Source organism: Triticum aestivum, chromosome 3B, assembly GCF_018294505.1.
Source record: "Triticum aestivum cultivar Chinese Spring chromosome 3B, IWGSC CS RefSeq v2.1, whole genome shotgun sequence".
In the NCBI taxonomy this organism is placed as follows: domain Eukaryota; kingdom Viridiplantae; phylum Streptophyta; class Magnoliopsida; order Poales; family Poaceae; genus Triticum; species Triticum aestivum.
The window spans coordinates 788,607,375-788,751,553 of NC_057801.1; the positions used below are offsets into that span (position 1 = coordinate 788,607,375).

The 144,179-nt window shown below is 44.7% G+C and overlaps 2 protein-coding genes and 2 pseudogenes across 5 annotated transcripts; all 4 read right to left on the reverse strand.

Annotated features, from left to right (window-relative positions):
- Positions 1 to 4,833: 4,833 nt before the first annotated feature.
- Positions 4,834 to 68,444, reverse strand: LOC123067913 (amino-acid permease BAT1 homolog; annotated as a pseudogene).
- A 2,313-nt stretch (positions 68,445 to 70,757) lies between these two features.
- LOC123066583 (amino-acid permease BAT1 homolog) lies at positions 70,758 to 74,559 on the reverse strand. The gene is made up of 7 exons (XM_044489636.1): positions 74,027 to 74,559; positions 73,728 to 73,746; positions 73,140 to 73,359; positions 72,798 to 72,979; positions 72,312 to 72,601; positions 71,319 to 71,448; positions 70,758 to 71,226 (listed from the first exon to the last, which is right to left on the reverse strand). Exons 1-7 carry the CDS (start codon positions 74,404 to 74,406, stop codon positions 70,876 to 70,878), a joined length of 1,572 nt encoding a protein of 523 aa, XP_044345571.1. The 5' UTR covers positions 74,407 to 74,559; the 3' UTR covers positions 70,758 to 70,875.
- Positions 74,560 to 79,523: 4,964 nt separating this feature from the next.
- Positions 79,524 to 81,153, reverse strand: LOC123066584 (amino-acid permease BAT1 homolog; annotated as a pseudogene).
- A 10,484-nt stretch (positions 81,154 to 91,637) lies between these two features.
- Positions 91,638 to 96,736, reverse strand: LOC123072440 (RNA-binding protein Musashi homolog 2). Of its 4 annotated transcripts, none has more exons than XM_044495990.1 (14): positions 96,590 to 96,736; positions 95,858 to 95,968; positions 95,671 to 95,760; positions 95,148 to 95,213; positions 94,914 to 94,979; positions 94,701 to 94,795; positions 94,564 to 94,609; positions 93,871 to 93,925; positions 93,232 to 93,308; positions 92,957 to 93,113; positions 92,692 to 92,825; positions 92,509 to 92,613; positions 92,248 to 92,388; positions 91,638 to 92,066 (listed from the first exon to the last, which is right to left on the reverse strand). In XM_044495990.1, the coding sequence occupies exons 2-14, from the start codon at positions 95,873 to 95,875 to the stop codon at positions 92,001 to 92,003; spliced, it is 1,116 nt and encodes a 371-aa protein (XP_044351925.1). In that variant the 5' UTR covers positions 95,876 to 95,968; positions 96,590 to 96,736; the 3' UTR covers positions 91,638 to 92,000. The 4 variants fall into 4 exon arrangements, with proteins under 4 accessions (XP_044351925.1, XP_044351923.1, XP_044351924.1 ...); XM_044495988.1 differs by having other exon boundaries at positions 92,957 to 93,119; XM_044495989.1 differs by having other exon boundaries at positions 92,957 to 93,119; positions 95,858 to 95,989; positions 96,590 to 96,730.
- Between the last annotated feature and the right edge of the window lie 47,443 nt (positions 96,737 to 144,179).

The following is a 144,179-nucleotide window of genomic DNA, read 5'->3' on the forward strand; positions in this document are numbered from 1 at the left end:
ACGTGCATCATGTCGATTGCGGAACGGACCTCTAGGTCTTTCCAATATGGCAGGTCCCAAAATATAGATTTCTTCTTCCACATGGGTGCGCGTCCGTCAGCGTCCTTGGGAACAAGTTGTCCGCCAGGACCCTTTCCAAAGATTACCTTCAAATTCTTGACCATATCATGTACATCAGCACCAGTACCGTGGCGAGGCTTCGTCCGGTGATCCACCTCACCTTTGAAATGCTTGCCTTTCTTTCGTACGGGATGCCTGCTCGGAAGAAATCGACAATGTCCCAGGTACACATTCTTCCTACAACTCTCCAAATATATACTGTCGGTATCATCCAAACAGTGCGTGCATCTGCGGTATCCCTTGTTTGTCTGTCCTAAAAGGTTACTAAGAGCAGGCCAATCATTGATGGTCATGAACAGCAACGCCTTTACGTCAAATTCTTCCTGTCCGTGATCATCCCACGCACGTACACCTATTCCATTCCACAGTTGTAATAGTTCTTCAACTAATGGCCTTAGGTACACATCAATGTCGTTGTCGGGTTGCTTTGAGCCTTGGATGAGCACTGGCATCATAATGAACTTCCGCTTCATGCACAACCAAGGAGGAAGGTTATACAAACATAGAGTCACAGACCACGTGCTATGGTTGCTGCTCTGCTCCCCAAAAGGATTAATGCCATCTGCGCTTAGACCAAACCATACGTTCCTTGGGTCACCTGCAAACTCCTCCCTGTACTTTCTCTCGATTTTTCTCCACTGAGAACCGTCAGCGGGTACTCTCAATTTTCGTCTTTCTTACGGTCTTTTCCGTGCCACCGCATCGCCTTCGCATGCTCTTTGTTTTGGAACAAACGTTTCAACCGTGGTATTATAGGAGCATACCGCATCACCTTGGCAGGAATCTTCTTCCTGGGGCGCTCGCCCTCGACATCACCAGGGTCATCGCGACTAATCTTATAACGCAATGCACCGCATACGGGGCAAGCGCTCAAATCCTCGTACTCACCACGGTAGAGGATTCATTAGGGCATGCATATATCTTCTGCACCTCTAACCCTAGAGGGAAGACAACCTTTTTTGCTTCATACGTACTCTCGGGCAATTCGTTGTCCTTTGGAAGCATATTCTTTATCATTACCAGCAACTTTCCAAATCCCTTGTCAGATACACCATTCTCTGCCTTCCATTGCAGCAATTCCAGTGTGGTGCCCAACTTTTTTTTGTCAGCTTCGCAATTCTGGTACAACAATTTCTTGTGATCCTCTAACATGCGCTGTAACTTCTTCCTCTTCAAATCACTTGCGCAATTTCTCTTTGCATCGGCAATGGCCCGACCTAGATCATCAGCGGGCTCATCTGATGCCTCTTCTTCAGCTTCTTCCCGCAGTGCCGGCTCAGCTTCTTCCCCCATTGTTGTATCATCGTATTCAGGGAACCCATGGCCAGGATAGATGTCGTCATCCTCTTCTTCTTCATTGTCTTCCATCATAACCCCTCTTTCCCCGTGCTTGGTCCAAACATTATAGTGGGGCATGAAACCGGACTCAAATAGGTGGACGTGAATGGTTCTTGACCTAGAGTAATTGTGACCATTCTTACAGCCAGCACATGGACAAGGCATAAAACCATCCGCCCGCTTGTTTGCCTCAGCGGCAAGCAGAAAAGTATGCACGCCATTAATGAACTCGGGAGAGCATCGGTCATCATACATCCATTGTCGGCTCATCTTCATTACACAACACCGAATAGACCAAATTAATACAAGTTCATACATAAAGTTCATATACAACACTTAATTAAATGCAACATACAAATATCTCTCTAGCTAAAGAATTCAAATGCAACAACAAATGCGATCAAGATCGCAACTAAGGTAACAATTGATCCAACAGCATAATGATACCAAGCCACACTATCAATGGCATATTTTCTAATCTTTCTAATCTTCAACCGCATTTTCTCCATCTTGATCTTGTGATCATCGATGACATCGGCAACATGCAACTCAAATTCCATCTTCTCCCCCTCAATTCTTTTCAATTTTTCTTTCAAATACTCGTTTTCTCTTTCAACTAAATTTAACCTCTCGACAATAGGGTCGGTTGGAATTTCCGATTCACATACCTCCTAGATAAAAATATCTATGTCAACTTGATGGGCATAATTTGTCATAAACATGAAATGCAACAACTAGTTTTCAAAGAGAATATACCACATCCGAATCATAACAAGGACGAGGGCCGACGGGGTCGGATATCAAAACCATGGCACTATGTATAACAAACAACGTACGGGTAAGATAATTACATGAGTAACTATATATCCATATCACACAAACATCAATTTGGTAATGTAAAACATTCATGAACAAGAGCCTCACCACAAGGTGGTGCCGACGACGGGACGGTGCGGGCGATCGATGGTGGTTACGACGGAGATTTAGAAGGCACTAAGTAAACCACACCTACATATGCAAACTAAGTGTTATTTTTGACCTCAAATTTCATATAAATCAAATACTAGCACATATAATTCCTTCCAAATTACTAAACTCACAAATTAATCACTATACAAAGCATTGCAAGAGCTAATCTAGCAATGAGAGATGAAAGGACAAAGTTGCTAACCTTTGTGATCATTTGAATGGATGGGGGCCTTCAAATCTTGACAAATTTTGGGTAAAATTTGTGATGAGCTCGAGGAAGAGAGGGGAAGAACAAAGGAAGTGAGGGGAAAGGGGAAGAACAGAGCGAGCTCGGGTGGACGAAGGGTTTATGTACGATGACCTTTAATACCGATTCGTGCCACGAACCGGTACTACAGGTGCTGGAGGGCCCCAGACTGACAACATCCTGCCACCACAATCTTTAGTACCGGTTCGTGGCACGAACCGGTACTAAAGGTTCGCCACGAACCGGTACTAATCAGAGCGGCCGACTAGCCGTTGGAACCGACACTAATGGACACATTAGTGCCGGCTCAAAATCAAACCGGCACTAATGTGTCTCAAATTTGACCCTTTTTCTACTAGTGATGTAAGCATGTTGGACACAAAAAATTTTTCAGTTTTTTTAGTTTTTTTAATTTACTATTCATCAGGCGGTTTTGTGGCGGTCAAACCCGGTCAAGGTGCTCAAAACTTTGTTTAGAACCAAACTTATCCGGTTTTGAGACTTGAGGGACCAAATGTATACAAAAAAAATTTTAAGGGACCAAGTTATAATTTTTGGGAATTTGAGGGACCAAAAACATACTTTTCTCAATGAATAAACACCTGGATATAAACACGCAGATGAATCGGTCTGGTGGAAAAAGGAGACTACGGTAAGCCATGGATGGGGTTTGATTACTACCTCGTGGGGGAGAGCTCGGCCTTCCAGGCGGCCTCCCTCTCGGTGACCTCACGCTCGCGCTCCTGATGTAGCTCGGTATCTCCCGCTCCTTCATGGGGCGGTCCGGGACGTCCACGTCCACAGCACCTCCCGCATCTCCTTCACGAACCTGTCAACCAACTCCTTGATCCGCACTGTGTGCTCCCGGGATCTAAATCAAGAAGATTGGGGGAGATGAGGCTGGACGAGGTGGTGCTCGTGGGTGAGGGCGGCGACGGCCACCGCGGGCGAGGACGGAGTGAAGAGTCGGACAGGCAGCGCGGGGGGAGAGAGGGGTTGCGTGTGTGGGCTTCAATCCCGAGTAACCGAGGGAGGTCTCACGCCGGTTGGTGGCTACGCTCGAACCGGCCGGCGGCAGCAGCAGAAAATTAAGGAGAGGAAAAGCAGAAAAGCGAAGGGAGAAAGGGGTCGATTGATGCTGTAGAAAACTTCCCCACGAAGGCAACCTGCTAGACGGGCCAAATGTAACAAGCTGCCAAATCACTGGATCGTTTCTTTTCTCTTCTCCTATCGCTAGTTCTTTTTTCTTTTTTTTAGAAACTACCCTATTGCTAGCTGATTACCTGGACATCGCAAGACGTGGCTAACGCCAGGGACCGCTATTTGCGCAACGCGTGAAGTGTTTGATATGGCTATGTCATTGTTTAAATTTTTGTGTACATATATGTATGTTTTATTCAAACAGCACGCTGTATTTTAGCGCGCCTGCTGAAGTGCTACAGCGGCGCGCTAAAATTTGCAGCGCCTGATGAAGCAACTGCCTACTCAAGCGCAAAAACAGCCGTTGCGCGCGCTGTAAAAAAGATTAGCGCTTGTGTTGGAAATGCTCTTATATGCCTTTGCCTACATGTAGGAGAAAGATAAGAAAGAACTAGAGAAATGGGCTCTCAAGCGGTAGCTCTCACATCTACACATGCTCCCAACAAGTCTCAAAATCGGATAAGTTTGGTCCGACATAAAGTTTTGAGCACCTTGACCGGGTTTGACCGTCAAAAACCGCCTGATGAACAGTAAATTAAAAAAAACTTAAAAAACTGAATTTTTTTTGGTGTCCAACATGCTTACATGCGCAAGGTACGATCAAATTTTCGTTGTCTTTCGACACTCGAGGAGCTCGTGGCAAAAAAACCAAAATATCTACATCTGTTGAATCGTAAATTCGAAAAAAATTAAACAATCTGAATTTTGTTGGGGTCTGATATGCTTACATGCATAAGGTGCGACCAAAATTTCGTGGTCTTTCGACACTCAAGGACCTCGTGGCACCTCAAGCGTGGGTGCACCCGATATATTCCCGTGTGGCGTGCGTATAGGAGAGCAGCCGAAGACTGTTTCCAACAGTAACGATAACACTGCCGCACACAGGAACCTATGTGGTGGACCTTTTTAATCAGCAATCCATCTCTTCACGTGCAACCAATATTGCATCATGCAAAGTTCTAGACTGTGTCAACATTTATGATGGGCCCTTGGAACCAGAACCGTGCGTGGAGCACCCAGGCCCCAATGCTGAGCAGCAACACCCCACCAACAGCTACCGGGGTATAGTTGAAGTCATCCTTTGCCACCAGGTACGCCACCGGCAAAGAGAAGAGCACGGTGACGAAGGCAAAGCACGGCAGCCCATCCTACGGCGATCCCATACTGGCCAAGGTGAAACGGCCCTGGTAGGAACGACTTCCGGGCAGTGGTCACCCGGAAGAAGATGGGCAGCGCGTAGGAGATGTACAACCCTATCGCCGTGATCGACGCCATTGCCTGAAATGCCATCTGGCTCCCCAAAGACTGCATGCACATGCCGAAAATATGAGTCACCAAGCTATGTATGTTAAGAGATGACACATGGGAGAAAAATTGTGTGCCGTTACGTACAGTGAGCGCCATGGTGAAAGGATCGAGAAGATGTGTCTAGAGAGGGGGTGATTAGACACTAAGTGAGAAAAGTAGCAGTTTTTAATTTCCTTAAATTTGAGTGGAGTTTTGGCACAAGTTTAACATTCACAATACATAACAAGCAAGCATGCGAAGAGTATATGAGCAGCGGAAAGTAAAACATGCAACTTGCAAAATGTAAAGGGATGGGATTGGAGTATGCAAACGCAATTTGGAGACACGGAGATTTTTTAGACGTGGTTCCGATAGTTGGTGCTATCGTACATCCACGTTGATCGAGACTTCAACCCACGAAGGGTAACGACTGCGCGAGTCCACGGAGGGCTCCACCCATGAAAGGTCCACAAAGAAGCAACCTTGTCTATCCAACATGGCCGTCGCCCACGAAGGACTTGCCTCACTAGGGTAGATATTCACGAAGTAGGCGATGTCCTTGCCCTTACAAACTCCTTGGTTCAACTCCACAATCCTGTCGGAGGCTCCCAAGTGACACCTAGCCAATCTAGGAGACACCACTCTCCAAGAAGTAACAAATGTTGTGTTGATGATAAACTCCTTGCTCTTGTGCTTCAAATGATAATCTCCCCAACACTCAACTCTCTCACACATGATTTGGATTTGGTGGAAAAAAGATTTGAGTGGAAAGAAACTTGGGGAAGGCTAGAGATCAAGATTCATATGGTAGGAGTGGAATATCTTGACCTCAACACAAGTGTAGGTGGTTCTCTCTCAGAAAATGTAAGTTGGAAGTGTAGGCATGTTCTGATGGCTCTCTCCGGGAATGAAGAGTGGGTGGAGGGGTATATATAGCCTCCACACAAAATCTAACCGTTACACACAACTTACCAAACTCGGTGGGACTGAATCGTGAAACTCGGTCGGACCGATTTAGCAAATAATGCGTTAGGATTTTCGGTAGGACCGACATGTCAACTAGATGGGACCGATATGGTTAGCGTTAGGGCATAACGTAATCTCGGTGAGACCGATTACACAAACTCGGTGGGACCGATTTTGGTAATAAGGTAACCAGAGAGTTGGTCAGGCAAACTAGGTGGGACTGATTTGCTCATCTCGGTGAGACCGAAACGTTACGAAGAGGAACAGAGAGTTTGCATTGTAAGCTCGGTAGGACCGATTACAAACTCGGTGGGACCAATTTTGGTAATGGATACATACAGAGAGACTACAGTCCCATATCGGTGAGACCGAGATCCCTATCAGTGAGACCGAAAAGACTAGGGTTGTGGCAGTGGCTATGTCAACTGAACTCGGTGGCACCGGATAGACAAATTCAGTAGGGCCAAGTTTGACTTTTGGTTTGGGACATATGTGGATGTGAGAAAGTGGTTGAGGGCTTTGGAGCATACCATTAAGCACTTTGAGCAAGCAAGCCATTAAGCAACACCTCATCCCCTATTGATAGTATTGGCTTTTCCTATAGACTCAATGTGATCTTGGATCACTAAAATAGAAAAGGTAGAGTCTTGTGCTTTGAGCTTGACCCAATCCTTTGTCCTTAGCGTCTTGAAGGGGTTCCACATCCTCTGGTCCATGCCACCCCATTGTTGAACTTATCTGAAACATACTAGGTAAAGGTATTAGTCCAACAAGAGATATGTTGACATAAATTACCAAAATCACCGAGGAAGCACTTGTGCTTTCAATCTCCCCCTTTTTGGTAATTGATGACAACATACATCAAAGATTTAGATAAAGATATATAGAGAATAACAAGTAAAGCTTTGGAAAGACATGTAACATGCATAGGCTCCTCCTATATGTATGCAATTGTGACACCCCAAAAATTTGGCCTTGTTTTATTAAATTAAAATTTTTGCCAGGATTTAAAACTTTGGATTTCTGAGCTCCATTTTGATTTTTTTAATCATTTCCTTCCCTGTTATGATGAGTTTTCCCAAAAAGAAAACTTTTCAAATTTGTTATTGGACTTATTTAACCTCTCAAGAAAAACTTTCCTTTTATCAGTATAACTAATTAAATAAATAAGTTGCTTGCTCTTTATTTTCTTGAAAAAGGTTTTCTAGGTTAAATGGCCATATTTGAACTTCAACCATTTGATAAATTCACTTAAAATTCCCATAAAAATTTGGAGATGTCATGTGATGATTTTAAATAACTTTTATGCAAAAATATATTTCATTCATGAAATATTTTGAGCCCTACTCTCAATTTTTCTTCTCTGGTCCAGAGTGCATTTTTTCACAGCAACCTATTTAAATATTTCTTTAAAACTTCTACCAAAATTAAGGGAGGTCAGTAGGAGCCTGTTATCCCTCTTTCTGCAAAAACCTAATTATGTTCTTTAAAAAATTTGAGTGAATCAACCTCATTTCCATTCTGGACCAACTTAAGGATTTGTACAGCAACCACCATTTTAGTTGCTCCTATACCCTTGATTATTTCTCCTACTTGTAATCCCCCATGTTAAACCCTTAAGTCCAGGAGCATGCACCATTTAGATCACTTTTGGTTCATGGAATAATGCTATTTATTTCCTGTCCAGAAATGTAGTTTTGTAAAACTTGCACTAGCAAGTTTCCCCTTTTGTCCAACTAACCTCACCACTCTCTTTTGCATCTAAAGAGACCCCCATCTTGAGTTTTTGGCCACCCCAAGACCTGCCTAAGTGCATGTGGCATTTTGCCAAACACCTGGAGAGCATGACCAGTTCTGGCATGATTGTGGCATTGCACTGTGAACTTGCACCTCTGATCAAACCAGCATGTCCACTAGACTCCCCGTTGCTCCTAACCTCGATCTGGTAAATCCCATCCTCACCTGCGACCTGTAGCATGCCTCGGCATTGTGTCGAACACCTGGTCGGCGTGCTCTGGACGCGCCCAGAGCGCGCGTATTGCAGCCGCGCGCCCGAGCCGACACGTTGGCCCCACGGCTTTGGCCCGCTCTGCAGCACCACGCCACGCGCTCCCCTCCTCGCAGCAACGCGCCAAGCAGCCCCCGCCGCGCCCGGCAGGCCAAACACTAGCCGCCACCGCCGCCCGACAGCCCTGCGCCGTGCAGCGCCGCCCAAGCCACCCCGGCTCGCCACCTGGCCCCTGGAGCAGTGCCCTCTCGTCCACTAGCTCTTGTCGTCATCCCCAGCCGCGCCACGTTGCCCTACAAGCTACAGCGAGGCGGTTCGCCGGAGAGCTTATCCGGCCGCCGCGGAACCGACCTCGACGAGCTATAAGAGGAGGTCCCGAGCCACCCCGGGCACGCAGGAAGCCTTAGAGTGCTCCCCTAGTCCTCCCATAGCAGCCAATCGACTCGGGGAAGGTCTTCATCCCCATCTCCGGCAACGGCAGCCGCCACCACTGCCCCGGCCAATTCGGCACCACCAGGGCCTCCCACCCTCCGTTCTCTCCACCAAGAACCCCCTCATCCTCCCGTAAACCTTCCCCCTACTCCATTTCGATCGAGAACCACCGCCGCCCCGAAACCACTTTTCCCCGAAGCTTCCCTCCGCCGAGGAGCTCGCCGCCGATAGCTCACGCTGTCCCCGCCGACCCAGCGACTACCGGGAGGATCGCCTCAACCTTGCGGATCCATCCCCACCCTCGGGGGCCCGCGAGGAGCAGCCAAACGCCGGCGACGATCGCCGGAGCCCCGCTCCGCTCGGGCAAGGGAGGGAGACGACGCGCGGTGACTGGTCAAACCTGACCAGTGGGCCAGGCAGGCCCACTGTCAGTGACACCCCGCGCCGTCCGCGTGGTTAAGTGGAGGCGTAAAGCCTAAAGTACGCCTCCTCTGTACCGAAAGCGTAATCTCGTCTGAACCGTTTTCTTTTTCTATTTTATTTAAAAACAGATTTTGACCAAATCTTTGACTGGCTATAACTTTTTAAATATAAGTCCAAATGAGTTGATTCTTTTTCCTACCTTCTTCAAATTTGGTCTAGTTTATTTTAAGATTTATTTGAAAAAATTTCAAACAACTTTTGTGTTCTGTTTTTGAAATGTGTGTTAATTCAAATATATTTTCAAATAGGATTTTTGGGAGAGAGAAGAAAACTTTCAAAAGTTTGGAGAGCACCCTGCCTTTCCACACATTGAAGGCAAGCATTCTGAATCCCGGCATAATATTTTGGTGTGATCGTTGATGCATTTATAACACCACCGCATTTCGAAGGACTTGTTATTTCATGTGATGTGATCATATGCATGGGTACATGTTATTGATTTCCATGCTGTTGGAAATGAACACACTTGTGATGATAATCATCCTCATGTACCTTGCATGCATACCGGTAGGAACCGGGAAAACCTTTGCCTTGGGTAGGCATGAGTTTGTCGCCGGTCACCGTCGGGACGGTTATGTCCGGTATGGCATGGTAAGATATAGTGAGTGTTGATTGTATTGGTTGAAATATATTCGTTATACTAATCTTGCAGGGAATACTTAAACCTCCTGAGTCGACCGTAGATCGAGTCTTGTTCTAGTAACCCCCATACTTGTTTCGTACTACCACTCGTCTCTACAGCAAGTAGAGTACGGTTCAGTAAGTTGTCAACCTCTTGCTAGCACACACCGTAAAGAGAGGCCATGGTGGAAGATACCGGTTGCAGCTGGTAGGCAGGCCACCTGGTCCGGGGGCATGGGTGTTTCCGGTTGGGACCGAGAGGGGAGGCCACCCCTTAGAGCGCGCGATATAAATTTGATCCCATGCTACGCGAGGTTGTAGCCTCCCCACTTAGAGTTTGCTTAACAGGTGTCGTGGGTGATTCCAGGCACGTGTGTGATAAGCTGGTGTGTGCAAGTTAGGTGTGTTTTCAACAAAAAGACCGTAGATGGAATTAGTCCTGATGGACTAAAGAAATCCGTTACTCGTGGGTAAAGAGTACACCCTCTGCAGAGAATAAACCTATTCGAATAGCCGTGTCCATGGTTAAGGATTACAGTCTGGGATGGGTCAGGTGTCGGTCTTAGTGTCGGTCTTCGGAGGTGAAACTGTTAACCAGAAAGATGGAATTACTACCCGTGACTTGTGATATCTGTGATGATTATTATTATTGTTGACTAACCCGTGATATTATTGTTATTACCGAATATCTCTGGGATGGTTCTACCTCCGGGATATTCATTATGATCATTTCTTTTAAAGCCCTTTATGTGGCGTCGCTCAGACGCCCGACTGTGGCATTTCTTTTAAAGCCCTTTATGTGGCGTCGCTCAGACGCCCGACTGTGGCATTTTCTTTTAAAGCCCTTTATGTGGCGTCGCTCAGACGCCCGACTGTGGCATTTTCTTTTAAAGCCCTTTATGTGGCGTCGCTCAGACGCCCGACTGTGGCATTTCTTTTAAAGCCCTTTATGTGGCGTCGCTCAGACGCCCGACTATGGCATTTTCTTTTAAAGCCCTTTATGTGGCGTCGCTCAGACGCCCGACTGTGGCATTTTCTTTTAAAGCCCTTTATGTGGCGTCGCTCAGATGCCCGACTGTGGCATTACTTGATTATTTGTTTCATAAGTTTTTATACTACCATGTTATTGCAATTTTATAAATAACTTGCTTGCACGCATCAGAATTTCATTTATCTATTGTGACTGACGTCATGAGCATAAAATATTTTAGCACATCATTGTTATATTATACCTGTGTTCATAATGTTTGCGAGTACATTCAATGTACTCACTGGCTTGTCCCTGGCTATTGTCTTGGCCAGATTTTCTTGCACGGAGAGGAGTGACGCGGTGACAGCCCCGGAACCTAAGCAATGGAGATAGCAGCCTCGCGAAGATAGGAGTTAACCTGGTCAGCTGTTCCTGTGGGAATTGGAGTCCCATAGACACTGATGATCCACAAACCGCTTCCGCCATCAACCACTAGAAACCATTTGTTGTACTCACAGGCCAGAATGGTCTTGTACTGCATATTTTGTATGTTGCTTGGAATTTCTGTATCAAGTTGGAGCCTCATCAGCTAACAGTAATCCTGGGGCTGATGAGCACGACGGTCTTTTCTGGAAATTTATTTCCCGGAAAGTCGGTCGCGACAGACTTGGTATCAGAGCCAGGCTGACCATTGGCTAATCCTATCTTAGCCAGGTCAATAAACTTAGGCAAACCAACCCACCAGACCTTAACCAAACCCCAGCCAAGCTTCTCGTGCAAGATAGCCACACAGTGACCCAACACTTTTGGCAGTCGGTGCCCAACCTATCAACCTAACCTGTCACTCATGCGCCAGTGACCGGCTCCTAAATAATCTTTTCTCGCAAGCGTGCGAAGGAAGATTCCGTCCCCTTTTCCCTATAAAAAAGGGGCGTGCTAGCCCCAAACCAGCACACATAGTCGCTACCCCAAACCGAGCCACAATGCCTGGACCTATAGTGCACAACGAAACCACAGCAACCAACCTTGGAGGTTTTGTGACCATCCTCGCAAACCTCACCCGTCGTGCCTACGCGTTAGAGGAGCCACCAGAATATGTTGTGTATCAAGGACCCATGAGCGGTGAAGACCGCCAATTCTGGGCCACTGTGCACATTTACGGTAGGAGTCTAGCACCCGAGCGTCCCTACCGGTTCACCGGAAGGACAACTTCCTTTGAGCCACAAGCCATCCAGCTAGCCGCTCGAGAGGCTATAGTTCAACTCAGGCACTTGTCGCCCAGAGTTAACTGTCGCTCGTTCCACTACTACCCCAGACGAGAAGGGTATGGTAGACCACCCCAAGTCGCCAATGGAGACCACGAGACGGACCCCGCATTGTTGCACCTAGTACGCTATGTAAGTGCACTAGAGGCGCTGTTCGACCAGATCACTATTGATCTAATCGCAGCTCGTGGAGAGCTGGTTCGTCGAGCCCCGGCGAGAGAAGGAAACGAGCCCAACACCGACAACCCAGTCGTGCTGTTTGGACAACCAATCGAGACCCCGAGATCTGCCCCAGCCATCGGCCAAGGTGCTGCGATAACCCCAGAAGTGCTTCGTCGCATTTTGGGAGCACACTCCAATGGGGTTGTGGCCAACAATCCCCGTGATGGTCATTCTCACTACCCCGACCCTGCAGTTCCTCCGCCATCTCCGACTAATCCCGGCAGAGAGACACGTGGGGAAGCCTCGACATCCACCAGGCACGCCCGTTTAGACATAAACGAGGTAGACTGAGCCGTGTGAGTAGTACCAAGTTTCAATGTATCCTCGCTTTGTAATCATGCGACCGCATATATTAACGCAGCCTGTCTTTGTGCCTCTGTTTTAATAATAGCCTTGCCTGTTTGGTTAGCGCATAGCTGCATATTCTTCCGGGCACAACTACCAAAACCAGCCCGACAACAACCACAGTAACACGTCTCTTTATGAGATATGTGTATCTCTGACACTGAACCGACCTTTGGAGCTAAGCTGGCAGATTTATTACCTTTCACCACGGTAAAACGATCCGGCTCCATTACTATATAAAGGCCACCTTGTGACCTTACCCAGCAACCCTCACTTTGTGCACAACACTCACGCTTTTTCCTGTCATGCCGAACCCCAGCATTCATCTGAGGACCCCAGATGCAACCCCAGGTAGCTTTGTCAAATTATTGTGGGATTTTACCCGCAGTACCATGGGTTCTACCCAGCCACCCCAGTACGAGCTGTTCAAATCAAGGATCACCCCATCCACCTCGGAATATTGGGCAGCAGTGCACATTCCTCCTGTAGACCCCAACCAAGATCCAATAGAAGTATCCTTCGTGGGGAAATCTATGCCAACCCCACACTTGGCCATAGAAGCTGCGGCAAAAGAAGCAATTGCTCGTCTTCGATCCGCAGTACCCTATGCCCGCGAACGAGGATATTATTACTTTCCGAGCCGTGCAGCACCCGGAGAAGTAACATCTTTTCCCGGTGGACGTATTGAGAGAGACCCAGTTCTGGCCAACCTTATCCAGTACATCATTGCTCAAGAGCATTTAAACCAGCGAGTGATGGATTATCTCCAGAGCCTCGCAGATTTAAATCCTCAGGTTGCCATCGGCAGACCACTGAGACCCGACACGGAGAGACGCATACATCGACTGGTCAATCCACTTCCTCCAATAGAAGAGGAGTGTATTCCTTTACCAGAGACATTTTATCAGGACCCCGTCCAGTTACCGTTTTCATTTTAGACGTCACTACTGTATTTGTTCTTTGCAGCATTTATTTATGTGTGTGACTTATGCGTGATACCCTAAGTTTGTACGACGAGTCAATTAATTGGCTTCTACTAGTGTGTGTAGTTTTTGTTGTGGTTTATGCTTCCTTAAATTAACTGTTTTTCCCTCGCGAAATCCCGGAGTGAGATTTCTTTCCCTGAGTTGCTACACCTGCCCCTTCTCACAACGTGGATTATTTAATTTCACTCAGCACCACGAGCAGACTCACAACCATAATCATTCGGACACATACACTGTTTGCAAAATTTTGCAACGGTGTTACATCCAGATAATCACCCCCTAACAACAGTTAGCACCCGACACACTCCATCTACTCCTCATGATCACCACCACCGCGGAGAACCAACACCTGAGCCGCAGCATCGCGACACTCGTCGAAGATCATCGCGCACAGGAGCAGAGAGAGCCCCAGCAGTGTCGCCAGCCCTCCGCATATCAGGATCACAAACCAGTCCGGCATCGCCTTCGCCATTAGAGCCTCGACCGAGCTTCTGTAAGCAGTAGCGGAGAAATAAGGAGGAGGAGAAGTGAAGCCAGGTGTAAGGAGGAAGAGAGAGGCACCCCGGCCGTTTTATAGCTCGAGCTCGGTGTACGGTGGGCGAGGTCCACCAACGCCGCTCGTCGCCGATCGCCGGTGTTCGGAGTCGAATCCGCGAGCAGTGCCGACAGCGCGCTGGCCCGCGAGGTGAGTGCACGCTGCACCAGCAGCTAGCACGCCGCGCACTACCACGGTACGGCCTAGATGCCCTACACACTAGGCGTCGCCGGTGGAGGAAGCGCGCGGGAGAGAGGAGGAAGAAAGGGCCAGAGGGAGAAGAAGAGGAGACTGACAGTGGACCCCGGGTCCACCTGTCAGCCAGAGAGAGCACTAGGCTCTCGGGTGCGATCAGCGTATATCTAAATTTAGGAGTTATCCTAAATTTATATCCAGCATAGAAATCGCCCGTTTTTGTCTCGGACCGTAGATTTTTCCGCGCAGCACCAGTTTTTCACACGGTGGTTTTTCACCACTTATTGCCCTCGCACTGTAGCTACATCTTTATTGCGTAAGTATTCTCTTAACACCGCTTTTAGCAAATCTCGAGGACGAGATTTTTCTTAAGGGGGATAGTATTGTGACACCCCAAAAATTTGGCCTTGTTTTATTAAATTAAATTTTTTGCCAGGATTTAAAACTTTGGATTTCTGAGCTCCATTTTGATTTTTTTAATCATTTCCTTCCCTGTTATGATGAGTTTTCCCAAAGAGAAAACTTTTCAAATTTGTTATTGGACTTATTTAACCTCTCAAGAAAAACTTTCCTTTTATCAGTATAACTAATTAAATAAATAAGTTGCTTGCTCTTTATTTTCTTGAAAAAGGTTTTCTAGGTTAAATGGCCATATTTGAACTTCAACCATTTGATAAATTCACTTAAAATTCCCATAAAAATTTGGAGATGTCATGTGATGATTTTAAATAACTTTTATGCAAAAATATATTTCATTCATGAAATATTTTGAGCCCTACTCTCAATTTTTCTTCTCTGGTCCAGAGTGCATTTTTTCACAGCAACCTATTTAAATATTTCTTTAAAACTTCTACCAAAATTAAGGGAGGTCAGTAGGAGCCTGTTATCCCTCTTTCTGCAAAAACCTAATTATGTTCTTTGAAAAATTTGAGTGAATCAACCTCATTTCCATTCTGGACCAACTTGAGGATTTGTACAGCAACCACCATTTTAGTTGCTCCTATACCCTTGATTATTTCTCCTACTTGTAATCCCCCATGTTAAACCCTTAAGTCCAGGAGCATGCACCATTTAGATCACTTTTGGTTCATGGAATAATGCTATTTATTTCCTGTCCAGAAATGTAGTTTTGTAAAACTTGCACTAGCAAGTTTCCCCTTTTGTCCAACTAACCTCACCACTCTCTTTTGCATCTAAAGAGACCCCCATCTGGAGTTTTTGGCCACCCCAAGACCTGCCTAAGTGCATGTGGCATTTTGCCAAACACCTGGAGAGCATGACCAGTTCTGGCATGATTGTGGCATTGCACTGTGAACTTGCACCTCTGATCAAACCAGCATGTCCACTAGACTCCCCGTTGCTCCTAACCTCGATCTGGTAAATCCCATCCTCACCTGCGACCTGTAGCATGCCTCGGCATTGTGTCGAACACCTGGTCGGCGTGCTCTGGACGCGCCCAGAGCGCGCGTATTGCAGTCGCGCGCCCGAGCCGACACGTTGGCCCCACGGCTTTGGCCCGCTCTGCAGCACCACGCCACGCGCTCCCCTCCTCGCAGCAACGCGCCAAGCAGCCCCCGCCGCGCCCGGCAGGCCAAACACTAGCCGCCACCGCCGCCCGACAGCCCTGCGCCGTGCAGCGCCGCCCAAGCCACCCCGGCTCGCCACCTGGCCCCTGGAGCAGTGCCCTCTCGTTCACTAGCTCTTGTCGTCATCCCCAGCCGCGCCACGTTGCCCTGCAAGCTACAGCGAGGCGGTTCGCCGGAGAGCTTATCCGGCCGCAGCGGAACCGACCTCGACGAGCTATAAGAGGAGGTCCCGAGCCACCCCGGGCACGCAAGAAGCCTTAGAGTGCTCCCATAGTCCTCCCATAGCAGCCAATCGACTCGGGGAAGGTCTTCATCCCCATCTCCGGCAACGGCAGCCGCCACCACTGCCCCGGCCAATTCGGCACCACCAGGGCCTCCCACCCTCCGTTCTCTCCACCAAGAATCCCCTCATCCTCCCGTAAACCTTCCCCCTACTCCATTTCGATCGAGAACCACCGCCGCCCCGAAACCACTTTTCCCCGAAGCTTCCCTCCGCCGAGGAGCTCGCCGCCGACAGCTCACGCCGTCCCCGCCAACCCAGCGACTACAGGGAGGATCGCCTCAACCTTGCGGATCCATCCCCACCCTCGGGGGCCCGCGAGGAGCAGCCAAACGCCGGCGACGATCGCCGGAGCCCCGCTCCGCTCGGGCAAGGGAGGGAGACGACGCGCGGTGACTGGTCAAACCTGACCAGTGGGCCAGGCAGGCCCACTGTCAGTGACACCCCGCGCCGTCCGCGTGGTTAAGTGGAGGCGTAAAGCCTAAAGTACGCCTCCTCTGTATCGAAAGCGTAATCTCGTCTGAACCGTTTTCTTTTTCTATTTTATTTAAAAACAGATTTTGACCAAATCTTTGACTGGCTATAACTTTTTAAATATAAGTCCAAATGAGTTGATTCTTTTTCCTACCTTCTTCAAATTTGTTCTAGTTTATTTTAAGATTTATTTGAAAAAATTTCAAACAACTTTTGTGTTCTGTTTTTGAAATATGTGTTAATTCAAATATATTTTCAAATAGGATTTTTGGGAGAGAGAAGAAAACTTTCAAAAGTTTGGAGAGCACCCTGCCTTTCCACACATTGAAGGCAAGCATTCTGAATCCCGGCATAATATTTTGGTGTGATCGTTGATGCATTTATAACACCACCGCATTTCGAAGGACTTGTTATTTTATGTGATGTGATCATATGCATGGGTACATGTTATTGATTTCCATGTTGTTGGAAATGAACACACTTGTGATGATAATCATCCTCATGTACCTTGCATGCATACCGGTAGGAACCGGGAAAACCTTTGCCTTGGGTAGGCATGAGTTTGTCGCCGGTCACCGTCGGGACGGTTATGTCCGGTATGGCATGGTAAGATATAATGAGTGTTAATTGTATTGGTTGAAATATATTCGTTATACTAATCATGCAGGGAATACTTAAACCTCCTGAGTCAACCGTAGATCGAGTCTTGTTCCAGTAACCCCCATACTTGTTTCGTACTACCACTCGTCTCTACAGCAAGTAGAGTACGGTTCAGTAAGTTGTCAACCTCTTGCTAGCACACACCGTACAGAGAGGCCATGGTGGAAGATACCGGTTGCAGCTGGTAGGCAGGCCACCTGGTCCGGGGGCATGGGTGTTTCCGGTTGGGACCGAGAGGGGAGGCCACCCCTTAGAGCGCGTGATATAAATTTGATCCCATGCTACGCGAGGTTGTAGCCTCCCCACTTAGAGTTTGCTTAACAGGTGTCGTGGGTGATTCAGGCACGTGTGTGATAAGCTGGTGTGTGCAAGTTAGGTGTGTTTTCAACAAAAAGACCGTAGATGGAATTAGTCCTGATGGACTAAAGAAATCCGTTACTCGTGGGTAAAGAGTACACCCTCTGCAGAGAATAAACCTATTCGAATAGCCGTGTCCATGGTTAAGGATTACAGTCTGGGATGGGTCAGGTGTCGGTCTTAGTGTCGGTCTTCGGAGGTGAAACTGTTAACCAGAAAGATGGAATTACTACCCGTGACTTGTGATATCTGTGATGATTATTATTATTGTTGACTAACCCGTGATATTATTGTTATTACCGAATATCTCTGGGATGGTTCTACCTCCGGGATATTCATTATGATCATTTCTTTTAAAGCCCTTTATGTGGCGTCGCTCAGACGCCCGACTGTGGCATTTCTTTTAAAGCCCTTTATGTGGCGTCGCTCAGACGCCCGACTGTGGCATTTTCTTTTAAAGCCCTTTATGTGGCGTCGCTCAGACGCCCGACTGTGGCATTTTCTTTTAAAGCCCTTTATGTGGCGTCGCTCAGACGCCCGACTATGGCATTTCTTTTAAAGCCCTTTATGTGGCGTCGCTCAGACGCCCGACTGTGGCATTTTCTTTTAAAGCCCTTTATGTGGCGTCGCTCAGACGCCCGACTGTGGCATTTCTTTTAAAGCCCTTTATGTGGCGTCGCTCAGACGCCCGACTGTGGCATTTTCTTTTAAAGCCCTTTATGTGGCGTCGCTCAGACGCCCGACTGTGGCATTTTCTTTTAAAGCCCTTTATGTGGCGTCGCTCAGACGCCCGACTGTGGCATTACTTGATTATTTGTTTCATAAGTTTTTATACTACCATGTTATTGCAATTTTATAAATAACTTGCTTGCACGCATCAGAATTTCATTTATCTATTGTGACTGACGTCATGAGCATAAATTATTTTAGCACATCATTGTTATATTATACCTGTGTTCATAATGTTTGCGAGTACATTCAAAGTACTCACTGGCTTGTCCCTGGCTATTGTCTTGGCCAGATTTTCTTGCACGGAGAGGAGTGACGCGGTGACAGCCCCGGAACCTAAGCAATGGAGATAGCAGCCTCGCGAAGATAGGAGTTAACCTGGTCAGCTGTTCCTGTGGGAATTGGAGTCCCATAGACACTGATGATCCACAAACCGCTTCCGCCATCAACCACTAGAAACCATTTGTTGTACTCACAGGCCAGAATGGTCTTGTACTGCATATTTTGTATGTTGCTTGGAATTTCTGTATCAAGTTGGAGCCTCATCAGCTAACAGTAATCCTGGGGCTGATGAGCACGACGGTCTTTTCTGGAAATTTATTTCCCGGAAAGTCGGTCGCGACAGCAATCATGTAAATATGGAATATAGGAGCATGTGAATGCATAAGCATGACAGAGTAAGCAATGTGTTACATGTATCTTGGCTATATGCATCAGAGAAAAAGATGTGAATATGGGAAATGTACCTTCATGCTCATGAGTCCTTCTTGCAAACAGTATGTACATCAGCAAGAGATCCTCATACACATGACTGTGATGCATATACTTACCTTGTGGTCTTGAGTTGGCTTAGGATGGAATGAACCTGCGTAAACAAGGTTAGATAACACAGATGCACCTACTAGCCAGAGCAAACAAAAGAAACCACAAGAATACCAAGACTGGGATGACATGTAGAGAGTGAGTACTGAGTACCCCATTGGATATAGACATGTCCCCAAAGGTAAAGATGTGCACTGAATTCAAGGATTTCCTTCCCTTAGATGTCTTGCTCCCCCTGAATCTAGCATGGGATACTGAGAGAAGATAGGGAACATAAAATCAGAGCTCAAATAAAAGAAACAGAGCTAATGCAGACAAACAGATATGAACATGTCTTTCCCCTCTTAAAGACATGTGACTTCTCTCCTCTTGAACATCAAGCACCTAGGGTCCTTGAACATTACTCTCTCTCTCCCTTGAGTATTCTCTCCCCCTATAGATATGATTAAGCTTTGATGTGATCTCTCTCTCCCCCTTTGACATCAATTTCCAAGAAGGGTTCTTCTGGATTTTTCTTACAAATGGGTTTGGTCCTTGAGGCACAAAACAAAGTAGTAAGGCTAAATTGATGATGGTAGAGGACAAGATTCATTGAGTGGAGCTGGAACAAAAGAATTCAGGAATAAGTGGCAAGGTGTTTTTCCTGTTGTGAAATCGGTGACACTGATTTGTGTGCTTTGGTTGCACCAAAAGATTTCGGTTGGACCGAACACATCAGACCGGTGTGACCGAGTTCATGACAGAGAGAACACATGTCACCTCAGCTCACTAGACAAGTAAGATCTCACAAGGAATTGCAAAGAATCAACTGAAGGATAAAACACAAAAAGGAACAGAGACCTAGATGAAGTTATGAGCAAATATGCATGGAACAAATGCAAGAGCACAGAAAAGAAAATGAGAGAACCTCATCTAGAATAGGTCGGCGACAAAGTCACCTATGTTAGAGTATATTGACATAGGAGTCAAGTGAGTTCACTTGATCATAGGTCATACTCATCGTTTAAGCTCAAAATGGGGTTACCGTTTTTCCTTTAAGCATTTGATGGATTCTCATCTTGTTGAGTTGCTTTGACTCATGACTCGGAGTAAAGCTTCTCTAAGATGGAATAACATACCTTGGGTGGTGGTGTTGATTGTGGACATGTAGTTGAACTTGTGTGGATTGCTCAAAGTTGATGTAGCTCATCAAGAATTGGGAGCACCACTTGGAGTGTGAATTCATCTACCTACATGTGTTAGTTTTGCAAGGAAGAGCACTTGTGTATCCAAAATGACAATTATAATGTTCAAAACTGAATATGTCATAGGATATGTTAGAAGGGTTGTGTGCTTCCTTGTCTTCATCCACTGTTGTGTGGAGACTTGATGATGTAGAGATTTGCTCAAGATGTGAGTGGGTTGCAATCTCATAGATTTAGATTCATCCAAGTTCCTACAAGGGTTAGATAGCATGCAAGGGTGCAAATATATCCAAGACATTTAAATAGCAACATGAGAAAAAGTATCAAGGATTAGTCATAGGCTCATGCCTTGCATGTATCCAAATGGAGTTCCTACTCCAAGTTTGAAGCATCAATGATGTTCAATTGACCTCTTAACCTGCAAAACACATTCTCATCAAGTGGTTTAGTGAATATATCCGCTAATTGTTTATCGGTGCGAACATGCTTAAGATTAATGTCCCCTTTGGCAACATGATCTCGAATGAAATGATGATGAACTTCAATATGCTTAGTTTGAGAATGTTGCACGGGATTGTGAGCAATCTTGATAGCACTTTCATTGTCACAAAGTAATGGAACATGTTTCACATATATCCCATAATCCTTAAGAGTTTGGATCATCCAAAGTAATTGAGCACAACATGATCCAGCGGCAATGTATTCCACTTCGGCGGTGGATAAGGATACCGAGTTTTGTTTCTTGGAAGACCAAGACACAAGAGATCTACCAAGAAATTGACAAGTACCCGAAGTGGACTTTCTATCAACCTTGTCACCGGCATAGTCCGAGTCAGAGTAGCCAACAAGATTGAAAGATGCCCTCTTTGGATACCAAATGCCAAACTTTGGTGTATGAATTAAGTATCTCACTATCCTTTTCACGGCCTTAAGATGACATTCTTTAGGAGCCGCTTGATATCGTGCACACATGCACACACTTAGCATAATATCGGGACGTGAAGCACATAGATATAACAATGAACCAATCATAGAGTGATAAACTTTTTTATCAACAGGTTTATCGTCCTTAGTCAAGTCAAGATGTCCACTAGTAGGCATGGGTGTACTCATACCTTTGCATTCTTGCATATTGAACTTCTCGAACAAGTCCTTGGTGTACCTCATTTGACAGACAAAGGTGCCTTCCTTAGTTTGCTTAATTTGCAAACCAAGAAAGAACTTGAGTTCACTCATCATAGACATCTCAAACTTCTCCGACATTAACTTCCCAAACTTCTCACTAAAATGAGGGTTAGTTGATCCAAATATAATATCATCGACCTAAATTTGGCACACAAATAATTCTCCATTAACCCTTTTAATGAAAAGAGTAGAATCAATCTTTCCAATCTCAAAGCCTTTTTCAACAAGGAACTTGGTTAAGCATTTATACCAAGCTCTAGGAGCTTGTTTAAGACCATAAAGGGCTTTGTGAAGTTTGTAAACAAGATTAGGGTTCTTAGGATTGACAAAGCCGGGAGGTTGCTTAACATAAACTTCCTCCTCTATTTCACCATTTAGAAAATCACTTTTAATGTCCATTTGGTACAAGGTGATATCATGGTGATTAGTATAGGCAAGTAAGATGCGAATGGACTCAAGTCTAGCAACAGGGCCGTATGTCTCACCATAGTCCATACCTTCGACTTGAGTGTAGCCTTGGGCGACGAGACGTGCTTTGTTGCGAACTACTTGTCCATCTTCATCTTGCTTGTTGTGAAACACCCATTTTGTACCAACGATGTTGTGGTTGTTGTCGGGCTTCTCAACCAATGTCCAAACTTGATTTCTCTCAAAGTTGTGTAGCTCTTTGTCGGTGTCAAAACCGGCGGATCTCGGGTAGGGGGTACCAAGCAGTGCGTCTTAGGATCAATGGTAACAGGAGGCCAGGGACACAATGTTTACCCAGGTTCGGGCCCTCTCGATGGAGGTAAAACCCTACTCCTGCTTGATTAATATTGATGATATGGGTAGTACAAGAGTTGATCTACCATGAGATCAGAGAGGCTAAACCCTATAAGCTAGCCTATGGTATGATTGTTGTTGTATATCTCTATCGACTAGCCTGGCCCCGGTTTATATAATGCACCAGAGGCCTAGGATAACAAGAGTCCTAGCCGAATACGCGGTGGGGGAGGAGTCCTTGTCTTGATCGCCAAGTCTTGTGGATTCTTCCTTGTATGCGGCAGCTGTCCGGACTGGCCCATGAGTATACGGCCATGGGGGTCCTCGGCCCAATCCAACTGATCGGGAGACGACGCGTTGAGTACCCCCTAGTCCAGGACACCGTCAGTAGCCCCCTGAACCGGTCTTCAAGTTAGGGACGCTCCTCGATTCTTCCGAACTGTTCTTCGTCTTCAGTCGTCGGTTTTGAAAACTGGTTCAATAAATCTTCTCATCTTCGATCTTGAGGATCGCCAAAATGCATTCGACGAGTTTACACGTCGGGTATCCGAGGAGCCCCTTTAAGCTTCTGGCCTTTATCAATGCCTTATTATTTTTATGCCATGCCTCGGGTTTGAAGTTATTCCCAGGAGGCAGTGTCCTCTTGCGTCCGAGCTCCAACGCCGGACCGCGGTATCTTTTGCAGCCGAGCACCAATGCCGGACTGCTTCCCAGCTCTAACGCTGGACTATGTATCCGAGCTCCAACGCCGGACTGTATCCAAGGTGTCGTAAATCACCTTAGTTCAAAGAAGTTTGAAGGAGTTTAGCCGAGCTTAACGCTAGAAATGCCCTCTATGGAGCCAGCCACTAGCGCCCGAGCTTTATGACGGACTGCTTCCGAGGTGGTGCACCACCCCAAATGTGGGCCGATTTTTGTCAATATTTTTGATTGGTGCAATTTATTCTCTGCCGAGATACATAGCTAGTAGCCCTCAAGGTGGGTATCTGTCTAAAACCCGAGATGCCCATGAAGGATGACATAAGACCGCTGATCCCCGTAGCTGCTGAGACTCAGGTTGATTTGCAAAATCGGTCTGAGGATCAAGTCCTAGCTCGGCAGAATACTTCGGGACACAAAAAGCGCCGTGCTCAGTCCTCAAGACTCAGGTTGGGTGCGGCCGACCAACCCGAGGATCAAAATCTCCTCGGAGACTGTATTACACTTAAAATTTTCTGCATTGGACAGGCAATGCAGTAGCCCCGGAGACACTGGTCGGGTGGCAACACCAGATCAGGGGATCGATGTGCCCCTTTAATATTTGTAAATAATAAGCCCGAAGCCCAGTAGCCCCGAGCCTTAATGCGGGCAAGGGAGGCCGAATTAAGGATCGATATCCATAGTAAAATCACAAATTATGTGTAATGACCCTATGTATCCAAGTACTTTACGTCATTAATGCTCGGATCCGTATTGTACAAAACTTTGTTGACCGACCATCAGCTTCCACCTCCTCGGCCAATAGTCGAGGAGTGTTTGTCCTACTTTATAAAGCCTTTATGAGGGCAAAGATTTACAACAAACAAGGCAATCTGGCCATACGGTTTTATAAACAAAGGTACGCGGAGAGATATGTTATATTACTGTTTAACAGAAGAAATGTCTTCCAAAGAAAATAGTCCCGCTATCGGTTCCTTTCTTTGGGTTGTCATGCTAAGCATGATCATGAAACCTCAGCTCCAATGTAAGAGCAAAATATCAAGGATTTAGTTTGGGAGGCCAGTTAATAGCCCCCGGTAGTGTTCGGCGACAGTCAAGGTCAAGCCGTAAACACTTCGGCCATTGTTATGAATGGCCCGTCGTTTAACACCGTCATTGGATCGCCGACCAGTTTACGCTTATTGTGACAGTCACTTTTCGGCTTTCTCCACTGAGGTGCTTAACCATGTGAGCTGGAAGCACAATCGCAGTGGTTCTCCCTTTGCACACCCAGCCGAACAAAGCGGAACATAGGAGGCAAGCGCAGGAGCCGGGCAACCCAACTATTGATCGAAGACACAATTCGAAACCGATGCATACATTACAATATCCGAGAATGTTTTTGCCGAATATCTAAAGGTGTCCAGCGTTGCACTGCGAGACTTGTGCTGAAAACACACAAATAGTTTAAAAGTGCAATGGGCTCGAAAAGACAAAAAAACTTATTCAAAAGGTTAATGTCCGAACTAGATCAAGTGTTCAGTGCCAATCCGAAAATTGGACTTTAGAAAAAAAGTTGCTTCTGCCGTGCTTTAACATGACACATCCTATCTCAAAACTTCAAGCGGGTCAGCCTACGGCTTCAACCTCCTATCCCGAAGGCGGAGTACTTCTTACTAGGCCAGTTTAGCAAACTAAACTCTAGCGGCTTTGGGAGAGAAATTAGGCTCCCCGGCTAGTGACCGCACACTTGTGTTGAAAAAAGGAGTGATATATAATAATAAAAACTTTGCAATGACTAAGAAGAAAAACACTTATCATAAAACGACTCATATAAATTTAAGAGCCCCCAAGTGACTTGGGTAAAAGAATGATTGTATGTACCGAAGTACTTATATCATATCTATGTTCAACCGAACTTTAAACGCGTCTTAACCGACCGTCGGCTTCTCTCTCTTTAGTCAAGGACCGAAAAGTGTTATGTACTCCATATGTCGAGAATATCGACGGTGTTTCCAATAACCAGGCAATCAGGTCATAAGGCTGTAACAGACAAAGCGCGCTCAGGGAACTTATGCTATATTAGTGCGAAGAGTAAGAAGCATCTTCGAAGAAAATAGTACCCCCACCGATACCTTTCTTTGGTGCTCATTGTTATTATGAGACTTGTGCAATAGATTTTTTGTACTCATGAGTTCCGTTATGTGCCGACCATGATTGAAAACAATAAGAGCGCTAGCTTTCGGCTTCACCCAGTCTGAGGTCCGGCTCGGGTGACCCGATCATGACAATCGCAGAGGTGCTCCCTTTACTCCCTAGCCGAACAATCGGGAACGTAGGGGTAAGCACAGGAGCCAGGCAACCCAGCTTGCAAATCGCTTAAGTCAATATGGTGCATATTGTGGCGTAATACATGAACAAGGAACGAAGCCGTACAAGTATAACCATATGCAAGAGGAAAAAGCTTCATGAAGGAAGCCCCCAAGTAAACGGGGTATTTGAATTTGCGCGTCACAAACAAAGTTTGGCAAGGAAATTTTTACAAGCAACTTTTTTCAAAAAAGTATAATGCTTGGCCGAGCCGAACACAAGTTAAAAATTTAAAACTTTGAGCATGAAGACAACTTAGCTGGTTAATGTGTTCAGTATTGATGACGTGGTCCGAGCTTGATGCGGGACAAGGTTCCATCCCCGAGCTGGTCCCGAGGTGGCGGAGCAAAGAGCTCGGCACTCCGAAGTGGTGACATAGCACGGTCAATGCAGGACGACAGGGTGATGCCGAAGTCCCTGGCATGGGGTAATGAAGTGTTGACGAAGCCCCCCGTCCAGCCGAGGTGACGCCAAAGGATATAGTCCGGCTGGATCATTTTCCTGTGCACAAAAAATAGTGCAAACTGGAGATAATAGTAATAATAATAAAAAAGAATTGTTGCATAACAAATAATTTATGCAAAGTGAGTAATAAAAGAAATATGGCCTGGCGCCGAAGTCAGTGTCGATGCAGGGCGGCGGCGTGATGCGGTAAAGGCATGCAAGGCCTGAATTCACAGGTCGGTTCGAGTTCCGGATGCGGCGTTCGCCGGACTATGTACGGAAACTGACCGAACCACCATGCGACCGTCGTTAATGCGGCCACCATTTGATAGACCTGCGTACATATGACGGAAAAACCAGAGTAATAATTCATTGGGAAGAATGAACCCTAACAAACAAAAAAATACTAGGATTAATAGCACCTGCCTTATTTGTTGTAGCAATCCGAAGAAAGGTGATTCCCAAAATTGGGACTCGATCCGCACACCTATCGCCTGATGGGTGATAAAGCAACGGCATGGCGATGCTGGCAAAGGTTGGCTCGCCGAGGCAAAGCCCTTGGTCCAGCTAACGTGACGGAGCTGGTCGGCCAGCGACGCCGAAGTCTCCGGAGTAGGTTGATGAAGAGATGATGAAGCCCCCGGTCCAGCGATGTAGGTCGTGACGTGGTCGATGCCGGCTTGATGAAGTGACCGTGTGGCGATGCAGGTGTGCCTGCTCCGTGTAATCCGTGGGGCGGCGATGTTGGTGACGATTTATCCTTCGCGATGCCGAGCAATTGTTCGGCTGGCCGAGATGATGATCCGAAGAAATTGAGCTCGGTTCAACAAAGCGACGACATGTCGAACGCAGGTCGGTCGCCGTGGAGTGATGTTGTCGGGCTGTTTTGACGCCGGCGCGACGGTGAAGTTCGTATTGCAAGAATACTTTTAATGCTACTCGGATGTGTTTGAGAATAAAACACAACACTCCATACGAAAACTTCCTTCAAAAGGGATGTCCGAGATCCCGTTCATAAAGAAGATGAATTCGGGTCGGATTCGTTCTCGCGCAGAAAACAGATCCAAAAAGTGATGCACTAATCGGAAGTTTCCCGGAGTTTGGACGGTCGGATCGAGCTGAATTTTTGGCAGGTGGTAGATATGGGAATTCCGCAGCAAATCAACGGTTGGATCCGACCAAAGGACATCCGAGCTAGATGCTGGTGATACCACGCCCTAAACTCGTCCGGATTCTCGTCCAGATTCAACAGGGCTCCGGTATATCGGAGATTGCCGGAGATTTCTCCATCGGAACTCGACGAAATTTTTACAGGGTTGCTGTAGACTTAATTCCGCATGATTCCACCGAATTAATCGTTTAAGCGACACTTGAGGAGGCGGTGGCGGCGGATACAAGTTTGCTGTCCAGAAAAACAGCACGGTCGCCTGAGGGCAATGTTGACGTTGAGCCCCTGAGCTCCATTGATGACTCCTCCATGATCTTGATAGAGATCGGAGTTAGTGTTGATGAAGGCCTTCATCCGAACATGACGATCGGAGGTAGGGAGCAGTCCTCGGTCAAACCAAGGTGACCAGTCGAGCTGGTGACGAAGAAGCCTATGTCGCAGTTGACCTGCAGTCGAGCCATTGATCCTTTCGCCGATCACACAGCGGAACTCTCAATGAAAGCACCAATGTCGGTGTCAAAACCGGCGGATCTCGGGTAGGGGGTCCCAAGCAGTGCATCTTAGGATCAATGGTAACAGGAGGGAAGGGACACAATGTTTACCCAGGTTCGGGACCTCTCGATGGAGGTAAAACCCTACTCCTGCTTGATTAATATTGATGATATGGGTAGTACAAGAGTTGATCTACCACGAGATCAGAGAGGCTAAACCCTAGAAGCTAGCCTATGGTATGATTGTTGTTGTATATCTCTATCGATTAGCCTGGCCCTGGTTTATATAATGCACCAGAGGCCTAGGATAACAAGAGTCCTAGCCGAATACGCCGGTGGGGGAGGAGTCCTTGTCTTGATCGCCAAGTCTTGTGGATTCTTCCTTGTATGCGGTAGCTGTCCGGACTGGCCCATGAGTATACGGCCATGGGGGTCCTTGGCCCAATCCAACTGATCGGGAGACGACGCGTTGAGTAGCCCCTAGTCCAGGACACCGTCACTCTTCATGCATGGCGTTTATCCAATCCAGATCTTCCAATGCTTCTTCGACCTCCATAGGTTCAATGCTAGAGATGAATGAAGAGTGTTCACAAAAGTTAGCTAAACGAGTTTTAGAGCGAGTGATTCTCCCGGTTTCGATATCATTGTAGATTTGCTCGACGGGATGGTCTCTGGAAACTCTTGCTCGAACTCGGGAAAGCTTTTTCTTGGATCTTGGTGGAACATCTTCATCTTGTTCTTCTTCTTGGCCATCTTCATTGTCGTTGACGTTGTAGTTCTCTTGTCGTGGTGGAGAAGGAGGTTGTTGGTGTTCATCTTGGTGTACTTCCTCGTTTTATTCGTATTGTTGTGTCCCACTTATGGATGCTTCCGTATCAACTCTTGGTTCACCTTGTCGTGTGGTAGAAGCTTCCTCTTGGACGGACGAGGTACTCTCCTTCATCTTCGTTGGACGAATCTTCCCAATAGACAAGTCTTGGATTGCTTCCGAAGGCTCTTTGTCTCCTACATCAATTGGCAATTGCTCTACTTGCGAGCTGTTAGATTCATCAAACTTCACATCTACCTTCTCTTCAACCTTTCGGGTGAAATTATTGTAGACACGGTAAGTGTGAGAGTTTGAGCCATAACCAAGTAGGAAACCTTCATGAGATTTAGGAGCAAATTTAGAACGACGATGCTTATCAAGAATGTAGCACTTTGAGCCGAATACTCAAAAGTATCCAACTTGGGGTTTGTTACAGGTGAGGAGCTCGTATGCCGTCTTTCCGAGTAGCTTGTGAAGATACAAGCGATTTGTAGCATGACAAGCTGTCTCAACCGCTTCTGCCCAAAAGTGCTTCAGCGTCTTGTACTCATCAAGCTCGTTCTCGCCAATTCCATGAGCGTCCGGTTCATCCTCTCAACAACTCCATTTTGTTGAGGTGTGTACGTAGCCGAGAACTCATGTGAAATCCCTTCTTCGTCAAGAAAGGTGTCCATATTTGCGTTCTTGAACTCTGTTCCGTTGTCGCTCCGAACCTTCTTGATCTTCACTTCAAATTGGTTTTGGGCCTTCCTCGCGAAGTTTTTGAAGATCTTTTGGACCTGCGATTTATCATCGAGAAAGAACACCCACTTAAATCTTGAAAAATCATCAACTATAACTAGACCAAAAGAATTTCCACCGAGACTTTTGTAGGTGTTGGGACCAAAAAGATCCATGTGAACTAGCTCGAGTGGCCTCCTTGTGGTCATGATGTTCTTCACGGGATGCCTTCCTCCAACCTGTTTACCTGCTTGACAAGCGTTGCAAAGTCTATCATTATCAAATATGACATCGTTAACGCCAAGGATATGATTTCCTTTAATAAGCTTGTCAAGGTTTCGCATGCCCAGATGACCTAAACGTCTATGCCATAACCAACCTTTAGAGGATTTAGCAATAAAGCAAGTTCTAGGTTGAGACTTTTTAGTGAAATCAACAATGTAAAGGTCACCTCTACGAATACCGGTAAAGACCAGTTTATGATTATCTCTATGAAACACTTGGCAATCTACTTCAGTAAATAAGACATTGAAACCGAAATCAGCAAGTCTAGATACTGAAAGTAAATTGTATCCAAGAGATTCAATGAGCATGACATTTTGTATGGAGCTATCATGTGAGATGGCCACCTTACCGAGGCCGACCATCTTACCCTTTGAGTTATCACCGAAAGTGGCATACTTTCGAGGGCCATCATTATCTGCAAGCTCACGAAGCATATCTTTATCTCCGGTCATGTGATCGGTACATCCACTATCAAGAACCCGTCCCTTTCCTCCTGCCATATATCCCTGAAGATTTGCCATAAGACCAAAGTGTCTCATTGCATCATCAAGATCAAAGTCACTATCATCATCCTCATCATAGTATCCATGTTCAACATCGTCATGTGGTGGATCAATTCCTAGAGAGGGTAATTCGTTAGAGTGAGTTTGACAATGATCTTCTTTATGAATTCTAGTAGCTTCGGAAATAATATCGCTAATAATTCCAACATCTCCTTTGGCACGCATAAGATTTGTAAGCTTAAATAGACAATCACCAAACATAGGATCATTGGAATTCATCTTACTCAAGGCAATAGACTTATGGAGAATTTCATCTAGATTTTTCAAGGAATAATTTGGAAATCGTTCCTCAGGAAATTTCCATATGGTGTAGGCACACTTAAGAGTAGGCAAGCAACCTATCAAGTTTCTAGGCAAACCTCTAGTGATAAGATCAATAGTTCTAAGATTGCGAATCATGTCAATTGACACATCAAGAGTAGGATGCATTGGATCAACATGAGGTGCGCAAGGGCTAGCAATGTACTTGTTCAAATGATATTTATTGAAAATCACAAGCATCTCATTTTTCCACTCATGAAAGTACTCCCCATCAAGTATATGCACTCTATGTCTAAGACTTCCCAAAGTAGACTCATCCATCTTCTTCCAATGGTGATTAAACCAAGGCAATGGAGACCAATGCTCTGATACCAATTGAAAGGATCGAGAAGAGGTGTCTAGAGGGGGGTGATTAGACACTAAGTGAGAAAAGTAGCAGTTTTTAATTTCCTTAAGTTTGAGTGGAGTTTTGGCACAAGTTTAACATTCACAATACATAACAAGCAAGAATGCAAAGAGTATATGAGCAGCAGAAAGTAAAGCATGCAACTTGCAAGAATGTAAATGTATGGGATTGGAGTGTGCAAACACAATTTGGAGACACGGAGATTTTTGAGACGTGGTTCCGATAGGTGGTGCTATCGTACATCCACGTTGATGGAGACTTCAACCCACAAAGGGTAACGTCTGCGCGAGTCCACGGAGGGCTCCACCCACGAAGGGTCCACGAAGAAGCAGCCTTGTCTATCCCACCATGGTTGTCGCCCACGAAAGACTTGCCTCACTAGGGTAGATCTTCACGAAGTAGGCGATCTCCTTGCCCTTAAAAACTCCTTGGTTCAACTCCACAATCTTGTCGGAGGCTCCCAAGTGACACCTAGCCAATCTAGGTGACACCACTCTCCAAGAAGTAACAAATGGTGTGTTGATGATGAACTCCTTGCTCTTGTGCTTCAAATGATAGTCTCCCCAACATTCAACTCTCTCTCACAGGATTTGGATTTGGTGGAAAGAAGAGTTGAGTGGAAAGCAACTTGGGGAAGGCTAGAGATCAAGATTCATATGGTAGGAATGGAATATCTTGACCTCAACACAAGTGTAGGTGGTTCTCTCTCAGAAAATATAAGTTGGAAGTGTAGGCATGTTCTGATGGCTCTCTCCAGGAATGAAGAGTGGGTGGAGGGGTATATATAGCCTCCACACAAAATCTAACAGTTACACACCACTTACCAAACTTGGTGGGGCCGAATCGTGAAACTCGGTCGGATTGATTTAGCAAATAATGTGACCGTTAGGATTTTTGGTGGGACCGACATGTCAACTCGGTGGGACCGATATGGTTAGGGTTAGGGCATAACGTAATCTCAATGAGACCGATTACACAAACTCGGTGGGACCAATTTTGGTAATAAGGTAACCAGAGAGTTGGTCAGGAAAACTCGATGGGACCGATTCGCTCATCTCGGTGAGACCAAAATGTTACGAAGAGGAACAGAGAGTTTGCATTGTAAGCTCAGTAGGGCCAATTACACAAACTCGGTGGGACCGATTTTGGTAATGGATACATACAGAGAGATTACAATCCCATCTCGGTGAGACCGAGATCCCTATCAGTGAGACCAAAAAGACTAGGGTTTGTGGCAGCGGCTATGTCAACTGAACTCGGTGGCGCCGGGTAGAAAAATTCGGTAGGGCCGAGTTTGACTTTTGGTTTGGGACATATGTGGATGTGAGAAAGTGGTTGAGGGCTTTGGAGCATACCACTAAGCACTTTGAGCAAGCAAGCCATTAAGCAACACCTCATCCCCTCTTGATAGTATTGGCTTTTCCTATAGACTCAATGTGATCTTGCATCACTAAAATAGAAAAAAGTAGAGTCTTGTGCTTTGAGCTTGAGCCAATCCTTTGTCCTTAGCATCTTGAAGTGGTTCTACATCCTGTAGTCCATGCCACTCCATTTTGAACTTATCTGAAACATACTTGGTAAAGGTATTAGTCCAACAAGAGATATGTTCACATAAATTACCAAAATCACCCAGGGGAGCCCTTGTGCTTTCACATGGCAAGTGCCATGGCCATGGAAAGCTAGACAATGTTCAGGGGCACCTCGTGCCTGCTCACCCGGTGCCACACATTTGAGTACGGCATCACCCCATCCCGGGAGAAGGCATAGCCCATCCTGTGCCACAAGAGTTGAGAAGCATCATCATCTTAAGACACTAAAACCAACTTGCATAGAAATAATATCATCAACTATGATCAGGTGACGAATTACCTCCAATTGCTGGTGATGGACCTGATGCCGCAGAGGAACATGGCACCGGCAATGACCCCAAGGCAAGCCACCGCTCCTACGCCGCTGCCATACCTCGGGTGGATGGTGGTGTAGAGAGCCTAGGCGATAGCGTTCCCGTTGGCGTCGTTGTCAGGGCTCAGTAGGTATGGTATGTCCTTCACCACCGACGTGAGGGCCACCAGGTAGATCCACCCGAAGATGGACGAGAGAGCCACCGGCTGATGATTCCGATTGGCCCGCTTCTATCTGCGCCCTTGGTTTCTTCGGTCTGCACATATGTACAAGTGCAAGCAAGGATATATACCATCAGGTCACCATATGTGTGTAGATAATTAAGTGATCATCAGAGTAGAAGGTCATCATCGTCTACCATGTGTGCAGATGCGTCATAATCGAGAATAGAGTACTGGCTCATCAACAGCCCCACAGCAAGAATATAAGCCTTTTGTGGATCCCCATGCCGTTGTCCGTGTTGAAGCGTGTAAAGATGAATTCGACACTCGCCCTCTCCTTGGCAACTTCAGGAATCAGGATCACCAACACCAAGATACCTTCAATTTTCTCAAGAGCTCAGTCAATTTCTTATAATTCCAGCTCCCAGGTTAAGAGACAACAAACAAAGTTGATGGAATCGTTTTGTTTGTAGGATATCATGCCATGGCATTCCTTATTTTTTCAGATACCAAACCATGTCAAGGATCGATTCCCCGATATCAACAAAGTTATTTTCCCCTCCCTTTTTTCTAAATGTCCTCATGCTCTACCTTTTTCTTCTAAATTTTGTGATATTTTAGTTTTTTGCTGACTATGTCATGGCAGAAAAATGACCACGAGGGCAATACTACTTTGCCTTTTTTATGACTAAATTTACCCAATTTTCATAAGTTTGGTGCAAAATGTCATTCCAGTTCAGTGATCAAGTATTGAATCGACTAACAGTCCAAGTGTTGTGTAAAACATATGATTTGGGAACTGCTCGACACCCTAAACCGGGGTGTGGCTATCTCATTATATAGAGGTACCCAAGGGGTACAATACAATGTTACAATATATTACAGGCGCTACGTATATACAGTCTAACACCCTCCCTCAATCTTAACTATGACCTGAAGTACAAAGCAAGTTAAGATTGCGCTTACAGCCTACAAACTGTGGTTGTGGAAGAGGCTTCGTGAAGATGTCAGCAAGTTCATCCTTTGACGAGATGAACTTGATACAAAGTAGCTTATGTGCAACACGTTCCCGAACAAAGTGATAGTCCACCTCAATGTGTTTCGTCCGAGCATGAAACATCGGGTTAGAAGAGAGATATGTAGCACCGATGTTGTCACACCACAAAACCGGAGGATGAGCTTGAGGGACACGAAACTCTCTCAATAGAGACTGTACCCATATAATCTCAGCAGTCGCATCAGCAACAACTTTGTACTCAGCCTCAGTACTACTACGAGACACTGTTGCTTGCTTACGAGCATTCCAGGCGATCAAGTTAGGACCAAGGAATACCGCATAACCCCCCGTGGATCGCCTGTCATCAGGACTACCAGCCCAATCTGAATCAGAAAAAGCTAAGAGCTCATACGAAGGTGCAGGCTGAAGAAGCAAACCATAGGAGGCAGTAAGACTGACATAGCGCAAAATACGCTTCACAGCTGACCAATGAGACGTCCTGGGTGCATGCAGAAATTGACACACACGGTTGACTACGTAGGAGATATCAGGCCTGGTAATAGTAAGGTATTGCAGACCACCAACAAGGTTGCGATACTCCGTAGCATCATCAGATGAGAGAGAGTCACCATCAAGAGCAGACAACCGATCAGTGGCAGACATCAGAGTGATAGAATGTTTGCATTTGAGCATTCCAACACAGCGCAACAAGTCCAAGGAGTAATTTTTCTGAGTGAGAGCCAACCCAACGGAGGACCGTGAAACCTCAAGACCAAGGAAAAAGTGTAGAACACCTAAATCCTTGACAGCAAAATCATCACGGAGGGCAGTCACAAGACGATCAGCAGCAGCACCAGAGGAACTGATGAGAATGATATCATCAACATAAACCAAGAGATACATCGTAACCTCAGGGCGTTGTAGAAGAAACATCGACATATCAGCAGTGGAGGGAGTAAACCCAAGAGCCCGAAGAACAGATCCAAGGTGAGCATGCCACGCACGAGGAGCCTGTTTGAGTCCATACAACGCCTTAACCAGATGACAGAGATGATGAGGGTGAGCCGGATCAACAAAACCAGGCGGGTGATGCATATAAACCTCCTCCTCCAGAATTCCATGTAAGAAAGTGTTCTGCACATCAAGCTGACGAAGAGACCATGCGCGAGTAACTACAAGAGATAGTAGTAATCGAATGGTAGTAGGCTTGATGACTGGACTGAACGTGTCTTCATAATCAAGACCATACCTCTGTTTGAAGCCCTGGGCAACTAGCCTTGCCTTGTAGCGTTCAATTGAGCCATCAGCATGTCTCTTGACTTTAAAGACCCACTTGGAATCAATGACGTTGATGCCAGATAATGGAGGAACAAGACGCCAAGTGTTATTCTTTTGAAGAGCCTAAAACTCTTGTTCCATTGCATCACGCCAGTGAGGAATACTCCGTGCAGACTGAAAGTGGCGAGGCTCTGCAGTGGGATCGGCAGCAGTGTGAGCCATGCATGCAGCAAGCCATGCAACTGTCATGTCCGTACGTTCCTTCGGACAAAAGACACCAGATTGGCTCCGTGTTCGAGGCCGAAGAGTGACAGCAGACTGTACTGGCAAAATCAGTGCAGCAGATGACGTTGACGAGGCCGACACAGAACCAGGCGAGTTGAGCTCAAGGGGAACCGAGTCAGAGCTGCTCGGCGACCCGGGCGCCAGAACGGGACTGGACAGAGGAGGTGACTGCACCTCCGGGCCAGTGGAGGCAGCAGCCGGCCCAGGCGAGAGGCCTGTCAGTGCGGGCGAGGCCGGCACCGGGCTGGGCGAGTCCAGCTGGGAGCCGCGCGAGCCAGGAGAGGCTGGCGTAGGTGAGGCTGGCGCTGACGAGGCCACCATCGGGCCGAGCGGGACCAGCGTGGAGCCGGGCGGGATAGACGCCCGCAGAGCAGCCTCCACAGGTGAAGCGGGGACGGGTTGGCGGGCACCACCCAACATGCATGGCACATGCACGTCCCGACCAGGAGACTCATCCGTTACCTGTTCATCAAGAAGCTCAAGCCGAGCGCCGTGTCCAATACCTGCAGCATGATTAGGAAGCAACGCAGGGGCATATGCAACATCCACAAATTGATCAGGCGAAGGTATAGACATAGGTACCGGTGATGTAGAAGTGGTAGAGTTAGTCGGAAGTGCATGAAAAGGGAATACATTTTCATCAAACACAACATCACGAGAGATGTAGACGCAGTTGGTAGGAACATGTAAGCACTTGTACCCTTTGTGAAGAGAACTATACCCGAGAAAAACGCACTTCTTAGACCGAAACTCTAGCTTACGCTTGTTATATGGACATAGATGAGGCCAACATGTGCACCCGGACAATTTGAAGAAGGTGTACACTACTCGAAACATGGAATTTGCCATCAGCCAGCTCTTTGCCATCTGCCAGCTGATGGCAAAGAACGTCTTTGCCATCTGCTTATAAAAAACAGATGGCAAAGAACTGACTGACGGCAAAGAACATGATTGCCATCAGCCAATTCTTTGCCATCTGCTAGTGGATGGCAAATAATCTTTGCCATCTGCCAGCAGATGGCAAAGAGGTTGACAAATTTTGTGGCCGTCAAAAGTGTAACGGTGAACTAGCCCCACCTCTTTGCCATCTGTCAGCAGACGGCAAAGATTCTTTGCCATCTGCTGGCAGATGGCAAAGAGATGGGGTTATTTTTTTCCAGGTAAAAAAACTGTGGGGTTATCCCCTCCCTCTCTCCCCACCCATCCAGGTAAAAAAAACTTCGCATCTCATCCACACTGTCCCCATCGATGGCGCTCTGGGCTCGCCCGCCGCCACCCTATCGCTGGCCCCGTCGCTCCCCCGCCCTGTCGCCGGCCGCGTCACTCCCCCGCCCCGTCGCCGTCGCTCCCCCGCCCCGTCGCCGGCCCTCCCCCGCCCCGTCGCCGGCCCTCCCCCGCCACCCTGTCGCCGGCCCCGTTGCTCCCTGCTGCAGGCGCCGCCGCCGCCATGTCCAAGTCGGGAGCCCTGGATCTCGCGTCGGGCCTTGGCGGGAAGATCGACAAGGAACAAGTCAAATCCGCGGTCGACGAGTACGTCTCTCTCTCTCCCTCCCTTGCCGTTGGCATGATCCATTCCTGCAAAACTTCTTTTTTTAAGATCGACAAGAAACTGTGGGGCGCTCGATGATGTTTTCTCTTTTTGAAATAAACAAGACACCTTTCATGCTCCCTGTGTTCTACAGACTTGGATACAGTGAGTCAGTCACCTGATCGGAGAGGGAATTTCGGTTGGGTTTCAATCAGGAGAAGGGGGGATTGGGGATACAGTTAGCACCTACTCCAGAATACCGGCTAGATCTTTTCCTAGTAGTACACCAGATCCAGGGAGTATTATTTGGGGCTTCACATCAGAAAAGCATGGTGTTCCTTCTGTGTATTTTGCCGCATAGAGAAGGTTGTGGAGGAAATGTACGTAGGTATGAAATCTATACAATTTGCATATGATTTCTTGATGTATATCTGGGACTTAAGGCATGATTTTGGCTGTTTCTTAGACATTGAGTTATAAATGAATTCCGGCATTGTTGTAGATTTTGTATCATATACCTACAGGTTGTGGTAGATAATACGTGATAAATGAAGGACTCATAGACTTCTCCGGTCAAAAGACAAACTGATGTTGTATTCCTTCACCCCATCCATTTTGAGGCCATGAAAATTTATCTTTTCAAGGCAGACTTGCTCAGTATAAGGAGGAACCTAAGCAGGGACGACACCTGGGTCGGATCCGATGGATTGGTGTCTGACTGCAGAATTGCTTATAGCTATTTATATATGGAGTTTGCAAGTTTGTTAGAATTGGTTTTCCTGTCATCCAACTCCTATAGAAAATACATACATATGCATTACATAGACGTGTGCTTCATGTTATGAAGATAAAGTAACACTTCAGGTTGAGAAATCTGTGTTTTTTTTTAATATCTATGCTAAGATTATAGGTGCCATGCTTTTGTACTTTTAGTGATGTTCTTATAGTATAATGTAAACTCTAGCCGAATTTATTAAGCTATTGCTGACAACATGTCCGGAGAAAAGACATGTATGAGTACGTAGCGGGACATGCAAAAGCTAGCAAATACTTGTGGTGTATATTGATTATATTTGCATGATTGTAGAGGTAGATATAGAATGCTCTAAGAAACAAAGGTACAAATGACACATGTATATTTATATGACAAATTACTGCACATTTTTCTACTTGAAAGTGTTGCAGGCCAGTAGCCAAGCTGTCGTTTGCTTCCAGTTACAATTCTACAACATCGGGAGTAATTTATTCATAATGCCTACAGCACATTATCATTAATTGAACCAAAATGATGGTGTTCATATGGTACTGGCATTCATGTTTTCATGGAGTCTCCTTGAAGCTAGAGCTAATCAGTCGATACCCTTGGTTCCATCTAGGAATACTTTTACTCTTTTATTAACATTTTAGAATTTAAAATTTGAGTGTGAAAAAGGTTATTTGAGTGTAAATTTTTATGCCTGTAGTTATTTCGTACAATAAAGTTTGTTATATTCCAAATGTATTATATTTTCATTATATTCCTACAGCATTATAGAGTTTCAGTAAAAACTTAAAATTCTAATAGTGGTGTAGATACGGACGTGGAGTATGTGAGCGCTAGCACACAGACGCCCGGAATCTACCCCGTCGAGGACAGCCTTGTGATTCGGATTATTAAAAGCAGCTGACAGGACCGTGGCCCACATGAAAAGATAAACATATTCATACGACTTGACCTGCGGGTCCAGATTTTCACGGTCGGCTCAACGCCGACAACGGAGAGGAGCAGATCCGTGGCTCGGGATGTTACTGCTGTCCTGATCCATGGATCAGGACGGATGCTTTCCGGCAAACGCCGGCAACGCGCACAGTAACTGTAGTGCGCGGGGCGGTTACGGGGCTATTTCCTACCTCCCGTTTGTGGATCCTCCATTGTACAAAGATCTGATTTTTTTCCTGCTGGCTAATTGTGCAAGAAGTAGAACTCTGCTAGAGGACGTACGCCGGGATGGAGCCTCTTCATTAACCGGCGACGCCGCCGCCGGTGTGCGAGTTGCCGGCCAGGACAGCATCAAGTGCAGACGGGCAGGTCTGCACAAAGGGCGTTCGTCGAGAAGCAGGAAGTGCAGACAAGGGCCAAGCTTCAAAGCAGTCGATTGAGCAGGTGGATCCGAAAACACCTGGGTGGACGCAAAAGTATGCTCTTAGTCAGTGGCTCAGTACCTTGCCTATATGATTAAATCTAGAATATAGACATATATTCAGGAAAAAATAATACTAGAATCAGATTTGACTGTATGGTAATAGTTCACTGTATGTACATAGCCCCTGTCAGTAAATGATTTTTTCTACAAACTACTTAGAACCTGAATATGCTCTTCGTCAGTGCCTTGCAATTATGATTAAATCTAGATTATAGAGATACACTCAGTGGAAAAAAAATATTAGACTCAGATTTGACTGTATGGCCATAGTTGACTGCATGTACATATCCTTGTCGCGCTAGGCAGAGACCCATGGAAAAAAAGATGCATTCAGTTAGTGATTTTGTCCATAAACTACTTAGAACCTGCCTACATATGCAATGACAAATCCATAGTCTTGAACTCGTTGTGATCTGCTGCGACACATACACCCATTTTAATTGTCAAACTATAAAATGGGGATTTGATTCTGTGGATATGTTTTCATGGCATTGCAGAGTGCGTGTTGGGGCTGCCGCACTAGGCAGAGCCCCAGGCCCTGATAGGATTTCACCACTGGAGAGAGCAATTCGGTGTTTTGCAGAGGAGCCTGGCGAGATTGTCATTGTACCGAAGATAGGCACGAGTTTTGACACTCTTGGTGAGGCATATGATTTCTACAATCTGTACTATTGGGAAAAAGGTTTTGGCATCAGATATGGAAAGAGCAGACTAAATGTGAACCGAACAAAATGCATGTGAGAGATCGTGTGCGGCTGCGCGGTACCGTTAATTTGAAGCTCTTCCTGTAGTTAGTTACTTACATGTCTGAAATTGGTGTTAGAAAAATCTGAATTTTATTGATTGAAATTTTTACAAGGAAAACCAATAGTTGAGAACACTCGATCGTGTCGCTGCCATGGTCACCAGCCTCTGCGTTCTGTCGCGCCTGCAACGTTGATGAAAGGTGAAGGAGATGGAAATTTCAGAGAGGAAAACGTAAAAATATTTAGGCATGACTTTACCACTACAAAAATGTTCAGTCACTGCCCTCGTGCCAATTCTTGTGTGCTTTATCCATGAAACAGTCCATGCTTCCCCAAAATTCATGCATTTGAAGCTTCGAACTGAGGCTTAGTTCATTTAGGGAAATGAATTGTAGACGTATTTTTAAATTTATGTTTAGTACTAGAATTCTGTTTCCAATTCAATTTCACATCATCATCTCACTAGAAATTTCAACATGCTACGCTTGCTCGTTTAGACTAGACAACCTTATGAAAGCGTAGAAGAGATCTTAAGCAGACTGAAACCTATGGACTAAAACTGGAGCAACAGTTCAATAGCGTTGGTGGTGTTGTTCTGGAATTCTTTATGTCGTGAAATAGCTAGGAAAATTGCATTGGTGTACTGTGTATAGTATGGGGTCCTCAAACTGAGATTATATTGTAAGAAAATGCGCCTTAAGGTTTGCACCGTTGTATTAAGCCGTTCCTTATTTCTATTAGAGGTGTTTTTGCAGATGTGTTCCTGCTTCTATCTACTGATCAAATGACTTGCTATTTCATTGTTTTCTGGCAATATATTATTAAGTAGTAATGACTGATAAGAATAAGATAAGCCAGCTGTGAGTGTGAAGTGGCTGAACTGATGTTTCAAATTCATAATCTTCATTGCAAGTACATGAACTGATGTTTTTCCCGCATATTGCTCAATTTATACTATGTCTTTAATTTACTAGATGAACTGCACACCTCAACGCAACACTAATGCAAAGATTCTGCATCTTGGTCGGCTGCTCGCGGCGGGGCTTGTGTCTGGTGCTTGCGACAGTGGCAGAGCAGTCCCGCGAGCGTGGCGCAAGTAGTGGCCCCTGCTATGTGGGCTGATGCAAGCGCGGCGCAAGCACTTCAAGTCTGACAATGTCCACTCTACAAGGTACATAGGCACTCGTGCAAAGATCTAACATCTTCATCGACTAGTACTAAGGTATGTGTTTTCTTCTGCCCGTGTGATGTGGTGATTATTTGTTCTGCATGTGTTTGTATATGTTAGTCAGTATTTGGGAGATATGAGATGGTTTGCCAGATAAGAAATAGAACAAGAACAAGCAGGAGCTTTAGTTGGGCCATGTCATTGTGAACTTGGAGCACAAAAATGTATAGGAAGTGGTCGTCGTAAAACTGGGTGCTTAAGATCTACTGAACTATAACATTTTTTTGAGTCTTAAGTAAAGCAATTACTTTATGGGTCATATTTAACTTGTCTATGATAATAATTTCTTGCGTGAATAGATGGGCCAAGCCGAGCAGGCCATCAACAAACTACTCGTGCTTTGCTTTATTTTATTTTATTTTATTATTTGTGTTCTTAATCTTGGTTTTCACTGGTGTGTGCTCTGTCCTCTCAGGTTAGATTTGAATTTGTTGTCATAGAAAAAATATTTCTATCGCCTTTAATAATATAGGTAATCCAGTTATGTATGCAAGATCCTCAGTGAGGATTATTTTTTTCTGAATCACTTATCCCTGAGCAGCATCTGCATCCTTCTGCCTTAGCCTCATCAAATTTTCCCACTATACAATTTTGTTTTTTGTTTGCCAACATATTCAAACGAAGGTGTCTCCATGTCAAGCATGCATCCATTGAAATTTGGTGTTAATCATACTTAGCTCCAAAATAACCATACTTAGCTCCAAAATGACCTATTTTACAAATATAAGTTGCATCATAATAATCTTCACATTTTAGTTGCATCATAATAATCTTCTTCTTCTAGTCTTCTTTTTCTAATTTTCTTCTTTCCCATTTTACAGATTTGCTTAAGATCACGTAAGCTTGGGTTGATGGAGTGCTTGTATTTAGTTTTTGTTTTGACCTTGTGAAACTTGCTACCTATGGATGAAATTGTGTAATATTGATGAAACTATGTATATGTACGAATGAAACTTGCTACTATTGGTAACATGTGTTGGATATATATGTGTTCATGACTATTGGTAATATGTGTTGAATATGCTATATTGGTCATATAAATATATTTGTGTTTGATTTTCTGTGAAAATGAATTGATATAAGAAAAAACAAAATTAAATGGGGCAATATAGTCACTTTGCCATCTGCTGGCAGATGGCAAAGAGCTTTGCCATCAGCTGGCAGATGGCAAAGAGGCCACGTGTCATCTACATGTAAAATTTGAGCTGGCCTATTTGGGTTCTTTGCCATCTGCTGGTAGACGACAAAGCATGCAGCCTTTGCCATCTGCTGGCAGACGGCAAGGAGCCTGCAGCCTTTGCCATCTGCTGGCAGATGGCAAAGTATGCCGTTAGCCATCTAACGGGGCTAACCCCGTCAAGAGGCTTTGCCATCTGCCAGCTGATGGCAAAGGCACATGCTCTTTGCCATCAGCCAGCAGACGGCAAAGAAGCCTTTACCGGCAGGGTTTCAGACAAACTGTTTGCCATCTGCTGGCAGATGGCAAAGCCTTTGCCATCCGCTGACCATGCCTTTGCCATCTGCCATGGCAGATGGCAAAGTGCTAGATTCCAGTAGTGGTAGTCTGGAATTTCATTGAGCAAGAGTTCAAGCGGGGTTTGCATTTTCAGAAGTCTTGACACTACTAGGGAAAACTCTATACACAGAGGTATAGCAGTAGCGTTGGTCAAAACTCGGCGCTAGCGCTACTTAGTAGTAGCGTTTGTTGCAAAACCATGCTACAATCATTATTTTAGCAGTAGCGCGTCTCCACAGAAAAGCGCTACTACTAAAATTCTCTCACTGGTGCCGGTAGGCTAGGAATAGTAGCAGCGCTTCTCGTAGAAGCACGCTACTGCTAAAATCATTGTAGCAGCGCGTTTCTTCTTTACAGCGCTACTGCTATGTAAAAGAAAATAAATAGAAAAATAAGTAGAAAAGTAAATGAAAATGAAAAAAATAGAAAAAGGAGAAATGAAAAAAAGAAAATGTAAAGAAAACAAAAGAAAAAGAGAAAGAAAACAGAAAGGGTTAGCTGCAGCGCGTTTCTCTGGAACACGCTATAGCTATCTTAGCTATAGCGCGTTTCGTAAAAACGCGCTGCTGCTAGTTTGACTCAAATCCCGGCGGCCCTGGCTCAAAATTTCGCTAAGTCCCTTTTCCCCCCTCTCTACTCCCCCCCTGTCCCCCAACTGCTCCATCGCCGCCGTTGCCCTGCCGCGCGCCTTCGACCACACCGCCACCGCCGGAGGCCGCATTTGACCACACCGCCACCGCCCGCCGCCTTCGACCACACCGCCACCGCCCGAGGCCGCCCCCTCGACCTCACAGCCGCCGCCCGAGGCCGTCGTCGTCGACCTCACTGTCGCCTCCCTCGAGCTCGCCGCCGCCGCCCTCGACCTCACAGCCGCCGCCCGAGCCAGAGCCTGCCCTCGCCACCGACCATAAGGCTATGCCTCTCCTGTCCCTACCCTCCTATTTCTCTCTGCTAGGGCAATTATATATATGTGTTGATACTGTGTTGATGTTCATATGAACCCTAGGTGTTCATATGAACCCTAGATTTTTTTAGGGCAGTAGGCATTTTATAGCATTTAGGAAAAATCATTTGCAATTTTTTTAGGAAATTAGCTAGGGCATTTTTTATGAAAATTCCTAAACAGTAATTCCATTTAGCTTTAAACTAATAGAGGGTATATAAATAATAGTAGCATTTAGATTTAAATTAACAGAGGGTATAAACAAAAAACACTTAGCTATAAAAAATATTTTGACCACGGACCTGAATTTGTTCCAAATTTCATTCAAATGAAATTTGAATTATTTGGACTATGGACCTGAATATTTTTGAAGAAATTGGGTGTAGGTACTAAGGTCTTGCTGTGGAAATTCTGGTGAGGTCAAAAGGGTTAGAGAAAATGTAGTTCCTAGACTTTTAGCTTTAGACAAAAAACAAAAGTATTTAGCTATAAATAAAAAACAGTAGCTATGGCATTTAGCTATAAACAAAAAACAGAATTGTTTTTCTTTTCAAAAACTTGGTCAAACAGAACAGTAGCTATATGTCATTGATGTTCATTTGCATATTCCATTATTGTTGATTATATCTTTTCATTGAAGTGGCCATGTTATATAGTGTTTGCTCATGTTATATCTTTTCATTGAAGTTGTTCGATTGTGCCCAAGTGGCTTTGTTGTTTCCAGGGAATGATGCTGAGTGGCCTATGTTTTGCCGGAATGTTGATTCATTTCTGTTCCGGCAAATTTCAGGTTCTCGATTTGTCCACTTTTTAGCAAAGGTCATGCCGAAATTTTCCGTGAATTTCGGCATGACTTGTGCTACAAACTAGGACATATCGAGTGCCCGGGATTTGCCGCACCAGGAAGGAGTCAACATTCCTGCAAAACAATAGTCCTTTTTTATGTCATTATTCATTTTATTAGGTCTAGAATTAATTGACTAGATTTAATCATAGGAAACATGGCTAGCAATGATGAAGGACAGGGTTCTGGTGATTGCGACGACGTCTACCTGGCGGCAGACGAATATTTTAGCCTTACCGACGATCAACCGATGTTGTTGCTGGGCCCACCGGTGGCATCGGGGATTGAGACTGACACGCAGACCGGTGTTGAGACTGAGACCGGCGCTGAGATTTAGACCGGCATCGAGACCGGCGCTGAGACCGGTGCTGCCTCGGGGAGCAGAGCCGGTGTAGAACCGAAAGCAAAGAGGCAACGGCTTCCTAACAAACTCAGGACTACTAGGCTGGTGGTCACGGAGGTGGACGACAGCATTTTTGAGCCAAAGGCGCCCGAGGAAGCTCGCTCGTGCTACGGCAATCAAATAGGCTGCATCGTACGGACAACCGCCATCATCAACGATGAGAAACTACAGAAGATAGAAAATATGAGGAGCTCCCTCCTAAAGAAGTTTCACCAAATATTCTTGTTCCCTGGCCGGAATGAGAAGGATTATGAAAATCCAGACGAGGACCCGGCAATGAAGAAGATAAACAAACACGCCATGACCAAGTTCAGCGACGTGTTGGCCTCCTGGAAAACTCGAGTGAAAGCAAGGATCATCGACAAGAAGGAACCCTACTCCGAGATTGTAAAGGATAATCCGACAATCACGGAAGACCAATTTCAAATATTCAAGGAGGCTGGCCGAAGCTGCCAAAACAAGTCTAAGTACATGAAGGGGCTTCAACAGAGGAACATTGGGAGCCACCACCTCGGAAGCCGTGGTTACGGCGGAAAGAGGTCCAAATGGGCCAAGGAGGACGCGGAAGCCACGAGTCTGGGCATCCCAGACCCCTTGGCGGATTTCACCGTCCCGCAGGAGCGTGACGTCCTGAGGGCCCTGCACCGTTGGGACCCAGTGAAGAAGGTTTACGAGACAACACCGGTCATTACGGAGTTCATGAGACTGCTGGTAATTTTAGTTTCTGATCAATTCGACTGCACACGTTAGTCATATTTGTAAACGATCCTTGTGCCTTTTGCAGAGAGAGCAGCACCGGATTGCGGCCGAAAGAGACTCGCCGTCTGAGGCATTGGCGAAGCCCAAGTGGGACACTCCATTCAACCGGCCGTTGAACATATTGAAACGACAACCGGTGGATACTCGACCGTCGTATGGACGCGTGCACGGTGTCGGAGACGGCGCCACATGGAAGAAGTACTACCGTGAGACCACGGAGGAGAGAAAGGAAAGACGGAGGTTAACTGAAGAAAACATCGACAAGAAGGTTGAGATTGCGGTTGAGAAGAAATCATCTCAGACAGTTGCAACAGCGGTAGCTGCCGCAAAACAGGCGATTGCAGATTTGTCTACTTCCTTGGTGACGGGCGTTACCACTTGGACAAGGAAAAATCCAGAAAAAAATGCAGAGGAATTTCCCCTTGCTGACTTCTTGGGAGCACCTGCTCCCGCATCTGCTCCCGCACCTGCTCCCACACCGGCTACCGCACCTGCTCCCGCACCGGACGTGCTCGGCGGTGCTTCATCTTTGGCTGAGCTCGACGCCCTCACGGTATCTGTCACACCGGCCCCCTTCAATATAAATGTATAATCTCCCATTTTCGTTGCCTTTCGGATGTCTCACGTCGCAGACTTTTCTTTGCAGGCCGACGAAACCCCGTGCACCATATTGTACACCATTGGCAACCAGAAGGTGGCCGTGATAATGAAGCCGAAGGAACCATTGTTCCACAGCCGGCCGATCCCCCCGAACGTCTTCAAGGTTTCCATGGCCAGTGTCGAACCGGGCCACGAGAATTTGCCTCCTCCAACACTACTGGTGGATGACGAGGAGACACCGCGGCGGCTTGGTGATTGTTGCAATGGGTGGGTCCTGTTGTGGCCAAAAAGTCTGCTTCGTCTGGAGGCGGCCGGGAGCACACCCACGAGCACGCAGCCTCAGCAAGGTATGAACATCAACACCCCACCTACCCAATTAGCATCGGGTGTCGGGTTGGGTGATAGCGGACGGGGTAAGGAGGGGGCTCCATTAGTTGCTGATGACGTCGCCATGGATGAGGATGACGATGACGATGGCGCTGAACAGTATGTCTATACTGGCGCCTCCTCAGGGTTTGAGCGTCATGAGTCGGTGCCTGAATTACCGTCTCAACGTGTTATTGACGACCTTCCGGTAGTAAAGAAGTCTAGGAAGAGAGCGAGGAAAGGCAAAAAAACTGATTCTATGATCCAGCCGCCTCAGCAGCCTCGGCTTGAGGACCATATAGATATCCCCGATGCAGATAAATGGCATATCCCCGGTCAACCAATCCTACCTGCAACAGCGCTGCGGGCCAGTTTCGGCGATCTAAGGAGACTTCATGACGATGTGCTGCGGGTAGAGAAATGCCTCATCGCCTCAAAAGATCTAGGATACCCACTCTACCCTGTTAACGTTTCGCGGCAAATGTCGTACGTCGACAGCTTCCCTGCGGATAAGTTCTTCCTCCGATTCGATTACATATTCGACATGTTTCACGTGAAGAAGCTGGATTTTACGTTTGTCCGCCTTTACACCTTGCACATGAACTACATCATTCGGTTGAGCAGATACGTCATATCTGTGTCACTGACCCGTAATACATGCACGAGAGCTTCTTGGGAGTCTGTGCAGAGCAGGGTGAATACGCGAGGGATTACATCGTCAGTTTCATGCTCGCCAATAAGGACAAGGAGGCGATTCTCGTGCCTTATCATCCCGTGTAAGTCATCCGCGCTGCTATCCTTCCTTCGATTTCAATAATTCATTTGCACGGTGGAGGCTAATTAATTTGAGGTGTATTTATTTTGCGCAGCGGCGGGCGCGCCGTCCTCATCATCCTCTACCCCCGATTCTCCCACGCTCTTTACTTGGACTCGTCGAAGAACATTCACAAAAAGGATTACACCCACATCAAAGATGTTGTCGACAGTGCTATGTTTTACTACCAACCAAGGGGTGGAGAGGTTAGGGACAAGAAGAGAAGGGGCGGCAGGGCCGCCTTCAGCCATAAGACCGACTTCTGCTGCATCCAGCAACCGAACGATTCTCTTAATGATGGATTCTATGTCCTACACCACATGCTGGAGTACAGACGGGATCACCAGAACCTTCACATGTCACCTAGATCTGGCGATGCCCATATTCTGCAATGGGCAAAGGACATAGGAGATATCGAGGATCATCGACTTTGAGCTGAGTTCTATAACATCCAGTGTGAACTTGCCCAAATCATCATGAAAGAGGTCGTCGGGAAAACAGGGATGTTCTACGGAGGACAAATGTCGCGGGAAGACGTCCGAACATGCATAGCCTCTCAGTGTCTCGACATGAAGCCTTTCACTAAGCTCGGGGTGTATCTCCCTGACCTCGATGGATGGCACGGCATGTTGGAGTGATTGTCGATATATGACAATGTGTCTGTTTAGTCCATACTTTCTGTATGACAAAACTTTGAGTTATGCGCAGTGAAACTTTATTTGTGATGTAATTAAACCGTCCTCCTCCTCGACTAGCGAAGATCACTCTAGTTAGGGCATTTTGGTTACGATGAACTTTGTTATTTATGCTTATGATATGTTGTTTCTATTTTTGTCAAGTCTGTCTCTTTCTGTTGCTCAACTATATATGTTGCATATCATCTACTCATGTGACGATGCAGGTGCATAGATCATCGATGGCGAAGAAGTGCTACGCCAGGAGTATATATACGATGAGTGGCCGGAGTGTCAGGCCCAGGTGTTGCCGGTTTCCGGTTTCCGAGCGACAGACAATAGTTAGTTTAGGTTCACGCTAATGCGAGAGAGGGATACGAACTCATGTACTCAAAGTGATAGCTCTTCTCGCGTATACCATTGTTTAGATGGATGACAATGTATTTGCAAGTAATCAAGGACTTGTATCGCTATTTTCGAGATGATGACGAGAGACCATTTTATGTTGGATGATGATTATGATGAGACTATTTGTATGTATATGCTATGATTATATTCGTGGTCTCGCAGGCATTTGTATGTGTATCATGATGACATTTCTATGTGCTAAAGATTCTTCTATAAAGCCTGTTCAAATACAAAACAAATATGCCCAAAAAAACAAAAAACCTGTTAAATTAGCAGTAGCGAGTGTATAGAAGTTAGCAGCAGTGCCTCTATAACAGTAGCGCGTTGCTGCAAAGGGCGCTAGAGCTACTAGCAGTAGCGTGCTCCCAGTAACCGCGCTGCTGCTACACTTGTGTAGCAGTAGCGCCAGTGACCACGCGCTACTGCTATATGTTAGCTGTAGCGCCTTATTAGTAGCGCCCCACCCCGCGCTACTGATACACCAAAAACCTGCGCTGCTGCTAGCCTTTTCCCTAGTAGTGTGAGGGAAGCCTATTTATGAGAAAACAGGTTGTGGAGAAAGCATCACTCCAGAACCGAAACGAGACGGATGCATGAGCTAGCAAGGTTAGGCCAGTTTCAACAAGATGATGATGCTTACGCTCGGCAGTTCCATTCTGCTGATGTGTATGAGGACATGACACACGATGCGAAATCCCAAGTTTATTAAAAAAACAAGTTGAGGTTGTGGTATTCACCCCCCCCCCCCCTAGTCGGGTTGAACATGGATGATTTTCTGCTTAAGAAGACGCTCAACATGTGCTTGAAACTGAATAAAGACATCGAACACATCAGACTTACGCTTAATAAGATATAGCCAAGTAAACCGACTATAAGCATCAATAAAACTGACATAATAATTGTGCCCACTAACAGACGTCTGGGCATGACCCCATACATCGGAAAACACAAGCTCAAGAGGATGTTTCACAACACGACTAGACTCTGAAAAAGGAAGTTGATGACTTTTGCCCTGCTGACAGGCATCACAGATAGTTTCAGCAGTTTTATTGGACACAACTGGTAGTTCATGATGATGCAATACATGTCAAACTATGGGAGCCGCCGGATGACCAAGACATGCATGCCAGTGCGTAGGCGACACACGAACACCACTGAACGCCTGGGGAGAAGACGACATGGAAGATGAGCGCGGTGCATCAGGTGCATACAGGCCATGGCGAAGATGACCGCTAAGCAGAACGGCCCTCGTGTCTCGATCCTTGATAAAGAAACGAAAAGGGTGAAACTCAGCAAGGACATTATTATCACGAGTAAGTTAAGGAATGGACAACAAACTACGTGTAGCAGAGGGAACTCGAAGAACATTGGAAAGATGCAACGTGCGAAAATTTTGTGCAAGGAGAGAGGCCTGACCAACATGGGAGATGTGCATACCTGCTCCACTGGCGATGTGAACCTGATCATGACCACGATATGGCTCCTGAGTAGAGAGCTTGCCCATCTCGCCGGTGAGGTGGTTGGTAGCTCCAGTGTCCGTGTACCACGTAGGATCGATGGAGTAAGACGGAGTGGGCCATGATCATGACTCGTCACCGCGGCGGCAGCCTGCTTGTCGTTCCCCTTGCCATTGTTACTGAGGCCCAGAAAGTCTTGCTTGTAGCGACGATGACAGCGAGAGGCAATGTGACGCTCAAGGCCACACAGCTAGCAGGCCTGCGGTGCACCACAAGAAGAACAGCACGCCATCAGCCGGTTGCCACCCATGATGGTCGGAGCATTGCCCCGCGAGGCGGGTTGTGAGGACGACGCCGGTTTTCCACCTGAAGATGATGACCGCGGGGGTTTACCACGAGTCACAGCATTGGCGGAGGGGAAACCGGGAGAGGCGCGGCGCGCCTTAATGCGCTATTCACGACCAAGGAGTCCTGCATAGAGCTCACGAGGTGGGAGCGGATCATCACGACCGTGGACATTCTCAATGAGATTGTCATAATCATCATCAAGCCCGTTAAGCACGAAGGTGGTAAACTCCTCATCCTGCAGCGACTGACCAACTGAGGCCAACGTGTCGGCGAGACCCCGCATCTTGTTGAAGTAGTCCGTGATGCTGAGGTCACCAAGCTTAGTCTCACCCAGCTCAGTGCGTATAGAGTGAGCACACGCCTGAGGCTGGGAGGCGAAGCTGGTGTGAAGCGCCGCCCACGCCTCCCGGGACGTAGCGGCGAAGATGACCAGCGACGAGACGCTCGGAGTGAGCGAGGACTGGATAGCGGAGAGGATGGCCTGGTCCTGGGCCACCCATGTGTGATACGCCGGGTGATGAGGGGGCGGACACGGGGTGGATCCGTCAACGTAGCCCTCCAGATAGCGACTCCGCAGAAGAGGCAGCACCTGGGCACACCAGGACAAGTAGTTGTCTGGTGCGAGCTTCACCGACAGCAGATGCGAGAAGTAAAACGGTGACGACACCGGGGCCGGATCAGCGTGCGCGTGCGGCGATGCATAAAGACCCATCGACGGGGCCACCCCGGGATACGCAGAAGGCATCGAGTAGGGCGGGTAGGATCCAGGGGAACCAGCCACTAGGGTGCCGTAGGATGCCGCGATCGGAGCCACATGCGGCGAGGCAGCCGCAGCCCCTTGCGGCTGCTGAGATGGCGCCGAGTAGTGTTGGAGCTGCGCCGGGTAGTGGTCCGACGGGGGCGCCGAGTAGTGGTTCGGCGGGGGTGCCGAGTAGGGTTGGGGTGGCGCCGGGTAGTGTTGGAGCGGCGCCGAGTAGGATTTCGCCGAGGACGCCAAGTAGGATGGCGGCGGCGGCGCACCATAGTAGTGATGAGGCGGCGGCTGTTGTTGGGTCGGCGCCACGTAGTGATGGGGCGGCGCCAGCCAGGACGAAGACGGCGGCGGCCCACCATGGTTCGGCGCGACAACGGCGCCCGCAGAAGGATCAGCGCCAGGGGGCACCGCAGCACTTGGAGCTGCAGCGCGATCACCCGATCCGATCGGGGAGTGGGGCGCCAGAGGAGTGCCATAGGCCATCGCAAGAGGCTGCGAGGCGAGAAACGGGGACGAGGGAGCAAGGGCCGGCACCACGGCGGCGGGAGCGACAGGGGTCGGCGCGACGGCGGTGGTGGCGGCGGCGGCAGCGAAAGACATCGTAACCTAATCTAATACCATGTAAAACATATGATTTGGGAACTGCTCGACACCCTAAACCGGGGTGTGGCTATCTCATTATATAGAGGTACCCAACGGGTACAATACAATGTTACAGTATATTACAGGCGCTACGTATATACAATCTAACAGGCTGAACAAAAACCGGATACATAAAAGAAGAAGATGATAATTGCTTGCATATATCTACTCCCTCTATTCCATGATGTACTAACGCATATTATTTTTTTAAAGTCAAACATGTATATGTTTGACCAAGTTTCTATAATAAATCATCAACATCTGAAATACTAAATAAATAAAATTTAAAGTAACACTGATTGATGGATCTGATTGATGAATCTAATGATACTAATTTCGTATTGTGGACGTTTTAGATCAATTTTAGAGCGTTTCTAGGGATACTCCCTCTGTTCCTAAATTGATGAATCTAATGATACTCCCTCTGTTCTTAAATATAAGTGTTTCTAGAGATTTCAAATGGATTATCACATACGGATGTATATAGACATATTTTAGAGCGTAAATTTACTTATTTTATTTCGTATGTAGAACGGAGGTAGAATAAAATATGCACTACACTAGAAAACGAAATATGCACTACACTTTAAAACGGAGGAATTAGATCATACTAAGTATGGGTAGAGTTAACGATGTCATAACAAATAGACAAAACAAGGATCAAAGTATCAACACATGCATACCGGCGACGTTCCAGAAGGCGCCGAGCTTGCCGAACCAGGAGAGCCAGCGGATGGGGAGGCTGTTGATGAGGCAATGCAGGACGAGGATGAGGCCATGGATGGCCAGCACAACGTACTTGGACGCCAGGTAGCCGCCGTTGGCCCCGCCGGTGCCGAGCAGGACGATCACCTGGATGAGCTGCGCCAGCGATAAGTCCACGTTCGTCGTGCCGGCCCACTGAGTCAACACATGCGTCTAGACGTGTCAGGAGCCTTACCGATAGTGTATATATATACTGTATATTGCAAAAAAAATATACACTACTCCTACTAGTACTTTATTAAATTATGAGTCCACCATCAGACGGCCGGCCGTTGCGTCGAGTCATTATGGACACGAGGCCACATGCCCCAGGGCTGCTAAAGAAGTTGACTACTACTAGAATATTTGCATGGAAGATTCATCTTATCTTCTATATATACTAGAGTTGAACACGCGCTTTGCTGCGCCGCTTTTGTTTCTAGCTTCTTGATTATTTTGTTTGCAACTGTGTAGTTTGATACATCGCTTCAATGCTCGGACTGAATTGGTTATTGGGACTATAGTTAGCAGCATCATTAATTCCTCAACGATGCAATTGTAACAAACATCAGAAAACGATATCATATGTGAACAAACGTAATTGATCATCTGATCATGGTACAACAAAATTGATAAGAAAAGGAAATTGATAGGCAAAACTAAACCATCTCTGTCTAACAAAATTCTACATGATATGCACATGGGATTAAAAGTGAGCAACTCATTTACACAAGGCAAATTTAGTAAAAGTTGCATTTACGCAAGATTTATTTAAGTATACTGTGGGCTAATGATGTAAGACCATCAAGAAACATGGCCATCTTTGGACTCATCTGAAACTTTATTTTCTTCTCACATGGTTCCAACTCAGTTGGATTAAGTCATTTGTATATATTCTTCTTTCCTAGTGGCATGTCAGCAATTTTTTGATCACATTATTATAGCTTCATAAAAGAGGGGCTTAGCTGTAGAGTTGGATGCGCAAAACATGCCGATGCTTTGGTGCACAAACCTTGCAGCCAACTCCTTCCTTTACAAACACCTGAAAACAAACAAGACAATAGTACTCAGGTGAACCAAAAAGAACCAATTACAATTACATAAGAGGTTAGATGGCATTAAGGTTATTTTAAGTGGATAAGCTAAAAATAAAAGGCCATGATGCTATCATGAAGCTAAGAGTTGAAGACTAATTTCACGGATCTTATGGTTTAGAGTTACTCTTGAGAAGACATTATGTGATAACATTTATAAAAAACACAAGAATCCCACATCAAGATATATATTTCCATTTCATTGTCAACTTTTGGTGGAATTTTGGGGTTTGATAGACAAACTTAATAAATATGATAATAAAATCCTCATGCAAGCAAAGCCATTTTATGGCTTTAGAGCAAACTGACTTCAACAAAAGAATGGTTTTGGTATCCTGCTTTGTTCTTGTTTATGCTAGCAGCATGTTTCATAAGGGATGTGTGACTGACTTTTGTGTCTCAGAGAAAGAGACAAGTACCGCTCGTAATTTTTTTTATTTAATCAACCCACCATATGATACTCCATTGATATATGTGGTTCTTTTAACTCCAATCTAGAACAATTAGCTCTAATAGATGCAGTAGCTCCAACCTGAGCTTGAGATGAAGATTCTTAAGGTGAAAAAATATAGACCTGTCAACTGTCATTTCACCATCCATGTATATATGATCTGCAGAGACATCGTGCACAGCCAAAAAGTTATTGACTGACAAAACCATAACGGTATGGCTAATGACCGCTCACAAACAAAAAGTATAAAAGAAGATGGAAGATATTCACAAGTCTGTAGCTTTTATATCTCATTTTCTCATATACGGGTGAAGAATGAGAACATGACATGAAGGACCACGACGGATGCGAGCATGCCGAACGCACGTATGGCAGCCACGACCACAACGGCCTTGACCGGCGCGACGACCATGCCGCGGGTCTGCACATGTTTGAAGTTTGCTACGAACTGAGGGTTCAAGAGATACGCGTCCTCCCTCATCTGTCACCTCGTATTCGAGCTTGTCATCCTCATACAAGATGGGAGTGCAGGATTTTCGTTTCTTATGGTCATGCGAGCTTACCACCTCTAAATATCTGAGCCCTCCCCAGCTCTCTCTCATCATAAGCGGCTGCCTCCACCAGATCGGGAGTGGCAGCGGTGAGGCCTTGAGCCTAAAAGGCGGCGGCACGGCGAGGCATGGTCCGGAGCACGAGCGGCCGGAGCTCGAACATCTGCAGTGTGTCGAGGTGAGATCAAAGCTCCGGGAAGCAGCGGCGTGGCACTGGCAAGTCCCAACGACCGGATCTGGTGTGCCTCACCGCCAACAGCTTATATTCCCCCCCAATAAATCCCCAAACATTCACACAAGTATCAAGCTCCTCAACCAGATTCACCTAAAATATCAAATCTATCAAAATAACTTGCGGAAATCAGAGCGGAACCGTGGGGGAAAGGGTGAATCTTGATGTTGCGTGGTTCAACGTACCATTTTTTTCTTCTGCTGCTTCAAAGAAGGGAGATGTAATTCACGTCACATGGCAATGATCTGGTCGTCGTCCGTGGAATTGTTCATGCTTTGGAAGCAGCATGCGTGAAGTGGGTCCACGGTAGTAGTAGCGTGGTGGATCGGTGCAATTGGGTCATAGACTCTTTTGGGCCACCAAACTAGCTTGACTTATACATATAGTGCAAAATATGGCAGCACTGCATATTATCCTAACTTGGCGTGTTGTGTTTACATATGCTTCATGTGCAATTAAACTCGCAAGACATAAAATTCTGCTACATATCAACATGTGTGATTTTTTTCCGAAAAGGAAGTTAAACCCCCCGCCTCTGCATCATTGTGATGCACACAACCAATGTTATTAATTATTAAGCTGAGTATAGAAAAAATGTCACCAGGGTTTGAACATTATAAGATATGAATAAACTACTCAACTTCTTTTCTGCAGCAACGTCTCAAGAAAAAATAAAGGCCCTTGCACATGAGAGACGACAGGACAAGGATTTCTATCCTAGATGCCGAAACCAACTACCAAAGGTCGACACATCAGCAAGGAGACAACGCCTTCAACAAGATAACGATGCAAGTTCGTCGATGCTGAGCCCAACTAATTAAGGCCGGAACAAGAGTTTTCACATCGGACATTAAGGGGAGTTCCAATCATCTTGAAGACGGATCTTCTGGAAGTCATACCAGTCTTTACTCCATGCTAGGCCAGAAAGGCACTAGCGGAAGAGTGGACGTATTGCCACCATAAACCACCACTCCGACTGTCGGGCGGTCGTCCATCACGCGGTGCCGATCTGACCATAGTCACCCCACACTTGCGTGAACTATCATGCATCATCGACCATGACACCCGGGCTGCTGACCTAGTGTTCTCCACATGAACCGCCGTCACAGGATAGCATGCCACCTGACCTGTTGCTCGCAGCTGCCCAAGGCTGACGCCCGGCATACATGACACGACGCCGGCTCACATCGCGTTACTCCTTCCATCGTTGCGCGTTGTCCCAATCCCACCCACCGCTGACCGATCCCAATCCATGTTGCAGCCAAACTTTGCATATCATGACCTCACTCCAATCTTCTTCCTTGTCGCTGACGCCATCATGCATTAGGCCAACGATGAGCAGCATCGAGGCTAGCAGATTCACATCCTCACAGTGGTGGTCGATGATGCGTGCGACAAGGGGATGGCGTGGCTAGGGGAAAAATAAAAGGCCAACCCCTTGGAGGCCGGGGATCCCCTTCAACCCGAGCAATAGCCTCAAGGCCATCACCCAATTGGGATGATAGCCAATAGACTCAGAGCCAATAATCGGCAACTTTAAGTTCTCTGAGTCCTCCTCGATGGTGGTAGGGCCCTCAACGTCATATTCACTTATGCACTTGACTCTCACTAGACCCCTAAGTCTGCAACGACCCGTGCCACACATTTCTTTTCGGGATTGCGCTGAGGGCTCCTATAATCCTAGTTGGCCAAATTCATCTGAAGGTCAGTCTAAAAAATTTAGAGAACTATTTTTTCTAGAAAAGGTTACGCTCGACATGGTTGATTTCAAGATGGCATGGCGTTTAATGCCATCTTGGCAAGACCAACTCATGCCAAGTTAATAGTGTGGTCCGCGTCCGTCGGTCGATCTCTTCCGCTGCAAGTTCCGCTAGGTAGCTTGGGCAGTTCGCTAGCAGTTGAGCTTGTTTGAAATGGTGTTTGGTTGGTGACAGAGGGAGTCAAGGGAGGGAGTGGAGTGGAAAGGATACACACTCCACGGTCTGTGCCGTGCTGGCATCGGAGCAATCATGCATGAGTTGTTATACTGCTCGATGTCCCCGTTCGATCCACTGATTCGTCCTATGTGTTTGACCAAAGGGGAAAACTAAAGTGATGTTTTGTGTGTAGCGTGGTTCAACGTACCACTTTCTTCTTTTGCTTCAAAGAAGGAAGATGCATGTAATCCACGTCATATGGCAATGGACTAGTCTTTGTGGGTGGAATTGTTCATGCTTTGGACCCAGCATGAGTGAAGTGGATCTACAGTAATAGCATCTGGAGTTAAATCCATAAAACCACCACAAAGTGGACTAGAGTAATAGCACGGGGAGTCAAATCCATAAAATCACCACAATACAGGCGTCATTAGCAGAAAACCATCACGTTACAATTTGAGACGAAAAGCATTGCAAACAACACACTGACAGTGGCAAAAAACACTAACCTAAATGCTAATTGCTTTGGTGATGTCACTAACTTGCCGGACCCGTCCGCCAGGCCGAGTTGGCAAAAATAAATAAATCATGACGGCATGTTGACTTAGTCTTCATCTTCTTGCGCAGGTCCAGAGGGGATCATAACCAGTGCCCAAAAACCGCTGTGAGGTGCAATAACCACAACTTTTACCTCATCACCATGCTCTCCGATTACTCCAAGCCAAGAAGTTCTAAGCCCGGGCCTTCATGACCTAGAGTGGCTCATCTTGTTCTCAACCCTGGTGTCCCCTTTGTCAAAACCTGATTGTGACATCCACGTAAGGTCGGGGCTGAAGTAAGATAAGGGGAGAAAACATCTTGATACTCGAGTCGTAAATTAGAACCTGTTATGTCCCTATAAATAAGTCATTATCTTCCTTGGATAAAATAATAAGACCTAAAGTTCATCCGAAAATGATTGCCCAGCTTTTTTCTATCTGTCAACCTAGTAAAACCCAACAATATTATTAAAAAAAATCAAAGAGAAGTTTGATTCCTTGGTTCCTCACAATAATTATTAATGCAGATCATGTTTGTCGGTATTTTTTATCATTATGAACATGTACAGTAAAATAACACTTTAAATGATTGATTATCGTTGTAAGTTGTTAAGGGTCACCCGAGGTAAATCTAATTATGACTTCAGCAAACATATTGTCAATTTAGGCTCTTATGAGACTGGTTAGCATGTGATCTCTCTACTAGTTGCCCTAAGACACTTTTCCCTGTTATATCTACCATGTGGCGTCTAGGTTTATTCCACACCAGCAGTTCAAACTATTTGAATTTTGGAGCGAGTTATAATATATAGAATTTACACTATAATTTCATACTTATTTGTGATCATTTTTATTACACCACAATATCAAATACTTTTTCCTCGTGAAAAATAACTTCAAAATCTGAAGCACTTTGTTATTTCACTTAATTTGCTCAATAGATCAATAAGGCACTTGCTACATATTAGTATTACTATTTGTTGCATAGTTTTGATGCAGATCATTAAGAAATACACCTGTGTTGTGTTAGATATTTTACAAAAAAAAGTGTGGTAGTTATTTTTGTTTAATTGATATTGATCTTGGAAAAGATCTTTAAACCAAGTGATCTTATTTGTGAGAAAATAAAAGGTTAAAGATTGCATGTCTCTGCAAATGAATTTGTGGCCGATGCATACATATATTGTATATATATTTGTGTGTGTCTAGACACATCTATGTTGAGCGCGGTAGTGTGGTACACAAGACAACGCCGTTGGGAGAGTGATACTCAGGACACGCCGACGAGATCTTTGAGAGACCCCAAACCCCACATGCGTGGAAGGACCCCTGTATGGATGTGTGCTGGCTATGGGCTGCCCTAGTCAACCTTATCGCCCTTAGAGCCTCAAGGTTTGTTTTTGTTGAACAACGAAGATTGAGGAGAAAAAAAATGAGGGAAAAAGATAAGTAAGAATAGAAATTGGTACTCCCTCTGTCCCCTAATATAAAAACATTTTTCACTAGTGAGGCAAAATGAGTAGATGCATTTAACGATTGTGTTATTTTAATCGACATCACTCTCATCAATATATTACGCACCTAGCCTTTCCGTACCAGCAAAGGACTCAATTGTTGTCCAATATGTCAATTTCTAACCTTATTCGGATAAGTAGGCCCGGAGGCTCCGGGATCAATATATATAAAATATCCCTCTTATATTGGTTTTGGAGGTCGCATACGACCTCGGCTCGAAACGTTCCCAAATAAAACTTGTTCTTCTCGATGAGACGGACAACTTTCGTGTTGAGCCGAATTCAAGTTGAAATCATCTTGGTCGTATTCGTGTGAGCAAATTGGTAAAAAGTATTGGAAATCAAGTTTTCTGCGAGATTGCATACGATCTTGAAAAAAATTGACCCAAAATTTAAAGTTGTTTGTTTCGACAATACAAAGAACTTTCATGTTGATGAACTCTAGATTTACTCCGAGGAGGGCAAGTCCAAAAAAACTTGGTTTCATGACGTATCAAAATAAATAGAATTCACACTATAATTTGATACATTTTTATGATTTATTTATATTACACTATATCTTGCCAAATATAGTTTTTGTTTCACTTAGTTAGCACATTAAACCACATATTGCTCTTGTTAAATATTTATATATTTATCTTTATATAGTTCTAATGTCGGTCCCTGAAAAATACCTTGTGGTTTGATAGATATTCTACGAAAAATGGTACCCTAGCTCTAAAAAGGTCTTTCAATCAAGTGATATTATACGTGAGAAAAATAAAAGATTAAAGATTGCTTGTCTTAGTGAATAAATTTGTGACAGGTGCATCCATATATATTATATATACTATTTTGTGTGTGAACACACATATGTTAACTATATAGTTCAACATCTTGGTAGAATTTATTTTTTTGCAAGAGTCTTGGTAGAAATATTTAACTCATATGTTCTACCAGTTTCTAGTGTATAGATAGCCAAATTGAAAATTCTAGATGGTATGACTTGTTTCACCAAAAAGGCTTCTATTCTGCTTTACATATAAAGCAACACATCCAAACCGATACAAGGTGGTGATGATATCCTATTACAAAGCGGTAACAGGAAAACAAGAATATATGAGAACCCATATCGTACCATAAAGCAACCTAGATTACCGACAAGGAAGAAGACTCGCCACCAACGAAATCACCGGACATCATTGCGCCACTCACACCAAGATGTTGCTGGAGAACACCCCCTTGCCCTCCCGATCCAGAACGTGGAGCCTGAGCCTGCCTACAGATAACGAGGATTGCAAGTAGCGCCAACCAGGACCCATGTAAATAAGATAAGGAGGCAAGTGCGACCGTCCACACCAGAGCCAATGAAGCTTCAAGCCAGGATCCTAAAATGTCCGTGATGAGGATGTGACACACTGAAGGTGACTTGGGCTTGAAGCCCTCCGGAGCGAGACGACGCAACGCGTCTCTGCCATCAAGATCGAGGAGATGGTCAAGGGTTTTCACCCTGAGCCCTAGCTCGGCGAGAGGGACTAATGACTAGTTTATACACATTTTTATAGCTCATTTGTTGCATATTATCTTCATATATCATGTCCCATACAAAGTACATGCCCATTATGCATAATTTCCGAATTTTACTCTTTTCATAGCAGGATTGCATAGTTTGTGGTTTTATTTAGTTTTTGGTTCTATTTTAATAGACATAAATGTTTTTTGACTAAATTGTTTATTACCTCTTCCGAGAGGGCTTTTACACTTTGACATTGTCACTTTCATCTTTCGATTATGTTATGCTAGGACTACCAATAAAAGTCAAGATCTGACGTCATCAATAGTTTGTGTTTACCTACACGAGCATGTTTTCTCACATGGTCAGTTATACGTGTTGTGTCAAGGGTAACTTCGTGGGGCTGGCTTAGAGTTTCTAATAGAGGATGAAACTGGTTATGCTGATGGTGAACAAGGAGTGTGGTGTATAAAGAAATTATCAACAGTTTGTGAACTTATGGATGGTTGTTTTTGATTGACAAATATGATAAATTAGCTTAAGTTGGTCTCCAAATTTTTGTAGTTTTCACTTGGTGCAGTCCTTTCTTCCTGTTTATTTTTAAACAATGGCATGCATTATTTATGTGAAAATTACCAAAGTGTATGCTGCAGAGTCCCGCTGTTTTCTTTTAAGATTGCCCACATACTATAGATTCTCTCATAGTCGACGGAAAATGTCTTCTCTCATTGAACTAATATCGCCGAAAAAATTAAAATAAATCCAGAAAAATGCAAGCACTAAACTGAAACCCTGAGTGGCTGGTTTCACCATAAGGAACATAACCATCTGAGCTACAGTTTGCTTTTTTCAAAAGATATTGTTATGTATTAGAAGTTCCTCCTATTAGTCACAGCGGCGTTTATGTTTACGCCTCCCCTAAAAAAGCTAGCGCTTAGGAAAATAAGTTTTTTTTTGAAAAGGAGGAATACCCCCGGCCTCTGCATCTGGATGATGCATACGGCCAATTTATTAATTATTAACACAAGACCTTACAAAAGTCGTACAACAGTAAGACCAAAGCCACCATCTTCGCAACCTCTGTCGCTACTCCTATCTAACTGATGAAGGGGTGCTGATGATCTGGGCCTAATACCAAACAGACCTCGCGGCCAAACCTAACATCTAAGACCTGAGGTCCCAACCAGGACGCCTACCGGGTATGGGCACCCACCAGTCCGGCGTGCTCTTCAACCAGGACCCCTGCCGGGTATGAGGCCGCCACAGCCACGTACCATCAATCCATCTTCAGAGCTGTATTGTTGCATGAACCGTGCCAGGCCACTCTGCCATCGACGCCACCACGACGCCAGATAGCGCCACCATCATGCGCTCGTCCATCATCACACGCCCACCGGCGATACCCCTACTGCTCCATGCCGTTGAGACTCGCCATTGTCGACGTGCCAGATGCCACGCCGCTCCTCTGACGCGAACACCAAAAACAAGAAACGCCCTAAAGATACAACGGTCACTCTGCACAACATGAAAGCCGCCGCGAACAGCTGCAGAGATCCAGCCGGCGGCCAAAGCCCCCACCTTCATGAGCCCACACCCGAGTCCTAGCTCCCTAGGCAACGCCTCCAAGGAGGGGATGACGCCCATGGCGCCACCGCTGCCCAATCCAGGCCGGATTTTGGGTTTTCACCCGGAAGAGGGCGGGAGGTGACAAGAATAAGGACCACGACACCGCCTTCAGGAAGGATGCGTCGCCCGAAGCCGACGCCGCTGTCGAGCCGAACCAGCCGGCCTAGGGTTTCCCCCGGTCCCAATTTGAACCACCATCCCCAGAAGCACCGGAACCAGCAGCATCCACTGGCATTAAGCGCAAAGGGGGAGGAGCGGGAACGAGGGAGCAGCAGGCCTCCAGATCTGGCGAGGACGAAGGCCCCCGAACTGCCGCCGCCAAGCGCCGACTCCCCACCACCCGAGCGGTCGAGGACGCCGGGCAGAGTCCCCGCGCACACCGTCCAGGGCGCGGACGGCGGCGCCGAACCAGCAGGGGCCGCCGCCCCGTGGATCCGGATCTCCGCGAAGGGACGACGAAGGCCTCGCCGCCACCTTCCTCGGCAGCCGCGCGACGCATCGGCGGCTCCTCTGGTGGCGACGAGGAAGAGAGGAAGGGGAGGGGAGACCGCCGGCGGCGGCTAGGGTTAGCCGCCCGTGTCGCCCCTGTTGGAACGACGCGGGGGCGGTGTCTGTTGTATGTCAACACTCTGAAATCTGATAAAACAGTGTCATATCGTCATGGTTGTAGTTTTATACGGTGGTCAATGCTGATAGGCCACCATGGCCGTGTTATTTGAATGTTTATTTCTTCTTTTCTTCCAAAAAAAAAAAAAGCACGCTCTTCCTCCTGAATGTTAACCATTACTCTGTACTCCCTCCCGTCCCAAAATAAATGACTCAACTTTGCACTAAATTCGTATAAATTTATTCAGATGATGTGTAAATACAGAAGAAAAAAGAACTTAAACACGCATAATTTCTACCAGGTGCACCCTTGCTCATGTGAGTGACTTGGTAGTACATTCGATAGCACTGATCGTAGCTCCTCTTCTGCGTAAACGGTGTCAGACAAAGTGTCCATCAGCTCTTGATTGTCTCCTCCTTGTGAGCAATACATCTGGAAAGCAGAGGATCTTGCTGTGTCTACCAACTCGTGTGCTGTTTGAATTTCCTCTGTTGTGAGCCTCCAGCCTTGCATCAACAGTTTATTTTGTTGCTCGAGTGTTTGAATTTTTCTCTTGAGCCGCTGCACTTTAGAGGTTCTGTCACCTCGACGTCGGTCTCCATTCTCAACTTCTATGTTGAATTTTTTCCTGAGTGTTTTGATCATTTCTTGCGCAGCAGCTTCTTCGGCCTCTTCTACGGAGTGAAATTTATTTTCTTTCCTGGTGCATATTTCTCTCTGGCCAGTTGGCCTAGACAGATCGTTGATTGTGATTCTTGCTGTAGAAGAATATTGATCGACTCTGTGGTGTCCTCCAATAAAGTGTCTGGTCTGAAACTCTGGCTTTTGAATTTGGAGCGCCTCTGTTATCTGTGTAAGGACTTGTTTTTGACTGATGCGTACCGTTAATATCACACCTATACGTCATTCGTATACAAGATGGTGTGGTCAAGATAAGATAAGGGGATGTTTATTACTCCCTCTATTCCTATGTAGTGCGCATACAAAATTTCAAAAGTCAAATTTCCTAAACTTTGACTACATTTATAGAGGAAAACATTTACATCTATAATATTAAATAAATATCATTAGATACATCATTAAACATATATATTGTATTTATCCAGCTGTATTATTTTTGTTTATACATTTTTCACTAATCTTGGTCAAACTTAAAAAATATTTACATCTATAATATTAAATAAATATCATTAGATATATAATTAAACATATATCTATATTACATTAATTTGATAGTATTGTTTTTGTTGATACTTGTCTCACTAATCTTGGTCAAACCAAAAAATGTTTGACTTCTCAAAATCAAAAAAATGTACGCACACTACATACATTTAGAAATAGAGGGAGTACCACCTTTTTGCTCTTTGTAGGGTGCGCTTCTGTTGATTGACTGGGCAGTACTGTTGTAATCTTCTGCTTCCTTCTTGCTGCACTCTGCCATTTTGAGTGCTAGCGGAAAGCTTGTCCGGGTCCTGGGCGGGAAGGCTGGTATTTAAAGGCGAACACACCGCCTTTCGTCATGTTCTTGAAAGTTCGCATGAACTGCTTTCGTGTCGTTATTTTGACGTGTGTAAGCATGCACTGATACGCGTCGTTGCTGTAACGATTTTTTCTGCATGCTTACCACATAGTCGTTTTTCTGCTCTGCATGCTTACTACGTTTTGAATTTTTTACTAACTGACTGTGAACCACTGCTGCACCGCTTGACACAGTCGGTGGAAAACAGACGCATGTACATCGAGCGTGCACAGTTCACACGAAAAGTCTGTGGTTAAGTGCCAAAACAAGGCGTGTTTGGTTGCCGCATTAGACCCAGCCTAACCCGCGCGGAAAGAAAGTGATTCGTTTGGTTGTCTATGTTTATTGTGCTTATCTTCTCCTACCTTCAATAACCTTTCAACTAGTTCTGTTCTTCCTAGCCCTTTCCGATTTACGCAACGGTGTTTCGATTCGAGGTAGGCTTTACACGAAAAAGATGCACCTCGATGCTACGGTTTCATTCAGGCGATCGGTTCGTAGTTTCGTCAGCCGTAAGATCTTAATTTTGTCTTCCTGTTTGAAACTATTCTTGAAGAATTTTGTCAGATTCGTCGCGGACGATCGATCATTTAAAATTTCCTTTGACCAGCAGCCTAATTTCGCAGTTCCTCATAACATTTGTGTTGTAAGTTTTTGGTTTTGACGATCGTAGCTTCATCTCTCTTTGAGCAGCAGTTTACTGCACTGACGCCGCCATGTCGAACTCCTCTGTCCTCTGCTCAGAGTCCTCCTATTCGTCCCTCTCGACGCCGACTCCCCTTAATCTCCTTGCCCACGTCCTACTACACTAGAGTCGTTTACGGCATCGCTCATCTCGGCCTATTCTCTGTCGTCCTCCTACTGCACTTACGCTACAATGGCGTGCACACTACTTTCCTGTGTCTTCTGCCTCCGTGCACACTGCAGTTCGGTGCGCCACCGACGGGTCGATCATCTTGGCCTTCTCTCTCTCGCCCTACTACACTGGAGTCATTTTCGGTGTCGATCATCTCGGCCTCCTCTCTCATCCACTGCACTGACGATACCATGACGCAGACACTGCATTCTCCTCCTCTGTCGACCGTCTTTGCGCGAGCACCGCAACTAGTTCGCCGACGTTGTTGCTCGCCGTGCCGCCGGCGGGGTGGCTCGTCCACGACTCCATGTTCGTCATGTCGGACATGGCGCCACGGCCACTATCCACCGCAGTCGCCATGGTCTGCGCACACTGCATTTCTTCTTCCACTTCATCTACTATCTCTTAACTCTGTGTGCTAAGTGCAAGTGCTAGCTCTTAATCATACTTCATACGGGCAACCAAACAGAGTGTAGTTGCATGCGTCGAGACAATGCAGGCAACCAAACAACGTGTCAAAGTTGATCTCCTAATGCAAGCAGTCCATATTTAGGCAACCAAACAACTCGCAGATATCACATATGAGGCTGTTTTTTAAAGACAGGCCGAGTGGAGATGTGTATGTAACGCGAGTACTGTAGGCGACGGCAACCAAACACGCCCTAAAAGGCCGGAGGGGAGTTACATCTTCAGTGTTCTCTTTAACAGAAAGGTGGCGCCTTCACCTCAGGTCTTGACGAGCTGTCGCTTCGGTGAGTACTTCACTGGTGTCCTTCCTGCATGGTTTCCTGCATGTGCATGGTTTACCCTCTATATAACCATGGTCTTCCATGACGAGATTAGTATGCATGCGACCAAAGGCATTTGATGAAGATGGTCTTGTCTCGTTTTATAAATATGGCAAAAAAGAAAAGCAAAGTACAAAAAAGTCACCAAAAAAGGCAAGTACATGATTGGACAACACAATATACTTCCTCCGTTCCTAAATATTTGTCTTTTTGGGATTTTAAATGAACTACCACATACGGATGTATATAGGCACATTTTAGAGCGTAGATTCACTCATTTTGCTCCGTATGTAGTTATTTGTTGAAACCTCTAGATAAACAAATATTTAGAAACGGAGGGAGTAGTTACAAGCCCCTCTTACAAACCAATCTAAAGATATACAACATATAAAGTATAGAACGGTAGATACGGTTCGACGGACGAAGCTTGAGCTCCATGACAACGCATCTAGAAGGGTGACAACATAAAGCGTCGTCGTTCCCGAGTCCGTGGAGATGGATTTTGCCCCGGCACAGGAAAGAAACCACGACAATGTCCTCAAAAGGATAGCAGCAGCCGCAGGCGTCGTCGCCGCCGCCACCGGACTGCGACGCGTTCGCTCAGGAACTCATCAAAACCACCATGATACACCTAGGTCATCACCACGACGAAGACCAGCCCGTCCAAACCAGATCCGAGGACCCCCACTTCCGCCGGAAGAAAGATCGTCGCCGCCTGGATCCTAGCACCGCCGCTTGCCGTCCCCAAACTCCATCGCTGCACCAAGAGCTCTACGTACCGCCTCCAAATCCCGTCACCGTAGGTGTGCTGTTGCGTCCGAGGTGCAGTGCCGCGGCGGTCAACGGCGACCCAGAGGAGGAAGAGCACACGCTTGGAAGATGATCTGCATCAATGGGGTGTGGAGTCTTGGTCCCGATACCATGAAGATGATCTGCAGCAATGGGGTGGTGTACTGGAGCTGGCGCCTACCTCTGGCAGGAGCAGCAGCTTCGAAGCGGCCGACTGGTGCAAGCGGTGGTCACCGATGTGTCCTGGGCGTTGCTGCTCCGCATGCGCACTCATTGTGTTTGATGAAACGCCTCTGAGCTTTCTGGCCTACTGCACTTATGCCTGGCGTTGCCCATGAAGAGATTCTACAGAATCCACACAAACGTCGATGATGTCCCGGGCGTTGATCAGTCTGGCCGTGCAGTGCAGGTACATGATCATCAGATTCCTCTGTTTTTGGCCGACTGTTCAAGTTGTGTCAACTGTTTCTGGTTTGGTTGTCGACTTGTGCTTAGTGTTCTACTGCGTAGGAAGGTGCTAATGATGCATCCTCTGTGGTCTCCTTTCTTGGCACATTGTTCAATTTTATGCGTTTCTTTTCATACATTGTCGTTTTAGTAGCAATGGCCAGGGGAGGAAGGTGTGTTCTATGCGTTGAAGGTGCTTCACGTAATGCCGAAGGGTGTTGACATAGTTGCTTTCAGACTGAGTTTTAAAAGTTTCTGGTACAAGAATGATAGCTCTAGCAGAGGAGTTGGAATAGCAACCCAAGAGAGTTAAACTTTGTTTATACTCCCTCCGTTTTTATTTACTCCACATATTAGATTTGACTGAAGTTTGACCAATTTTATAGGAAAAATATGAACATTTACAATAACAGATCTATATGATGTGAAAGTATATTCAATAATGAATCTAATGGTATTGATTTGTTATTGTATATGTTAATAATTTTTGTCTGTAAACTTTGTCAAAATTTAAAAACTTTGACTTTGACCAAACCTAATATGTAAAGTAAATAAAAACGGAGGGAGTACTATAGCCAGGGAGTACCACGTGCAATCATGTAGACATTGCACAATGGTTGAGTTCATAGTATCAAATTATTCAGTTATTTTTCCGCGGAAATCAAATTATTCAGGTTACAATTACTATTGTAGCAATAGTAGTTATTCAGTTGTAGAAATAAATAGTTAACACCATAACTTGCTAGGTCGGAGTTACCGCAAAGACAAAAAGAAAAGCATTTACATCATCTGGCTTGAGAGAGCTGCACGGCTGAAGGTAACGCACTACTCGGTTTGTAAGCTGTCTCATGGAGTATGGATACAGTTCGCGAGGATGTCGGTGGATGGGGCACGTCACATACCCCTTCAAGCATCTGGACAACTTTTGACATGGCAGGTCTCTGGTGGAAATCTTCTTGGATGCACCACATAGCAACCTTGATCGCTATATCCATCCGATCATCATCTCCATCATAATTGAGCTTGGCATCGAAGATACTACGAAGATCACCTTCCTCCATCTTCTTGAACGCAAAGGGTGGGAAATGGGCTTTCTCCGAGTCCTCCATGGGATCAAAGTTCCTCCTCCCACTAATTATTTCGAGCAGGACCATCCCATAGCTATAGACGTCACACTTCTCTGAGACGGCACGGTTGGTGATCCACTCCGGCGCAAGATAGCCTCGGGTGCCTCTCAGCATCGTGAAGGCGTGGCTTTGCTCTCTGCTCATCAGTTTGGCAAGACCAAAGTCAGATACCTTTGCAGTGAAATTGTCATCAAACAGAACATTCTCAGGCTTGATGTCACAATGTACACCCTAAACCCTAAACCCTAACCTGTGCACCCCCTCGGTACAAAAACCTCGGAGTTTTACCAGATGTCTATGGCAGAGGTAGCTTGACAAAAGATGTAAAAAGATCTTACATTTCTCATGTGGAAGCTACTGATTTGATCGAAAAGGAAGCAATTGTCTTGGTTGAAGACCACAGCAACACACGAACAATTGTTCATGCAGGCATCCTTGCATCCTGTGATGTTTGTGTTCGCTGCAACAGGCAAGGCGAATCTTGTGCCGGTATATCCAACTCCACTCATCCCTTGAGCTACACGATGACATGATACCGGGGTTGCAGTTCGGAAACGAACTCAGGGCCGAGGAGCACTGGCACCCTGCCCCCTCGATGCAGATGGTGTATGGGCTGCATCGTGCTGGCACGTCACACGAGCCCAGCGGAATCCCCTTTGGCCGACTGCTCCAGCAATTCCAATTTGGAAGGAAGCTGAAGGCAATGGATCCATCTCGACCAAGTACAGCAGTCAGCATGTCGTTGGCGTTGGCAGTGGCATCACCCACGTCATCTAGAATGAAAAGCTGTGATACAAGAGACCCGGATCGATCATAGAAGTACCAAGAAGCTGAGCCGAGTTTCGTAGAGTATATGTCACCTTTCCTGCCGGTGATCGTCCTGATATCCGCCATCTGCTAAACAACTACTGTATATACATGAGGTATTTTTCAAGGTGGAGGGTGTATGGCTGACCCTGCCCATAGCCATACATACACACATCATGTACCATCTTTATCTGCTCTGATGGAGAAGAAAGGAGAAGACTGGTCAGACCCCATACATTAACAGATGGGAGATTTGAGCAACAAATTCAGCTTTGAAAGCTCTGTCTGATCTGCTCTGTTCATGTGAGGTGGTGTGTTATTTTCCATGGTAAGTGAAAAGTAGGCAAAGATACTAGCATATCCTTACCTGTCACTTCAAAGTTGTCAACCTGGGTGGGAGTTATACAAGTACCCAGTACGGCAATGCACCTCAGAGTGGAAAGTTTCTTGCAAATCATATCTCTTCACGTCCGGCTCATAGGTGGCATCCTCCCTCATCTACGCCCAACCACTGCTCCGAGAGCCGCTCCTGCTATGTATCTCCACCTGATTAACAACAGAGTGTACTATATTTTTGTTTTGCCAAAAGCTCATACGACTGATTTTTTCTTAAGTCGCACTCAAGTTCTCAAAATTGCAAATTTTACTTATGAAAGTTTAATTAGGTTAAAATTACAGATTGTAATTATAAAAATCGACCGGAACTTATAAGAAATCAGTTCCCTGAACTTCAAACAAGCTTGGAAACTGTCCATAGTTGGACGCCGGCAATTCCCTTCTGCGTGATTCGACATTGTTGACCAAGGGGAAGTAGTTTATAATTTTTGTCATCGTGTATAGGACGTCCATGGAATTATTGTTCAAATCCCCTCCAGTATGGTTCGATATTGTTGACCGAGGGGTAATAGTTTATGATTCTTGTTGTTGTCACCTATAGGTCGCACGTGGAATTATTGTTCAAGATCCCTTTCCACACCATTAATGTGGGAGTGGTATGATCAGATAACAAGACCATTTAAGTTCAATTTTCTGGTATCTCGTGAATGTTCCTTGGACTATGAATTGCAGTAACTTGATCAAAAACGATGTATACCGCTCTCTCCCTTCCGATTTGTATCCCCCCCTCCTGCCTCCAAACTAGTTTTAGCTAACCTTTGACCATGAGTTAAGGGAGACTCAATTTCCCAAAATTGCAATTTTTACTTATTAAAAGACCAACTAGCAGGTCAAATATTACAGGTTGTACTTTTTAAAATCAACCAAGACTTGTAAGAAATCAGTTCCAACACTGAAATTTAGACAAGGTCACAAACTATCCAAGGTTTAACGTGGGAAAGATCCCCTTCCGCATGATTTGGCATTGTTGACCGAGGGCAAATTGTTGTCACCACATATAGGTCATGCACGGAATTATTATTCAAGATGTCCTTTCGCGTGATTTAGCATTGTTGACCAAGGGTTCCACAATCATTAGCGTGATATGGAGTGATATGATAAGATTACAAGACAGCTCCTCTCCCCGCCCCTGGCTCTTGGATTATGAAAATTGCATTAATTTGACTGGAAAAAGATGTACCATATCGGAATAGAATATATATTTTTTTCGAAAAGGGGGGATTCCCCGGCCTCTGCATCAGAACGATGCATACGGCCATCTTATTATCAAAATAAAGAAGTGCCAACATGGTTCCAAAGGTCTCCACAAGTCATAGAAAATCACAAAAAGCTCACACAGAGCCAAAAAAGGCTAGAAACATCAACTAGCCAAATCAAGATGCCACAACCGGCTGGCTGAACTAGATAGGGATACTAAATGCCTATCCTATTACATGACCGCCATCCAAATCGGAGTAGAATATATAGAAAGGGAGACCATTTGCCTCCTTTGTATCTGGCTCTTGCAATATAAAAATGGCATTAATTTGACTGGAAAAGGATGTACCATATAAGAGTACAATATATAGAAAGGGAGACCATTTGCCTCCTTTGTTCATGTCAGTGTCAACTATCAAGCCAGTGTGATTACGCTCTGTATCCCTGATCTTTATGTTTGCTCGGTTGATACACTCGTGTGATTAGAGATCCTGGTGTTGTTTCCTCTTCTATTGCATTTTGAGGTAGGGTACTTTAGTGTAGACGACTAAATTGAATGAATATATCGAGTTTTAATTAATCATGTTGTCATAGAACACATGAACTATACATGACACACGTGCATATGTTTTTAATCGGATGAACACATGAACACATTAATCGTGTATATATATTTTCAATCTTTCTGCAGCTTATTGCAGCCGTAGTGTACCGCTAATCGATACTGCATATGCACATGGATCAGAGCGGGTAACTCCTACCGTGGGCAGTCACCGGCCCGGCGAGACATTTTTTGAAAGAGGGGCGGAGAGAAAGGTGTGTTGTGCTGTCAAGATTCCCGCAACAGCTGCAGAAAATCTACTTCTACTTCGTGCATAAACATCAACCAGCCATTAAACTAATTAAGCTTACAAGGCTCATAATTCTAGTATGTGTCAACGTTCACGATGGGTCCCTTGAACCAGAACCGAGCATGGAAGACCCAAGAGCCAACGCTGAGCAACAACACCCCGCCAACGGCAACCGGCGTGTAGTTGAAGACGTCCTTTCCCACAGGGTATGCTACCGGCAGCGAGAATAGCACGGTGATGAAGGCCACCCACAGCACGGCAGCCCAGCCGATGATCACACCGTACCTACCGAGGTGAAACGGCCCTCGGACGAATGACTTTCGGGCGGTCGTCACCCGGAAGAAGATGGGCAGCGCGTAGGAGATGTACAACCCTAGTGTCGCAATGGATACCATCGCCTGGAATGCTACCTGACTCCCCAATGACTTCGCACGCCAAATAACATGAAGCAAGGAAATGAAATGTTAGTCAGAGGACTCAGGGTAGGACACCGAGTCTGTGAAACATGCATACGTACCGTGAGAGCCATGGCGAAGGCCACGAGCACGGAGAGCCAGACAATGTTCAATGGCACCTCGTGCTTGTTCACCCGGTGCCAAAGGTGCGAGTACGGCATGGCTCCGTCCCTTGAGAAGGCATACCCCATCCTGTGCCACAACACAAAGATGGCCAATTGAGAGAATACATTGCGACAATATAATTGTTTCTCTCACTTGTATCGTGCTACTTAAATACATGTGCATTGCAACAAAAATATACTCCCTCCATTTCATAATGTATTGCCTATAGTTGTGGAAGTTAAACTTTGCCAACTTTGACCAAGTGTATAGAGAAAACTGTCCACATCTACAATACCAAACATGTACATTCGAAAAATATAACTCATGATGTACTCAATGATATGCATTTGGTGTTCTAGATGTACCTACTTTTCTTTATAAATATGGTCAAATTTGTAATGTTTGACTTTTGCAAAAATCTGTAGGCACTACATTATGGAAACGGAGGAAGTACATAAATACAAATTGTACTTTGGAACCACATGTGTGAGCATGGCCTTCGTATGACTTCCAACAAGCCATGAAAAACAGACAACTTTCATTGTTTTGTCCTTTATGGCAACAGCCAAGCAACAATCCAAATTTGCAAAAATCCTAACCAAATCATAATAGCAATCCATTATGGCTGTAATGGATTATGCAATATTCGAAGAATTATCAAGCGGTATTTGATGTTAATGTTTGTTTTCTAATTATAGCAAAAAGTCCACTGAAATGTAACACCAACAGATTCAGGAGGTGGAAAATGACGTCATAAGTTCTCAATTAAATAATATATATTTGTGATTTAGGAATGAGATTTCTGTGAGGGGGTAAATTTGAGGAAGGAGATATTTGTGAGCATAGAACGTCCCAACCATCACGAAGATGACCACCCCCCCCCCCCCCCCCCCCCCCCCCCCCAAAATAGTAAACGATATATCCAAGGTGATGATAATCTAGTGACGAACCTTGAGTTGCTCGTTATGCACGCAACACCGCAGAGGAACATGGCGACAGCAATGACGCCGAGGCACACGAGCCCACCAACACCACTGCCATACCTCTGGTTGAATATGGTGTAGAGAGCCTGAGCGATGGCATAGCCGCCTGCGTCATTATCGGCACTTAGCAGGTACGGGATGTCTGTCACAACTGAAGTCAGGGTCACTAGGTAAATCCACCCAAAGATGTTTGAGAGAACGACCGAAGTGACAATCCCAATCGGACCGCTCCTATCAGCGTTCTTCGTTTCTTCTGTCTGCATATATATCAATATACATAATTAAGCAATAACATCCCGATCATTAGATCTTTAGTTCTATCGACATCGAGGATGGGGTAGTGCAATCGATGTCTAGAAATCAGGGCATGCTCTAATTGAACTCCATATGTGAGTACATGGACCAAGTAATCAACAAAAGTTTATGTGGGAATGAATTAACGTCTTGATGTACCATATGAGCAGATGTATCGTAGCCGATCATGCAGTAGTTGCTCATCAACAGCCCCACGCCTAGAATGTAAGCTTTATTATGAATGCCCATGCCATTGTCCGTGTTGAGGTGCGTGAAGATGAACTCGGCACTCGATCGCTCCTTGGCAACAGACGGAATCAAGATCACCAGCACAAACACACCTACCATTGTTCAGAGAGTACAGGAACACCAACAATCAAGGACCAGCAAAAAGTTGATGTGTACACAACTACACCTAAGATTGGTCGTATGAAATATGCATGCAAATATCAAAATAAAATGTATGTTCAGCATAGCAATGATCAAAGAATATGAGTATACCTGCAGCGTTCCAGAAAGCGCCGAGCTGCCCAAACCATGAGAGCCAGTGGATGGGGAGGCTGTTGATGAGGCCATGGAGGATGAGGATGAAGCCGTAGATCGCCAGCACGACGTACTTGGACGCGAGGTAGCCGCCGCTGTTGGTGCCGCCGGTGGCCAGCAAGATGATCACCTGGATGAGCTGGGCCAGCGAGAAGTCCACGCTGGTGGCCGTCGCCCACTAGGCAGAGGTAGGCAGGACGGTCAAAAAAAGAGGCTGGACCGCGGCAGCAACGTGCCAATAATTTAGTTTTATCTATCTATACTTTGAAGTATGAGTCCACTGCGTTGAAGATCGACAGGGACGTGGAAGATCCGCCGTTCTGAGCACGCTGCTGTTATTTTATCCACGAATCCAACGGTCATGCCGGACGGCCACATGAATTATCGAGTATTTCTTATTGATCGATTGCCGGCTTCAAGTTGTAGCGATGTAGAGCACTGAACTACTACTACTATTATATTTGCTTGTACAAACGGGAACCTACCCTCCTCCACAAAATTCAAAAATCATGTTCAAATTGTAAAGGAGCATAGGAGTCGAAGTACCTGTCCCACAATGTTGAACCTGTAAAAACAGAACATGTCAAACTTGGGAAGAGAACTAGTTCTTCTAATTTTCGTTGTGAAATGGATATACGGCTGAGTTTGTGGATATCCAAATTTTGAGCAAACTACTCATTCAATGACAGGTCATATAAACCTACAGTCTATCCAACGCAATGAAGAGAAAATTCCATTGGCAACAGCACATCAAATTCATCCATTTCTTGTCATGAAGCTCATTCATGAACAGACAAGCATGCTATGCCAACTAGAGTGCAAGAAATTGAGTAATTAAGTAGTACCAGCCGGTGACCCAGGAGGCGAGGGACGCCCATTTCTTGCCGGCGAGCTTGGCGCTCCAGTAGTAGAGCCCGCCGGAGGTCGGGTAGGCCGAGCAGATCTCGGCCATGGACAGGGCGACGCAGCCGTTGAAGGCCGCCACCACCAGCCACCCCAGCGTCATGGACGCCGGCCCACCGTACCGGAGCCCCGTGTTGTAGGTGGAGGTCACGCCGGTGAGCACGGAGATGATGGAGAAGGAGAAGGCGAAGTTGGACACCACGCTGAGCCCGCGCTTGAGCTCCTGCTTGTATCCCATCTGGTGCAGCCGGGCTCGGTCCGCGTCGTCGCCGGCGCCAGGGTCGGTGACCGGCACAGCGACGGAGCGCGACGACGCGGCCATGTCGACCGCTTCTGCTTGCTCAGGTTGCTACTGCTGTGGCGCTAGTACTACTTGGGCAGTTGAGCTTGTGAGAAATGGTGTTTGGTTGGTGTACAGGGAGTCAAGGCAAGGGAGCCGGGAGTGGAAATGATCAACGGTTGCGGCGCCATTCCTGCATCAAGGCAGCCATGTAGGAACTCTTATTATACTGCTCCATATCTAGGTTTATCCTTTCATTCAACGTGTGTACCATTTTCTCTCAGGGGTGACAAAAACCGTTCAAGTACTATTCCGTCCCAAAAATAAGTGTCATTGATTTACTACAAACTTAGAACAGAGGGAGTATATTTTATGTATGATCTCAAACACAAAACTGCACTAGGTTGACTTTTAGTACACTTGTATGCAGGCTCGTCTTGCATCTCTTAATAATGAACGGCGGGAGCTTTTTCATACACATAAAAACTGAAATAGCTTATGGATGTAGATCATATTCCCTCTCTTTCCTTTTATCCTCTCATTCAACGTGTGTACCATTTTCTCTCAGGGGTGATAAAGACCGTTCAAGGAAAGTCGTGACCAATAGCTTAACAAAATGTAAGACTTAAGTACTCCCTCTGTCTCAAAATGTAAGACTTTTTTAACACTATTGTATCAAAAGACGTCTTATATTTTAAAACGAGTTAATTACACTTATAGTACATGAACTTGCGCGATGGGTACAGATTCATACATAAACTTGAAAAATGATACAAATGGGCCACTAAACTATAATTTCGGGTACATTTTGATACATTTGCTGTTAAGTCGAACGGTGTGACATTAACTTGCAGCCCACTATGTTCTGTGTATACGTATATGCGGGTCCACCTGTCAGCTGACTAGATATGTGCTGGTGACGACGGCGGAGAGGTTGGACTTCTCGTAAAGCCAGTGGCGGAGCCAGGGGGGACGAGCAGGGGCCTGCCCCCCCCCCCCCCCCCCCCCCATCGATCGAGCGAACACGCCACATCGGTATGGTATTAGCGATAGAAACGTATGTATACATGTATTCTTTTTTTGCAGGCTAATAGAGAGCTTTATTAATGAAAGGTGTTCACTGGGCAGTCCGCCAACAGGGCACTGACCAGGAAACCGGGAGTGTTATCGAGCCAACTATCGGTCCTCTCAATCGTGCAAGCATGTTTTGCACAGATGTGAGCCGGCCCATTAGCTGATCTTACAACATGACAAATATCAAAAAATGAAAAACTAGTGATAAGCTCTCCAATATCTAACAGAATAGGAGCCACGACCGAACGTGAGTCGTGGCGAGTAGCCCAGAGGTTCACAACCTCCAGAGAGTCTGTCTCCATGATTACGTTTGAGTAGCCCCTCAGTTTGGCGAAGATCACACCGTCCCGCACCGCCAAGGTTTCGGCTACGAGGGAGTCTGTGACCCCTAGATAGGGCTTGCTCCACGCTCCTTGGAAGGCGGTCGAAGACCGAGCGACGCCTCCTACACCACCCTTGCCGCCATCTAAGTGTATGGCTGCGTCCGTATTGATCTTGATGCATCCTGGTTCTGGAGGCCGCCAACCGTGTCCCGGCAACATCAGCGCCTGCTGCCGGGGGATATCCAGGAGCGCTAGTGTCTTCCTTGTGCGGCGAACCGAGCTCGCCGGATCAGGCCTGTCCTCGCCATGAGTCAACTTGTTCCTTGAGTGCCATATAGACCACATCACCGAGACGAGTATCGACCGGTCCCTGGTGGTGAGTGTGTCGCTGCAGATGACATCCTTTGCCCAGTTTAGTGGATGTACTGTGGGCATGTCGAAATCAAAAAGCTGCTCAGCCTCTTCCCAAAACTGTTTTGCGTGGTTGCATCTGAGTAGAGCATGTTCCAAGTCCTCATCATGAGCCATGCAGAGCTTGCATGTTCCTTGTTCTTGTAAGTGTCGATATAGCAGAGTGCATTCATCAGGTAATATACCTCTCAACACCCGCCAATAAAAGACCCTTACCTTGGGCAGCACCTTCAGTTTCCACAGCTTATTCCATACCTGTTGCTCATCGATTGGAGTTCCGGTATCATGCCCTTCCTCTTGAGCTTGACGCTCGTTGCGAGTCACTAGAGCTCGATACGCCGATTTAACGGTATAGTTGCCTGAAACTTCGTGTGCCCATGCTAGAGAGTCCTCGCCACCGCCGGTTCTGAGGGGAATGTTCAAGATTGCTGCCGCATCAGGTGGCTGGAATGATTCTTGAATAAGGTCCCGCCGCCAAGTCCAGTTGTATGTATCGATAAGGTCACTGACCTTCGACACCAAATCTGCTATCCTTGGAGTTGGAATAAAGTTGGCTATGCCGGGCACCCAAGGGTCAGACCACATGGAAATAGAAGAACCGTCGCCGACCCGCATAATGAGCCCCGTTCGCAGCGCTTCCCTTCCGGCGATGATCGCCCTCCAAGTGGCCGAGGAGGAGCCCGGTGCTGAAGCCTGCATAAATTCAGAATTGGGATAATGTTTTTCTTTCAGAACTCGACCACACAAGGTGTTAGGATTTGTCATGAGACGCCATCCTTGTTTGCCAAGCATGTATTCGGCCCCCCCTATCTGGCTATCTTTCATTGTGTGGCCCATGTTTTTTTTGCCATGTGGAAAGCCCATTACGCACCAGCAGCGGCCGATTGGCTCTCGTCTGGGCGCTGCGTTCTACCCGTAACCGTAATTAGCGTATACGTGTGATTAGTCCGCCGAAGATTAGCGGCCGCCGTTCCCCACGCTCGCCTCTTCTCTCCCTGCCTGCTCTCGATCTAAATTTCTTCCGGTCAGATTCAGATCAGAACCGCGGCGCCTCACTGCTGGACTGCTAGTACTTGTTTCAACCTGGCCATTCAGCGACGGCCTCCGCCGATTGCTATTCTGGATTACAGACGCCTGGATCACGATCTCAGATGGCCGCTAACGATTACCATTCTGGAGTTCTCACACATGTATCACGATCTAGTGATCTTTCCACAGATCAATTTCTCAAGGTATATATATAAATCTATTTTGTTTGATCTGTTCATGCTTTAGTAATTTTGATCAGAAGAGAAACACACATTTAATTTATCATTTTTTGTCAGCTATGCTTTCTATTGAAAAAAATGGAAAGAAGAAATAGAGAAAAAAAATCTTTCTACACAACCTGCTTCAATCTTTAACCCATGCACTGAAAGTTCGGGTTTAGCTCGAATGAGATTATTAACTTCTACACTTCTTGTAGGTAGCAAATTTAAATCAATACTTATCGAACATGTATCTATTACAATGTGTATATATACTTGTTAGAAAAAAAACATGTAGCGTTATCGCGGGTGTTGTCTCTTTGGCCCCCTCTATACTCAAATCCTGGCTCCGCCCCTGCGTAAAGCAAAGTTGACGAGGGTATCATACGTGCGGCCTTGACCTTCAGCGCCGGCGGAGAGGTTGAATCACCGGCCTGTGTATTCGGTATGTTGCCCGTTGGCAATACGATCTCACCGGTGTACAAAGCTAGCTAGCTTTAACCTGTCGAGCTGCAATATCAGTCCACTAGCCTGATTGAGAAACCACATGCTTGTACGTGAGATATTGAGTTCATTCAATTGCAAAAAAGATCGACCAGGTATCCTTCTTCGTATAAGACTCGAGCAGTGCCTCCTGCTCCACCAAGTCCACGTCCGGTACGACCGCCTTGCCGGCAGCGACCTGCTCCTCCGCGTGCAGATGCTCCTGAAGGAGGTTGTGGTTGTAGTTGGCCTCGGCCTGCGCCTCCCGGGACCGCTCCTGCCGCACCATGTCCATATAATGGGCATAGGCCTCGCCGATAGTCATGGTGCAATGCACTGGCGAGGGTGGAGCGGAAGAGGAGGGTGGCGCGGAGGAAGAGGAGGGTGGCGTTAGCTCGTTGTCAGAGGTGTCCTCCATTTGCACATCCTCCGGCTGCCTGCCGGCCTGCCAATCGGCAGCAATGGCGGGCATGGCCTTCTTCTGCTCCGACGTAAGCCCGTCTCAGAGAGCTTTGGCCGCAGAGGGATCCATGGCCGGGAGTGGTGTGGAGAGGGATGACTGTGGATATGGCCGGGGCAGCGGTTTTATATAGCACCGGTGGGCTGCAGAGGGATGGACGGGTAGCGTCGGAGAAGACACCTCGGCAACCGCGTGCCATCAATGCAGGCGGCAGACGGACGGGCGGGCGGCCGTCGTGTCGTTTGAACGCGTGGCAATCACCTGCACTGGGAAGCGACGCGGGCGGCGCTCTCTCGGCCGACGCGCTGCTTCAATGTCGGCGCCAGTGAGCAGTCGCATCCGTTCTGACCGGGCATGTACGCGGGTGCTGACGCTTTAGAGCGGCGCTGACCGAAAACGCGCGGGAAGGGGAAGGGTTTTTAATGGGTCAGGGCGGTCAGAAACGGGCTTGGCATCGGTCTGGACTCCCGCAAACCTCCCTCAATTTTATCTTCGGTTTGCGGAAGAAATCAAGTCTGAACCGTGCCGTGGACCGATACATACCAACGTTGGATGGCTTCTGTGATTTGGGTCGTTGCGGGAGGTTTGCGTCAGCGTTGGAAATGCCCTTAACCCTGTCCTTGAAACATCTCACGTCCGAACGTCAAATCCTACGTCTACATATTTGCTTCTCCTTCTCTAGTCATCTTACAAGTGGACCCAGCGTATACATATACCCACTACCATGCTGGCCTGCGAGTTAACGGCAAGCCTTGCAATTACCGTTAGATTTAACAGAAGATGTAGCAACATGTACCCGGAATTATAGTTCAGTGACCCATTTGCATCATTTTTCAACTTTATGTATGATTTTGTACCCACCACGCAAGTTTATGTACTATAGGTGTATTTAACTCTTTTAAAACAGAGAGAATACTACAATAGATAGTTCTTCTCTTCCCTGTGTGATGGCCGGTCAACTATGAGTACTTTTCTAGTAGTGCATATAACTGTATATTGAGATTCATGCAATTACAAGGGGTGGACACTAGAATCGTCATCGAACCTCAGGTCATGTGCATAACGATGACCTTGTCGCACACATGAACATCATCTTCTTAGACAATACTCCTAGTCAATAATCCAGCTTCACGACCAATCAATCTTACAAGAAACAAAATTCTAGTACGTGTCAACATTTATAATGGGTCCTTTGAACCAGAACCGAGCATGGAACACCCATGAGCCAACGGTGCGCAGCAGCACGCCGCCAACAGCCACCAGCGTGTAGTTGAAGTCCTCCTTTGCGACCGGGTACGCAACCGGCAGCGAGAAGAGCACGGTGACGAAGGCCACCCATAACACGGCTGCCCAGCATATAATGACTCGGTACCTGCCAAGATGAAACGGCCCCGGGATGAATGATCTTCGGGCCGTGGTCACCCGGAAGAAGATGGGCAGTGCGTAGGAGATATACAACCCCAGCGCCGCGATGGACAACATCGTCTGGAATGCCACTTGACTCCCCAGCGACTGCAGACATTCCAAACAACACAATGCAAAGAAGCAACAAATGATAGAACTATGATGCACCGCGTTCGTGGGATCATGGCATGGTCGATCAATATATGCACATACATACCGTGAGGGCCATGGTGGACGCCACGACGATGGAGAGCCAAACGATGTTCAGAGGCACCTCGTGCCCGATGACACACGTGCGAGTACGACATCGGCCCGTAACAGGAGAAGGCGTACCCCATCCTTGCCACAGAGGAACATGGCGACGGCAAAGTCGCCCAGGCAAGCGAGGCCCCCGACGGTGCTGCCATATCTCTGGTAGAAGGTGTTGTACAAGGCTTGAGCAATGGCGTAGCCACCGGCGTCATTGTCGGCACTCAACAAGTACGGGGTGTCCGTCATGATCGATGTCAGCACCACCAGGTAAACCCACCCAATGACCGTTGCGAGAGACACCGAAGTTATGATCCCGATCGGGCCGCTCCTGTCCGCGTTCTTCGTTTCTTCGGTCTACAAATTCAAGGACACCCATCAGATTGTCACATGTGTAACTGAACTAGTAAAGGAGAAGTCGGGTTTGGAACAAGAGAATTTATCTAGTTACCATGTGAGCAGACGTATCGATCGTAGTCGATGACAGAGTATTGGCTCATCAACAACCCCACCGCCAGAATGTAAGCCTTGCCATGGACACCCATGCCATATTGCCATGCATTGTCCTTGTTGAAGTGTTTTTTCGATAAACCCTTGTTGAAGTGTGTAAAGATGAACTCAACACTTGCCCTTTCATTGGCAACTGCCGGAATCAATATCGCCAGCATGAACACAACTAGCATTGTTTCGAAGTTCAGACAGTTTCCAGAGTTCAGACATGCCAGGTTAAAGGACAGCAATAAAGTTGATGAAATTTGTAGTTTATTATATCAGAGGGTGCCGAGCAGGATGATCACCTATACAAGCTGCGCCAGCGAGAAGTCCACGCTCGTCGTAGATGCCCATGTCAGCAACAGGCCCAAAATGAAAAATTGGAAGAAAAAAAAGGAGTTCACTGCATGTCTGCATCATCAGAGAGCCAGAAATCGTGTCCTACGAAGTTGGAGGTGTACCTGTCCGACGATGTTGAACCAGCCGGTGACCCAGGAGGCGACGGACGCCCACTCCCTGCCGGCGAGCTTGGTGCTCCAGTAGTAGAGGCCGCCGGAGGTCGGGTACGGCGAGCAGATCTCCGCCATGGACAGGGCGACGCAGCCGTTGAACGACGCCACGCCACCACCAGCCACCCGAGCGTCATGGACGCCGGCCCGCCGTAGCGCTGCCCGGTGTTGTACGTGGAGGTGACGCCGGTGAGCACGGAGATGAGGGAGAAGGAGAAGGCGAAGTTGGACACCACGCTGAGCCCGCGCTTGTACCCCAGCTGGTGCAGCCGTGCTCGGTCAGCCTCCGCGACGGAGATGGCCACCGCCACAGAGCGCGGCGGCGCCGCCATCCCCTGATCTCGTCTGGGTCTGCACTCCTTCCTTTACATTGGTTTAGCTAGCGTTTGGTAGTACTAGTAAGCTTATACAGAAGCTAGTCATGGTTGGTGTAGCAGGGGAGTGGAGCGGAAACGATCCACGGCGGTGCCGGCATGCAGAAGAATATTGCTACGAGTCCCGCTTCGGTACAACCCCCATAAAACGTATAAAGGGGCAGTATAGACTTTTCACATGGTATTCCTACTTTTTTTTTGAGAGAAACATGGTATTCCTACTTTGTATGTATGATGCCCTACGTACCCCGGACTGGGCCGGCCCATGAAGGGGAATAAAAAGCGACCACACAATGATTCAAACTCTGCACCTCTAGCCCACAAAGGATTGTAGCAAACCAGTACACCTTAGAAGCTTTGATGACAAAAACAGAGCGCGCCCGTTATAGAACTACTATACAGAATCTGGGCAGTTTTTGGATCTCTTTCTCTTTTCTTGGAAATTGTGAAAAATCTTCACAACGCAAGTAATGTCTGAAAATCCGACAGTTGTTTGAACGACTCTAATAAACTTTCAAAACTCAAAAAAAAAAAATTAAAAGGTGCCTTTTTTGACATGTTTTTTTAGACCCTGAACATTTTCTGAAAAATTCAAAAAAAATGGAATTTAGAGAACAAAACCTGTTAAAAGGAACATTTTCGAAATATTGAATTTTTTCAAAAGAGCGACCAGTTTTTGAAATTCCCAAAAAGTATTAGTTTTGAGAAAATATGAAAACAGGACATTTTTTCATAGTGTGAACAGTTGGCCGGCCCAAACAGTTTCAATAGTGTGAACAATTAGAAGGGTACTCCCTCAATTTGAACTAAAACCACGATAGAGTAAATCGGAACGGAGGGAGTAGTTCCTACGCTATCTGCAGAAATGGCCGGCCCAAACACGTCTCTCGGCCGCTCGCCTTATACGAAACAGCGGCAATCTGATTTTTTTTGCTGCCTTTCTACATTTTTTTCTTTGTTCTTCTCTCATTCTCTAATTTTCTACTTTTTTTTGTTTTCCTTCTCTTTTCTTCGTTAATTTTTTTGGAACTTCATTATTATTTTTGGAATCTTAAAAAAATATTGTTTGGAATACCAAAATAGCACTTTTAATTAACTATTTTAAATTGCTTTTAAATTCCTTTTTCCTTCAAATATTTATTAAATGATTTGAAAAACATTTTCTCCACGAGATTATATGACCAATTCAACTCACCATGTCAAGTTGTTTGAGTTTTCTATAGTTCTTGCATTTTATGGGGTTTTCTCGATGAAAATTCGCGGATAGATGGCGGAACGTGACACAACTTACAAACGGTGTCAGAATTCGTTCAAACATGGCATAGGTACCTACCATGGGGCGTAACACCTGCTGGCAAAATTTAGGAACTTTTGAAGAATGTCCAAAACAAGACCATGTTCAACAGAGGGTGGTTGGGTAGGCCCAGAAGATTCTTTGTGAGAGCATGCTTATTTCTCGACATCCTTGAAGGGAAATCGATTTTTTTCATGTCCTTGTATGACCAATTCAAGGCATCATGTCAAGTTGTTTTGGTTTTTGACAAATTTTGCATTCTTCGGAGTTTCCTCAGATAGAAAAGACCGATAAATGGCTGGATGTGTTGCAACTTGCATACAGTGATGAAAGTCGTTCAACCTTGCATGCGTGCCTACCGTGGGCATCCCACCATCTTGCAAAAGTTGGGTCATTTTAAGATGTCCAAAAACAGAAGATGTTCAATGAAGGGTGTTCGGGTTCATTTTTTATAAGTTTTGCATTTTCTAGAGTTTTCTTGGTGACAAGGGCTGATAAATGGCCAAAAGTGTCGCAACATGTAAACATGTCGGAACTTATTAATACCTGACATGAATGGCTCATATGTATGTGGTAGGCTACTTCAAGAAGTTGGGGGCATTTATCCATAATCCAAAAAAAACACCATTTGAAAAGAGTGTGCCACACAAGGCCTCCCTCAGCATGTTGTTTTCCTAATTGATTGCTTCTGTTAATTGCAATTTTGTCATTATCAATCAATATGAAGGTTTTCTTATGTCCTAACATTTTATTGAAATTTCTCGACAATTTTGAAATTTAAAATTGTATATGAAAAAATTACAAACTTGAACACTTTTTCCAAAATTGTAACAAAATTCCAACAATTGATGAAAATTGTAAACCATGTAATTTTTTAAAAAATTCATCATTTTTTTATTAAATGCAAACATTTCCAAAAATTTTGAACTAAAAATTCAAAACGGCACATGTTGTGAAATTCCATAGCATATTTTCTAATTGTAAACCATATTTTGAAAAAAGGATCTGGTATTCTAAACAAAATTTCAAATGTTTGAACAGGTTCCAAAAAGAAGAATAAAGTTCAAGAAGGAGAAAAATGAATTAACGAAAAAGAGAAGAAGAACCAAAAAATAAACAACAAAAAATAGTTATGCCCTACAAAATAAAAACATGTATTCAAAAAATGTTTGTAATTTGGAAAAAGTTTGTGGTTTGAATGCTCAAAATTTTGAAAAACAATGTTTGTGTTTGTCCGACACATCTTCCACGGACTATCTGGGATCGAGTCCTTGCGGTCGCCCATTTCTTTTTGCTTTTATTTAAACGCAAATAGCCCACCTGACGGGAAAAATCTAGTAAAAATTAATGTGCAATAGTACGAGCTAGATCCTTACCCCTCGTGGCCTTTACTAGCACATACAGCAAGTAGGGAGAAATGACATATTTGACCTGAGGCAGAAATCAAATCACAAACTGACCTGGTCACGAAAAAATTTCACTCTGCTGACCCTTTGGTGTGGCGCCTGACAGCTGGGCGCCGCACCCTACTGTGCAGCGCCCTTCCCTTAGGCGTCACACATCCTGCCAGCGTGGCAGCCCTGGTCCAGTTACGGCCCCACAGACAGCACTGCAGCGCCTAAGACTTAGGCGCCACACCTGTAATGTGCAGCGCCTAGCTCTTGGGCGCTGCACAGTCTGTGTTCCACTTGGGTTGGCCCCACCCTCTCTCCCCTCCCACCCCCACCCCACACACCCCCACCCCACCCAAACCCTTAGACTTGCGGCCCTCCTCTCTTCCCCTCTCCCCCCTCTCAAATCCTTCTCAAATCTTGCAAATCCGGAGTATTTGACCGTGGATTTCGAAGCCAACCCCTCCCTTAAGGTAATCTCCTTCGATCCCCTCGTTTTCATCCATAGGAATTGTCACATTTTCTCAAATCTTGCTACTTTGGGAAAACCCTACTTTTGACTTGGATTTGCAAATTTGTGTTGAATGATGTTATGTTTCTTTGCTAACTTGGGTTGGTTAGGCTTCCATAGTATGCTAGGGTTAGGGTTATGTGTGTTTGATGTTGGTGTTAGGGTTATGTGTGTTTGATGTTGGTGTTAGGGTTATGCTATGGTTATGGTTGTTATGTGGGGGTTAGGGTTATTAATTCATATATATGTTAGGGCATATGTGTGCAAATATTTTTCTTAAGTATTTACTTGATATATGTGTGTTTTTGATTATTGTAGGGATGGGGAGAACATGTGTTTATGTTCATCATGTGGATAAAGAGGCCTTTTTGAAAGGCAATGTTGAGACGGACCCGGATGATCTTGACATGGTGTTTGAGAGTAGTCCTAGCTATGCGGAGCTTTTGGAACAAGTGAGGAAAGATTTGAATTGGATGGACCCAAGTGACATTGTTGAGTTCAAGGGAAGGCATAATGTTGGTTTTGGAATGCACATCTGTTGGAAGACAATGCGTGTGAACTCCGAGCAACATTGGGTTGCATACAAGGAGACGGTTGCCGAATCTCTAGACAGTGCAGCGCCTAACTGTTGGGCGCCACACAGTACAGTGCAGCGCCTAACTATTGGGCACTGCAGTGCTGCTATAAGCAAAACTGCAGAAACAGATGCCATTTTGGCCTCCTGCAGCAGCACTCACATAACTAGAACATCAATAAAAGTACTGTAAACTGCACATGCTAAGCAAAGAGAACTAATAACTTGAACATCATATCATTTAAGACAATTCAACATTACTTCAAGTTCGCAAACACAAATACCACACTAGTAAGAGTTCACCAACATATAACATAACCTCACAAGTTCATCAACCTAATTAAACGGCTACAAGTAACATGAACAAGCACTAATGCCTTCCGCGCGTGTTCCTGGTGCCACGCCTGGAGGTAATCTTCTTCTTCTTAGGAGCACGAGGCTCCTCTTCGTGCACTTCCTCCTCCGCCTCCGCCTCTGCCTCCTCCTCCGCCTCATCATCCAAGCTAGCCATCTGCGAGGTCCCTACGACCACCTTTGGGTTGCCTCTATTGTCATAGTCGTTGGGCGTGTACCGGCGTCTAGACTGCCTAGGCTTGAACACATATGCGGACCGAGCTTGAGCGTCCGCCAAAGTCATGTCATCATCAAGCTCATGGCCCTATCACACAACGAAACAGTATGGTGAAGGCCGGTGTCGTAATCAAGTGAGAATCACATCTATAGGATTAGTCATACCTCTTGGGTGATCCCACCCTCATCATCCATATAAGCATATGAGGAACTCACATCGTCCCCCTCATGGTGAGATGCGGGGTCTGATGGTGTACCAGACCTAGAGGCAGATGGTTCATCATATTCAGGATCACGGCAACCGAGAAGGTTCGATAACCGCCTTAACTTCTTGGTCTGACGCTGTAACATGAACAAGTGTGTAAGATATCAAACTTCGCAACATAGACTGGCTCTCATAGTGAATGCGATATGTACCTTGAGGAATGCTCGTAGTGAACCATCATCATTGTCAGTTCCAACCGGTGTCTTCTCCAGAATAGACTGGCTCTCATCAGCTGCTTTCTTGATCTCGGTGCACTACGGATGAGAAAGAATGAATGTGTTAGCCATTCAAACATGTGTAATACGGTCAACGGGAAAGTAAAGAAGGGAACACTTTACCACATAGTTAATCACTGGAACAGCAGGGACTCCTTGCCCTTTCCTGACATCTCTGTTGTACTTCCCCTTTGCTAGATCCTCAAAGTTTACGGGTTCTTCAAGAATATCCTCATTATATGCTGACGGGCATATCTCAACTCGAGTAGTTCCAATAAACCATCATACGTAGTTATCAAAAGCTTGTTGGCTGTGCTCACGAAGCGGGGCGCGTGCAGTGCTACGAGCTTGCTCCACAGAAAGCTGGAAGCGGGTAACATACGGAGCATGATGCTTGTCCCAGTCCTTTATCTTTCGCTGCCTTCTCCTGTCCAACCTGCGTGGTATAAAACCAAGCATTAGCACTATCAAAAGGAGTCCCGATGCTTAGACAATACGCAGACATGCTCTCTTACCTATGAAGTGCTTTGTCCGTGTCCACCCAGTCCGGCGGGTGAGGCTGGAACAGACAAAACTGACGATACACGCGATGCGGCAAATGAAACTCAACCGCCCAGTTGCATTTCAGTGGGCACCGCATAAGCCAGAGATGCTTATCCCGCAAGCACATCGGGTTGAGGCGGAACTCCTCGGTGTACCCCAAGCTCTCATCCGTGCCATATGGCTGCCACACCTATGAAACAGGGCAACAATGCAAATTTGATGATTATTTTTCAAGCAAGCATGAGAAAGGACTGAAGTAATGACCTCCTTACCTGCTCAGGCGTAATCGTGTCCAACACGGCAATGTACTTTTGGTACATGAGATTGACATCGTTCGTCATCTCGGAAACGATATCCCACTTGTAAGCCCACGTGGGGCGCCGTAATTCGTCATGTTCATCTGCATACCAAGGATCAAACCTGACGCTCTTCGGGCGTCCAACAGGCAGACGCTCCCAGCTCCATACAGAAAGTAGAAGCAGATTACCACCAATGCCTGCACTATCTGTGATCCTGCAACACGCATCGTCCAGCTACATATGAAAGAAAAACAATGTTAACTTGACAGCAAGCTTGCATTGCTAATGAAGAAATGAGTTGATCACAAAATAGACTAACTACCTGTCGGTACAAGTAGGCAAGAGTCGCTGAACCCCAGCTCCATTTGCTATCGAAGACGGTCAACGCCTTCAGCCACATCCATGGAGCGTTCTTGCCAGTGGAGTCAGTAAACAAAGTCCTCGACACAACGTACCACATATACACACGAGCATGTGTCTGGATCACATCATCAGTGGCATCCGGAGGGCACGTCACAAAGTTATTTTGAATCCACGTGAAAGCAGCTCCGGCTGCTTTCCTTTCCCTCTTCTTCTTCTCTTCTCCCTCCTCTACATCAGCCTCAGCCTCGGTAGGAGCCATACCGATAAAAGAAATCATCTGCTCGTACCACCCATCAGAATCGGTGCTCATACAGAGAGGCCTCCCATCGATAGCAAGACCGGTGATCAACGAGACATCCTCGAGCATCACGGTCATCTCCCCAGTCCGAAGATGGAAACTGTGCGTCTCCGGCCTCCATCGATCAACAAGAGCGGACACCAGTGGAGCGTTCAGATTCGGCGTGGACCGGCTGACCAACAGAATCCACGGGAGTAGTCCTGCCTGCTTGATGTACAGTGTGTACCGCTCGTCGTAAGGCATGGCAGGACCAGAGACCCCGTGATACCGAATCTTCAGAGGTTCAAGCTTCTGCAAAAAACAAGTAATGACAAATCTTAGGGCATGTAAATTTTAACTAAAGGCAAATTTGCAAAAGATTTAGATTACTCATTATTACCTTATCCTTCTCGCGCATCATGTAGGACCGGTGTTGCACGTCGTAGACATCGTCCAGAAGCCAAACCATCCTTACAATTTCAAACAATAAACATATATGAGTTCATCTACATCTCAAATATTGATATACACTAAACATATAACATGTGTTCAACTACAAGAATCTCAACATCTCCTTCTCACACAATGAATATGTCATATGTGTTCAAATAAACTAAACATCTAATATTTCAAATAAACTCAACATATAATATTTGAAATAAACTCAACATCTAATATATATCTAAACAAACATCTCATATATGTCTACAAAAATCAACATCTCATAGTTATCTATAAAAATAGGCATCTCATATATATCTATAAAAACTAAACAATCTAGGGTTTCACTAACAAGAATCATATATTGTGAACTAATAAATAACACTACGGTACTACCAATATGAATACACATCCTAAATCTAGCAAATCAAACAAATCAAGGGTTCCATCAAATCTTGGACAAATCTCTAAAATGGCAACAAATTTACGGAGCAAAAGAAAGAGAACGAAAGAGTTTACCTAGTAGGATGGATTGGGGATCGAATCCACGGATCAAATCTTCAGATCTGAGAGGGATGAGGGGGGAGGGGGGATTAGATGGGGGCGCCGCCACTGCTCTCTGTCCAGAGAGCGGAGAGATGAAGAAACTGCCTGGTCGGGCTGGGACGGCCGCGCTTAAGTCACTGTGCAGCGCCTAAGGTCTAGGTGCTGCACGTCACAATGTGGCGCCTATCCCTTAGGCGCTACACAGGTGCGTGTGGGGCCGCAACTGGACCAGCGCTGCCACGCTGGCAGGATGTGCGACGCCTAAGGGAAGGGCGCTGCACAGTAGGGTGCGGCGCCCAGCTGTCGGGCGCCATACCAAAGGGTCAGCAGAGTGAATTTTTTTCGTGACCAGGTCAGTTTGTGATTTGATTTCGTCCTCAGGTCAAATATATGATTTCTGCCTAGCAAGTACGCCAAATCATCCGAACAGTAATAGTTTGCATAGGTATCTTATATGATCATTTGGACAGATTAAATTCAAATATTTTAAAAACAAAATTGTCCGGTAGCGTATTTTCTCGGGGGTAATGGAAAATCTGGTTCGACCGGTTTCCGAAAAATTCGTCCGAGAAAACGTCAATTTTTTATGGTACATGGCGCCGCATATGTGTCACCAACTTTAGTTTGTCCCAATGGCTAGCGTTGTGTTCACCAGAGGTTATGTGTTCGATCCCTAGTACCCTGCGTTGTTTTTTGATTTTAGATACCCAGCTACAAGATACACTCACTAATGGGCCGGCCCACGGCGGACTGTCTTTAATTTTATAGTGCGAGGGATATATTTCTAAGAAAAGACCATCCTACCCTTTATTATGAAGGGACATCAACAGATCTCCTCCGTTGATGTGTTTAGGGGGGGTTGTACTGAAGCGGAAGTATCGGTTGCGGCGTGTCTGACCCAACGGAGAAGATGGCGGCAAGTGATGCGTCAGAGTAGATAGACTGGACTGGTTGGTCGCCCGTGGAACAGAGCTACATTAGATTCTACTTACTGACTAACTTAATTACAAGTGACACTTTGTTTTTGTCTTATATCGAGAAAAAACAGTTTGCTTTATGACATTACTAGCAAGATGCCCGTGCATTACACGGAACACCAAGATGCATTTATTTTACAAAAAAATTATTGTGATTGACCCATGAGGGAGTATTCTTATGTGTAAAAACTAATGGCATCTGCATGTTTACTTAACTCAGCACGTACACTGCTGATGCAGATCCTCCCCGACACTGACCTCCGCAAGCACGTAGATGGCGCCGTCCGTGTCCCAACAACTCAGACTGAGCTGAGTGGGGGAGACGAGAAAAAGGAGATAAGGTGAGGAGGAGTGGGGCGTGGTGGTGGTAGGTGGTTGGACTGAGCGGAGGCATGGGAATGAACGACGCCGTCAGCGCCACCATGCCAGATTGTTCCAGAGGCTTCCTTTTTTAATTGCTCAACAATGGGGTTATGTGAGATAAGGATGAATGAGGGAAGGCCTTATATGCAAATGTGGAGAGAGGTGCGGGTATCTTTTTGCAAAATTGCCATAGTTTGCTTTCTATCCGTCGGATATAGATCAGACGGTCTATATTGCAGGATGATAGGCACACCATCATCACCAACTCGGTTTTTTATAAGAGTAGAGATTATGCTGCTATATGGATGGATGATATTCTATCATAGGAAATCAGAAACTGTCAGGACCGTGTCTGAATATCTAAAGATTCAACACTTTATCGGAGTTCAGCTACACTCTAAACTTCATACTACGCCAGCGGCGGGCCGCCGTCCATCTTCGATCCTACTCCCTCCGTTCGGAATTACTTGTCTCGCAATCCATTTGCGAGACAAGTAATTCCGAACGGAGGGAGTACATCTGTCAGACCAGTTATCACTTTGCCGGTGAGTAACGACCATGACGACGTCTATCTTCAATCGGACGGGTACCAAGCTTCTGGATGTCGCTCTTTATTTTCCGAAACACCCCCACGCTTCCCTTACCTTTTCACTTACCTGTAATAATGCTGCTATAAAGCAAGCATTATAGAGACTTGTACATTACGGACGATGTACTGGGTTAAGCCCTGGCCTCTGTGTTCCTGGTTGTAGCCTTGTAGGTCTATCTGAGATTGCACCAAATTCTCGTGTATGACTCCCCAAAACTAGCTACTTGTACGAATTCGTAGTTAGCTGCAGACCTTTTTAGTTCAGTTCCCTACACCTGGCAGAAACAGCAACCACGTCAACGTATAGTACTCCCAAAATCTCGTTACAAGTCATTAAAACTTACAAAAAAATAAATTAAAATTGACTTATATAGACAAAATATGTATCCATCAAGTCTCAAAATTTGAAAAGCAAGTTCTGAACATACTCCCTCCGTTCGGAATTACTTGTCTCGGAAATGGATGTATCTAGAATTAAAATACATCTAGATACATCCATTTCTGCGACAAGTAATTCCGAACGGAGGGAGTACATCATAACGGAACAAAAAAAAATTCCAATCTATCTCTTAATAGTAACAAAATTCAGCTTGGCTATGGACTCAGCCCTTCAACATTGTCAGAGTCAAAATAAAAAATTTCTCAACATGCAGATTTAGTTTCCATTTGAAATTTGTCACAAAAGATACTCCCTCCGTCCGGAAATACTTGTCGAAGGAGGATGTATCTAGTATCTTAGTTTTAGATACATCTATTTTTATCAATTTTTCCGACAAGTATTTTGGGACGGAGGGAGTACATGTTGGTGTTCTGTAAGTTCTTTTTTTTCATAATTTTTAGCAACTTCTGAAGATGCAAAAACGGGACCATGCATAACTGATGTTCCCTTCTTTTTTTCGGTAAAAGAGTGTAACTATAGACAGTACCTCCACAGAACTATAAACATCGGCGTCGGTCATTCTCTTCACTCTTTTCGCATCGAATGCAGCACACGAATCACATATGTGTGTTTCGACGGCGAAATAACGATAACATGAAAATATAGAGAGATACCCCTATCCTGCTTAAGGTTAGCTGCTGAAAGAGGTACTATTCTTTTATACAACTCACCTAGAGATAAAACATTTCCCCCCCATACAACACAGAGGCGACACCCCTGGTTCAGCTATCAGACGTAACGGAACAGATCTATGTAAGGATCACACTATGACACACCGAGTTTAGTTTGAAACGCCAACTATAACCCCAGGACCAACCAGCAAAACAAGTTTAAAAGCTGCAACCCGCACAGCTAGCAAAACACAGCACCACAATCTGCAACCAATTAACTACCAGTCAGATCATCGCCAAACAGGGACGCATTTAACATCAACGAGACTAGCACGGGCAGGCTCAGTAAGGTCGATGTCGCCCATCCGTTCTTGATCTGCTGCCGCCTCCGCTGGGACCATAGCCGCGCTGGAAGATGACAAAATATTTCTTAAGAGGACTGCTGCTACACGTATATTTAAGAAACAACTGGTGGCAACTACAAAGAACTGATTTAAAGCCCAGGTCTCTGTTTCGAAGGAATCTACTTGAGCAGATTAATTTATACATAAACCTACTATGTAAAGTGGAAGGCACTTTGTGTACTTACGTCAGAACCCAGGTTGCCGCAGAACATGCCAAAAGGCCGCATTGAGCCATACGATGGTGCAGGAAGTTCCATGCCAGGCATGGGGTCAGCGAAACGACCACTGGAATCACCCCTAGGAGGTGCAGCAATGTCTACTGTAACCTGAAATGATGGAACTTCAGTAATTTTTTCTGTCCAAATTAAAGCTGGGGCCAAGGCGATCATACTACCCTCCATTAGATGAAAGGGGGGCAAAGATAAAGGAAGCACCCACAGCCTTACCTTACATCCAAGAATTTCATGGCTTTTGTCAGCTACCTTATCTGCCACACCCTCATCAGAAAAGGTGACAAAACCAAAAGCTCGATGGCCACTTCCTTTAGGATCCTACAAGAGAAACATAGAAATTGAGAAAGCAGAAGGGAAACTCCATACAGACACAGATGATGGAATTCTTAGCCTCACCCTTGGAATAAACACATTTGCGACCCGGCCAAATCCGCCAAAGTAATTCCTTAGGTCATCTTTGTTTGCTTCTTGTGGAATCCCGCCAACAAATATCTTTTTGCCCGTTCCTTGAGGGGATCCAGAGTATCCTCCTTTTCAATGTAAGTCAAACAGAAATGGTACTCAATCCACAGATGAAGTTTCTTGTATGTCAAATATGGATTACACTTCATAAAAAAGGACTTGCTTCCATAAGCTGATCCACGATGATCGAAGGACTTACTTCCGTAAGCTGGTCCTGGATGATCATACTGTGCTGGTGGGCCCAAAGCTCCAAACATGGTAGCAGCTGCAATGTATACATCATATGCACCATAGCCAAGGCCATAGTCGCCCCCATCCTGAGATGCCCTGCTTGGAGGGTGTCTGATATCTTCATCCTGATGCTGGGAGATTTTCAGGTGATAAGAAATGCATACTATAAGCAGTACGTGCCACAAGACATGGCCGAATAGAAAATTAAGTATATTGAACTCTATTCTGGAATAGGATAAGTACCTTCGGAGTTGCACGGTCAACATGTAGAGTTGTTCCATCCAACTCATGCGACTCTTGCATGATACTGTCTACAGATTCTGTTGAATTATGACCAAGATGAAAATAAGGCAATATAAACACAAACAGAGTGATCATATGAAATTCAGGAATAATCAAGACCAAATACGAATCATGACGAAGAAAGAACATGGACATATAAGCTCAGGAGAAAGAGCGTATTAGCTACTGCGCAAAGAGCGAGCACAAGAGAACATTTCCAAGCTAGCTTTCCCAACTGTAAATGAATGCTAAAAAGTGGATAAGGTGTCCTTGATTGCATACGATTTCACATTTCCAGATCTATCTTACTATAGAACATACATGTTTGTCTGCCACGAAACCACAACTAAAATGGTGAACAATAACGTGCATGAACATCATATCTCAGCCAGCGAACTGCAACATACAAATATAGAAAATAATTTAATGTTTATTACTGTACAGGGAACATTGTGCTGTAGTACTGCTCATGCCAAATACACAACTGAACCATAACATTCTCAATCATTCTACTTTCTCAGATTGATGTTTCCTCGCATGACCAAATAAATTGCATGCCTAAAAGAATGCTGGAAGATTCATAGATATCAGTAAACATACCTGCACTCCGAAAAGTGATAAACCCAATTCCACGATGACCTTTTGAACCATGTTCCTAGATATGAAAAGAAAGATGGAATTCATTCCAGTGAAATCATACTGCCTCTAGCTGTGGTTTATTTCCATTCTTGCAACAGCACATTACATCGAATGCAACAATGATTATTATCACCACAGCAAGCACTTACACAGCTGGAACTTAATACAGTTTGTAGCCACAGGACAATATGGTTCAAAATTCTTATAATGTAAGAAGCATCTTATATAATACAAGAAGCATGCCTCATCTTCCCTGGCACTGTTCAATATAATATAAGAAGCATGCCTCTAGAGGGGTTCAGAAAATACTGAAAGTACGCAGCGCACCCACACAAGAGTGAGGGTCTAAGGTAGGACGTTGAAATGCCACTGGATGAATATAAGTGCTGATATACAAGTACACACCCACATCCAGTGGCACTTCAAGGGCCCTCACCCTTATGGCGACATACCCGTGCTCCAAATTGCATGACGATTTTTCTGAGTACACATATATGCAATAAATTATGATGGTACAGAATATCCCCTAATTCACATTTTCTTTCAAGAAATTCATCAACAGGGCAATGGACAACTAACACATACGCCTTAATAAACAAAAGTTTCTCCATGCAAGATACGGGCTGCAGGTAAATCAGTTCCCGATTTCCAAACCTTTGGCATGTAAAGATCGATAATTTCTCCAAATGCTTCAAAATGCCTGTCAAGCAGACGTTATAGTTCAGACGAGCGCTGATAGAGTCACAAAGTAAATGAATCAGGAATGGAAAACAGATAAGGCTACAGCTCACCTACGGAACATTGACTCATCTGCAGATTGCGGAATTCGACCAACAAATATCCTAGTAGCTGTTTTTGTTCCCTGTGACTGTGGTTTCAGTTCTTCCTGTGTTAAGAGTAAAACGCACTATAATCATTACTCAACTAAAGTTTGACACTGATCAATTGAAGAGCCAATGGATAATAGAAAAACTGAAAAAGGAAAATATGTGTATATTGTTTACCCTGGGAGTTGCTATCTTCACTTCTAGAGCTCGGTTCCCAAGAAAATGCTCACATTCAAGAACATTCTGAAAGAATGATGAAAAATGATTCAGATGTAGGTCAATGGAAAGGTGTTAACAAACTACTTTCCTAACATAAGTAAGGTGCTACTGAGCTACCTTGCAATGGCTTGAGAAAAAGAGTATAATCAATGAAGTCAAATAGAGAGGATGGGCAGATATTCATTTTACAACCTTGACATCATCAGCCGATGAGAACGTTACGTAGCCAAACCCACGAGACCGACCGGAAAAGCGATCCTATTTTTCAAGAAGCAAGATATACTGGGGTAAATCGGTACAGCAATCAGTGTATAGATGAGCCAATCATGCTGTGAGCTGGTAAACACTGCATGATGGTATAGATAGTTTTTTTTTTGCAAGGAATGGTATAGATAGCTGTGGACTATGACTTCAGAAACTTAATCACCGTTGAATTTAAATATATGTCGGATATCTACGTTGGGAAATTGGGTCTTAATTATTCCTATAAAGGAAGATAACATAAAACAATTCAAAATCTCAAAGCGCATATCACAAAGAATATTAGCACATAGTATAATATATATTCCAAAGCAAACTCGGTCTTAAAAGGAATAGAATGTGCAATATATTAACAAACAGACAAAGTATAAGAGGGGTGTATAATTTGTACTGTATAATCAATGAAAGAGGAAACTAATGAGCATTTGACATGAAATGTGAAATTGCTGGAAACCTTCATGACAACACAATCCTCCAGGGGTCCAAACTTGGCCATATGCTTTCGTAATCCTTCGCTGTCCACATCCCAAGGGAGCCCAAAAACCTAAGCACATTAACGTCACATCCTCGTTACGCAGCAAGAGATGCATTTATGTATTACAGAATGTTTTTCTTGAGGGAACTTAAGTTCAGAACCTTACCACAAGCTTTGTGGCCATTATTATACTGGTTCCAGAGGAAAGTAACACAAACCCTTCAGCTCTGTTCTGGTGACTGCTTCTGGGCCCAGGAACACTCTCAAGCAGCCTTCCCTGTTCCCAATAACCACCAAGCTATCATGAGGAGGCAGGTTGACAACTTTTAGTCTTGACGAACGTCGTCGAAAAAATACACACACATGGATAAACAAAATCTGTCCATCTAGGCATCTATGCTAAACACTGAAAAGCAAACAAAATGGAGCTACGCCAGTGCAGAAACCTCTCGGGATGGCAAAAAGACAGGTGCTTTAACACAAATGTGCTCGTCCACAAGCTAAAGGGGCACAGCATCATGCAGCAACTTGCTAGTGCCAGTGTATGTATGGACAAAAGACAACCTGATTAGTGTCAGTGTCAAGGGGACAGGGGCGGGCCTGACGAGGGGAGCAGCAACTTGCCCCCAAATGATTGATTTTTGGAAAACAAGCCGCGATTTGCAGTGCCCCACCAAAGGGAGCCGCGACAAGCTGAGACTGGGGGCATCCGTCCCAGAAGGAAACAGATTTTTGGGGCGCGTTGCTCTGGCTCGGGGCAGAGCTAGGGTTCGTCGCCGGCCGACGGAGCAAAGAAATCGATCCCAGGTCGGGGACGGGTGGGTGGATCTAGAACGAGGCCATTCCGGTGGAGCGCGGGAGAGGGAGGGACGACGGGTCGAGAGGGGGAGTAGTGTACCTCCGAGGCGGCGCGCTCCGGTGGAAGGAGGGGCGTCCGCCGGAGCGGAGAGGGGATGGCTTCCGTCGGAGTACAGTCGCCGCTGGGTGTGCTGCTGGTCCTTTCTTATTCTCCTTATTATTTCTTTTTTACTCCTACTAGATTATTAGAGAAGATAGACGACTGTTGCGGGACACTGCGCTTACCATTGTTTTTTGCAGAAAAGGGCTTCCGTTTTTTCCTTTATCGAAGTTATGGCCTTTGCGTTGAATGCAGCGGCCAGGAGTCGACTGTTAACACTGCGGTTATCATACGGAAGAGAAGAGTTTTTTTCTCTTTTTCGAGAAAACTTTCAATCTATTCATTTTCAATCATTTTTGGTACAACGAACATTGGAAATAATGAAAATTACATCCAGATTCATAGACCACCTAGCGACGACTACAAGCACTGAAACGAGCCGAAGACACGCCGCCGTCATTGCCCCTCCCTCGCTGGAGCCATAGTAGACAATCGGAAAGTCGTGCTAAACCCCCATAGGACCAGCGCAACAGAGCAACAACCATCGCCGATGAAAAGTAGTATAGATCGGAAGGATCCAACCTGAAAACAAATGAACATAGACGGACGACAACCAGATCTGATCAAATCCATCAAGAATAGATTCACCAGAGACACACCTTCACACGCCCAGCAATGATAATAGACACGCCATCGGGATAAGGGCTAGACAGGGAGAACCTTATTCCATTTTCAGGGAGTCACCGTCATCTTGGCTTCTTAAGCATGACGCAAACCTTAACAAAACACGAAGAAACAACAAAAAACATAGCCCTCCCACCGGCAAGGGCTGAGATCCACTGGCCGCTGGCCTTAAAGCCACCGGAGACAAGGAACGAGTTGACTGCTAATTTGATAACACCTCGGTGAAAAGTAAATATAAAGGGCACGAACCAACCCCTCCCTCAAGCGAGAAAATGGCATCGAAAACGCGCGACCATACACGCTAGCACGACAAGCAAATGTGGAAGAGGAAAAACTCATTTGCATCGTACCCTCCACACAACCTCCGCCGAGCAATCATCCCAATGAGGGGTGGGAAGACCCCGACATTGCTCCCTAAGGAGCACAGAAGACGACTCACTAGAGCATCGAAGAGGAGAAAAACGAAACCCATTATGCAAGGAGCGGGTCTGGGCCACCCCAACATCGGTGGAGATGAAAGTGTGTCTCCTAAACCAAACAACGTCCTTCACTCTCAAAGCTCCAATGACCACCACAACTATAAATCTATGGTACGCCTAAGCGTACTCTCCAAAAAAAAGAGCTTCAATGACCACCGCAACTTGGTGTTGTGGTCTTAACATACAAATTGCGTCCCTTATAGATTGCCTTCACCCTCTTCTAAGGCCAACGCCTCGACTTTCATCTACCGCTTGTTCTTGCAAGATCCGCTCCCACATAGCTAGATATACTTAGATCTATACCCTGGCCAAGCACGACCAGTCACAAGACCGCCATCCCCACATACTATAACCTTACCATATGTGTGCTAAAGCCAAGCAAAATGGCATGGAACACGCCGGCCACACCATATCGGTAGCTAAGAAGTGCCTCCTGACACCCCCCCACCCACGCGCCATCCTCCAGTAAGGCCCAGTGGGCCTTTGAATGGCACCACACTCGAGCCACTTATGAAACTCGGATCCCTGCCCAGCCACACCAGGTGCGCTCACCCTGCTTCCCTGCGCTTGATGATGGACACCTTACTCCAAATACCTTCTAAAACCTCGAGTCATGCTTGTCCACCTGGATGTGCATAAGCCTGATGATACGTCTTCAACGTATCTACTTTTTCAAACACTTTTGCCCTTATTTTGGACTCTAACTTGCATGATTTGAATGAAACTAACCCGGACTAACGTTGTTTTCAGCAGAACTGCCATGATGTTGTTTTATGTGTAGAAAACAAAAGTTCTCGGAATGTCCTGAAAATCCACGGAGGCACTTTTTGGAAAATATAAAAAATACTGGCGAAAGAATCAAGACCAGGGGGCCCACACCCTGTCCATGAGGGTGGGGGGCGTGCCCACCCCCCTGGGCGCGCCCCCCAGTCTCGTGGGCCCCCTGAGGCTCCGCCGACCTCAACTCCAACTCCATACATTCCGTTTCACGGAGAGAAAAATCAGAGATAAAGTTTTATCGCGTTTTACGATACGGAGCCGCCGCCAAGCCCTAATCTCTCTCGGGAGGGCTGATCTGGAGTCCGTTCGGGGCTCCAAAGAGGGGGACTCGTCACCGTCATCATCATCAACCATCCTCCATCACCAATTTCATGATGCTCACCGCCGTGCGTGAGTAATTCCATCATAGGCTTGGTGGACGGTGATGGGTTGGATGAGATTTACCATGCAAACAAGTTAGTTTTGTTAGGATTTTATCCCTAGTATCCACTATGTTCTGGGATTGATGTTGCTATGACTTTGCTATGCTTAATGCTTGTCACTAGGGCCTGAGTGCCATGATTTCAGATCTGAACCTATTATGTTTTCATGAATATATGTGTGTTCTTGATCCTATCTTGCAAGTCTATAGTCACCTATTATGTGTTATGATCCGACAACCCCTAAGTGACAATAATCGGGATACTTCTCGGTGATGACCGTAGTTTGAGGAGTTCATGTATTCACTATGTGCTAATGCTTTGTTCCGGTTCTCTATTAAAAGGAGGCCTTAATATCCCTTAGTTTCCGTTAGGACCCCACTGCCACGGGAGGGCAGGACAAAAGATGTCATGCAAGTTCTTTTCCATAAGCACGTATGACTATATATTGAATACATGCCTACATTATATTGATGAACTGGAGCTAGTTCTGTGTCACCCTATGTTATAGCTATTACATGAGGAATCGCATCCGACATAATTATCCATCACTGATCCATTGCCTACCAGCTTTTCACATATTGTTCTTCGCTTATTTACTTTTCCGTTGCTACTGTTACAATCACTACAAAACCCAAAAATATTACTCTTGCTATCGTTACCTTTATTATCATACTACTTTGCTACTAAATACTTTGCTGCAGATACTAAGTTATCCAGGTGTGGTTGAATTGACAACTCAACTGCTAATACTCAAGAATATTCTTTGGCTCCCCTTGTGTCGAATCAATAAATTTGGGTTGAATACTTTACCCTCGAAAGTTGTTGTGATCCCCTATACTTGTGGGTTATCAAGACTAATTTCTGGCGCCGTTGCCGAGGAGCATAGCTCTATTCTCTGAGTCACTTGGGATTTATATCTGTTGATCACTATGAGGAACTTGAAAGACGAAAGAACCAAGATTTTGCCCTCAACTACGAGGGGAGGTAAGGAACTTCCATCTAGCTCTGCACTAGATTCTCCTTCTGTTATTAGTAAACTTGCGACACCTAAACCTGCTACTGCTATGAACTCTGATATGTCGCATGTTATTGATGATGCCACTTCTGCCATGTATGATACTTCTGATGAAACTACTTCTGTGTGTGATACTACTTTGCCATTAGGTGAATTTCTTGATGAACAACTTGCTAGGGCTAGAGAGAATGAAATTATTGAAGATGCTATTATTGATGATAGTGATGATGAAAATTCTCCCAATGATTATGAATTGCCTGTTGTTCCCGAGGGTTATGTTATGAATGAAGAAGCTGCTAGAGCTATCTTTGCTTGCAATGATAGATATGATCTTAAAAAGTTATTAGCCAAATGGAAGCAGCAGTCTCTTAATGCTAGAATGAAACCTGATCCTGCTTTTGCTACTTCACCTATCTGTGTTACTGATAAGGATTATGAATTCTCTGTTGATCCTGAGATTATTACTTTAGTTGAATCTGATCCTTTTTATGGCCTTGAATCTGAAACTGTTGTGGCACATCTTACCAAGTTGAATGATATAGCCACCATGTTTACTCATGATGATAAATCTCGCTACTATTATATCCTTAAGATATTTCCATTCTCATTAAAGGGTGATGCTAAGACTTGGTATAATTCTCTTGCTCCTGGTTGTGTGTTTAGTCCCCAGGATATGATTTATTACTTCTCTGCTAAATATTTCCCTGCTCATAAAAAACAAGCTGCCTTGCGGGAAATATATAATTTTGTGCAAATCAAAGAAGAGAGTCTCCCACAAGCTTGGGGGAGGCTTCTCCGGTTACTTAGTTCTTTGCCTGATCATCCTCTTAAGAAAAATGAAATACTTGATATCTTTTATAATGGACTAACCGATGCTTCCAAGGACTACTTGGATAGTTGTGCTGGTTGTGTTTTCAAGAAAAGAACAGTCGACGAAGCTGAATTATTATTGAATAATATGTTGACTAATGAAAATAATTGGAATCTTCCTTAGCCAATTCCTGAGGCAATTCCTGAACCAATTGAGCCAACTCCTGAGCCTATTCCTAAACCCACTCCGAAGAAGAGAGGTGTTTTATTTCTCAGTCCTGAAGATATGCAAGAGGCAAAGAAATCAATGAAAGAAAAAGGTATTAAAGTTGAAGATGTTAAGAATTTATCACCTATTGAAGAAATACATGGCCTTAATATACCGCCTGTTGAAGAACCACATTGTCTTAATAACCCGACACAGGTAGTAAAGGTAAATTCTCTCTATAGATATGATAAAGTTGAAATCCCCTCTACTAAATTTCATAGCCCATGCTTAGATGAATTTGATGACTTTATGGCTAGACAAGAAAGTTTTAATGCTTATGTTGGTAGAGAATTAAAGAATAATGCTTTCGAGATAGGACGCGTGAGCGATAATATGGCTAGAGTTAAAGGTGAACTTAAACTCATTAACAAATATGGTTCTATGGTTGCCACTCAAGCTGAACAAGTACTTAAAGCTCAAAATGATTTGCTTGATGAATTAAATAATAAAAATGACTTTGTTGTTAGAGTGGCTACTAGAACTGGTAGAATGACTCAGGAACCTTTGTATCATGAAGGCCACACTAACAGAATCGAGCAACATTCTCAAAGAAATAATTTAGAAGCACCTAGTTCTTCTAAAAAGAAGAAAAAGAAAAACGATAGGACTTTGCATGCTTCTAGTGAACCTGCGGTAGACACACCTGAGAATCCCAATGATATTTCTATCTCTGATGCTGAAACACAATCAGGTGATGAACACGAACCTAGTGATAATGTTAATGATAATGTTCATGTTGATGCTCAACCTAGCAAAAACAATGATGTAGAGATTGAACCTGTTGTTGATCTTGATAACCCACAATCAAAGAATCAACGTTATGATAAGAGAGATTTTGTTGCTAGGAAGCACGGTAGAGAAAGAGAACCGTGGGTTCAGAAACCCATGCCCTTTCCTCCTAAACCATCCAAGACAAAGGATGATGAGGATTTTGAGCGCTTTGCTGAAATGATTAGACCTATCTTCTTACGTATGCGCTTAACTGATATGCTTAAAGTAAACCCTTATGCTAAGTATATGAAGGATATCATTACAAACAAAAGAAAGATACCGGAAGCTGAAATTTCCACCATGCTTGCTAATTACACTTTTAAGGGTGGAATACCAAAGAAACTTGGAGATCCCGGGGTACCAACCATACCATGCTCCATTAAAAGAAATTACGTTAGAACTGCTTTATGTAATCTTGGAGCCGGTGTTAGTATTATGCCTCTCTCTTTATATCATAGACTTGAATTGAATAAGTTGACACCTACTGAAATATCTTTGCAAATGGCTAATAAATCAACTGCTATACCTGTCGGTATTTGTGAGGATGTGTCTGTTGTGGTTGCAAATGTCACTATCTTAACGGACTTTGTTATTCTTGATATTCCTAAGGACGATAGTATGTCGATTATCCTTGGTAGACACTTTTTGAATACTGCAAGGGCTGTTATCGATTGCAACAAAGGCAATGTCACTTTTCATGTTAATGGTAATGATCATACGGTACACTTTCCGAGGAAACAATCTCAAGTTCATAGCATCAATTCTATTGGAAAAATTCCAACTATCATTATTGGAGGTTTTGAATTTCCTCTCCCTACTGTCAAGAAAAAAATATGATATTCTTATTATTGGGGATGTTCATATCCCTGTTGAGGTAACTTAGTGTTATTCCAAGTTTCTCCGGTTCTGTGTTATTCGGAATGGGTTTGCTAATAAGACTTGATCAACCTTGTTAGTGGATTCATTTTGATGATCATGATATGGATGAAACTAGAAGGGACAACCTTCTCTACCCTCTTTTTACTTTCTGTTATTTAGAATAAATAAAGCAAAAATAGTATTATCTGTCTGTTTTCTGAATTATCCGTGCACTAAAAAATATCCCGAAAATAAAAGTGCTCCAAATGCCCTGCAAATTTAGCATGATTTTTTATGGAATATTTGAGGATTTTAGGCACCGAAATCACTGCAGGAGGGGCAAGCACCAGGCCACGAGAGTGGAGGGCGCGCCCACCTACCCTGAGCGCACCCCCTGTCTCATGGGCCCCCGGTGGCCCCCCTCCACTTATGCCAGCACACACACACTCCATCTTCTTCCCAAAAAATCCCCATCCAGCTCAAGCACGAGTTCTAGCTCATTTTGCTGCGATTTTTGATCTCCTTGCTCAAAGCTCCATTCACAAAACTACTTTAGGAGATTGTTGCATGGTATGTGACTCCTCCATTGGTCCAATTAATTTTTGTTCTAGTGCTTTATTCATTGCAAAATTTTGCTGCATAGGTCACCATGTTCTTGGGCATGCATATTAAATTTATGAGGTCCCAAGCAATTCTAATGCATGATATAGGCTCTAGGCACTTGTAGGAGTAGTTGCTATCAATCTTGTTTACTTTTATTCACTTTTATTTTGAAGTTACTAAAATTTCAGAAATTTTTCAGAAAACAAATTATGTCTAGGAGAATGTACCAGGTGGTTCCTCGGTAAAGAAAGGACCCAGGATTGCTATACGTGAGCAAGACGTTGAATTACCGAGGGATGCAGATATTCGAGCTTATGAGTGGTCATCCGATGATTTTATGGTTGATACGTCTCTGTCGTATCTATAATTTTTTATTGTTCCATGCCAATATTATTCAACTTTTATATACTTTTTGGCAACTTTTTATACTATTTTTTGGGACTAACATATTGATCCAGTGCCGAGTGCCAGTTCCTGTCTGTTGCATGTTTTTTGTTTCGCAGAAACCCAATATCAAATGGAGTCCAAACGGGATAAAAACGGACGGAGATTTTTTTGGAATATTTATGATTTTTGGGAAGTAAAATCAACGCGAAACAGTGTCCGGGGTGGCCACGAGACAGGGGGGCGCGCCCTCCCCCCTGGGTGCAGCCTGGGCTCTCGTGGGCCACCCGTAAGGCAGTTGACGCTCTTCTTTGGACGCAAAAAGCTAATTTTATGAGAAAGATCTGGGCGAAAGATTCACCCCAATCGGAGTTACGGATCTCCAGATATAAAAGAAACGATGAAGGGGTAGAATCAGAGAACGCAGAAACAGAGAGATAGATCCAATCTCGGAGGGGCTCTCGCCCCTCCCACGCCATGGGAGCCAAGGACCAGAGGGGAAACCATTCTCCCATCTAGGGAGGAGGTCAAGGAAGAAGAAGAAGAAGGGGGGCTTTCTCCCCCTTGCTTCCGGTGGCGCCGGAACGCCACCGGGGGCCATCATCATCACCACGATCTTCACCAACACCTCCGCCATCTTCACCAACATCTCCATCACCTTCCCCCATCTCTATGCAGTGGTGTAACCCCTCTCTTACCCGCTGTAATCTCTACTTAAACATGGTGCTCAACGCTATATATTATTTCCCAATGATGTATGGCTATCTTATGATGTTTGAGTAGATCCGTTTTGTCCTATGGGTTAATTGACGATCGTGATTGGTTTGAGTTGCATGTTTTATTATTGGTGCTGTCCTATGGTGCCCTCCGTGTCGCGCAAGCGTGAGGGATTCCCGCTGTAGGGTGTTGCAATGCGTTCATGATTCGCTTATAGTGGGTTGCGTGAGTGACTGAAACACAAACCCGAGTAAGGGGATTGTTGCGTATGGGATAAAAGGGGACTTGATACTTTAATGCTATGGTTGGGTTTTACCTTAATGAATCTTTAGTAGTTGCGGACGCTTGCTAGAGTTCCAGTCATAAGTGCATATGATCCAAGTAGAGAAAGTATGTTAGCTTATGCCTCTCCCTCAAATAGAATTGCAACAGTGATTACCGGTCTAGTTATCGATTGCCTTGGACAAATAACTTTCTCTTAACAAAAAGCTCTCTACTAATATTTACTTTATTGCATCTTTATCTAAACAGCCCCTAGCTTTTATTTACGTGCTCTTTATTATCTTGTAAAGCTATCCAACAACACCTACGAAGTACTTCTAGTTTCATACTTGTTCTAGGTAAAGCGAATGTCAAGCGTGCGTAGAGTTGTATCGGTGGTCGATAGAACTTGAGGGAATATTTATTCTACCTTTAGCTCCTCGTTGGGTTCGACACTCTTACCTATCAAAAACTATTGCGATCCCGTATACTTGCGGGTTATCAAGACCTTTTTCTGTCGCCGTTGCCGGGGAGTCATAGCATGGGGTGAATATTCTCGTGTGTGTTTGTTTGCTTTATCACTAAGTAATTTTTATTTGCTATTCTTAGTTGTTTCCTATCTTTAGTTATGGGTAGGAAATGCAAAATACCAAAAAAATTAGTTTACCTACTGAACCAGTGGTTGAAGAACCACTCAAAATCTATCACACTACTGAAGCTTTTTACTTGGATCATCTTCGATCCCTATGTGCTCGTGCTAAAACCCCAACTAGCTTAGTTGAGGGAAAATCTTTAGATGAACATGCTTGTTATGTGCGACACCGTATATCTGAAAAAGGGAAACTATTATGGGATCAAATTCAACATTTGCAATGCTATGCTTGGAATTTATGTGAAATATATGATGTTACTTGTGTTGGGAACGTAGTAATTTCAAAATTTTCCTACGCACACGCAAGATCATGGTGATGCATAGCAACGAGAGGGGAGAGTGTAATCTACATACCCTTGTAGACCGAAAGCGGAAGCGTTAGAACAACGCGGTTGATGTAGTCGTACGTCTTCACGGCCCGACCGATCAAGCACCGAAACTACGGCACCTCCGAGTTCTAGCACACGTTCAGCTCGATGATGTCCCTCGAACTCCGATCCAGCCGAGTGTTAAGGGAGAGTTCCGTCAGCACGACGGCGTGGTGACGATCTTGATGTTCTACCGTCGTAGGGCTTCGCCTAAGCACCGCTACAATATTATCGAGGAGGACTATGGTGGAGGGGGGCACCGCACACGGCTAATAGATCTCAAGGATCAATTGTTGTTGTGTCTTTGGGGTGCCCCCCTGCCCCCATATATATAGGAGCAAGGGGGGAGGCGGCCGACCTATGGGGGAGGCGCACCAAGGGGGAGTCCTACTCCCACCGGGAGTAGGACTCCTCCTTTCCTTGTTGGAGAAGAAAAGAGGAGAAGAGGGAGAAGGAAAAGGGGGCTGGCCCCCTTGTCCAATTCGGACCAGAGGGGGGGCGCAGGCCTCCTTCGTTTTGGCCTCTCTCCTCTATTCCCGTATGGCCCAATAAGGCCCATATACTCCCCGGCAAATTCCCGTAACTCTCCGGTACTCCGAAAAATACCCGAATCACTCGGAACCTTTCCGAACTCCGAATATAGTCGTCCAATATATCAATCTTTACGTCTCGACCATTTCGAGACTCCTCGTCATGTCCCCGATCTCATCTGGGACTCCGAACTCCTTCGGTACATCAAAACTCATAAACTCATAATATAATTGTCATCGAAACCTTAAGCGTGCGGACCCTACGGGTTCGAGAACAATGTAGACATGACCTAGAACTATTCTCGGTCAATAACCAATAGCGGAACCTGGATGCTCATATTGGCTCCCACATATTCTACGAAGATCTTTATCGGTCAAACCGCATAACAACATACGTTGTTCCCTTTGTCATCGGTATGTTACTTGCCCGAGATTCGATCGTCGGTATCCAATACCTAGTTCAATCTCGTTACTGGCAAGTCTCTTTACTCGTTACGTAATGCATCATTCCATAACTAAATCATTAGTTACATTGCTTGCAAGGCTTATAGTGATGTGCATTACCGAGAGGGCCCAGAGATACCTCTCCGACAATCGGAGTGACAAAACCTAATCTCGAAATACGCTAACCCAACATGTACCTTTGGAGACACCTGTAGTACTCCTTTATAATCACCCAGTTACGTTGTGACGTTTGGTAGCACCCAAAGTGTTCCTCCGGTAAACGGGAGTTGCATAATCTCATAGTTACAGGAACATGTATAAGTCATGAAGGAAGCAATAGCAATATACTAAACGATCAAGTGCTAGGCTAACGGAATGGGTCATGTCAATCACATCATTCTCCTAATGATGTGATCCCATTAATCAAATGACAACACATGTCTATGGTTAGGAAACATAACCATCTTTGATTAATGAGCTAGTCAAGTAGAGGCATACTAGTGACTATATGTTTGTCTATGTATTCACACATGTATCATGTTTTCGGTTAATACAATTCTAGCATGAATAATAAACATTTATCATGATATGAGGAAATAAATAATAACTTTATTATTGCCTCTAGGGCATATTTCCTTCAACTTGTTGTTCTGAAAACCCTAAGAAACACCTTCCCTACCAATGTGGGTTTATTGATAATGGAATCATATCTTCGTATGCTAAGGGTGTTTATAATTACTATGATGTTCAACAAATTGAATAATTTGTTGCTTTTAAGGGTGCTTTTGAAATTGCTTCTTTGATTGAAAAGTATGATGATACTCTTTACAAATCTGAAAGTTTTGCCATACTTGAATATTGTTATGATAATTATGCTTCTAATGCCTATGTTAAACCATATATTGAGAAATTCTCCGCTATCCAAGAAGAGACTAATATTTTGCAGGAAGCTATGGAAGAAGAAATTGATGAAACTGTGAGCTCATTGGATGAAAAAGATGATGAGGAGAGCGAATAACAAAAGGAGGAAGAGCGGATTAGCTACCCGTGCCCACCTTCTAATGAGAGTAACTCTTCAACTCACACATTGTTTAATTTCCCTTCATGCTTACTGAAGGATGATTGCTATGATGATTACTATGATGATTGATATGATGATTGTTATGATCCCGTTGATTCCCTTGAAATATCCCCTTTTGATGATGCTTGCTATGCTTGTGGCCAAGATGCCAATATGAATTATGCTTATGGAGATGAACTTGCTATAGTTCCTTATGCTAAACATTAAATTGTTGCTATTGCACCCATGCATGATAGTCCTATTATCTTTTTGAATTCTCCCAACTACGCTATATCGGAGAAGTTTGTGCTTATTAAGGATTATATTGATGGGTTGCCTTTTTCCATTGCACATGATGATTTTGATAGATATAATATGCATGTGCTTGCTGCTCCTACTTGCAATTATTATGATAGAGGAACTACATCTCCGCCTCTTTATGTTTTCCATACGATAAAATTGCAAGAAACTGCTTATACTATGCATTGGCCTTTACTTGGTGTGCATGAATTATTCTTTTATGACATGCCGATGCATAGGAAGAGAGTTAGACTTCGTTGTTTCATGATATATGTTACTTTGTGCTCACTACTAAATTACAAATCATTGTTAATTAAAAATGGCTTTGATATACCTTGGGATCCGGGTGGATTCATTACTTGAGCACTAAATGCCTAGCTTAATGGCTTTAAAGAAAGCGCTGCCAGGGAGACAACCTGGAAGTTTTAGAGAGTCATTTATTTCTGTTGAGTGCTTTCATATAGTTTAAAAACAAAAAAAATAAAGAGGGGAACCTAAAACTTTTCAAAAAGGAAAGTGAAAGTGAGAGAGACAAGCATTGTTGAAGTGGGAGAGCTCCTTGAACTTTGTTCATGCTCACGGAAACTTTGTGAATCTTGATTACAGAAAATTTTCAACAAAAATAATTACCCCCTTGTACAATTCCATTGTATTATAAAAATAACGTGCCAAGGTTTGCCTTTAGGATGTTTACAATGCTTGTTGGTTTGTACTTTGTACGGTGCAGGACAGAAACTTTGGCTGTAGTGCGCGTTTACAATTTTAACTGAAACATCAATTGTTTCTGATTCCTTTTGCAATGTCTTGCTATACAACTTTTTTATTTTTCCTAATTTTGGTAGAATTTTTGAGGTACCATAAGTATGGTGAATGTTCAGATTACTACAGACTGTTCTGTTTTTGACAGATTCTGTTTTTGATGCATAGTTTGCTTGTTTTGATGAATCTATCAATTTATATTAGTGGATTAAGCCATGAAAAAGTTATATTACAGTAGACGCAATGCAAAAACAAAATATGAATTGGTTTGCAACAGTACTTAGGGTGGTGATTTGCTTTATTATACTAACGGATCTTACCGAGTTTTTTTGTTGAAGTTTTGTGTGGATGTAGTGTCTAATCGAGGATGTCTCGATATGAGGAAAAGGAAGAGAGGCAAGAGCTCAAGCTTGGGGATGCCCGAGGCACCCCAAGTAAATATTCAAGGAGACTCAAGCGTCTAATCTTGGGGATGCCCCGGAAGGCATCCCCTCTTTCTTCAACAAGTATCGGTATGTTTTCGTATTCGTTTCGTTCATGCATTATGTGCAAGTCTTGGAGCGTCTTTTTCATTTAGTTTTCATTTTTCTTTTATGCACCATGCTGGTATGATATAGTCCTTGGTTGATTTATAGAATGCTCATTGCACTTCACTTAAATCTTTGAGTATGGCTTTATAGAATGCTTCACGTGCTTCACTTATATCATTTGAAGTTTGGATTGCCTGTTTCTCTTCATATAGAAAACCGCCATTTGTAGAATGCTCTTTTGCTTCAATTATAATTGTTAGAGCGTGGGCACATATTTTTTAGAAAGAACTATACTCTCTTGTTTCACTTATATCAATTTAGAGAGATGACAGGAATTGGTCATTCACATGGTTAGTCATAAAATCCTACATAAACTTGTAGATCGCTGAATATGATATGTTTGATTCCTTGCAATAGTTTTGTGATATTAGAGTTATGCTAGTGGGTGATTGTGGATTAGTAGAAATACTTGTGTTGAGGTTTGTGATTCCCGTAGCATGCACGTATGGTGAACCGCATTGTGATGAAGTTGGAGCATAATTTTATTTATTGATTGTCTTCCTTATGAGTGGCGGTCGGGGACGAGCGATGGTATTTTCCTACCAATCTACCCCCCTAGGAGTATGCGCATAGTACTTTGTTTTCAATGGCTTGTAGATTTTTGCAATAAGTATATGAGTTCTTTATGACTAATGTTGAGTCCATGGATTATATGCACTCTCACCCCTCCATCATCGCTAGCCTCTTCGGTACCGTGCATTGCCCTTTCTCACCTCGAGAGTTGGTGCAAACTTCACCGGTGCATCCAAACCCCGTGATATGATACGCTCTGTCACACATAATCCTCCTTATATCTTCCTCAAAACAGCCACCATACCTACCTATCATGGCATTTCCATAGCCATTCCGAGATATATTGCCATGCAACTTTCATCATCATCATCATATACATGACTTGAGCTTTTCATTGTCATATTGCTTTGCATGATCGTAAGATAGCTAGCATGATGTTTTCATGGCTTGTCCGTTTTTTGATGTCATTGCTATGCTAGATCATTGCACATCCCGGTGCACCGCCGGAAGCATTCATATAGAGTCATATCTTTGTTCTAGATATTGAGTTGTAAGTAAATAAAAGTGTGATGATCATCATTATTAGAACATTGCCCCAGTGAGGAAAGGCTGAAGGAGACTATGATTCCCCCACAAGTCAGGATGAGACTCCAGACTTTATGAAAAATAAAAGAGGCCAAAGAAGCCCAAAAAAAAGAGGCCAAAGAAGCCCACCAAAAAGGAAAAAATAAAAAAAAAAGAAGGAAAAAAGTGAAAATAAAAAATGAGAGAAAAAGAGAGAAGGGGCAATGTTACTATCCTTTTACCACACTTGTGCTTCAGAGTAGCACCATGTTCTTCATAGAAAGAGTCTCCTATGCTTTCACTTTCATATACTAGTGGGAATTTTCATTATAGAACTTGGCTTGTATATTCCGATGATGGGCTTCCTCGAATGCCCAAGGTCTTCATGAGCAAGCAAGTTGGATGCACACCCACTTAGTTTTAGTTTGAGCTTTCATACACTTATAGCTCTAGTGCATCCGTTCCATGGCAATCTCTACTCACTAACATTGATATCTATTGATGGGCATCTCCATAGCCTGTTGATACGCCTAGTTGATGTGAAACTTTCTCCCTTTTTGTCTTCTCCACATAACCTCCACCATCATATTCTATTCCACCTATAGTGCTATATCCATGGCTCACGCTCATGTATTGCGTGAAAGTTGAAAAAGTTTGAGATTACTAAAGTATGAAACAATTGCTTGGCTTGTCATCGGGGTTGTGCATGATTAAATACTTTGTGTGATGAAGATAGAGCAATAGCCAGACTATATGATTTTGTAGGGATAACTCTCTTTGGCCATGTTGTTTTGAAAAGACATGATTGCTTTATTGGTACGCTCGAAGTATTATTGTTTTTTATGTCAAATGATAGACTATTGCCTTGAATCACTCGTGTCTTAATATTCATGCCATGATCAGACATATGACCAAGATTATGCTAGGTAGCATTCCACATCATTTTTTTTATCATTTACCTACTCGAGGATGAGCAGGAATTAAGCTTGGGGATGCTGATACGTCTCCGTCGTATCTATAATTTTTGATTGTTCCATGCCAATATTATTCAACTTTTATATACTTTTGGCAACTTTTTATACTATTTTTTGGGACTAACATATTGATCCAGTGCCAAGTGCCAGTTCCTGTCTGTTGCATGTTTTTTGTTTCGCAGAAACCCAATATCAAACGGAGTCCAAATAGGATAAAAATGGACGGAGAATTTTTTGTAATATTTATGATTTTTGGGAAGTAAAATCAACGCGAAACAGTGTCCGGGGTGGCCACGAGACAGGGGGGCGCGCCCTACCCCCCTGGGTGCAGCCTGGGCTCTCGTGGGCCACCCGTAAGGCGGTTGACGCTCTTCTTTTGGCGCAAGAAAGCTAATTTTATGAGAAATATCTGGGCGAAAGATTCACCCCAATCGGAGTTACGGATCTCCAGATATAAAGGAAACAGTGAAGGGGTAGAATCAGAGAATGCAGAAATAGAGAGATAGATTCAATCTTGGAGGGGCTCACGCCCCTCCCACGCCATGGGAGCCAAGGACCAGAGGGTAAACCCTTCTCCCATCTAGGGGGAGGTCAAGGAAGAAGAAGAAGAAGGGGGCTCTCTCCCCCTTGCTTCCGGTGGCGCCGGAACGCCGCCGGGGGCCATCATCATCACCGCGAAATTCACCAACACCTCCGCCATCTTCACCAACATCTCCATCACCTTCCCCCATCTCTATGCAGCAGTGTAACCCCTCTCTTACCCGCTGTAATCTCTACTTAAACATGGTTCTCAACGCTATATATTATTTCCCAATGATGTATGGCTATCTTATGATGTTTGAGTAGATCTGTTTTGTCCTATGGGTTAATTGATGATCGTGAATGGTTTGAGTTGCATGTTTTATTATTGGTGCTGTCCTATGGTGCCCTCCGTGTCGCGCAAGCGTGAGGGATTCCCGCTGTAGGGTGTTGCAATGCGTTCATGATTCGCTTATAGTGGGTTGCGTGGGTGACTGAAACACAAACCCGAGTAAGGGGATTGTTGCGTATGGGATAAAAGGGGACTTGATACTTTAATGCTATGGTTGGGTTTTACCTTAATGAATCTTTAGTAGTTGCGGACGCTTGCTAGAGTTCCAGTCATAAGTGCATATGATCCAAGTAGAGAAAGTATGTTAGCTTATGCCTCTCCCTCAAATAGAATTGCAACAGTGATTACCGGTCTAGTTATCGATTGCCTTGGACAAATAACTTTCTCGTAACAAAAAGCTCTCTACTAATATTTACTTTATTGCATCTTTATCTAAACAGCCCCTAGCTTTTATTTACGTGCTCTTTATTATCTTGCAAAGCTATCCAACAACACCTACAAAGTACTTCTAGTTTCATACTTGTTCTAGGTAAAGCGAAGTCAAGCGTGCGTAGAGTTGTATCGGTGGTCCATAGAACTTGAGGGAATATTTATTCTACCTTTAGCTCCTCGTTGGGTTCGACACTCTTACTTATCGAAAACTGTTGCGATCCCGTATACTTGCGGGTTATCAATGGTCGAAGCAGGCTTTAAGGAGGAATTTGACGTGTATATGCGTAATGCTGATCTGGAGGACTTCTTACAAGATAAGTGTCCTCAGTACTATCAATTGACTGATTCCTTTGTGCGGAGGTTTAAATATAACTGTACGCGTAATTCTCCTAGTGTCCTATTTGATATTTATGATACATCTTATACCATGGACTTAGATGATTTTACAACTGCTTGCAAACTTTCGCAGTGGGGTAATATTAATGACCCCCACAAATCTGAATTTATAGATTTCCTTGCTAGTATTACTGTGGGAGAATCCAGGGACATAGCACAAGCTACCATAGGGAGCATTCATTTTCCTTCTATACATTATTTTTCTCTCTTCATTGGTAGATGCATTAATGGTAAAGATGAAGCATGTCATATGTGTGCCCCTGATCTTTGTGTCCTCAAGAGTGCTGTGTTAGGTTATAAAGGTTATAACTTGGGGGCAATAGTGGCGCGTAGGTTGCAGAATAATGGTAGAGCTAGAAATTTATTTGGGGGAATTTATGCAATCTGTGTGGCAAATTATCTTGGAATAGCCCCACGAGAGGGGGATATGATGTTACCTCTTGCTTATTTAGATTATGACGCTATGGTCAACCATCATTTTCTTAGGAGGAATGAACAATTCCTCCAGTATCGACTAATCTATGAAAGACGCAACGCTGTCCATGTTACTCTTCCTGCTCCTCTCCTTTTTGATTACCAGGCAAAAGGAAGATATGTTGTTACCAGGGAGGAAGCAGCTGAACACGAGGGGAGAGCGGAGGCTGCTCGCCAACATGCCGCAGATCAGGAGGCAATTGCTGCTGCATCTCAGTACGACCCCAGCTACAACTACGGAGATCAGCCAGGCGGTCCTTGGTATTAGACCAACTTAGGCCAAAAGCCTAAGCTTGGGGGAGTACGTATTTCTCACCGACTTTACATTCATGTTCACACACTAGTCGTCGGTGCTCATACTCTTTCATTGTATTATCCATGTTAGTTTAATTTCTTTTTCTCGCTTTCTTCTTGTGTGTTTGTTAAACCTTGAGAAAAACCAAAAAAAATTAGTTAGTTTAATTTCCATGCTTGTAGTAGAATTAAAATGAAAACCCAAAAGATTTCTCGTTCTTCTTCTTATTTGTTGGGAGCTTTCCCGTGTAAATAGTTTTCTTTTCTTTTCTTTCCTTTGGGGGTCGAGAAGACCATATTGAAAATGTTTAGTGGCTCTCATATGCATGATTATTTATTTAACTTAGAGCCCATATACCTTGTCTTCTTTCTTGAGTTGAATGCTTGCAGATTCCATCTTAGTCCAATGCACGTGCACTATTATTATTATACACATCGTTCGGTCATGCAAGTGAAAGGCAATAATGACGATATATGATGGACTTATTGAGATGAGAAAAGCTGGTATGAACTCGACCTCTCTTGTTTTTTTAAATATGATGAGTTCATCGTTCCTGATTCAGCTTATTATGAAGTAAACATATTTGCAATGACATTTAGAGATTATAGTTGCTTGTGCCATGCTTGATTAGCTATGAGTTATAATGGTTTACCTTGCGTGCCAACATGCTATTAGAATGATTATGATGTGGTACGATGGGATGGTATCCTCCTTTAAATGAATTGAGTGACTCGACCTGGCACATGTTCACGCATGTAATTGAAATAAATCAACATAGCATTCACAATATTTATGGTCATGGTAGATTATATCCTACTCATGCTTGTACTCGATGTGAATTAATTTTAATGCATGTTTATGACTGTTGTCGCTCTCTCAGTTGGTCGCTTCCCAGTCGTTTGCTAGCCTTCACTTGTACTAAGCAGGAATACTGCTTGTGCATCCAAACTCCTTAAACCCCGAAGTTGTTCCATATGAGTCCACCATACCTACCTATAGGCAGTATTTACCTGCCGTTCCAAGTAAATTTGTATGTGCCAAACTCCAAACCTTTAAATGAAATTCTGTTTTGTATGCTCAAACAGCTCATGTTTCAACTAGGGCTGCCTATATCTTCCATGCTAGGTGGGTTATTCTCAAGAAGAATGGACTCCGCTCCTCATTCACAAGAAAGGGCCGGTAACCGGGATGCCCAGTCCCATGATCCAAAAAGATCAAACAAATCAAAATAATTAAACAAAACTCCCCCATGGCTGTTGTTAGTTGGAGGCACTCGTTGTTTCGAGCAAGCCATGGATTGATGCTTGTTGGTGGTTGGGGGAGTATAAACCTTTACCATTCTGTTTGGGAATTGCCTATAATGCATGTAGTATGGAAGATACAGCCATCTCATAGTTGTTGCGTTGACAACGAAAGTATGCCGCTCAAAATGTTATTCAATCTCTATTTTAAAAATCGAGCTCTGGCACCTCTACAAATCCCTGCTTCCCTCTGCGAAGGGCCTATCTATTTACTTTTATGTTGAGTCATCACCCTTCTTATTAAAAAGCACCACTAGAGAGCACACTGTCATTTGCATTCATTACTATTGGTTTATATTGGGTATGACTTGACTGGATCTCTTTTATCATGAATTACAATGTTTAGTCGGTCCTTGATCTTTAAAGGTGCTCTGCATTTATGTTTTGCGGTCTCAGAAAGGGCTAGCGAGATACCATTTTGTTATATCATGTTATGATTGTTTTGAAGAAGTGTTGTCATCCAAGTTTTATTATTATGGCTCGCTAGCTGATTATGCTATTGATATGAGTAATTGTGAGACCTGTGTGTTATTATGAGTATGGTTAGTTCATAATATTTGCTGACACCTGAATGCTGGCTTTGCATGTTTACAACAACAAGAGCAAACAGAGTTTGTAAAAGTTTTTCTTTATCACTTTCAGTTTATCAACTGAATTGCTTGAGGACAAGCAAAGGTTTAAGCTTGGGGGAGTTGATACGTCTCCAACGTATCTACTTTTCCAAACACTCACTACTAGGGAAAAGGCTAGCAGCAGCGCGGGTTTTAGATGTATCAGTAGCGCGGGGACAGACGCTACTAATAAGGCGCTACAACTAACAGATAGCAGTAGCGCGTGCTCACCGGCGCTACTGCTACACAAGTGTAGCAGCAACGTTGTTAGCGGAAGCTCGCTACTGCTAGTAGCTCTAGCACGCTTTGCCTGGATGCGCTACGGCTATCGCGGCGCTGCTGCTAACTTTTATACACTCGCTACTGCTAATTTAAGTAGGTTTTTTTTTGTTTTTTTGGCATATTTGTTTTGTATTTGAACATGCTTTATAGAAGAATCTTTAGCACATAGAAATGTCATCATGATACACATACAAATGCCTGCGAGACCACAAATGTAATCATAGCATGTACATACAAATAGTCTCATCATAATCATCATCCAACACAAAGTGATATCTTGTCATCATCTCAAAAATAGCGATACATGCAAGTCTCGAATACTTGCAACTACAACAACTTCATCCATCTAAACAAAGATATACGCAAGAAGTGCTATCACTATGAGTGAGAGCGGAACTATGCAGTACATGAGGTGGCGGTTACGAGTCCTCTCTCGCGCTAGCGTGAACCTCAAGTAACTAGATTCTCCTTCTTGTCTGCTTTTGAAGCCTTTATGGCTGGCGCTCGTGAACCCATTCAATTGCGCCTGACACTCATGCCACTCGTTGTACACCCCCGGAACCTTCCCTTTGTACACGACATAGCAATTCCATCTCGCCAACAAGAAACTAGGTACATGTTAGAGATGCATGTTCATGAAGAGGATGTACAATCATATATATGCAACAAAATATACTAGAGAAACACCGAAAAAGAAAGGGTTAGCAACTAGATGCAACATACAATATGCAAATTAATTAACTAGAGGTACGCAGGTCATCGTACGAAAACTAACAAAGTAGCGTTACGCAAGTTCGGCATGGACCATGGACATCACAAAGTTTCATCGCTACAAAAAGTATACAAGTTCAACCGACACATATCATCATCATCAGCATCATAAATCACTAGAAGTTCCATCCTTCCATATCATCGAGGACGAACCCTAGCTTCTTGAACAGCGTGAGGTCTAGACGTTGCATGCCTATGCGAGTTCGGACGTCAGCTCGCGATATAGGGCCGTGGTGGAACATCCCCTTCTCATCAACGACTTCTTTCATGATGATCGTCGCAATGTTGCTTTGGATGCGAAAGAAGTCATCTCTAAGTTTATAATCCGCTTCTCCATGAGATTCTAGCCACTTGTGGATATGATCATCATTTCTGCTGTTAATGCGAAGCTTTTGGTGATCCGTGTTGAACTGAATCATGAGATGGACGATGTAGAATCCATCCTTCTTGCTTGGTTTTGGGACATGGATGCAGGAGAAGTTAGTTTTATGCGCGAAACCCATCTTGTTGTTCCTTTGTTTCTTGATCTGCACGTGGCCACCTCTAAAGCTCAAGCCTTGGAGAGCATCATCTAGAATATTCATTATGTGGGTGTAGTCTTTTTTCTCGTAGTCTCTGGAAGGGTCAAAATACACGGCGTGGGAGACTTGTGGGTAAAGAACGATAAGGACGGCACGCCCGTTGCTGCGGGGAAAAGACACCTCAAATTATTCCCCATATGAGAGAGAAGGAATTATTGAAATGTACGAAAGGGTTGTCCGGAACTGACTTACTTTGGATGATAAGGCACGAGGACAATTTCCCGGTCCTTATTCTGTACCATGAAGTTTTGGAGGTACTCCCTAGCAATTTCACGCTCAAAGTCGCCGAGACTCAAGAAAGACTCGTGCATGTAGTACGGATCCGCCACACAGATTTGCGAGACTTCTTCCCTCTTCATGACGGAGCTCATATGTAGCGCAAAAAGGCGGACGATAGTAAAATCAAGCCGCCTTGTTAGAAACATCTCAAAGATATGGTCAAACCGCAGGAAGAACACCTCCGCGGGCCGTGTGTCGACGTAGCACTTCCCCTCAGGCACACGAGCCGCGTATGTCGGATATCCTGGATCCTTTGATGCTAGTAGGCTTTTCTCAGTCGACAGCACATGGTCGTGCAGTCTCCTGAGATCCCCTGATAGTGCCTCCAGCGGTTTCGGCGGTAGCATCGGCTCGCCCGTGAGATGGAACATGACCGCACCTTTCACGGGTACACGCTCTTCAGAATGCATCGTCTGGCTGCTATGTGCTCTGGCTTGTTTGGAGGCAGTTACCTTCCCCGATCTCTTCCTCTCCTTTTTCTTGGGCACACCTTCCAGACCCTTCCTTAACCCCTGCCCTAGTGTTCCCGGGCTAAGTACTGTACGACCCTCGCGCCCGGCTAGTTGAGCCTGTGTTGAGGCGGCATCTTCAGGCGTGTCCTATGAGGATTTCATGAAGAGAGACTTTTTGCAATCCATGGTACGACCCTGCCCGGGCATATCATCCATATCCTCATTAGCAAGCTGATAGCCCGATTCGTCATATGGTTGACTCATCATATCTATGTCACAGTCATACGCGTTTGTATTGAGGTAATCCATAGGGTCGACCTCCGTCTCATCATCCATTCTCTGTTCTACAGGAGAAATTACATCAGCCAGTACTATTGCACCCCCTTCATCATGTCGTGCGCCGCTCTCACCCGACACTACAGGAGCTAGTAATTGCATAGGCGGGGTGGTGGTCTCCGCACATGCTTGTTGATGTGTGGTAGTTATTGGTGTGCTCTCGGCCGGCTCCAGACGAACAAGATTCTTCGGCCATAGCAGCACCCAATTCTTGCAGCTTCCAATCCGCAGCGGGGTCTCGTCGTCCGCTCCCACATGCTGTACTAGAGGAGGAAAATCCTCGTGCCCTGATTTCACACTGGTCAAGCTAACCCTGAAGTGCCCAGTGGGGATCGGCTGGCTGTGGAACGTGCGTTGAGAGGGGTCCATTATCATCCCCTTTCCCACGTCCACCTTCTGGCCTTTGATCAAGTAGAGTATGGTGCACGGGGTTTCTTTCGCCTGCAAATACATATGCCTGTGGCGTAAAACAACCGAAAGGCAACAAAAATGGAATATTATATATATATATATATATATATATATATATATATATATATATATATGTTGGTGCGACATGTAATTACCGTGACGGTGTCGAGCTCAGCCAAAGACGAAGGCCCACCTAGCGCGCCTGAGACTGAGGACGGGCTGCTATGAGCGGGAGCGGCTGCAAGAGGAGGCCCGGTTGCGTGAGCAAGTGATGGTGCGATGGTGTTGTTGTTCATGGAGTTGCTCCCGACGAAACTGGGCAACGGGAAATCATGTACCGTCTTGTCTGGATTTTCCTTCGCCCAGTTGATGATAACTGGAACCAAGTTAGTAGCAAAATCATTTCTGCAGGCAGTTACAGCTGCATTGACTGCCTGCTGTAGCAACTCATATTTGTCCTCAGGGCTGCTTTTTTCGCGTCCTCAGCTGATTTTTTTCTTAACCGCAAGCTTCACCTTCGCGTCGATGTCCGCCTGACTAAACTTCTTTTTCAGGTTCTTGGCCTCCGGGCCCTCGTTGTAAAACACCTTCCACGTGGCACCGTCTCCAGCGCCGTGCACACGACCATATTGCGGCCGCTGATCCAAAGGGAGTCCCTTAAGTTCGTTCAAGGCCCGGTTGAGAGGGGTGTCCCACTTGGGCCTCATCGGAGAAGTAGGGCTTTCGGCTGCAAGCTGGTGTTGCTTCTCCAGTAGTCTAATCAATTTCCTCGTGATCTTGTCCATGTAAAAAACCTTTTTCTCCTTGTCCCACTTGTAGCGGGCCGTGATGAAGTCATGCTCCAAGGGGTTGGTGAACTTCACGAAGGGGTCTGGGAGACCCGCGGCTTCACGTTCAGCGTCCTCCTTATCCCATATGGGCCTTTTACCGAGGTAGCCATGGCTTTCGAGGCAATGCTTACCCGTGTTCCTTTGCTGAAGGCTTTTGAATTTCGCAGCCTTAGCCTTGGCTGCCTCGGTAGCGCAAGTGTCCTTGAACTTTTCGAACTCCCCTTCCGTAAGTGTCAGATTTTCCTCCAGAATCTTGGACAGGGGTTCATCAGCCTCAATAGCTCGTTTCACCCTCCCTTTCCAGGAGGCCAAATCATTGCTGAACATGCCCATGGCATGATTGTTAATCTTTTTCATCTTTGGATCATCCCACGGTTGTTCTATGTTATCATCCCGGTCGGGGAACTTGAATGTTTTGTGCAACTTTGTTAGGAGCAACTGCGTCAAATGTTCTTTACTCCTTAAGTCATCGTCGTTGATGCCCACGCATTCCTATAGGATGCATCCTACTTGGTTCCCATAGCACTTGAGAGGTTCTTCCTGCTCTAACGGCTCAAACTTGTCAGGTGCCATCTTTCTGATCACAAGTCGTCCAATCCCTAGTTTGTTAGGTTTTCGTATCCTCTGCTTCTTATGCTTCCTCTTTTTGGTAGCGGCATCGGGGCCGGTACCTTCCCCGCCGGTACCTTCCCCAACGGTCTCGGTGCCGCCATCGGTGCCGGCGCCGTCGGTGTCGATGTCGGCGTCAGTACCATTATCGAGGCCGACCTACAAACCTTGCTTAGCAGTCAAATAGTCGAGGTACTCTTGTTCACCCTCATAATCCATCTCGTCTGCATCTTGGTCAGAAGGCCCAGTTTCTTCGTTGTTCGACATGTTTCCTATGATTAAGTGTCCTCATTTATTTCTAAAAGTATGAATAAATGAGAAATGACATAAAAAGAAATCTATGTGCCAGCACTCGATATGCCAACTATGTAGCACAAAATCATACCTTTATTCACGGGAAATTTCGGCATGACCTTTGCTAAAAAATGGACATATCGAGCGCTTGAAATTCACCGGAACGGAAATGAATCAACATTCCGACGTAACATAGGCCACTCGAATCATTTTCCAAACATGACATGTCCAAAACATGACATATGCACATATCACATGTCCAGTTCAAATTTGCATATAAATTCAGCTAATTTTGAAACCTAGCTAAATTCATAACTAAATAGATAACCTAATTAACATACTTCCCTAACTAAAACCTAAGTAAATTAACCAAAGAACCCTAGCAGAGAGAGAGGGGGGGGGGGTTACAGCGGGTGCAGGGGCGAGGAGGCAGGCCCGACGACAGCCGGGAGGGGAGAGGAGGGAGGTGAGGGCCGAAGGTTCGGGGGCGAGCGCGCCGGGGTCGAGGGCGAGGGCCGGGTCGGGGGCGAGCGCCGGGGTCGGGGTCGGGGGCGAGGGCCGGGTCGGGGGCGAGCGCCGGGGTCGGGGGCTAGCACCGACGCCGGAGTCGGGGCGAGCGCCGGAGCCGGGTCGGGCGCGGCGGTGCGACGGGGGAAGAGAGAGTGGGGATTTGGGGGGGGGGGAAGGCGGGATGAAGCAGGGCGGGTGAGAATTTTGGGTTAAGTGGACGTAGTAGTAGCGCATTTGGACAAAACGTGCTGCTACTACCTTTAGTAGCTGTAGCGCTTTATACGAAATTCGCTACTACTAACTACAGTAGCTGTAGCGGTTTAGGCAAAACGCGCTGCTACTACCTTCGCTACTGCCAGTTTTCCTTTTTCTTTTCCTTTATCTTATCTCACTTTTATTTCCTGAGGGCAGTGAATGAAGGGAGGGCGATATATATTGCATCATTTGACGGTTAAATATGTATCCAAAATAGGAACATATATATTACACATCATTGGACCCATGCATAATAATGGCTAAGTGTGTATACAAAATAGGAACATATATATATATATATATATATATATATATATATATATATATATATATATATTACATCATTTGACCGATTACATAAGTTTCCTCAGTGCTGATGTTTTCGTTTTTGAGTCAGCTTCTTTCCCTTCTTGTTCGTCGAAGAATAATTGAGCCCCTCATTGTGACTTTGCCTTTTCCATGGAGTATGATTTTTCTTAGGTAATGTAGTATTGATTCTTCTTTGACGTATACTTCATCATCATCGTCATCTTCCCTCATTGGGTTGCCGTACTGATCATAGTCTTCCTCGTTGGCGACTCCATCCATTCCAATGATGTTCCTTTTGCCTCTCCTCACGACAACACGGCTGGGATTGCGCGGGTCAGTTAAGAAGAAGCATTCTGTCACGTGCTTAGCGTGTACCCATGGCTCGTTTTTTGCGATAGCGTTCACAGTAGCGCTCTTGGCGTCGGGTATAGTCATGGTAGTGAAAATCCGGCTTTCTCTTTCGACATTCTTAGCCCATCTGACACGGAACATCGTCGTGTTGTGCAGTCCAGAGTAGTCAAGCTCCCAGATCTCCCCGACCCTTCCATAAAATCGTTCAGTTGCGCCGTTGTCGCTGCCGGTCATGCATTCCACCGTCACCCCTGAGTTCTGATCATCACTGACCATATCTTTGGCCTCCATGTAGAACGTGTATCCGTTGATATCATATGCCTGATAGGTTACGAGGTTGGGCGAGGGGCCATGTGCTAAGGCGTATATGAGCAATCCGTCCTTGCAGCCCTCCTCCGGGGGATTAGCAATAATATGCTCTTTGAACCAATGCAGGAAAGTGGAGTTGTGCTCTCTAGTAACTTCGGCGTTTGTCCTGCATACCCCCCCGGTCACGATACTTCTTTGCGATAATTTCTTTGTGCAGTGCCACGAAAGGATCTACCTCGTCTAGGTGTTGTATCACTACCAAGTTTGCTCTATCAAAGTCGCTGCGTCGATCTGAGTATGCCACGTGCAGTTCCCTGCGACCGTTGCAGTGACCATATCTTTCGAGCCTCCCATCGTGCTTGTTAACGGGCAAACCAACACTAACACCAGGCGGCTGGTCTGCGCCATATAGAAAATTCTCACAGAAAGAGATGCACTCTTGTGCCAAATAGCCCTGGACGATGCTTCCATCCGGACGGGACATGTTACGAACGAATCCTTCGATGATCCCATTCATCCTCTCAAACGGCATCATGTTGTGCAGGAATGACGGCCCCAGGTCTATTATGTCATCCACAATATGGACACACAGATGCACCATCACGTCAAAGAACGCGGGCGGGAAGTACATCTCAAGCTCATTCAGTATCACAACGATCTCTTCCTGTAGCCTTTGGAGCTGCTTCACACCGATCAACTTTCGAGAGATGACGTCGAAAAAGTTGCAGAGACCAATAAGCGTGTCACGGACGTGCTTGTCCATTATCCCTCTAAGGGCAACAGGTAGTATCTGCGTCATCATCACATGACAGTCATGAGACTTCATCCCGCTGAACCTTTTCTTGTCCGTGTCTAGATATCTGCTTATCTTGCCACAGTAACCGGAACTAACTTTGACTCCGGTAAGGCACTTAAAGAATTGATTGATCTTAGCCTGACTTAAGGTGAAGCAAGAAGGGGGGCAATAATCCTCTTTCTTTATTTTCTTGCCCTTCTTCTCCCGTGCCTCTGTCTCCGTCTCTGTCTCGCCTGACATTTTACGGGGCGGCATGTGCAGATCTTCCCTGATTTTCAAATCTTGCAAGTCTTTTCTTGCCTTCGGCCCATCCTTGGTCTTATCCGGCATGTTCATCAGTGTTGCGAGCAAGCTCTCAAGAACATTCTTATAGATATGCATTTGATCATGGCAATGAGGTGTATCGAGTTTGTGCCAGTACTCCAAGTCCCAGAACACAGACCTCGTCTTCCATAACTTCAGCAGCGGCTCTGGCGCCTTTCTCATCGTCTTTCCCGACGTGGGGCACTCCTTCCAGTTTTTCAACAGCTCATCGATTTCGGCACCGCTCCGCTTACGTGGAGGTCCTCGATGCTCAGCGTGACCATTGAATAGATCTCCACGGTTTCTCCACGGGTCGTCCTGTTCAAGCCATCTTCGATGCCCCATGTACACGATTTTCCCAGACCCGCCATCTTTCCTTGACGTTAGCTGCTTAGACGTGGTATCATCCATGCATCGCGTGCATCCGCAATATCCATGGCACACCTAGCTTGCCACATATCCGTAACCGAGATAGTCCTACACTGTCGTGATCAGCGGCGCTCTCATGTTGAAATACTCACCTTTGCTGGCGTCCCATGTCTTGGCCGGTGTTTTCCATAACGTGTCTAACTCCTCTTGAAGTAGCCCCAGATACAAATTAATATTATTTCCTGGTTGTTTCGGCCCTTGAATAAGCATGCTCATGTGAATGTACTTCGATTTCATGCACAACCAGGGGGGAGGTTGTACATCCATACAAACACGGGCCATGTGCTATGGTTGGTGTTCTGGTTGCCAAACGGATTCATGCGATCGGTACACACGTTGAGCACGATGTTCCTTGCATCACATTCAAAATACCGATAGAAGCTGTTCAACGCTCTCCACTGGCTTCCATCCTTCACGTGTCTCAGCTTTGGATCATCTCCATCATCGGGCTTCTTCCTCTCCGCGTGCCAGCGCATTAGCTTTGCTTCCTTGGGATCTACAAAATACCTCTGGAGACGGGGAGTGATCGGTAAGTACCATACAACTTTCTGGGGACATTTCTTCCCGGCCTTCTTGTATCGAGAAGCATTGCACACCGGACAACTTGTTTTTTCCGCGTGCTCCTTCCGATAAATTATGCAATCATTGATGCATGCATGGTATCTAATGTGCGGCAGATCAAGAGGGCACACGATCTTCTTGGCCTCATCAACACTAGTAGGACATAGATTACCCGCGGGAAGAACATCCTTTAGGTACTTGAGATGCTCATCGAGGCTAGTGTCGGTCCATTTGTTTTTAGCCTTCGTCTTCAGGAGTTGGAGCGTGAAACTCAAGAGGGTCACCTCAGGATTGCAACCATCATACAATGGAGTGTTCGAGTCTACCACCAGTTGCTCCAGCTTAGCCTCCTCTCTAGAAGCAGCTCTCTCAGTACTCGTCTCCTTGCGAAGCAATGCTTGAACATGAGGGTCCCGCACGATTGAACTTAGTACCGACGAACTCTGCTGTGTGGAGTCCATGTCGTTCTCTCTGCTGCCATGTCCGGCCTCTTCCCCGCCGCCATTATCGATCATCTCTTCGTCTTGCCCCGTGTCATCATTGCCTGCCCCGTCGGCATCCTCAACATTGCCATCCTCATCTTCAATTATCCACGGAGTATAGCCATCCATGAAACCAGTCATGAGTAGGTGCTCTTTGACACGACCATCGTCATGGGGGTCGAGCCAAACTATTCCTTTGCATTTTCGACACGGACATAAAACCTCTGTCCGGTTATTTTCTTTCATGTCCTACACCGCCGACCGCAACCACCTGTCCACCATCGTTCCACTGACCATCGTCAACTCTGCACGGTAATAATAAACAAATTGATTATAAAAATGCATGCATGCATCAAAGTCATACAAAAATTTGGCATGACCTTCCCTAAAAATAGGACATATATGGATCTAGAGTTTGCCCGGAATTCGCCGAAATGGAAATAAATCGACATTTCGGCAAAACATAGGCAACTCAAAAGCACAATTTGGCGTCAACTCATGCCACACACACAATTTCCACAAACATATCACACACACATAAACATATTTCCATTTTGCAAAAGCATGAAATTTTCATCACCTCTATCTCGATCGAGATCGAGCACACGGTGGAGATGATGTTGTAGGGAGATCAAAAGTGCACAAAGCTCTTCTTGACAAAGATAGATCTAGTTAGGGGGCAAATAGGTCACTTAACTAAATCCTACATCTACCTAGCTACCTAATTTGGGAGGAGACAACTTCAACTAGTGGAGGGGAAAGGAAAAAGAGAAAGGAGATGCATTAATGGAGGTGGTGTAGTTAGGTAGGAGTAATGAAGAGAGAGAAAGGTGGATAGAAGAGAGAGAGTAATGGGGGAGAAGTATTGAGGAAGAAGAAGAGTGAGAGTGGGAGCATGTGGGGGAGGTAGGGGGAAGGGAAGAGAGGAGGGGGAGGGGAGGGATGGTGGGGAAAAGGTGGTGGGTTGGTGCGGGTTAGCAGTAGCGCGGGAGCAAAAACGCGCTACTGATAAGGAATTAGCAGCAGCGCGCTTTGGGCGAAGGCGCTACTGCTAACAGGGACAAAAAAGTGTGCCATTTTGAAATTTAGCAGCAGCAATCTCAGTAAAAGCGCGCTACTACTACATCCGTAGCAGTAGCGCGGTTCGCGCCACCGTGCTACTACTAAATGGAGTTAGGTCAACACCGCCGGTCGATATTTGTAGCAGCGTGGTTTACACAGAGCGCGCTACTGCTAAAAACTTATCAGTAGCGAGTTTCCCGCACACGTGCTACTACTAATTAGCAGCAGCGCTCCTTTTTGAGCCGCGCTGCTGCTAAGATTCTGTGTATAGGCTTTTCCCTAGTAGTGACTTTTGCCCTTGTTTTGGACTCTAATTGCATAATTTAAATGAAACTAACCCAGACTGATGCTGTTTTCAGCAGAACTGCCATGATGTTGTTTTGTGTGTAGAAAACAGAAGTTCTCGGAATGTCCTGAAAATCCACGGAGGCACTTTTTGGAAAAATATAAAAATACTGGGGAAAGAATCAAGACCAGGGGCCCACACCCTGTCCACGAGGGTGGGGGCGCGCCCACCCCCCCTGGGCGTGCCCCCTGTCTCGGGGCCCCCTGAGGCTCCGCCGACCTCAACTCCAACTCCATATATTCCGTTTCGTGGAGAGAAAAATCAGAGAGAAAGTTTCATCGCGTTTTACGATACGTAGTCGCCGCCAAGCCCTAATCTCTCTCGGGAGGGCTGATCTGGAGTCTGTTCGGGGCTCCGGAGAGGGGGATTCGTCGCCGTTGTCATCATCAACCATCCTCCATCACCAATTTCATGATGCTCACCGCCGTGCGTGAGTAATTCCATCATAGGCTTGCTGGACGGTGATGGGTTGGATGAGATTTACCATGTAATCAAGTTAGTTTTGTTAGGGTTTGATCCCTAGTATCCACTGTGTTCTAAGATTGATGTTGCTATGACTTTGCTATGCTTAATGCTTGTCACTAGGGCCCGAGTGCCATGATTTCAGATTTGAACCTATTATATTTTCATGAATATATGTGTGTTCTTGATCCTATCTTACAAGTCTATAGTCATCTATCATGTGTTATGATCCGACAACCCCGAAGTGACAATAGTCGGGATACTTCTCGGTGATGACCGTAGTTTGAGGAGTTCATGTATTCACTATGTGCTAATGCTTTGTTCTGGTTCTCTACTAAAAGGAGGCCTTAATATCCCTTAGTTTCTGTTAGGACCCCGCTGCCACGGGAGCAGGGTAGGACAAAAGATGTCATGCAAGTTCTTTTCCATAAGCACGCATGACTATATACGGAATACATGCCTACATTACATTGATGAACTGGAGCTAGTTCTGTGTCACCCTATGTTATAGCTATTACATGAGGAATCGCATCCGACATAATTATCCATCACTGATCCATTGCCTACCATCTTTTCACATATTGTTCTTCGCTTATTTACTTTTCCGTTGCTTACTGTTACAATCACTACAAAACCCAAAAATATTACTCTTGCTACCGTTACCTTTATTATCATACTACTTTGCTACTAAATACTTTGCTGCAGATACTAAGTTATCCAGGTGTGGTTGAATTGACAACTCAACTGCTAATACTCAAGAATATTCTTTGGCTCCCCTTGTGTTGAATCAATAAATTTGGGTTGAATACTTTACCCTCGAAAGCTATTGCGATCCCCTACACTTGTGGGTTATCACCTGACTCCCTCCTTCTCCACCGCCACCACCTATCGAAGACTGTGATGCTACCAACAAGACTACTAGGGCAACATCCCTTACCCAGCAACCTGAGAGGACCACCCCATCTTCACGGAACTATAACGTGTTTTTTGTACTCTAGTTATGTCTTTTGTTTTTTGAGAAACCGACATGTGCCTCACCTAAATATATACTCATTCCGTACCAAAATATAAGGTGCAGCGAAAGTCAAAAGATTGTATGTTTGACCAAGATTATAGAAGAAAATATCAACATCTCCGGTACTTAATAGATAAAATATAAAAAAATACTTTTCATGATGGATCAAATGATATAAATTTGGTATTGTACATATTGATATATTTTTCTAGGAACTTGGTCAAACACGCACACGTTTGACTTAAAAAATAACTAATGCACCTTATATTTTGGAACGGAGAGAGTAGAAGAGAAGAGTTAACTATTAATTAATTTGATAACATATTGGTGAAAAGAAGATATAAAGGGCACGAAGACACCGCCCTTCCTCCAAGTGCGAAAATGATATTTGAAACGCATCACCATACACACCAACACATCAAGTAAACGTGGAAGAGGGAAACCTATTGCTGCACCATACCCTCCACACAAACGTCGCCGAGCAATCTGCCCAATCAGGGGCAGAAAGATCATGACATGCTCCCTAAGGAGCACATAAGAGAATTCACTAGAGTATCGAGGAGAAGATAATCCAACCACTATACAAGGAGTGGGTTTGGGCCACCATACATTGATGGAGGTGAAAGTGTGTCTAGCCACCGGACATCGACGGAGGTGAAAGTGTGGCTCCTAAACACAACGAATCCTTCACTCCCAAAGCTCCAATGACCACTACAACTTGGTGTTGTTATCTTGACATCCAGAATTCCTATTGCACCCCTTCTAGACTGCCTTCACTAGCTTATGAGGCCACCACCTCAAATTCCATGTACCTCTTGTTTATGAAAGAGATAAACGCACCATTGGTCAGCAAACTCCTGTGAGATGAGCACATTGGTCACACAAGTGTCAAAACATGGAAAACGGATCAGTTTGGTTTGTTTTGTGAGCAAACGGATCACTCCCCGTATCTTTAGCCGTTTCCCGCTGCCAACGTGGCGTTCCGAACAACGTGGCTTTGTGTAAATTGCAAGAAAGCCCCTAGGAAGAATAGAATGTTCATTACTGACCCCTGAGCAACCGCCCCCGCCCCCGACCGTGCGACATGACGGTGGCTGGGTGCCCATCGGCGGCAACCTCAAGCCCGTCGGCTGCCTCCATAGGTTGCGCTGGCGGAGAGGATGGTGAGGTAGGCGGACCTCGTACAGTAGATGCGCTGACTGACGGCGGCGACGAATCTGCGGATGCTGACGGCGGCGGTGATTGCGGTGAATCCGCCGCCGGCGTGGTTGATGGCGCTGAACTGCTTCCTCGGCGACGGTTTCCCTGGGATGATGCTCCCGAGTATGGTAAGATCTTCTCACTGTTTCTCTTCCCCTTCCTTTCTTCATCTCAGTAGTTCTCTTTCTAGGGTTTGTAAATTTGGGGATTTTTTGCTACAGATTAGGATGAATTTATATTCAAATAAGTGGTTAGGGTTTAGTTGCCACTGTAGACGTTTGTAGTTGTCATCAAAGAGATTAATTTGTATTTACTCTTGCAATGCAGGTGATTGCAGTGATTTATTTAGCTTAGTAATACATCACAATGGATGGTTCTGTGGTGTTGGATCGAACCGTGTTTACATGCAGGAATCAATTGATGTTTTTGATGGCTGTGACAAGGGCACATTCTGTTGTGCTCTGGTGGATTGGATGATCAAGCAACTAGGATATGCTGTGCCAGCCCTGGGGTTTCCATTGTACTGGTTGGATCCTGGCAAAACTGTTGTAGATGGTTTGAAGCCTATGCACTTTCAAATGCATGCATTATTTATGGCAGATTCAGCTTGTGCAAGAGGTGGCCAACAGATGCATTTGTACATTGATCATGACAATGTTGTTGAGAAACAACTTTGGGATGATGTGCTTCTGCAGCAAGTTGAGCTACCTAAAGTAATTAGTCCTTGCAAAAAGGAATTTGAGACAGGTGGATATGGAGAGTTCTGCAAGGACAACACATCCATGTCTGCTAGGAGGAAATTGAGTACTGATTTTGTGAAAGAAGAAGTTGTCATGACAGAGAAGGGGAAGCAGAATTTGTTTCCTGAGGTGTTAGAGCAAGATCAATTTGCTATTGAGCCAGAAGATGTAATAATAGAAGGGGAAGAAGAGGATTTTGTTTGTGAGGAACAAGAGGAACTTGCTGGTGATGAAGAAGAAGAATTTGGTGCTGAGAGTGAGGAGGAGGACCTTGCATATCAATCAGACTCTAGTGTTGATCCAGATTTTGCAGATTCTGACTATGATTTTGAAGCTGGAGATGACACTTTGTTTGATGAAAATGTTGACACTTCTGTCCCAGATGACATAATTGCTGCAGCTAGGAAAGAGGTGAAGGAAGATGCAAATGATGAAGATCCAGATGTTGTTGCTACAGAGAAAATAGATCTCCCTCATAGTGAAGACAGGCAGAAATTTGATTTTCCTGCTTTCAACAAATTGACAGACATGGAAGATCCAATATTTAAACTTGGGATGGTTTTTTCAAACCCTGCTGAACTTAGATTTGCATTGTCCATGTACATAGTGAAGAATAGAGTAAAAATTAAGAAGACAAGGAACAATTCTACTAGAATTGAAGCAAAGTGTGTTGAAGGTTGTCCTTGGTGAATGATTGTTGTTAAGGACAGTAGAGTTGAGTGCATGCTGGTAAAAACATATGTTGGAGAGCATACTTGTGAGAGGGTGTGGGAAGTGAAAGAACTGACAGCTCCATTGCTAGCTGGAAAATTTGTTGAAGATTTCAGAGATGACCCAAAGATGAATTTGACTGCTTTTCAAAACAAAGTGCAGAAGAAGTACAACATGAAGCCCAACAGATTTAAGCTAGCAAGAGCCAGGTTACATTGTTTGAAAAAGATTAGAGGAGATGAGGAGGCCCAATATGGACAGCTTTGGGACTATGGACATGAGCTAAGGAGAGCAAACCCAGGCACCACTTTCTACTTGAAGAGGATGGCTGAAACTTTGAGCACTCTATACTTATGCCTGGATGCATGCAAAAGAGGATGGCTACTGTCATGCAGGCCCATAATTTGCCTAGATGGAACTCACATAAGGACCAAGTATGGAGGACAGATTCTGACAGCAATTGGAGTAGATCCCAATGATTGCATATACCCAATTGCACTAGCTGTAGTAGAGGTGGAGTGCCATGCTTCATGGAAGTGGTTTCTTACTACTTTGAAAACTGACCTGAACATCATCAACACATCAACAATCACTATAATGAGTGATAAACAGAAGGTGTGCTTTCATCTATGTTGTGTTCTGTTTGAAACATAGCTAATTGTATGTTAACATATTATACATGGGGATCTCATATAGATATTGTGTTGTGTTCCAGGGTTTGATGAAAGCAGTCAGAGAAATATTCCCTGACTCTAAACATAGGTTCTGTGTTAGACATTTGTACCAAAACCTGAACCAGCTCCACAAGGGAGAGACAGTGAAGAACCACCCGTGGGCATGTGCTAGGTCAAGCAACACTACAAGGTGGCATCAAAACATGGAGAGGTTCAAGGTTGATTGTCCAGAAGCACATGCTTGGTTAGATGAAAAGAAGCCCTCGGAGTATTGCAGAGCTTTCTTCGGTGATTTTGTCAAGTGTGACATACTTACAAATAATTCATGTGAAGTTTTCAACAAGTAATTATATACTACTAATCTTTTCTACATCTAAGTACTTCTGCTTATTAAATGTGTATTACTAATGTTTAGTACTGCTCATGTAGGTGGATATTAGAAGCTAGAGATTTGCCTATCCTATCTATGTTAGAAAACATTGCTTGCAAGATAGGCACAAGATATGTCAAGATGTAGAAAGAGGCTCAGAAGTGGACTGGTCAGATTTGTCCAAAGATAAGACAGAACGTTTAGAAAAATGCAGATTATGCAGCAAATTGCTTTGCTACTGAATATGGAAGGTCAACTTTCAAAGTTTTGAGCAATGGTGTTAGTTACATTGTAGAGCTAAACATGAGAGCTTGCACTTGTAGATTGGAGTGTAATTAAGGTAAGACAGCAGCAGTTACCAATTTGTCATGTTAACTAACCAAACTACCAGGTTAAAGTAGCTAGATTTCCAAGCCTGTAACACTACCAAAAGTAAAGCAGTTCTCAACAGACAGAATTACAAAGCATTTCCAAGCCTGAAACAAGGACAACACTGAATTACAATGCATGATATCAGTCTTGTGGGACTGATTGTGTGTTGTTGATCTCTTCTTCATCCTGTTCTGACATGCTTCTTGTTCTTCCTCCTCTTCTGCCTCCTCTTCTTCGTCCTCTTCCCCCTCTTCTTCCTGCTCTTCCACCTGCTCTTCCTCCTCTGTCTCCAAACAGAAGAAATTGAAACCCTCCAGCACCTGATGTTCCTGCTGCTGCAGTATTGCTAGTGCTGCCTCTTTCTCTTCTTTGATTTGCACCCCTCGTATTCACTGCACTAGCTGTAGTTCTAGCTGTTCTTCTTCTTCCAGACCTATCCCTTGTTTGATTTCTGAGCTGATCAACTGTTACTATGCTTCTCCTTGGTGGTGTAATATTTGCTCTATATTGTGCAACAAAACCAGATTCCAGAGTGAAAGGCTCAATATCTTCAAACACAATATTTGGTGCCTGGAATATATAACATAGTTGACCGATCAAAACATGAATTACATAAAAAAAGCAGAACATCAAGTGTTGCATTTTGTGAATTCACCTCATGGGCCAGCTGAGATATCATAGATTCTTTCACATTGGAAGGATCTTTCCTGGGATCTAGTTCTACATGATCAATGTGCTGATCAAAAAATTAAACATTGTATTAGTACTTCTTATGCAAAATATCAAACATTAAATAATGTGCTGCTTATTACCTGTAGTATCTCAGGTATACCAGCATCTCCATTCTCATCAACAATTGTGGGACTTCTGTTTGGGTTAGGAATGGATATTGGCATGCCCACTTGCTCTTGCACAGTTCTTCTTCTCTTTCTCTTTGGTATTTGTTGATCTTGCACCTCTGTTGGTTCTTGTTCTACTTGGGTGTGAGATTCTGCTGCTTTTTGTGCTGCTTCTGCTGCTTCTGCCCTTGCAATCTCCTTCAATCTAGGGCATCCTTTCCTGTTATGACCTTCATAACCACAATATCCACAATGAATAGTGACCCCATGTTTGGTCAACTTTGTACCATCCTCATTTTCTTCAGGACCTTTTCTTCTTTTTTTCTTTGATGGTCTACCAACAACCTTCTCATAGAAGGGTGGTTTCACTACTGGGGCATTAACATGCTCCCATTCAGATTTATCTCTAACAGGCTTCACCACTGGACCATAAGCTTGCATAAAAGCATTAAGAGAATAGCAGCTAGATACCATTTGTTCAGGTTTTATTCTCTCATGTCTGCAACAAGCTATTGCATGGTTGCATGGAATGGTAGTTAACTGCCATCTTCTACAAGTGCAAGCTCTCATGTTTAGCTCTACAATGTAACTAACACCATTGCTCAAAACTTTGAAAGTTGACCTTCCATATTCAGTAGCAAAGCAATTTGCTGCATAATCTGCATTTTTCTGAACTTTCTATCTTATCTTTGGACAAATCTGACCAGTCCACTTCTGAGCCTCTTTCTGCATCTTGACATATCTTGTGCCTATCTTGCAAGCAATGTTTTCTAACATAGACAGGATAGGCAACTCTCTAGCTTCTAATATCCACCTACATGAGCAGTACTAAACATTAGTAATACACATTTAATAAGCAGAAGTACTTAGATGTAGAAAAGATTAGTAGTATATAATTACTTGTTGAAAACTTCACATGAATTATTTGTAAGTATGTCATACTTGACAAAATCACCGAAGAAAGCTCTGCAATACTCCGAGGGCTTCTTTTCATCTAACCAAGCATGTGCTTCTGGACAATCAACCTTGAACCTCTCCATGTTTTGATGCCACCTTGTAGTGTTGCTTGACCTAGCACATGCCCACTGGTGGTTCTTCACTGTCTCTCCCTTGTGGAGCTGGTTCAGGTTCTGGTACAAATGTCTAACACAGAACCTATGTTCAGAGTTAGGGAATATTTCTCTGACTGCTTTCATCAAACCCTGGAACACAACACAATATCTATATGAGATCCCCATGTATAATATGTTAACATACAATTAGCTATGTTTCAAACAGAACACAACATAGATGAAAGCACACCTTCTGTTTATCACTCATTATAGTGATTGTTGATGTGTTGATGATGTTCAGGTCAGTTTTCAAAGTAGTAAGAAACCACTTCCATGAAGCATGGCACTCCACCTCTACTACAGCTAGTGCAATTGGGTATATGCAATCATTGGGATCTACTCCAATTGCTGTCAGAATCTGTCCTCCATACTTGGTCCTTATGTGAGTTCCATCTAGGCAAATTATGGGCCTGCATGACAGTAGCCATCCTCTTTTGCATGCATCTAGGCATAAGTATAGAGTGCTCAAAGTTTCACCCATCATCTTCAAGTAGAAAGTGGTGCCTGGGTTTGCTCTCCTTAGCTCATGTCCATAGTCCCAAAGCTGTCCATATTGGGCCTCCTCATCTCCTCTAATCTTTTTCAGACAATATAACCTGGCTCTTGCTAGCTTAAATCTGTTGGGCTTCATGTTGTACTTCTTCTGCACTTTGTTTTGAAAAGCAGTCAAATTTATCTTTGGGTCATCTCTGAAATCTTCAACAAATTTTCCAGCTAGCAATGGAGCTGTCAGTTCTTTCACTTCCCACACCCTCTCACAAGTATGCTCTCCAACATATGTTTTTACCAGCATGCACTCAACTCTACTGTCCTTAACAACAATCATTCTCCAAGGACAACCTTCAACACACTTTGCTTCAATTCTAGTAGAATTGTTCCTTGTCTTCTTAATTTTTACTCTATTCTTCACTATGTACATGGACAATGCAAATCTAAGTTCAGCAGGGTTTGAAAAAACCATCCCAAGTTTAAATATTGGATCTTCCATGTCTGTCAATTTGTTGAAAGCAGGAAAATCAAATTTCTGCCTGTCTTCACTATGAGGGAGATCTATTTTCTCTGTAGCAACAACATCTGGATCTTCATCATTTGCATCTTCCTTCACCTCTTTCCTAGCTGCAGCAATTATGTCATCTGGGACAGAAGTGTCAACATTTTCATCAAACAAAGTGTCATCTCCAGCTTCAAAATCATAGTCAGAATCTGCAAAATCTGGATCAACACTAGAGTCTGATTGATATGCAAGGTCCTCCTCCTCACTCTCAGCACCAAATTCTTCTTCTTCATCACCAGCAAGTTCCTCTTGTTCCTCACAAACAAAATCCTCTTCTTCCCCTTCTCTTATTACATCTTCTGGCTCAACAGCAAATTGATCTTGCTCTAACACCTCAGGAAACAAATTCTGCTTCCCCTTCTCTGTCATGACAACTTCTTCTTTCACAAAATCAGTACTCAATTTCCTCCTAGCAGACATGGATGTGTTGTCCTTGCAGAACTCTCCATATCCACCTGTCTCAAATTCCTTTTTGCAAGGACTAATTACTTTAGGTAGCTCAACTTGCTGCAGAAGCACATCATCCCAAAGTTGTTTCTCAACAACATTGTCATGATCAATGTACAAATGCATCTGTTGGCCACCTCTTGCACAAGCTGAATCTGCCATAGATAATGCATGCATTTGAAAGTGCATAGGCTTCAAACCATCTACAACAGTTTTGCCAGGATCCAACCAGTACAATGGAAACCCCAGGGCTGGCACAGCATATCCTAGTTGCTTGATAATCCAATCCACCAGAGCACAACAGAATGTGCCCTTGTCACAGCCATCAAAAACATCAATTGATTCCTGCATGTAAACACGGTTCGATCCAACACCACAGAACCATCCATTGTGATGTATTACTAAGCTAAATAAGTCACTGCAATCACCTGCATTGCAAGAGTAAATACAAATTAATCTCTTTGCTGACAACTACAAACGTCTCCAGTGGCAACTAAACCCTAACCACTTATTTGAATCTAAATTCATCCTAATCTGTAGCAAAAAATCCCCAAATTTACAAACCCTAGAAAGAGAACTGCTGAGATGAAGAAAGGAAGGGGAAGAGAAATAGTGAGAAGATCTTACCATACTCGGGAGCATCATCCCAGGGAAACCGTCGCCGAGGAAGCAGTTCAGCGCCATCAACCACGCTGGCGGCGGATTCACCGCAATCACCGCCGCCGTCAGCATCCGCAGATTCGTCGCCGCTGTCAGCCAGCGCATCTACTGTACGAGGTCCGCCTACCTCACCATCCTCTCCGCCAGCGCAACCTACGGAGGCAGCCGACGGGCTTGAGGTTGCCGCCGACGGGCACCCAGCCACCGTCATGTCGCACGGTCGGGGGCGGGGGCGGTTGCTCAGGGGTCAGTAATGAACATTATATTCTTCCTAGGGGCTTTCTTGCAATTTACACAAAGCCACGTTGTTCGGAACGCCACGTTGGCAGCGGGCAACGGCTAAAGATACGGGGAGTGACCCGTTTGCTCATAAAACAAACCAAACTGACCCGTTTTCCATGTTTTGACACTTGTGTGACCAATGTGCTCATCTCACAGGAGTTTGCCGACCAATGGTGCGTTTATCTCACTTAGATATGTAGGCTAGGCAACCACAACCACAACCCAGGACCACCATTCGGGGATACCACAAACTCGCCATCAAAAAGCATGCATGTTGAAGCTGAGCACAAGGGCAGGGAGCACACTAGCCACGCCATATTAGTAGCCAAAAAGTGCTTTATGGGACCCTTGTCCTCCTCTAGTAAGGCTTAACAGAGCTTTGAATGACGCCCCCACACAGCCACTTTAGAAACCCGGATCCTTGGCCCAGTCACGCCTAGTGCCATCGCCGCTCCTCTGCCCTACATATTGTGCGCCTTACTCCAAACACCTTTTAGAGCCTCAAGTCGTGCCAAACCACTTGGATCAAGACTCTTGGTGCCCTGCCCTCACACATCTACCCGAGAGCACCAAACTGATACATCTCCGTCGTATCTACTTTTTCTAACGCCTTTACCCGAGAGCACACATGTTTGAGGTAGTAGCCATGTCTCACATGTGGAAAGTGACGATTCGGATAGGAGCGAGTTCACCTTGTGTCCAATGGCGTATGTTCGAGGTCTCATCATATGTCCTCTTTGGGTTTGGAGAGTAGTCGGAGTGTACATGGAGATGAACGTGGGATGCTCCGCATCACCGCGGACGGTGACTACCAAGCTAGGCCAAGAGCCTAAGCTTGGGGGAGTACGTATTTCCACCGACAGTACATTCATGATTCACACATTTTATTCCAGTTGTCGATGTCCACATTGTTTCACTGTATCATCCATGCTAGATTCATTTTCTCGCTTTCTTCTTGTGTGTTTGAAAAACCTTGAGAAAATCAAAAAAAAAAATTCTTGCTTCTTTTCACTTTTTCTTTCTAGTTTAATTGTAGTATTAAAAAGAAAATCCCAAAAGATTTCTCGATTATTCTTTTGTTTGTTGGGAGCTCTCCTGTGTAAATAGTTTTTCTCATTTTTGCTTTTCTTTCTCTTTTAATTTGCTTCCTTTAAGAGAAACTAAAAACTTCAAAAATATTTCAGTGTGTTTCTCTGAACTTTCTTTTCTTTTTATTGAGTCGTACTAAGGAGAAGACCACGATGAAAATGTTGAATGGCTCTCATATGCATTGATATTGATCTAACAAAGAGCCATATTACCTTGTCTTCTCCTTTTTGAATAGAACTAGCGGGGTGGCCCGCGCATTTGCGTGGCTAGCTTTCGTAAATGCATATTTGTCATGTTTTCTTGAGTTTAAATAGGTAAAATTCCCATTATATATTGTTGTAAATTTTTATATTTCATCCAACATGCATTATATTTGGTCATAGATGTTTGTGTTGCATTTGATTTTTATTGCATTGGGATTATGTACATATATTAAAAAATACTTCAAAGAATATTTTTTTTTACTTCTTCAACATTAATACCGTATGGATTATCTTTTCTTTTAGAACTGACATTGACATTATATCTTTATAAGAATTCCCAACATAGTGTTTTAAAGCCCATAAGGTACTTCATGTTTCATTCTATTGATTTAATCCGATGTCACATAGTTCCTCTTCTGACCAACATCAATTACTCTTCTTAGTATAGTTCATCACATTGTGTTTGGTTTGATGACGGTACGACGCGTGAGATTTCTTGAATGTGCTTTCACGACGTTAAACCCTAAGTACGATATTATGGTTAGTATAGCTCGAGAAGCATTACCGCCGACAGTATGGCGTGAGGGATTTGTCCAATAAACTTTGACGGAAAGACGGCGACCCTTCTCCCCCTCACCCCATCATCCACTTCATCCTCATATTCTCTCTATCATGCTGAAACAAAACACCGTGGCTTATGGGCCTTGATTTTGATGTAAATAATATGTGTAGTTACATATGAATAGCTTTTTAATTGCTCCACAGAAATATTTCAGAAGTGTAAAAAGAAATGCATGACTCAACTTCACCTCAGTTTTCATATATATATACCTACGTAGAATGAAACACCTCTCCTATATTTATGCGTGTTAACAACACGTGAGAGGTCTACATGTAGTGAATACTTTGACTCTATGTAATCAAGCATGAGTAGTCTACGATTGAGCAATGACATCTTCTGTTTTGTTTTGTGTACTATTTTGTTTGTTGGACATATTTTCAGATGCACACCTTGTATATCGTCAATCCACAGTCGGGTCGATCGAGCATGGTTTCAATTGCCAGAACCGCAGTTTACAATAGAATGTCTCTTTGCATAAAATATTCTTTTTGCGACTGAACTTTCTACATATATTTCTATTCTGGGTATATAGAATTTATTGTTTATATTATAAAGTAATTTGACTTGTATATGTATATGGCTATATACACCAGAACACCTTTGGTAGTTATTTAGGAAGTAATACATGTAAATAGTGTCTATCACTCTATGCGATCAAGTAACCAAGCAGGAAGAAACCATGCCATCACCACATTTTCTATTTCTTTCTTTAAAATGTTCGTGTGCACCAGATATTATAGACCGGGCTCGGGTACATCAATCTCTCTATTCAAAATAACTTAGTCTACAATATTCTTTGCGCAGCTATAATTTCTACACAAATTTGCATTTGGAGTATATAGTAATTCATTTCTTTATATTATAGAGTTGCTGGATTTTTCATTCAAATTTTAAAAGTTTAGTCTTGCGTTAGATGTGTTTCCATTGGGTTTTCATTTAATTCTGCAGACTTCCAAATTCAATAACTGCTTAAACTGTTGTGTAGCAAACCTTTTACCATCATAGATAGAAGTTATTCGCGTTATCCTGTGCTTCAGTCCAGCACACCGTAAAAGTCTAAACGACTCCTTATTAAGACCATCTTTGTTTATCTAATATTGTGATATGCATGATCTAACTCATGAATGGCTGCTCCCAGTAGTAGTGCCTTGTTTATCTGGTGGAAATGCAGTTTGTTACCAGTTTTGTGTTATCCTCCCGGCGGTCTGCCGTCTCATATTCACAAGTTTAAACCTTTAAAAATAATATAGTAATATTTCTTATCTCGTCGCCACTACGGATTTGGTGCTGAAATAGCTGCCGGTTGTCTTAATTTCGAAGATAATAAGCAGATGAATATGTTATTGTACCGAAATCGTATTTATTGTTTTGCATTGCTATTATAATTTTTTTCCATATGGGAAGCTGGGTTATTACTGTTTTCACATGTTGTCCTTGATTTAACCAATTAAATCATGGTGAGTAATCCACACAATAAATTTGAATATTAGTGACTTCAAATTTAGGAAAGATGGGTCACATGGAAGAAAAAAACTTATAAACATAAAAATTGCTCAACATTGCTGCTCTTTTCTGACAGTTCTTGTGCGAAGAAACACAGGGAGAAGAAGTTCTTGCCAGCAGATATTACCCAACATTGATGGCTGTGTGGTTCCTTCAATTTTTCGGGATGCTTTGCCATGGCTTTGTCCATCTGGGAGCCGCTTAGTATGTACTGAATGTAATTGACGACGTTGTTTGCCATGCTTTACAACTGGCGCCGTTGTTCATCGGCAACATGTGGCGTGCCTGGCGTGTATCGTGACAGCAATTTGCTGAGCGCTTGGCCAATGGCCATGCCTCGGATGAGCAGGAGATCGCCATCGTCCTACATGGCAGCTCGTGCTTGGGCGTTGTATTTTAAGCTGAGCATCTGAGGATGCCTTGGTTCATCCAATGTCTCGGGAACATCCGTATGTGGTTGGGTGCATCGTGCCCTTGATTTGTGGAGCGTTTGGCCATGCCTCAGATGATCGGGAGATTGCCATCATCCTGTATGGAGCTCGTGCTTGGGCATGTTGTGGCGTTTGGCTGTTCCTTGGATGAGCAAAGATCGCCATCATCCTGCATGGCGGCTCGTGCTTCGGCGTGTTCTGCTATTTGGCCGTTCCTCGGATGAGCAGGAGATCGCCATCGTCCTCGATGATGGTTCGCGCTTTGGCCTGTTGTGCTTTACCAAGTCCACTTTGAGTTTATATATTTGTGTCCCTGTGGTTCTCCGTTTGCAAGCTGAGTATAAACTTTCTCTCCCTCATCCTAATTGGAGTTTGTCTTGGGCACCACGATAGCTACAACAATCTGACTTTTTTTGTACGAACCTCCTATTGGATATTAATTCCACCGTATCCTATTCTATGTCCATCTAGTCTAGTATTAATCAGAGAGCCTAGCTATGTATTGTACGTGTTACTTTTTTTTGAGACTATGTACGTGTTACTCTTGGCAATGTAGGTGTGTTTGTTTTTTTATGGTATTTAGGTGTCCTTGTTGAATCATGTGATTTATGGAACACGTATTTACAAATCTGTGACTTATTTTTTATTAAAATTCGGTTGGAGGAAATACCTTTTTTTAGCGTTTAACCTAGCATTAGTTATAAGAAAAAACACGTATACGTATTGAGCCCTGATTTACCTTTTCGTTTTTCCAGTTGCCTCGTTGCATACCAATCCATCGCATTTTGCTTGTCTGACCGATTCCAACTCAATTAGCGATTTTTTTTCTATGGCCGGAAACGTACTGTTTGAGAAAAGCAAATCCCAGCCGTTCTTTTTGACTCTTTTTCTACTGTTACATCTAATCCGTTCGTTTTCTATCGTTTTAATAATATAATAGATGTTTGCAGATTCTAGCTTAGTCTACGTCACTCTTGCACTACTATTATTTTCATATTATTCGGTTGTGCAAGTGGAAGGCAATAATGACGATATTAGATGAACTGGTTGTGGCAGAGAGAAACGGGTATGAACTCAACTTGTTCTGTTTATGTAAATATGTTTAACCTAGTATCTATGATTCAGAATATTATGATCAAACATGTCTTCAATGACAATGAGAGATTATAGTTTCTCATGCCATGCTTAAGTAGCTAGGAGTGGATAATGATTTATCTTGGATGTCAACATTGTGTTAAAATGATCGTGATGTAGTATGATGATATGATATCCTCCTGTGAATGTTCGAGTGGCTTGACTTGGCACATGTTCATGCATGTAGTTGAATCAAAACCAACATATCCTCTATGATATTTATGTTCATGGTGTTCATATCCTACTCATGCTAGTACTCAATGTTTATTATGCATAATGCATGTTCATGATCATTTTCGCTCTCTAGTTGGCCGCTTCTCAACCTATTTGCCTCGCCTTTACTAAGCGGAAATACTGCTTGTACATCAAAATCCCAAAACCCAAAGTTATTTCAGATGATGAGTCCACCATATCTACCTATATGTGGTATTGCCCTGCTGTTCTAAGTAAATTTGCATGTGCCACCTCTAAATTTCAAATGAACATCTGTTTTTGTGTGCCTGGATTGTTCATAGAGCGACATGGGGTAGTCGATATCTTCCATGCTAAGTGGGTTATTCTCATAATGAGTGTTTATTCATTCGTCCTTGCACGAGAGGGGCGGTAATCGGGATTCCCAGTCCCAAAATAAAAATTGCAAATAATTAAACAAAACTCCCCCATGATTATTGTTGGAATGGACAATACCCGTGGATTCAGCTAGCCGTGGAGTGTAATTGTTGGTGGAGGGGGAGTAAATCTTTACTTTTATTGCTTGAGAACCTCCACTAATGTGTTTAGCATGGAAGATATTGATAACTTTTGGTCATGATGTGAATAGGATGGGTGCATTTCCCAAAAATTCATTTATCTCTGATTTAAGCTTCGAGCTCTGCCACCTCTGTAAATCCCTGTTTCCCTCTGTGAAGGGACTATCCATTTACTTTTATGTTGAGTCATCACCTTCTAAAATAAGCGCCAGATGTGAGAGCAATATTGTCATCCTCATGCACTATGTATAGTTAATGTTAGGCGCATCATGACTGGATCTTTTCTACCATGAATTACAATGTTTAGTCACTGCTTGAACTTTGGAGGCGCTCTATATTTATGTTTTGCGGTCTCAGAAAGGGCTAGCAAGAAACCACTGTTGTCATATTATATCATGGTTGTTTTGACAAAGTGTTGTCATTTGAGATATTTTTTTATTGCTCGCTAGTTGATTATATCATTGATATGAATTAATATAATTTTTAAGAGTTATTGTCGACATGGTTATTCATAATCTTTGCTGAAAACCTGGGTGCAACTTAAGCTTATTTATGTAAACAAGAACAAAAGAGTTCGTAAACGTTTTTCTTTTTTACTTTCAGTTTATCAATTGAATTGCTTGAGGACAAGCAAAGGTTTAAGATTGGGGGAGTTGATACGTCTCCATCGTATCTACTTTTCCTAATGCTTTTTCTTTTGTTTTGGACTCTACTTTGCATGATTTGGATAAAACTAACCCGGACTGACGCTATTTTCAGCAGAACTACCGTGGTGTTGCTTTTGTGCAGAAAAAAAGTTCTCGGAATGGAACGAAACTTTGGAGAATGTTTACACAATAAAAGAAAAGTACCGGAACCAAGAACCACCGGAGGGGGGGGGGGGTCCCTGGGTGAGCACAACCCACCAGGGCGCGCCCCCCTCCTGGCGCACCCAGGTGGGTTTTGCCCACCTGGTGGCCCTCCAGACCCTGATTCCAACCCTATAAAATCCTATTTTTGCAGAGAAAAATCAGGGAGAAAGAATTATCACGTTTCACGAGACAGAGCTGCCGCCACCTACTATTCTTCAAGAGGAGGCCAGATCTGGAGTCCGTTTGGGGATCCGGAGAGGGGAATCTTCGATCTTCGTCATCACCAACCCTTCTCCATCGCCAATCCCATGATGCTCCCCACTGGGAGTGAGTAATTCCTTCGTAGGCTCGCTGGTCGGCGAGGGAGTTGGATGAGATTCATCATGTAATCAAGTTAGTTTTGTTAGGGCTTGATCCCTAGTATCCACTATGTTCTGAGATTGATGTTGCTATGACTTTGCTATGCCTAATGCTTGTCACTAGGGCCCGAGTGCCATGATTTCAGATCTGAACCGTTTATGTTTTCACCATTATATCTATGTTCTATATCCGATCTTGCAAGTTATATGCATCTGCTATGTGTTATGATCCGTAAACCCTGGAGTGACAGTATTCGGGATAGTTTTCGGTGATGACCGTAGTTTGAGGAGTTCATGTATTCACTATGTGTTAATGCTTTGTTCCGGTTCTCTATTAAAAGAAGGCCTTAATTTCCCTTAATTTCCTTATGGACCCCGCTGCCACGGGAGGGCAGGACAAAAGATGTCATGCAAGTTATTTCTATGAACACATATGACTATTTATGGAATACATGCCTACATTATATTTATGAACCGGAGCTAGTTTTGTATCGCCCTAGGTCGACTGTTATATGATGAATATCATCCAATGAATTCACCAATCCAATGCCTATGAGTTTTTGGCATATTGTTCTTGCTAAGTTACTACTCCTGCTGCTACTGTTACACTTGCTACAAAACCATTGCTATCACCGTTACCATTGCTTTTACTGTTACCACTACTATCAAAATTATCATATTACTATGCTACTAATCATATTGCTGCAGATAATTAATCTCCATGTGTGGTTGAATTGACAACTCAACTGCTAATACTTGAAAATATTCTTTGGCTCCCCTTGTTTTGAATCTATAAATTTGGGTTGAATACTCTACTCTCAAAAAATGTTGTGATCCCCTATACTTGTGGTTTATCACAACCCATCTAGGAAAACCCACCACCCTTCGCGAGAGGGAGTAAGGCAGGTAAGGCATTCCGCCCTTCCACAAAGGCCTACGGTTAAGGAAAATAGGATGAGTGGTGGTG

What these genes read in the sequence shown, in the direction of transcription:
- LOC123072440 (XM_044495988.1), bottom strand. An exon ending in ATGAAATTCTTGGATGTAAG is followed by an intron (nt 92,389 to 92,508) that starts GTAAGGCTGTGG and finishes CCATCATTTCAG; the next exon opens with GTTACAGTAGACATTGCTGC. An exon ending in GCGGCAACCTGGGTTCTGAC is followed by an intron (nt 92,067 to 92,247) that starts GTAAGTACACAA and finishes GTCATCTTCCAG; the next exon opens with CGCGGCTATGGTCCCAGCGG.
- LOC123066583 (XM_044489636.1), bottom strand. Translation starts at nt 74,406, where the DNA reads ATGGCCGCGTCGTCGCGCTCCGTCGCTGTGCCGGTCACCGACCCTGGC. An exon ending in CGCTTTCTGGAACGCTGCAG is followed by an intron (nt 72,980 to 73,139) that starts GTATACTCATAT and finishes GAACAATGGTAG; the next exon opens with GTGTGTTTGTGCTGGTGATC. An exon ending in ACGATACATCTGCTCATATG is followed by an intron (nt 72,602 to 72,797) that starts GTACATCAAGAC and finishes ATATATATGCAG; the next exon opens with ACAGAAGAAACGAAGAACGC.